A 144,179-nucleotide genomic window follows, 5' to 3' on the forward strand; every position below is an offset into this window, starting at 1 on the left:
AGATCTTGAAAGACAGAATCCAACAAAATAAGGATGGTCACCTGGAGATGCCTCTCCCTTTCAAAGCACGTCCGCATCTCCCAGACAACAAAAGGCTGGCGTTAGTACGGCTGAAGCATCTAAAGAGGAAGCTGGACAGAGATCCCAAATTCAAAATAGACTACGTGAGATTTATGGAAGGTGTCTTCAAGGATGGAGATGCAGAGAAAGTGGAAAACCAAGCAGAGCTGGGGAAAGTCTGGTATATCCCACATCAAGGAGTTTACCACCCCAGAAAACCAGGCAAAATCAGAGTGGTTTTCGACTGCTCTGCAAGGTATGAAGGCACCTCCTTAAACGACCATCTGATAACAGGACCTGACCTCACAAATAGCCTAACAGTAGTGCTGTGCCGCTTCCGTAAACATCCCATTGCAGTCATGTGTGATGTGGAGAAAATGTTCCACAGGTTTCATGTGAACGAGGATGATAGAGACTACCTGCGGTTTCTCTGGTGGGAAAATGGAGACACAAACTCTGAACCCAGAGAGTACCGCATGAAGGTTCACCTGTTTGGAGCATCATCCTCCCCTGGCTGCGCCAATTATGGCATGAAACACCTTGCCATCCAATGTGAGAAAGAGTACCCCTCCGCAGCTAGCTTCATCCAGAAGCATTTCTATGTCGACGATGGTCTCATAAGTGTAGAGTCGGTGGGTAAGGCAATTGAACTGGTCAAAGAAGCCCAAGCCGTGTGTGCCAAAGGAAAGCTGCACCTTCACAAATTTCTCTCCAATAGCCGAGAGGTCCTTGACTCTGTTGATGTTGCAGAGCGTGCTACGGAGGTAAAGAATGTTGATCTTAATCACGATGATTTACCAGTTCAAAGAGTGCTAGGTATAAGGTGGAACATTGAAAATGATAGCTTCTCCTTCAAGGTGTCACTTGGGGAGAAACCAGCAACGCGTCGAGGGATTCTCTCAATTGTGGCCTCCTTGTATGACCCTTTGGGGTTTCTTGCCCCAGTCATTCTTGAAGGGAAAAGAGTGCTGCAAGAGATGTGTCAGAGAGGCACAGGGTGGGATGAGCCACTACCCAAAGGCTTGAAGTTAAGGTGGGAGACTTGGATGAAGGATTTGGAGAACCTGGAAAGAATTGAAATTCAAAGATGCTTCATACCTGACAGCCTTGGTGAGATTCAGAGAGCAGAGCTTTATCATTTCTCCGATGCAAGCAGTCAAGGGTACGGCCAGTGCTCTTACATCAGAGTGGTAAGCAGAGAAAGGGTATTCTGCTCCTTGGTCATGGGCAAGGCGAGGGTTGCACCAACCAAAATAGTTACCATACCGAGACTTGAGTTAACTGCAGCAGTAACCTCGGCAACTGTGAGCAGCATGTTAAGGGGGGAGCTAGAGCTCAAGATTGATGACGAATATTTTTGGACAGACTCAAAGGTCGTGCTTGGTTACATCAATAATGAAGCAAGAAGGTTCCATGTGTTCGTGGCAAACCGCGTGCAGAGAATTCGAGAAACCACCGATGCACGGAAATGGTATTATGTTGACACAGGAGAAAACCCTGCTGATCATGCCTCGAGAGGCCTCAAAGTAGCTGACCTCATCAAGTCAAATTGGTTCTCTGGTCCCAGCTTTCTATGGGAAAGAGAGATAGCCACAAAACAGGCTACTTCAGATTTGCTGGTGGGGGACCCAGAGGTGAGGACTACTCAGGTGTTGAAGGTTGATGTAGCAAGGCAGTTTGACATCCAGAAGCATCTGCTGCGGTTCTCAAGATGGACTACAGCTGTCAACGTCATTGCTTGTATCCAGCGGCTGGCAAAGAGGATCAGGACTGCTGAGCCTTTAAACGTGGAAGAGAGAAAGCAAGCTCCACAGACTCTCGTCAAGCTTGCACAACAAGATGCTTTTCAAGAGGAGTTAAACACGCTCAGCCAGAAACTAGGAAGACTGCCTTGCAACCACCAACTCTTTCAGCTAGACCCATTTCTCCAAGATGGCATAATGAGAGTAGGAGGAAGACTGAGGAAGGCATCTGTGCCTCTCGAGTTAAGACACCCAGTGATCCTTCCTAAAGATGGTGCTGTTACAAACCTCATCATTGCACACCATCATACCAAGATACAACACCAAGGCAGAGGACAAACCCTCAATGCACTGAGAGCCAATGGTTACTGGATCGCTGGTGGAAGTAAGGCTGTAGCCCAATACATCAGGCAGTGCGTACAGTGCAGGAGAGCCCGCGCGCCACCAGAGGAGCAACGGATGGCAGACCGTGACCGTGTTGATCCCACACCACCATTCACTTATTGTGGTATGGACTAGAGATGGCACGATACCACTTTTTTATGTCCGATACCGATACCGATATCATAAATTTGGATATCTGCCGATACCGATATGAATCCGATATAGTGTGTTTTTTAATCAATAAAACGTTTTTTTAATATCTTGCTGCATTTTGTATAAGTTTATACTCAAGTTTAAATAAATAACAACACTAAAGCAATTCTGTTATACCTGTATGTAAAAAATACACTGCACTATATTTCATAGTTCAGCAAAACTGATCAATCTAATAAACTTAAACCTGCACCATCCTCCCTATTCTGGTATTTTAAAGAGTACTTAGCAGAAATATTAAGCAACCCAACTAATAGGGTTGCAAACTCCCAGCAAAAAAAAAAATAGGGAACCACCCTCCACCTCATGATGCTTAATTGATGTAATCTAATTTAATTTGGTACAGGGGGAAAATGCACAGAAATAAATTATTTTTCAAGAATAATTAAATAGATTCAACATCTTTCTTCTACAGAACTGCAGACTGCACAGATGGTACCCAAAGGAAAAAGTACTGTAGCTTACTAGGGTATATTAGACTTAACAGTTACTATATATAGTAATGGACTTCTATATATTTTACATCAGATTAAAACTTTGGGTGTAAGATTCAGATAATTATTTATTAAAAGCTCGACATTTTAAATGAGAATAAGAAAGAAAAGTATGTCTTTGTGCCCCCTTTTCCCTGTTCATCCCCTATCGGCCCCCCTGGCTACACTTTGCTAGATCCGCCCCTGCACAGTTACCAGCCGTCAGCTGCGTAGAAAAAGATCCTGGTGTAGAAAGTAATAATAAATAAATTCTAACAACAGCTTATCAAGCTTAAACGTGCTGCTGTTGTTCAGCCGCTGGTTTCCTCTTTCTGGTGAGAAGTGGGCCAAAAACTAAGAAGAGAAACGGACTCGTGACAGAAAAGGCGATCAGCTGATCATTGATCAGTTTCATGATTGAAGTAGCAGCAGGAGAGAGAAAGAGAGAGAGAGGCAGTTGCTCTATATATCGGTTGTTAAGCTTACCGGGAATGCTTTACAAACATTCAGAGATGAACTTACACACTTGCTTTACTTCTCTCTGGGATAACGTCCTTGGAGATGAAATGCTGGTTTGCTAGCAAGGCTACAAATACACACAGCTGCTCTATCACGTGATGCATACTGCTGTGACGTGCTACGGTTATGAGCCGAGTTACGCAGTGTAGCAAGTTTTGTGAGGTGCTTTTTTGATATTTAATGGATCGGATTACATTTTTTATTTCTCGCCGATATCCGATCCAGTAATTTGGGTCAGTATCGGACCGATACCGATACGTAATATCGGATCGGTCCATCTCTAGTATGGACTGCTTTGGTCCTTTTCACACCAAACAAGGTCGCAAAGACCAAAAACGGTACGGCCTCCTCTTTACATGTTTTTGCTCAAGGGCAGTGCATATAGAGATGTTGGAGGATTTGACGACTGACGCGTTCATCAACGCTTTGCGCTGCTTCATTGCCCTTCGTGGAGCTCTTAGGCACATTAGGTCTGATCAGGGAACTAACTTTATGGGGGCAAGAAACGAGATGGCAAAGGCTCTGAAAGAACTTGATAAGGAAAGAGTGACTGCATACCTAGCAGAAAATCAGTGCGACTTCCAGATGAATACGCCCCACTCTAGTCATGCTGGAGGCGCATGGGAGCGTCAAATCCGGACAGTGAGAAGCGTACTGGGCACAGTCCTTGCCTGCAGTGTGGGAAGGTTGGATGATGCTTCATTAAGGACATTCCTTTATGAAGCCATGTGCATCGTGAATAACCGCCCTCTCACTGTTGATAACATCAATGACCCCAAAAGCTTGGAGCCACTCACACCGAACCACTTGATCACCATGAAATCCTCAATCCCACTTCCACCTCCAGGTAAATTTGTCAAGGAGGACCTGTATGCTAAGAAACGGTGGAGAAGGGTCGAGTATCTGACTGAGCAATTTTGGCACAGATGGAGAAAGGAATACCTGGCCAATATTGCTCTGAGACAGCGATGGCATACACCAAGACGTAATGTGGAGGTGGGTGACATTGTGATTCTCAAAGAGGAAGATATTCCTCGCAATGAATGGAAACTCGCTAGGGTTGTGGAAGCACATGAGGATGATGATGGACTTGTACGGAAGGTGACAATCCAGACTGGTGATCGGAAGTTAGGAAAGGGAGGCGAACGCCTCGTCCAACCCTCCATCATTCAGAGACCCATTCAGAAATTAGTGGTCCTGTTGAAAAACAGCTAAAATTGGGAAAATGCCATTCATTGATTAGATTTCCCTTCTAAAATAGAAGTTGTCATTATGCTGTACTTCATGCACATGTTATGGAGATGTAAATTCTACTGTTCATATTGTTGAATTCATTTGTTGAGAAAAGAATATTGTTTATGTCAATGCAAGAGTGTTTTAAAACAACAACATGGTTCTTGGGAATTACCATTGATTTAATGAGCAATGCCAGTGTATTTACGTTCACAGTTGTAATAATCAAAGGTAATTGGTGGGAGTGTAGCTGACGCTGAAATGTTTGTGTGGGTTGCCATGACAACACCAAAGCGCGTCTGAGATCGTTATTGTTTTCTATTTGTTTTCTTTATTTGCTTCTCATGCTTGTGTACATTTGCAGTTGCAAAAGATAATCTATGAATCCAGTGATACATCTTTCTTATAAGAAATGTTTCTGTTAAAAAATTATTGTGAAGTAGTCACTTCCTGTGAGTCGCGGGAACCGGAAGTTGTGCGCGGGAGAGACAAGACAGAACAGTAACACGGCGGACTTTTTTTGGAATGTACAACTTTTCTACTGCTGGATTTTCAAGGCGTACACGGTAAAAATCATTATGCTGTTATTTGTTTAATACTTGTGCACTTTGTGAAACGAAATAAGTGGCTGAGATGAATATTATATGTGCTATTGATATTATTTTACTTGTTTCTAGTTTTCACGGTGCTCCATGATTGTGAGAGGAATAAAAGAATTGTGGACATCAGTACGAAGCGTGGATTCTTTCGACCAGAGTAGAAACACTGAGGACCTGATGGCTTTGAACTTTACTTGTCCATCTTGGTTTTAATTTTGCACTCCAGTATGAACACCCATCCCTCAACCCCAGGATCACCACAACATGATCTAACACACCTACACCTTAGTTCACAGATTCACTTTGTCTAAGGTTTATTTCTGAGATTTCACACAACCCAGGACTCAAATCATGAATACATAATGGGCTTGGATTTACAACATTATGAATGAAATGTGCTCTATTTGGAAGCAGCCGGCCCCCCTCCCCTTTCGACGGGTTGTGTGTGAGACTTTAAATCATCAAACTGTAAATTATAAATTGTTTTTGATCCCTTTACCCCGAGTCCTAAAGTTATATTTATTCTCTTACTCTTCTTATATTTATTGTTTGTTTACTTGCACTGCTGTAACTGGAGCCTCGTCGTCTCGTCTCTCTATATACTGGACTGTATGTAGCGGAGATGACAATAAAGTTTACTTTGACTTCAGCAGCGAGCAGGCGCACCGAGGGCTCTCGCGCTCACTTTTCATGTATAGAATTTTGAAAAAAAACATCGGTGCAAATTATAAGTCTGTATCATAATGTCTGGTGTTTTCGTGTTTGTTGGTTTGTTTTTATTTTGTTTTATTTTGAGACTTGGTTATTTGACGCTGCTCCAGCCAGGCAGAGAATCCCCCGCCGCCCCGACCTCTCCTCCCTGTGCTGCAAGCAGCAGGCGCACCTCGCAAACGGAGGGCGCTCTTACTCCCAGCAAATGGGCGATAGAAAACCGATCGGTGCCTGTACCATTCCCAATAATCGCTGGCTGACGTCGGGGCAGCAAGAGTACGAGCATTTTTTTTTTTTTTTTTGCCGATGCCCGTGATGCCGCCCCCCACCACGATGCCGCCCCGGGCAACCGCCCGTGTCGCCAGTATCTAAAACCGCTACTGGCAGTGTTTGCTTTATTTTAGACAAACACACCTCCTCCTGGTTCTACCTCCATCTCTCCTCCTCTTCTCTCTGTGCTGTTGCCTGTTGGATCAGTCTATGTTGTGGTTCTACTGGTGTTACTGGTTCTGCTGGTGAGACGATGTGTTCACAGGAAACTTGAAGGTTTGTACATATTCATTCTTATTCATTGTGGTATTTTGTTTCCATTCTGTCATCATAATTTGGTCCATTTAGATTCTTAAATCATAAAAGTGTTTACTTTAACTCATTTCAGCAGATGGAGAAGATGACATCACCAGTGACATCACATACAGTGTTGTGAAATCATCAAATCATCAACACCCTCCAGTCAAAGAAACCAGAGATGGAGGTTTGTGTGTTCACCCAGGTGTCATCCACATACCTGAACCAATGACTTGGTGGTGTTTCAGGGTAGGATAGCAAAGCCCTCTTTTCCACGTCTTCCATATACAAGTTACCCACAATGGGTGAAACTGGGCAGCCCACGGCACACCCATGTTCCTGCCTGTAGAACTGACCCTTGTATGTGAAACAGGTGGAATTAAGACACAGTTTCAAAAGCAAGCACACCTGGTCCAACAGCCTTGTCTTGTTCTAACTACTTCAGACAGTCTGTCACCCTCGTCCTGTGACCACTTCCTGGGTCTCTTTCAGTCTTCAAATATAAAGTTTTTACAGCTTATAGATTTTAAGTTCTGCTCCAATTATTTGGGTAAAGATAAGAAACACTTTGATGGCCTATAAGTGAAAGTGAAAACGTGATAAATGAATAATATAATTAATAAATAATAAATAATTATATTTTTTTGATAAGTGAAGTTCACTGAACTGAAAGGAAAATTTGGTTTGATGATGGTTGACATGTTTTCCAAATAGAAGTTTTTCCTCTAGTAAGGAGATACAGGTGCAGCAGAGCATTGCTGGAAGAAATGATCCCAAGCGTGGAATCTCCTGAGAAATCTTCAGAGACCCAGCGAGAAGTAGGGACCATAGCTGACAGCCCAGGCAGGGGTTGAGGTCAAAGGTCATGCTGTTTGGGGACCTACTGGTCATCATGAGAAGATTCTGGAACCACAGCAATGACCATAAAGCTGCATTGGATGGAGAGCTGTGCCACGGGGCTTTCCAGAGGTAATCACGAGGAGATTGTGGACAACAGATGGAGATCTGAAGGATGAGGGGAGCGTTCCAAGCTCCAATCGACCGTGCAGAGAGGAAGTTCAAGGATGGCATCATTATTCTGTGAACAGAAACCAGAAGCTATGGTGGTGACGGGGAATGACTGACAGCAATTTCCTATGAACATCACCTAATGCTGTGTCACTGTGCTATGCATACTTTAACACTCTGAAGAGGGTCTTCCTTTGTGTCATTGTTGTTGTCATTTGCATCATGAACAAGACTGCTGAAGTGACTCAACAGGTGGGGTTATAACAGCAGTAAAAGAATTGAATCCAATACCCTTTCCAAAAAAGGTTTTCTGCAGAGACGAAAGGAGTCATAAGTATATAGAGGAGTCATAAGTATCCCCCCACAGGAAGAATGCATGAAATGAGGTGATGAGGGTTGATAGAGGCCATAAAACAGGAGTGCTGACAAAGGCCTGCAGCCTTGAAGATAACTGAAAGCCACATTGACAAACAGCAAAACTAACTGGTATGTTTGTTATACCCATGTCTGCATACATTTGGACTCTGGTCATATGGACAGTGATAGAAACAACTGGAAGAGACATTTATGAAGCTCTGAGGAACTCAAACCACTCTGCATGTGTGATTTACACACCTGGAGGAGATGCACCACATAGCTGGAATGATTTTGCAAATGTTAATTTCTATGTTTGACTATTAACATTCATTTGCTTACTTGGAGGGAACGATGCTCGTCACAGTTCTCTCCCTCATGCACGAGCAACACAAAGAGCTCTGGTGACTTGCGTCTTGTTTTTGCCATTGTAGTAGAATTGTCTTGGCGTTCCAGCAACGGGGTCTGTGCTAGATGAACGTATCAGCAACCTTCAAACACGTGTGGAGAATTCATTATTTCTTTGAAAGATTTTTGACTAAATAACAGAAAAAAGAAAGTAAGAGAAAGAGATGTCAGAGATGAGTGTCAGTAACACAAAAGTAACACTCAGTGTCATGCAGTGACTTTTACACAACCAGATCAGATGAACCAACTCACACTAAAACATGCATTTTGCTGCACTCTTTACACGTATTTCTTTTCTTTCTGCTCTTTTATATATTTTGTAAAACCACAAAAAATATTTTATATCAGCAGCAATTTCTCTCAAACTGCTGCATCACAGCTTTCATGCTCTGACCTGCATGTGAAATGAGAGAAAAGCTCTTTATTAGTAACTTTTACAACTTCTGGCAGGTTAATGTCTGAACTTTGGAGTGAAACACACCCTTAGTTACAAGAAATAACACCACTGTCTGTAACTAAGTGAATCCACCTTAACACCACCTGTGTGTGTGTGACTGCATTACACTCCCACTGCTGGGAACCTGAACAAGAACCAGAACAAAGTCTAAAATAGAAGCTGACAAACAGCTGCACCACCGAGTGACACTTTATTTTATAAACTTCACAACAGGTTTCATGTTGTGACCTGTGGAGGTGAAAAGACACAAAACCTGTTTCACAGTTTTTGAGCTGCAGGCAGGATTGAAACACACCTTAGTTTAAAGTCAAACAGCAACATTTGTCTCCTCCCCTCACGTCACTCAAATGTGACAAACCAGGAAACAGGAAGTTCTTCGTCCTCAGTAAAGAGAGACGCACAGACGATCAGACTGAGCTCAGACCAAACTAGCAGCTTCCTCTGAGTGAGTCCAGCTACAGGAGAGAAAAGTGGAAAACTCCAACACTGCTGCTTCAAGCTGCTGACGCTCCACACACTGAATGTGAGTTTGAGCAAAAACACGACTCAAAGGAAGTTTCAGTGAAGGTGGTAGAGGAGGGAGGGGAGCCAGGACTGACTGTACTTCCTGTCTGCTGTTTTCAGCTTCACTCACAGACTCAATGGCTTCCAGATCAGAGGAGGATCTCTGCTGTCCGGTCTGTCAGCAGGTCTTCAGAGATCCTGTTCTTCTGTCATGTAGCCACAGCTTCTGTAAAGACTGTCTGAAGAGATGGTGGAGAGAGAGACCAACACACGACTGTCCAGTTTGTAAGAGAAGATCTTCAAAGGATCCACCTTTATGTCTGGCTTTAAAGAACCTGTGTGACTCGTTCTTACAGGAGAGAGATCAGAGAGCTTCAGAGGCTCTCTGCAGTCTGCACTCTGAGAAACTCAAACTCTTCTGTCTGGACCATCAGCAGCCAGTGTGTCTCGTCTGCAGAGACTCAGAAAAACACACCAATCACAGATTCAGACCCATCGATGAAGCTGCACAACAACACAAGAAGGAACTTCAGGAAACTCTGGAGCTCTTAAAGAAGAAGTTAAAGGTTTGTGAAGAAGTTCAAGTGAAGTTTGATCAAACAGCAGAACACATTAAGGTCCAGGCCCGACACACAGAGAGGCAGATTAAGGAGCAGTTTAAGAAGCTTCACCAGTTTCTAGCAGAAGAAGAGGAGGCCAGGCTGGCTGCACTGAGGGAGGAAGAGGAGCAGAAGAGTGGGATGATGAAGGAGAAGATGGAGGCTCTGAGCAGAGAGATAGCAGCTCTTTCAGACACAGTCAGAGCCACAGAGGAGGAGCTGAGAGCTGAAGACGTCTCATTCCTGCACAACTACAAGGCTGCAGTGGAAAGAGTCCAGCGCTGCCCCCTGCTGGATGATCCACAGCTGCCCTCAGGAGCTCTGATAGACCAGGCCAAACACCTGGGCAACCTGACCTTCAACATCTGGAACAACATGAAGGACATGGTCTCCTACACTCCTCTCATTCTGGACCCAAACACTGCTCATCCAAACCTCATCCTGTCTGAAGATCTGACCAGTGTGAGACGAGGAGGAGAGAGGCAGCAGCTTCCTGATAATCCAGAGAGGTTTGATGGATCGATCTTCTCTGTCCTGGGCTCTGAGGGCTTTAACTCAGGGACTCACAGCTGGGATGTTGATGTTGGAGACAGTACAGGGTGGGGACTGTGTGTGTTAGCAGAGTCTGTGCAGAGGAAGGGAAGCATAGAGTCTGGATTATGGGGAATATGTTTCTATGAAGGTAAATACTCAGAATGTTCACCATCAGCTGGTTTCACTGTTCTCTCAGTCCAGAAGAAGCTCCAGAGGATCAGAGTGAATCTGGACTGGAACAGAGGAAAGCTGTCGTTCTCTGATCCTGATACTAACACACACATACACACCTTCACACACACTTTCACTCACAGGATGTTTCCATACATTTACACTGGTGTTAAAGTGAAGGTGTGTCCGTTGAAGGTGTCAGTGTCAGTGCAGCAGATGAGTTGAGGATGATGATATTTCTAATGTTGTTTCCTGTCAGTGAATTGAAGCTGTTAAACTGCAGCTGTCCTCCTGCTGCCTCGTTGTTCCAAAGCTCTTTGTTTCTCTTTTAGTTCTCACTGTTTCTTTCTGTTTCTGCTGTCCACCTTTTCACATGGAAAATCATTTCACTGTTTCTCACTGAATGACTCCCCAAACTAGATTTGAAATTCTATCAAGTTTCTAATCATTACAAGTGATTCATGTTTCTATTTGATGTGTAAATGGAGATGATTTCGTTTGCTGGGATATGGACTGACATGTGTTGAATGGGAGGAGCAGAAACATCAAACATCAAAGATTTAAAAAATAATAAAGATAATAAACACACAGGTCAAAGGTCAGAGTCACAGGAATTAGGAAACAGTTCAGTTTCTTCCGTTTGAAATGTTTCAGTTTCTTTGCTTGATCAGTTCACACTTCTCTCTGTGAACGACTTCAGTGCTTCGTCCATGACTTCTGAAGGTAAAGGGCCCAAAGAGCCAATCAGCAGCTCTGAAACAGGAAATATGACTCATGGAGAAGTTCACAACAGTTTCAGCTGCCAATTGTACTCATCACCATGGAGACTGATGCATCAAATCTAAATAAAGGCTGGATGGAGGCAGAGTGACAGTGTTGTAGATGCTGCATTTTGAAGCCTCAGTGTTTAAATTGTGTCCACAGCCACGTAGACAAAGTGGGTGGATTTGCTTCTAGAAGGACTTTGTTGCAGCTCTACAGCAGGTATTTGTTGTTGGATGACATCACATTCAGCAGTGCTGTGACTGAGCCATAAGTGTCAGGGCTCAGACGAGGCCCACACATGCGTGTTTGTCGGTACACACACAGTTAAGATATGGAACATGTGAACATGAGACATATGAAGAGACTGAACAGATAAAACGTCCTTTATATCCATCAGTGACTTGATGGAGCTTCTTGCTGCAGTGTGTTTGGGTTTGGCTGATAACACTGGTCCTGCATGTTTCCTTCATGCTCTGTGGTTTTAATTAATTTAGTTTTAATTCAAAATTAATGCTTAACAAAGTTTAACACAAATGAACACCAGATAACAAAGAAAACGAATGGTTAAGCCTAACATGCTCAAGTGAGACATTAAACTTTTCTAAAACTATGCAGTTATGAAACGTATGCAGTTATGTCGTTAACTTTTATCGAGTGGAAAAAAAGTTGGCGTTCATCCTCCAGCTTCACTGTGCTAATGTTATGCTAACATAGCTGTGTCGCTAGCAATCACGTAGCACAACATTATATACCAGGTAGTCCAACTTCAGTAACCCTGCAAACGCCACTGCTGTTTAGTTTTCTGTCTTTATTTATGTTAGAAGTGATAGCAGAGCTGTACGTTTGAATTAGTTTCAAAAATCTCTCAGTCAGAACATGGTATGAAATGTTTAGGTGTAAACTGGCGAGCTAACTTCCTGCTAACTTCTAACTCCGTTAAATTTAACAACTTCTGTTTTCATGGATGTTAAACTTCATAGTTACACCTGGTAAAGCAGCAACACTAATGATTTTATTAAAGATGAAAGAATTTAGACCGTTTTTAAAAAAAAATTTAAATAATTGTTTTCTTATTTTCAAGTGTGTGTGAAGCTGACACACATGAGCAAAATCTGTTGATTTCATTTGAAAGTTAATATGTCTATAATATTTTTTAGTTCTTCAACATATGTTTAATCAGCATGTGGCTTCTTTGTTAGTCACTGAAAATATAAACAGACTCACACTGGTTCTGAAAATAAATCAATATTAAATGAATATAAGATCAGATCTTCATTTGCAACAATGTGGACACCATCATGTTAGTGATGTTCGATTTGTGAACGAATCGTTCAATACTCGAGAATCACTTTACTGACTCGTGAATCATGATTCACAAGGCCAACTGACTCACTGACTCATCCCTGTTGCTGTTAGCAAACTAATTTGCTTAGTAGAAATATATCTAGCTTATAATTAAAATTGTCGGGGGGGGGAAACAACAGCCAGTTTCTTAACAAAAAAATGTCTGCTCTGAACTGGAAGAAAAAACCCTGAGTAGAAGCTCACATCAAGAAAATAGCTCCTCGGTTCACAGTAGCATCACTCTGCTAACATGCTAACAGCACATTTGAGCTACTCACCCCCTCCCTTCCTGTGCTGAATCATAGAGCGAGCGAATGACTCACTCACTCACTCACTAACTCACCCCCTCCCTCCTGTGCTAAATTTTTTGCACTCTCTGGTCAACTGACTCAGTGAATCAAATGACTCAAAAAACCTGATTCACTTTGGTGAGTGACTCATTAAAACTCGATTCAGTAAAAAGAATCAAATTTACCATCACTACATCACGTCATCTTTGGCTCCTCCAGCTGAGACACACCTTCACAGACACACAGCCCCTCCCCTCACTAACAGCTGGATCACTGTCACAGGTGACACACTCACCTGTCTGTGTTTCTGCATGTTTCAACATTCACAATGTGACGACAACTTAATGACTGTGTTCAGTGGCGGTCCTAGCCTGTTTGGCAGGCAAAACATATTAAGGATTGTACATGAACATAAAGCTGTTGTACACACACACATATGAAGAGAGGGAGAGTATACATAGTATGCAAACAGCTACCAAACAGCCATCATAATACGTCATACAATGAGAACAGGACAAATCAGCAATTGACAATGACTAATTAATATTAAAATCTGTAACATAATGTTTGGAGTTTAGTCTGTTACTGTTACTATTTTTACCATTTCTTCTTGAAGCAACTGTAACGCACATAATTTCCTTAGGGATTAATAAAGTATTCTGATTCTGATTGTGCCTCTGCCATTCCCAATATGCGCTGGCTGATGTCGGGGCAGCAAGAGTACGAGCATTTTTTTTTTTTTGTTGCCGCCCATGTTGCCCGGGGCAGCAACATGGGCGGTTGCCGCCCCGGGCAACCGCCCATGTCGCCCGTATCTAAAACCGCTACTGCATCCAGAGGAAATATCTGGCACTGCATCATGTTTAGTTGTTGAGATTTTTACAGTAACCTCAGTTTTCTGTGAATTCCTTCCTTTTCTTTTGGACGTTCACTTTACTGGTCTCCATAGTGACTCGTCAGCCTCCATCCCTGCATCCTCCTCCTTCTAACCAACCCTCTGTTGTATTTCTCTTTTCCTCCTGCCTGCAGCTCCATCTTCACCACCCTTTGTCCAGGATATCCACTCTCCCTCCTCTGCACACGTCCAAACCATCATAACCTTTCCTCTCTAACTAAAGTCATCCAGGCTTTTACATCTTTAAGATGTGGCTGTAGTTTAGCTAGCTTGATGTTTTTCTATTAGTATGTTGACATGGGTGGACAGTTCCAACCTGCACTGAACTCTGTTGTAATTGTGATGGTTTTATAATTTAATTTTCTTAAATTTCACACATGGCATCACATCTGAGTAGTGTTTACCTGCCTCGTCCATCTTTGTCACAGCTGCAAAATGAAATTACCATGACAACATCTCAGTACAGCGAGATAAACACCTGATACAGGGGCTTCATTTAAGAGGTAACAAAGTACAGGTTAGGTGTCAAAGGTTACTTATTAAAAACTAAAATTTGTTTTCGACCCCACTGTTGTGCAGTTTTCTCTCAGTGGGAAAAGTAAAGAATGCAATGATCTGCATCTGGACCAGCTTCAGCTGTGTCCACCAACAAAATATGTTAGTACAATATTTGAGCGTTGATGGCCCAGTGCTCCTCTGCAGACTCAGACACACATTTTCTACACTTAGAAAACATTTGAAACAGTTACATCACTCTTGTGAACGTACCTGCTGACTATTAAAACTAGAAGATTTTCATTTTTCATTATTAATCTTTAAAACTGAGTGACAGATTCTTCTGAAATGTCAATATTTAGTCATTCACATCACACAGAACACGTTTAATCTGTCAGAGATTTTAATATAAGAGTGAAATTATTTAAAGCCGATTCATAACGTTTTTTATTCATTTATTTAAACTTTAAACAATTTAAAGTTCCCTAAATTTTAAGTGAAATGTCTTTTTGCCGAATTATATCATGTAATGTTTTACTTGAACCTCATGGTGGCAGTGTTGCTCACTGTTAGGTTACCTGGAAGACAGTGCATCATATCACAGTGCATCACAGACATCATGTGTTTAAACATTAGGGTGCATTTACTGCAGAATCAATGTACTTTAGTGTACTTTAATCTTCATCAGTGTTGGATCACATTATATTGGACATTATTAGTTTCTTTAAACAAACAAACAAATAAATGCATCCACGCAGTGCTGCAACTTTTAAGCAAGCATTAAAACTCAGTGGCTGCACATTAACAGCAAAGAACAGTCTGCAGTCTGCAAAAAGAAAGCATTTTTTACTTCTGACTGTGATTATTAAATATGTTCACTGTACTGTACAGCTGATCAGGATGCCCATACATGTTAAAAATTAGTCTGATCATCATAATTATGAACACTTAATTAACTAAACATATTTTTTTAATAACGAGTTGAATAAAATACTGACATTTTATTAGGAACTGCACATGATCAGCTCGTTTATTCCTCAGAACAAACTGAGGAAGCATCATTGATGATCTGCTTGTATTCATTAAAGTGTTTAAAGTCCAATATCTCCCTCTAGTGGTCATATATAAACCATGTGTGAGGATGGTGTTAATGTAAATGTGAATCATAGTGTTCCCATCAGTCATCAGTGTGTCTCTGCACAGCTGTAATTAAAATGTGTTCAGAGGGCCTCAGTGTCTGAATGGTTCCAGTTCAGCTCCATAACAGCAGCGTCCCTGGTTTGATTCCTGTGTTTCAGCTCATATCTGCCTCTCTCACTGAGGGGGACGTCCACTACATGGACATGGATTTGTTCATTAACCAAACTACAGATCACTGAGAGCAGAGGACATTAGATCCTCTTTAAAGTTTGTGAATAAACTGTGAAGTTTCACTGAGTACAATGTTCTTTATTGATCCTCATATAAAACTTATTTCTTTTTTATAATACATGGGCATTGCAATGTGACATATTTAAGAATAGATTCATTAATGAAACGGATATTCACCACTACTTCCATCAGTTGTACCACCGTGTCTGTACTAAGAAAGGAACAGGACATCTTCAGAAGAAGACGGAGGACTTTACTTGGTGTGACAGTGACAGAAATATATACATGCATGTCATAATTTTATCACATGTTGTGAGACACCCACAGTCTTTGTACTTATAGATCAACCACAGACTCAGAGGAAGAGGGCGGGCTTTACTTGGTGTCAGTGAGAGAAATGAAAAAAAGCTCAAATGAGTGAGAAGGACGATGAAGGAAACATCTGTGCTGTGTCTGCTCTGTAAGTAGAATCTCTGTGTTTGTTTGAATTCTTGTACTTTGACTGTCTGCCAGGGGCGATTCTAGAATCAGAGCTTTGGGGGTGCTGAGCACCCAGAGAGCTGCCCAGCCAGGCAAGATAAACCTGTCTCTGTCAGTCCCTGCATCCTTAAATGTTGTCCCGAGTTCTCTCTGACTGTCACTTTGGTGCATTTAAACCCCTATTCCTCCCTGTCCTCATCGTCTGTTGTCTTCATCTCCATTATCAGTCATCATAATTTTACCATCTCTGTGTAAGTCTGCAAATTTCTTTATTAAATCATAAGATTCTTAAATTCATCAAGTCTCTCTGTGCCTGGGTCCTCGTCACAAAACATGACATCACTGTTTTGTACATTTTAACACAATTTAATCCCCACATTTGTGAAAGAAAAGCAAAACACTTTTTTGAAAAGTCTGTAACAAAACCATCAAATCTGATCAAGGTTATTTAAATGCTGCTAAAGAAGAATGGATTGGAATAAAAAAAATACATATCCTAACCTTAATTACTGGGTGAGAATAATGAATGATGCTCATAGTGAGTAAGAAGTAAACTGAGTGCATTTTTTGGACAGAGATTCACATTTAATGTGTATGTATAATATAATACAGATACATAAAAAACACTCCCGAAACAGAATAAATTGTTACAAATAAATTATTACATAATATTAATAAAAACTATAAAAATGGAGGCAACTTTGCCTGTGGTAGAATGTATACAATGTGTACAATGTATGCAGATACTAATTTTACTAATTTAATAATACTAATTTTCTGTTGTAAGATTTATGAGTTTCATGCTTTCATAGTGGTACTTAGGAGAGCTTGACATTTTATCAGGTGGTACACACTGTAAAAGGTTTGAGAAACACTGAGAAGTGTATGTGTGCTTTTGGAAAACATTTAAAGCTGCTGTACAGAATCTTTGAAACAAGCTTAAAACATTTTTAGAATATAAACAGAGCACTCTGCTTCTCTTTACAGCTCCTCACTCCACCAGGGCTGTTTGGCACTTTCTGATAGTGTGCAAATGTAATGTACGTACTGTAGCAGTCAAACAGACAACTGGACGGTCCAAAAGCTGGCCTACCTATTACTGGCTGAGGTTTTAGAAGAGTTGTGGCTGAACCACATAAAAATATATCATTAATTTTAATCTCCCCAATCAATTATAATGTTATGTTGGAATGTTGTTAAAGAGGGTCAAAAATGTTTCAACCCAGTTTGTTTTGCAGATTCTGTATAGCAGCTTTAATATAGGGAGGACACAACTTCCAGATTGTGTGAGTTTCTGTTGTGCCTGTCACTGTTCCCTGTCTGTTTTCTTACCTGGTTCTTCCTGACCTTGTACTTTCTCCTCACATTCCCCTCTTTCCTCTCTCCCTCTTTGGACTGACAATCATACACAAATAGATTGTATTAAATTAGATGAAAATTAAATTAATATGAAAAAATACTATTAAGATCACTAATAAAAAAGTCCTCTCTCAGTGTACTTTCAACCAAAAGGCAAATAACCAAACCACATGAACATCTAATAAAACATAAATATTGAAACACTGATCCAACATTATTCTTGATTCACGGATCATTTGATTTTACACTTTTACCTGAATGTGGCTCCTTTTTTTTTGAAAAAACTTCCTCATATTCATTATGAACCTGGCTGTCTCTGTACGCACACACACACACACACACACACAACAGGAATTATAAGGTTAATGGGCATTCAGTCAGTTAGCTAGTTAGTATCCATTTAAAACAGGACAGTGGTAACAACTTTAGGCTACGGAAAATTTAAAGTTTTAGATTTTTAAATAGGCTGTATACATTTCAATGGGAGGAACAGGACGGTGAAATGTCGCTGAATTTACTACAAAGCAGGACGGATTGTAGGGTAGCAAACATTGTCGGAAAACACGTTTTCAACACTGCAGGTTACCTGGTGTAATGTTTTTCAGTTAAAACGAAACATGGTCTGACTCCTACCTAACTATATAAAGAGTAACTGAAGGTTAAATGCAGCTAATATGTCCTGTTTTAAGCCAGGCACTCACACCTCCGCTCCGCTGTGTCTCAGCCACCATCGCTCTGGCAGCAAGAGCGCTAGAGCCAGAGCAGGAGAGAGCTGGAACAAACCATTTTGGGAGGAGGGGGGGGGGGGGGGGTTATCTATACTTTTGTTGTTAAAATGTTACGTCTCAAACAAGTACAGTACTGTATGCTTTTTATATTTTTAGTAGTGTGTCACACAAACAGCAAATATTGTCAAAAAAAGTAAGACATCTTTGGGGGTGCTTTGATTCATTTTGGGGGTGCTGAAGCACCCCCAAAAATGGGCTAAAATCGCCCCTGCTGTCTGCTCTCCTGATAACTGATGATGGAGGAGAAGACATGAAAAACAAATCAGGCTAGAGAGTGATATTATACCCCTTATGTCAAACCGAGTGATTTATGACCCCCTAGAGTGATTTATGGCCCTAGGAAGTAATAAAGTAATAAAGGAAGTAATCAAAATATGATATTCATAAAAATATGATATTCATAAAAATATGATATTCATAAAAATATGCTAGTTCATAGCTCTTTGCTTTTTCCCCTTAACCCTAACTAATTGATTATTTAAGTTTCTTATATCAAATAGCATTCTTTTATTTTTTAATCCAATAAAAAAAAGTTTATTTTTTTTATGCTTAAAAACGCCATCTGGTGGTGGCTCAGCGTGTGTGCGAGGGCGCGTGCCCGAGGCTGTGCGTCAGGGCGCGCGCGTGTGTCTCCGGACTTTGTGTTTTTCGGGCTCCGTGCTTATGTGTGAAAAACGTGTTAATACATAGTAAAATAGTGAAACTGTTTAGTTAAACTTGTGCTTTGTAACGTTCAGTATGGCCAGAAATACAGGCTGCATGCCTTGGGGGAAAACTTTATTTCAATTTATATGTATTTGTTTAATCCGAACAAGGAGATTTAGAATAAAACTCAGAATCGTGAAAAAAAAAAAAAAAAAAAACTCCACCGAAAAACGCACCGCGGCTCCCAACATAAAAAACTCTTTTTCTCCAAAAAACCCCTGATAGGTACCCCTCTATTCCCCAAAACCTTATATTTCGGAAACAGGGGAAAAATCCTGAAAAAATACTTAGTCTTTTGTCCCCCCTCCCACCCCGATCCTCCGCGGAGGAAAAGCAAAAACTCCCGCACCGCGGCTCCCAACATAAAAAACTCTTTTTCTCCAAAAAACCCCTGATAGGTACCCCTCTATTCCCCAAAACCTTATATTTCGGAAACAGGGGAAAAATCCTGAAAAAATCCTTAGTCTTTTGTCTCCCCTCCCACCCCGATCCTCCGCGGAGGAAAAGCAAAAACTCCTTAAAAAATCCTCTGCGTTTTCTCCAAAACACCTGAAAAAACCTTAGTCTTTTGTCTCAAATTCACCCCGATCCTTAGACTAAATAACCAGGGAAAAAGTCCTGAAAAGTCCTTAGTCTGTTTTCTTCAAAACGACCCCTCTTACCAGCTACCTCTAACACAGAGTCTAAGTTCTCCCTTTGCTCTTAATCGATCCGCTACCAGAGCACAAATATTCCCTGCCTGTTCGCTCCTGGCTCAACTCCTGAATACTGGTTACCTAGTTTGAAAATTTCCGCCAGAGACCAACTCCGCCTAACTTAGCCTCGCTGCCAATCACATAACAATGGGGCGGCTCCCTTCGCACCCCGGTTAGCCATTCGGCTGCAGGTATGATGGAGGAGAGATTCAGGCTCAACACCGGTGGGCTTTGAGGCTATGCTTTCAGGCTTAGAGAGAGCGAAATCTATTTCTACCAGCTCAAAGCGGGTGAAAGTTTTGGCCCGCTATCACCGCGGATCGCCTTTACTTTGTCTGATTGGGGTGTTTTGAGCCTCATCGCTACGCCCGAAGTGCAGAAGAGCCTGCGGGAAACGAGCTCGCAACAACCACGAACCAGGGATCAACAACAACTGCCGTCGCTTTCCCTATGTGCATATCATTCGGTAAGTGTTAATCTTCCTCTCTAACTACATTTTTGCATTTTCCTTTTTACCATTCTGTCAATCCTTTCATTTAAAAAATATCACAATGGTTTGTAACACGTACAATACACCATCCATCCATCCATTCGCTTCCGCTTATCCTTTTTTTCAGGCTCGCGCGGTGCGCTGGAGCCTATCCCACGTACAATACACTTTAAAATATATATAAGCTCGACTTTAACTCCCGTAAAAGTTTCTACATTACATGTCTACATCACCTATCATGCCCTCATCAGGTATCTCATATCATCTTGTTATTGTTATGTTATGCTCCTTTGATATTTTGCTAGTTTGCGTGTTTTAAAACTCTTTTTGTTTTTCTTTATATTTTTAGACTCTGATTTAAGCCAGATGTGTTAACCTGATCGCTGCGAAACACCAGCTCTGCGTGGATTTTGACCGCGAGTGACCGGATGTTGTTTCCGGCCTGAGGTTGCCTGAAATGCCGTGAGGCTCGTTTGAAAGATTGCGCCCGAGACCAACTCCGCCTCCAAGGCGTGCCTACCTTTAGCTGCCACCAGTGAGATATCAGAGCCGGGCTCCACATATCCAATCAGGAGCACGAGCAAGACAGCTTTTGCAGACTCTCCAGAAATATACAAGTCCTTACCAACTGCTCTACAACCCAGGGTTTCTGGTCCCCTCACCAACATCGCTTTTTGAGATATTTTTTATGAACCACCAAACAAGCAATTTTACCCCACAGTACAGAAGACTGCATCTGGATCTGAGGGCAGCAGCGGGGACAAATGATTGTAATGAAGCGACGGACATTTCATGGCTGGTCTTAGATAATCGTGAGTTATTGTGTCTTATGGTGAAAAGTACATAGTTTTGCAAGAGGCATACACGCACTGTGGAAAAAGTAATCATAAAACTGTTTTTGTGAACACTCTGCTCCCTACGTTATGCTTTAAAGAATGTGATCATGAAAGAACATGATTTTTTTTTTAAAAAAAAAACCTTTATTCTTATGCTTTTAAAACTATGTCAGATTATCATAAAACACTTATTTGTATGTTATAATGTTTTTCTTACACCATGTGTAATTTTTATAGACACCCTGTTCATTGTATCAATGTGTAATTATGTATCTTTGATAAATAAATAAAATATTTAATCTTGTATTTGTGTACTTTCTGCTGATTTGATAAAAAATTAGTCACACATCGCTCTGATAAACACAGATGTCTGAAATAAATGTTTGATGGGACAAAGGAAACAAGTGTCTCGCTGCTAAACTTTTAAGTCACCATGGTTTAAAAGAGAAAATGCCACTAGGAAACTAGCAGCCCTTTATGTAAAACATGAAAAACTCCATATCAGTGATATCTACAAAGGTATACTCATTTCTTTGTTATGGTACTTTACTGTTCCAATGAAACAAAAAGAAAATGTCATTTTTAAGGTACATTTTTCGGCCATCCTAACCTATTTCCAGGGGCAAGAATGTTGATGTTAGACTGTGTTTTAAATCAGGTTGTGATCTTAAACTAACTATCACAGCATTGATTTTACTGATTACAGTTGTAATCTCAATTGGAATACCAAACTGGCTTTTCTCCAGTCAGTGTTATGGTGAAATTGAACTTGTTCTTTTGTGTAATTGCACATGGCCCATCACAGGACCCCTTAGTAAGCTGTACAGCACAAGTTTTCAATTCACTTTTGTCAGAAAACTTCACAGTATGAGAAGTTACAGCACAGTTTCTCCAAGTGTGTGCTTCTTTTTCAGTCAGCGTGCTTTTAGAGCATCTACATTAGCTCATATAGTAAAAGTACAATCAGTAAGTGTACTTTAACATTTGAGATTCCAAGTTACTCTTGCTTAGATCGTGTGAACTTTGTCATGAGCCTTTTTCTTTTTTGTATAATGCATCAAACCTGTTCAAATCAGTTTATTTTCAATTTATTTCAACTAATCTAGAGGCAAGCAACTCCTTTTTAGCTTCTGCTATGCATTTACCTCTCACACGTTAAACCAAATGTTAGTGTTCTCAGAGTTAACATGTCTCATGTTGTATTTCTAATACCCAGCCTCAGTGTTTCGCCCTGTTGACCCTCAAATCCAAACACCATTGATCTAGATACTCACAAAATTCATCACGAGATTCTTAAGGTCTTAAGTTTTTGTTGTTAGGATGCAAGGATATTTTTCTTTAGTGATGTTGCTTCAGCAATCTCAAATACTAATTATTCTGGGAATTTTTATGGTCAAACTATGTGATTTTCCAAATGTGTGTTTGTGTGTGTGTGGAGTAAAATGACCTTAAGAATCTCGTGATGAATTTTGTGAGTATCTAGATCAATGATGTTTGGATTTGAGGGTCAACAGGGCGAAACACTGAGGCTGGGTATTAGAAATACAACATGAGACATGTTAACTCTGAGAACACTAACATTTGGTTTAACGTGTGAGAGGTAAATGCATAGCAGAAGCTAAAAAGGAGTTGCTTGCCTCTAGATTAGTTGAAATAAATTGAAAATAAACTGATTTGAACAGGTTTGATGCATTATACAAAAAAGAAAAAGGCTCATGACATAGTTCACACGATCTAAGCAAGAGTAACTTGGAATCTCAAATGTTAAAGTACACTTACTGATTGTACTTTTACTATATGAGCTAATGTAGATGCTCTAAAAGCACGCTGACTGAAAAAGAAGCACACACTTGGAGAAACTGTGCTGTAACTTCTCATACTGTGAAGTTTTCTGACAAAAGTGAATTGAAAACTTGTGCTGTACAGCTTACTAAGGGGTCCTGTGATGGGCCATGTGCAATTACACAAAAGAACAAGTTCAATTTCACCATAACACTGACTGGAGAAAAGCCAGTTTGGTATTCCAATTGAGATTACAACTGTAATCAGTAAAATCAATGCTGTGATAGTTAGTTTAAGATCACAACCTGATTTAAAACACAGTCTAACATCAACATTCTTGCCCCTGGAAATAGGTTAGGATGGCCGAAAAATGTACCTTAAAAATGACATTTTCTTTTTGTTTCATTGGAACAGTAAAGTACCATAACAAAGAAATGAGTACACCTTTGTAGATATCACTGATATGGAGTTTTTCATGTTTTACATAAAGGGCTGCTAGTTTCCTAGTGGCATTTTCTCTTTTAAACCATGGTGACTTAAAAGTTTAGCAGCGAGACACTTGTTTCCTTTGTCCCATCAAACATTTATTTCAGACATCTGTGTTTATCAGAGCGATGTGTGACTAATTTTTTATCAAATCAGCAGAAAGTACACAAATACAAGATTAAATATTTTATTTATTTATCAAAGATACATAATTACACATTGATACAATGAACAGGGTGTCTATAAAAATTACACATGGTGTAAGAAAAACATTATAACATACAAATAAGTGTTTTATGATAATCTGACATAGTTTTAAAAGCATAAGAATAAAGGTTTTTTTTTTAAAAAAAAAATCATGTTCTTTCATGATCACATTCTTTAAAGCATAACGTAGGGAGCAGAGTGTTCACAAAAACAGTTTTATGATTACTTTTTCCACAGTGCTTGTATGCCTCTTGCAAAACTATGTACTTTTCACCATAAGACACAATAACTCACGATTATCTAAGACCAGCCATGAAATGTCCGTCGCTTCATTACAATCATTTGTCCCCGCTGCTGCCCTCAGATCCAGATGCAGTCTTCTGTACTGTGGGGTAAAATTGCTTGTTTGGTGGTTCATAAAAAATATCTCAAAAAGCGATGTTGGTGAGGGGACCAGAAACCCTGGGTTGCAGAGCAGTTGGTAAGGACTTGTATATTTCTGGAGAGTCTGCAAAAGCTGTCTTGCTCGTGCTCCTGATTGGATATGTGGAGCCCGGCTCTGATATCTCAATGGTGGCAGCTAAAGGTAGGCACGCCTTGGAGGCGGAGTTGGTCTCGGGCGCAATCTTTCAAACGAGCCTCACGGCATTTCAGGCAACCTCAGGCCGGAAACAACATCCGGTCACTCGCGGTCAAAATCCACGCAGAGCTGGTGTTTCGCAGCGATCAGGTTAACACATCTGGCTTAAATCAGAGTCTAAAAATATAAAGAAAAACAAAAAGAGTTTTAAAACACGCAAACTAGCAAAATATCAAAGGAGCATAACATAACAATAACAAGATGATATGAGATACCTGATGAGGGCATGATAGGTGATGTAGACATGTAATGTAGAAACTTTTACGGGAGTTAAAGTCGAGCTTATATATATTTTAAAGTGTATTGTACGTGGGATAGGCTCCAGCACACCGCGCGAGCCTGAAAAAAAGGATAAGCGGAAGCGAATGGATGGATGGATGGTGTATTGTACGTGTTACAAACCATTGTGATATTTTTTAAATGAAAGGATTGACAGAATGGTAAAAAGGAAAATGCAAAAATGTAGTTAGAGAGGAAGATTAACACTTACCGAATGATATGCACATAGGGAAAGCGACGGCAGTTGTTGTTGATCCCTGGTTCGTGGTTGTTGCGAGCTCGTTTCCCGCAGGCTCTTCTGCACTTCGGGCGTAGCGATGAGGCTCAAAACACCCCAATCAGACAAAGTAAAGGCGATCCGCGGTGATAGCGGGCCAAAACTTTCACCCGCTTTGAGCTGGTAGAAATAGATTTCGCTCTCTCTAAGCCTGAAAGCATAGCCTCAAAGCCCACCGGTGTTGAGCCTGAATCTCTCCTCCATCATACCTGCAGCCGAATGGCTAACCGGGGTGCGAAGGGAGCCGCCCCATTGTTATGTGATTGGCAGCGAGGCTAAGTTAGGCGGAGTTGGTCTCTGGCGGAAATTTTCAAACTAGGTAACCAGTATTCAGGAGTTGAGCCAGGAGCGAACAGGCAGGGAATATTTGTGCTCTGGTAGCGGATCGATTAAGAGCAAAGGGAGAACTTAGACTCTGTGTTAGAGGTAGCTGGTAAGAGGGGTCGTTTTGAAGAAAACAGACTAAGGACTTTTCAGGACTTTTTCCCTGGTTATTTAGTCTAAGGATCGGGGTGAATTTGAGACAAAAGACTAAGGTTTTTTCAGGTGTTTTGGAGAAAACGCAGAGGATTTTTTAAGGAGTTTTTGCTTTTCCTCCGCGGAGGATCGGGGTGGGAGGGGAGACAAAAGACTAAGGATTTTTTCAGGATTTTTCCCCTGTTTCCGAAATATAAGGTTTTGGGGAATAGAGGGGTACCTATCAGGGGTTTTTTGGAGAAAAAGAGTTTTTTATGTTGGGAGCCGCGGTGCGGGAGTTTTTGGTTTTCCTCAGCGGAGGATCGGGGTGGGAGGGGGGACAAAAGACTAAGTATTTTTTCAGGATTTTTCCCCTGTTTCCGAAATATAAGGTTTTGGGGAATAGAGGGGTACCTATCAGGGGTTTTTTGGAGAAAAAGAGTTTTTTATGTTGGGAGCCGCGGTGCGTTTTTTGGTGGAGTTTTGTTTTTTTTTTTTTTTCACGATTCTGAGTTTTATTCTAAATCTCCTTGTTCGGATTAAACAAATACATATAAATTGAAATAAAGTTTTCCCCCAAGGCATGCAGCCTGTATTTCTGGCCATACTGAACGTTACAAAGCACAAGTTTAACTAAACAGTTTCACTATTTTACTATGTATTAACACGTTTTTCACACATAAGCACGGAGCCCGAAAAACACAAAGTCCGGAGACACACGCGCGCGCCCTGACGCACAGCCTCGGGCACGCGCCCTCGCACACACGCTGAGCCACCACCAGATGGCGTTTTTAAGCATAAAAAAAATAAACTTTTTTTTATTGGATTAAAAAATAAAAGAATGCTATTTGATATAAGAAACTTAAATAATCAATTAGTTAGGGTTAAGGGGAAAAAGCAAAGAGCTATGAACTAGCATATTTTTATGAATATCATATTTTTATGAATATCATATTTTTATGAATATCATATTTTTATGAATATCATATTTTGATTACTTCCTTTATTACTTTATTACTTCCTAGGGCCATAAATCACTCTAGGGGGTCATAAATCACTCGGTTTGACATAAGGGGTATAATATCACTCTCTCAGGCTGAATTCAAGTTCAAAACACCACGAGGACCAACTGCAGGTCTGAACTGACTCTTTATCTTTGCTCAGGAGTCGAGGAAACACAGCAGGCAGTGAAAAGATCAAATCATTCACTCATTATATCAACACAGCTGCACAGTGGACACATGAGTTTACTGGGTTATTTAATTACACTAAATATTTTGTAAATACCCACAGTATAGTCAGTGCAAATAAAAATAATTATTTTAATTATTGCTGTTAAAACAATGTTGCTCATTTTCAGAGCTGCTTTTTAAAAATGCCAAACTAGAGGTACAGGAAAGAGAATGTTCGAGAGATCTTTCAATAGTTGCTGTTCAGCAACTGCTGTTGAAATGATTGTAGTATTAGAGGCATCATAGCGGTCCAGTTGTTAGTGCTGTTTGTGTGGAGTTGTTCTTTATGTTCACCTCAAATCAACCTGAGTGTCATTTCTCTTTAGTTCTGATCTCACTGCTGAGCCTCACAACAAACCAAGGTCAGTAACCTTCTTCTGTCACAGTTTGAACCTGAGAAACTCTGACAGGTTTTACACATTTGGATTAAAACTTTCAGTAAAGACGTGATCATCAGTTTTTCATTGTAACCCTCACAGCTCGTCTGACTGTGAGTCCCAGCAGCTCTCAGATCTTTGAAGGAGACTTTGTGTCTCTGAGCTGTGAGGAGGACGACAGCTCTGCTGGATGGACTCTGAGGAGAAACACAAACAGACAACAGAGGAGTCAGTGTGGAGATGGGTGGGGAAAACCAGCTGGTTCTTCCTGTACCATCACTTTGATGACACTTCATGACAGTGGAGTTTACTGGTGTGAGTCCAGAGAGGGTCCCATCAGTAACATGGTTAAGCTGACAGTCACTGGTAAGCTGAGTGTGTGGAGTTAGTGTTGATGAAGCTGTGTGTAAATGGATGAAATGCTGTAGTTTGTCTCTGTGTTGAGGTGGATCAGTGATCCTGCAGAGTCCTGTCCTCCCTGTGATGGAGGGAGATGACGTCACTCTGCTCTGTAAAACAAAGACCACTCCCTCCAACCTCCCAGCTGCTTTCTATAAAGATGGCTCCCTCATCAGGAAGCAGCCTACAGGTCACATGACCATCCAGCATGTTTCCAGGTCTGATGAAGGCCTCTACAAGTGTGACATCAGCGGTCATGGAGAGTCTCCATCCAGCTGGATCACTGTCACAGGTGACACACTCACCTGTCTGTGTTTCTGCAGCTTTCAACATTCACAATAAACTAATGATTATTGTTTGTCTATTTAAGGGAAACCTCTTCATGTTGGGACAACATATTCGCTTCATGATGAAGTGTGTCTGATTGTATTGAAAGAAGATGGCAGCTTTGTGGACACCAGCTTCCTTTTTCACACAAAAGCCGGCAGTTCCTCTTATTCAGAGGTGTTAAAATGAGAAAAAAAGCAAAAACCTGCTGCTCTCTGTAAAAAAACGTGTGATTTTTTTATAGACATTACAAATAATAAAGAAAATGTGCAGATTTCATACCTGCTGTAATTTAAATGTGTTTTATTTTGCAGAGATTTATACAACTGTGGTTTACTCAGCAGTGAGAGCTGAAGACGTCAGTATTGGAGACAAAACCATCAGAAAGAGGAGTCCAAGGTACAACTGCTCTTTAACAGAGACAACCCAACCGCACAAACTGTTTCCACACATCATGCTAAGCTAAGCTAACCACATCAATGCTCAGTCTTCGAGCTCAGACTTGTGAGCTCTCCGTGACAAATGATTTCCTGTTAAGTTGTCTAGTTCACTTAAAGAACCATGAGCAGCAAGATGTGAGCTTCATTAAATTCACCCTGTTGGTATTGAAACAATGCTGAACAACAACTATGATATTACGTTTTTATCAACTTTTAATACATTTTTATACAACAAATATCATCACAGTAATAATAATAATAATAATAATAATAATAATAATAATAATAATAATAATAATAATAATAATAATAATAATAATCATCATCATTGTGAGTCAAAAGCTCAGAAAGCAGAGTGCTCCAAACACTCTACCACAGTCTATTTTTATTTGTTGTTGTGTGTGAATGATGTCACAGAGGCAGGGTATCAATATGTCCATCTCAACCATTAAAGCCCCACCCACATGCTGTTTAATCAACCAATCAGAAGAGAGTTTTGATTAAAGGGACAGGAGGGAACACAGTTGGCTGCACAAAGGCCCCATGTAAAGAAGGATTATACTAAACTGTGAATCATGCAAAGCTACTGTAGTAGAAAAAAAAACATGCAGCTGGAAATTGGGAGAAAATGTCCACTTCAAATGTAGAAATACAGCATCTGTTATGTAATATCAGATTAAAGATACTCAAACTTACAGTGATGTTACAGACTGTTGTTACAGTGTTACAGTGATGATCAACAGTCTGAAGACAACCTGCACAAGAGCCAAAAGCCTCCATAAATGATATAAATGACTTTCTTGGCCTTTTCTGGGGGAAATGTACTAACGGAGTAGAGAAGGTCGTACAAAAAGGTCTCTGAGTTGGTAAAAATAAGGTGAATTGCTGTGAATATCTTATATCAGAACATCAACCAACATCTGAATTAGACTACAATGTTATTCATATGGAAGCTCTGTGTCACGGTCCTGGGTCGGTTCACCCAGCATTTTGAGTTTCTTATGTTTTGGTTTATTTTTGCATTATGGATTAGTTCTTATTCTCTGGTGATACTGTTTTGATTATAATTATATTCTGATTCTTTAGTTATCCGATGATGATGATGATGACGATGATGATTATTTCTGGTTTAGGTTTTGTTATCTTGCCCTCATGTTTGGTTTAGGTTGCCTGTGCTTATTCTTCTCTGCCCGTATGTCCCTCTGTCTGTCCATGACGTCATTATGTCTGTTTACGAGTCTGTGTCTCTGTCTGTCGTGTGCTTCCTGTTTTATTTTGTAGGTCTGTGTCAGTGCGTTCAGCTTTGTGCTCTCCCTTGCTGTGTCCCAATTCGGGGTATGCACGCTTGAAGTGTGCTACGTGCTACGCGTACTACGTACGGTGCGTACTATAAGTACGAGAAGTGCGGAAGTGAGAGGCTTGTGAAATGGGACGGTATATGCTTCGTCGCGCTGTTCAGGTTGCCTAGCAACCATGATACTAACCGCGAGACACGCTACATACAGCTTTGTTTGACAGAAATGAAGGAGAAAATTGTTTTGTTGGTCAATCATTTTTGTCATGACATCACTTTGATTAGTTGAGTATCTGAGGCTGAGACCACAGGACTGTAAAACATGATTGTTGGCCTTCATTTCTGTACTGAACAGTCATTTAAGATTAGCTAGTAAATAATAATTAGTTAATGTTGTTCATGAGACTAAAATTATCTCACTGTGGTAATGTAAATATAATATGGCCAATATTATAGTATTGTCAGATTATTATGAGATAGATAGATAGATCACTGACTTTCAGCTTGTTGTGTTTGTGGATATATGACTGACTTTATTTATCCATAAAATCATCAGATTCTCTGTAAGATTAAGGTCGACTATATGTATATTTAGAAGTAGAGGCTTTAAAACCAAGTTAACGCTCAAAGTACAAACATCACTAGTGTCACATAACTTTGCCGACATGTGGCCAACAGCAATGTTTTAATGTTCTTCATTATTAAACATTCGCACATGAATAAGTGACGTCATATTCAGTACTTACTTTTGACAGTTCACTCTTGGCCGCTCCCTTCTGCCGTATTTTGCGGCAAAATTATCCACACCCACCGCCGCGCTATGAATTGTGGGATATATGGGACCACGAAGCGTGCACCGGACCACGCTTGATATTTGGGGAAATCGACGGCGCATTTGGAGTATGCATTTGAAGTACACTTCGAATTGGGACAGCCGTCGTCGCGTGGCGGTGACGTAACCGCACTTAAAATGCGTACTTCAAGCGTGCAGACCCTGAAATGGGACACAGCTTGTGTCTTCCCCTACTCGGTGTCGTGACGTTAACGTCTGTTCACCAGGGCCGTGCAGAGAGGTTTAAAGGGGCGGGTGCTCAAAGTTAAAAAGGGGCACATTGAACCAGGCTGAATAACAACAACACACATTCATTAAGAATCTAATATGGGAAGGGCAGGGCTGTGCTGATCTGAGACTGTAGACATTAAAAAGTCCATAGGAGAGATGGTAGCTGATTAAACAAGTGTCATGAGATAATAACAAAATGCAAAGATTGGTGACAGCGCTTGGAACCATAAGGCAACAAAAAACTGTGAGAAATAAACTCGGCTCTGCCTGTGAATCACTCTTTGCTTCTCTTCTTCCTTCCATCCCATCATTTCATATATCACTCTCCACTTGCTGTCTATCTGAGAACAAGGCACAACTTGCTATTGCAATAAACTATAATCTAATTATCCACACCTAACAACTCTTGCACTTAATCTATAATAAAATGATGATAGAAAAATGTTATAGCACTGCCTTTAGTAGCCTCACACAGCTCCTACTGTTCCCTCCTCATGTCCTTACCAGGCATGTCTGGACAATGTTATATCATGAGTAATAATTTAAAAAAATCCATATACATAAAACACACACATGCACGCACACACAGTGACATTTTAGACCTTCTTCAGAATACTGTATATACTATGGGCATCATGGTGCTGATCCAGAATCCTTACATTATTATTTATTACTAGAGCTACAAGGCTAGTAATAGCTGGAGGGGCGTGATTGGGAGGAACGGCCTCCCTGATCTGAACCCGAGCGGTGCTTTGTTATTGGACTTCTGTGCTAATCACAGTTTGGCCATAACGAACACCTTGTTCGAACATAAGAGTGTCCATAAGTGCACGTGGCACCAGGACGCTCTAGGCCGTAGAGCGTCCTGGTGCCATTTATATAAATAAAAATATAAAATATAAATAAATATTTTTTTTTTAAAAAAGTTGCCTCAACAAAAGGGCACTTTGGGCACCCATCAGGAAAGGGGCGGGTGCTCAAGCCCCTCTAGCCCCCTCCTCTGCACGTGCCTGCTGTTCACCCTCATATCTTATCATATCAGGCATATAAAGGATAAACCATTTCACGCTGCACAGAGCTGAGCAGGAGGACAGGAACAGACTTAGAACATTTAAAGGAAATCTGTGATTTGTATCTGAGCTGGTTCCCAGTAATGTCTGAACTGGGACTGTGTGTGATGCAGAGAGGTGGAGATTGGAGATCTTGATTGAACTACAAAGCTTGTAATTATGTTTCCTGTTGTTTGAACTGTGTGTGTTTGTGTTCAGACTTTAAATCAGAGCCAGACGTCGTCTACTCTTCACTGAAGTAGTCCACCAGTCCAACCACTGACGTCCAGCTGCTGGTCTCTAACTGGTCCCCCCAGCACCTCAGACCAGAGGACATCCACAGATTTTTACATGTCTTAAGCCTTTTTTTTTTCTCACTGAGAAAACCCATAGACCCATAGGACTCATATATTGCATCATGGATTTTTTAAAGTGTCCTTTAATAAGGAATCACAGCTTCATGGTTTTATAAAAATGTTTCATGTCTTCAAAAAAATGCTTTTTATGTGTTTTTTATGAGCCTCTTTTGTAGAAGTGAAATGAAAAAACTCAAAAAAATACATACAATACATGGAATTAAAAAAGCATTTTGCATCAAATCTGCAGTAGGAAAATAAAAATGTGATTTGTATTTCTTTTTTTAATTTCTTAGCACTTATTCCCACGGCAAACGCCTTCCTTCTGAGGGTTTGTTCTCACTTGTTTTAAACATTGATGCTTCCTGATATATCTGGTTTCGTTATGATTTAATTATGATTATATCACCGTCAAATTTCAGCATATCCAGACAAAGCTGCTGAAGATGATTCACATACACTGATATTAAAGTATCACAGACCAACAGCAGACAGTCAAACAAAGCAGAAGTCATTTTGGGGGCCCAGGGTGAGGTGTGAACTGTATGTTCTCTTCATTCAAACATGGAGATTTGAATCTCTCTGTTTTAAATCTCCACTGCTTTTTCCAGCCTTAACATTTTTAGCAACATCATGTTTGTCTTTATTGCCAAGAGCGATTTAGTTTTGATGAAAGGGTGCAGTGCTAATTTATTAGCTAGTGTCAGATAGCTTGGTTATCAAGCTGCTTCCATAGACTGTAAGGAGTCAACAGAAAGGCACTGATAGCTGCTAAATAGAGCTTTGTAACATAAAAACAAGATCCTAGATTTAAACTTACCAGAACTGCTAATGTTTGTTTATGCAATGAGCCACATAGTATTGGTTACACATTTGCATTAAAAATACCCCCGAAGCACAAAGATGGTCCAGAGGTCCAATTGGCTGAGGTGAAGCCTAACAGACAGTTGGCAGTTACAGCAGCCTGTGTCCAGCCACCTCTCAAAGAGGCCACGCCCCTAATAATGCAAACTTTCAGCCTCATTAACATTTGAACAGGTGAGTTATAAAGGCGTGTTAGCTATAGAGACCAAATATATTTTTAATAGCAGGTTGTATACATTTTTATTTCTGCTGTAAAGTTGAACATGTTCACATGAGTGTCTATGGAGAGTGACTGACTCTATAAATCTCCAGTGGACATTAGAGGAACTGCAGCATTTGGTGCTCTTGGTTTGTTCAGTGTTGTAGTGGGAGGAGTCAGAGACACTGAGCTGGACGGAATTAAGATTTAATGTTAAATTAGGTTGACATTAAATTAGATTAAGATTAATTATGTCATAGAAGCAAAAGTAGCTGAATTTAAGAAACTGGTGATGATGTGTAAAATAAACCCAGTTTGGATTATGAGTAAATGATTTTACATTTAACAGCATGATGGTATCAGTCAAATATATATTAGTCTGTCTGTAGATGTTCACACCATGTTAAGTTCTGTGTGTTTGTCCTCTGTGGTTAACACTAACGAGTCTGTTTCTGAGAAAGAAAAAGAAGCTTCATCTCCTGGTGTTTGAACACAGAGGTGTTCATTTGAAATAGAGGAAGAAACACATGTGAGTTATTTGTAAGAGCATTTCTGTAAACTCACACAGATCAGAGACTGTTATCATATTTACTAAATATGCATTCAAAACTATTGAGCCAATATTTTCAACTTATATGCCTGAAACATTTTCAAATGATGAGCTTCCAACAATGAGTTAAACAGTAAGAGCATGTGGAGAGTTTGGAAAAATCACATTAAGAAAGAGTCATCAAACATTTGGATTCATTTTAATGAGCTCAGACTTGTTGAAAATGCAGAGGAGCTGGTTGTGAACTGAGCTTCAGTTTATTAAAGAGATTTTGTTCATCTGGATGGAGGTTTTTCAGTGGGAGAAATGCTTTGCCACTCATCCAACTTATTTCTCCGTCTCTCCAACCTTATAAACAGTACATTTTTATATCATTTATATATAATGACACTAGCACCACTGACTAACTTTTTGTGACTATCTCAGAGTGACACTAAAAACTAGTTCATGCATTTATTACTTCCAGGCTGGACGACTGTAATTCATTATTATCAGGATGTCCTAAAAACTCCCTGAAAAGCCTTCAGCTGATCCAAAATGCTGCAGCAAGAGTCCTGACAGGGACTAGAAAGAGAGAGCAGATTTCTCCTGTTTTGGCTTCCTGTTAAATCCAGAATTCAAAATCCTGCTCCTCACATACAAGGTCTTAAATAATCAGGCCCCATCTTATCTTAATGACCTTGTAGTACCATATCACCCTATTAGAGCACTTCGCTCTCGCTCTGTGGGACTTGGATACAGTCAGTGTTTCTTTTTCACTCACTGTGTATTTATACCTCTCTACATTTAATTATTACTTATTATTAATCTCCAGCTCTCTTCCACATGGAGGACAAAATGTTCATCATACTTCACCCCAGCTGTTTTAATTGGGTTATATAAATGAAAAAGATCAGTTCATTATAAAGGCTGGAGTTTTAGAAACAAAGAAACAAATAACCTTTAAATAATTGATTTTTTGTTGCTCTTTGTTTGAGGTTTTTATGGCTGATGAAAAATTCTCACCATCCATCACTTATCCCAGCTTACCTGAAGTAAACATGAATCAATTTTAATTCTTTTCTTCACTTTATTAAAGTCATAATAATTTAGAGAGCTTATATAAGATCTACATTCTTCGTATGATCTTCAGGTGTTGTCAAAAGTTCTAAACTGATCTACAGGTTACAGCACAAAACTTATTATTAATATACACACAATCATTTAAAAAATGGTGCACAGCTATGAATCATAGGATGCAGTTGCCTCCTGTTCCCTCAAAAAGGATGAAGCCTTGTTTCCTCTGCTGAAGGATGACATAAGCACTGAAGCACCTTTCTGTGGCATTGGGACAATTCAAACAGCTCTCATTATGGCTGCCACCCAACTAATAACAGGCCACTTGTCTTAGCTGGGAAACTTCCCAAGCAAGACTGAATATTGGACCGCACCCACAGGTTGCCATACACCCAGACTTGTTTTCACAACCAGGTTGAGAGCAGTGGAGTAAACATTTTCATTACAACCTGTTTAATAATGAAGACGTTTTTAGGCAAACATGTTTTATTGTGTCTTATTTTTATAGTGTGTTTTTACCCTTTTTAGCAAACCTTATTCAATAGTAAAAAGCAGTGATTTGTGATTAAAAACAGGCTCTGTGATCATGTTATGTTAGGATTTTATTGTCTCCTGGCTGCTTTCAACCTGTTGTGTTTCTCACTGTCGTCACTTTGAGTTTGCAGTCACATAAAAGCTCGTTGTGGTATTTCATGTGGTCGTTTTGTGTCTCCTTCAGGTTATTTAGCATCTTCCTGAAGTCCTTTGGCTCTTCTGTTTGCTTTGTTATCATTTACATCATTCTGTCTGTAGGTGCTGAGTTATTTTTGTTAGACTATAAAATGCTTTTTTAAACCTTGCCCACCTTTACGGCCCCTCTAATGGATCCAGGACGCCACTTTCTCAATGTTATGAAAGAGCCCATCTGGAAGCACTCTATGTTTGATGTTGCTTTATTTCCCGTTTATTCTCTGTCGCATCAGGTTTCACATAGCTGCACCTGAGGATTTCAGATCAGGTTCACCGATTTCAGCATCACTCATTGTTCAAAAGCTTAAGCTCTGTTTCACCGTGATGACAAGGAGAAAGGAGGTTTTTAAATCACAGAGACTTACTACATTTCAAAGGTTTCTTCTTATAGAAAAGCTTTTTTCACAGTTATTTTCCTTCTTCTTCTTTTTTTTTTTACATCTTTGAGCTCCTGTTTACATTTTTCTGTCATTTCTTTAATGTCTTAAAAACATAAAGTACAAACTTAAGACACAGAGATGACACAGGTTTCCACCTGATCCAGTTAAAATTAAAGGCAGAAGTTCAAAGACAGCAGCTGATGTGTCAGGAAACAGAACACAGAGCGTCAGTTTCTAACGCTACTGAAGTCCATGTAAGGCTGTGAAGGAAAGCACAATCTGAGCCTGTTGGGTGAAGAGTTTCTTTTAACCCTTCGCTGCTTCCAGCTTTTTAATTTCTCCATTAATTAACTGAACATTTTCACTCACCGCTCATCTCGTCACAGGCTCATCCGTTTACCCGTCTGTCCTGTAGTGTGTGTTCACGGCTGCACTGCACCGCTCTCCAAGTCACTGAGTTTGTGGGTGTGTCGTGTGGTTTTAGTTGGAAGTAGGCGTGTACACACACACACACACACACACACACACACACACACATTTACAGTCTGGGCAGAGAGCCAACACACAGTCAACGTGCTTCTTATTTTTATGACTTCTTACGAATCTGCCGACAAAAATAGACTCACTTACATTTAAAGCTGCTTCCTCTTTGCAGCTCCACACCTGTGTGGGTCCACATACCAGTTTTAAACTGAAATCCAATTCTAAAAGTGGAAATGCATTTTAGTTAGGGGAAAGCACCAAACTGCTTACATGACCGAGTGAAGATTAACCAGAAATCCACTCTGAGAATTACCTGTAACTGAAGGCGTCTTAGAGAAAAACGTCACACAACTCAGTCGTCCTCACCTCCACATCCACAGTGTGATATTTCTCCTGAAAAAAAAAACCCAACACCTGAATGAATACCAAATAATGTAAATTGGTTAAAAAATATACAGAATTTTTAAAGTTACACTTTACAAAATGAAACATCCCTTTGATTGTAATAATGTCTCTTCCTCTTTCTTCTGTATTTTGAGTCCAACTAATTTGCTAAGCAGCAAAAATATAAACGTGTTTGACTAACAGTAGTGATGTTATTCAAAGACGACTCCTATGAGGGCCGTGGGCTCTCTCTCTTCTTCTTGACCGTGAGAAATGACCACATGTGAGGAAAGCTGCAGGTGCATAAATGACCCACTGCCCATTCAGGGAAGTAGTTATGAAGAATAACTAGTTGCTGAATAACATATAAATAAAAACATATAAAAACATTGTTGTCCTCTGACCCAGTATTTAGATTTTTGTTTTGACTTTTTCTGGATTAAAGTGATGATTTATGTTCAGTTTGTATTATTTAGTATAAAGTATAATATTTTTTTCTGAGTTTATCTTTGCTTCTAGTCCTTTGGTTCCTCATAATGTTAGTGTCTTTCTGCATTTCCTGTCCTGTCTCTGTCATGCGGCGGCTGTGTGAAGGCAAGAGAGGACCCAAATGCACGGCTCTAGACACACGGGGATGAACTCAAAGGCAGGTCTTTATTAACAGGAACATAAGAAGTCATACAAAACTATACTGGGAGAAACTGAAGCTGAGGCGCTGGGAAGACACGGGAAATGCACACAACCTAGAGGGACGACGCAGCACGGAGCAAAGGGACACTTTGACATAAATACACAGAAGGTAATGAGGGAAGTGGGAACACAGCTGAGGACAATTACTCATGACCGAGCGGGGAGGACACGAAAGTGAAAATACTGACACCGAGATGTGGACCTTAAACACAACACAGTACACAGAGATGAGCAGAGAGAGAGGCAGAGAACAAGGATGAATACACGAGGGGATGAGGAGAAAACAGAACACAATAACAGCATGGACACAGGGGGGATCCAAATACCAAACCAAACAATCCAATGAACATAAGGAACAAAATACAAAACCACAGGAAAACTGAGAACACGGTCAAAATGACCCAGGACCATGACAGTCTCAGGTTAGGTTTATGTTTGTATTCCTGTGTTTTCTCCCTTCTTGTCCCATATGTCATCCCACTTGTCTTCTGTCTGTCCATCCTTAGCCCCAGGGTCACGTTCACATGTCTTAGTCCTGCTCTCTGTGTTTGTTCATTCCTGTTTCATTTTGATCCAGCATCATCTTCAGTTTTGCTTCCTGTGTCACTTTACTCTGTAATGAGTCCCACTTGTTGGCCATCCTCTCCTGAGCCTGTGTGTATTTATGTCCTCAGTTTCCCTCGATTCCTTGTTGTGTCGTTCACTCAGGCTTTTCCCCTCTTGCCTGACTTCTTGTTTTTTTGTATTTTGTTGAGTTTTCAAGCTACAGCAATAAAGCTGCCGCACTTAGTTTAGCTTTTTGTCCTGCTACTGGATCCTGCCACACAGCCGGACTTGACAATATCAAATGTACAAACTGAGAACATTATCATTTTAGGAAACGTATTACTTAATTTTAAGTTCGATGGCAGCCACACATCTAAAACAAAAGTTGGGATGAGGGCTTAATAAAGAACGGAAAAGGAAGTGAGAAAAAGAAAATGGAGCGGAGAACATTTTGTGTAGTTACAGAGATGCCCCAAAGTCTCAAACCTCCCCTCATGTTTTTATATTTCATTAGGAAAATGGAAAAAAGATGCATTGATCCATTGAAACATATGGGAATACAGCTTGTACGGCAAAAAGAGAGTTTGTACAGTTATAACAAGCTACAACGTCAGTATTTTATTCTTCAGCAAAGCCTGAAATCTCTTTGGAAGCTTTCTTGTAAATTTATTCTGAGCAATAGTGTTATTTGTTTTGTTTTATTTATTTTTTTTACATTTCCTGTCCAGTCCTTAAATCCTAGAATCCAGTCCCATGAATCATTAAAGCATAAAAACAGCTCCTAACACTGCTGAGGAGTGTCTGAAAGTCATGTTATAAGGAAGTAGGCAAAGATCCAGCAAACAGCTGACACATGACCTGACTGTAAACTGAAGCCTCATCAGAAATGGTCTCAGTAGAAAAATGTCTGCCAAGAAGTTGTCAAGGAAATGCGGCATGCCAAACTACACAAGTAAAACATGGTAGAGGCTCCGTCATGGTTTGCGTGGTTGCATTTTAGCCAGAGGGGTTGGAGGCCGTGATAAAATTGATAGAATTATAAATGAATAAACATACGGTCGTTGTTTGAGCCACCGTGTAATACCTTCTGCAAAGAAACAGCTTTATTTTTCAGCATGACAATGAACCTAAACATACTAACAATGCAATAAAATACCTGGACACTATCGGTCATGGACTGGCCTCCCCAGAACCCGGAGCTTTATTGAAGCAGCGTGGGATCATCTTCACAGAGAACAAAAAGCACTTAAAACACCTGGAGAACTGTTCCTAAAGACGACTTAAAGACATTACAAGAGATCTGATTAAGAGAGTTCAGGTTGTGCTGTAGAACAAAGGTGGGCGCACCAAATATGGACTCTTAACCTGACTCTGGTTTTGCCTTTTATGCTGTATTTTCATTAATGTTTGGACACGAGGAGTGGCTCAGGACTCACATTATTCATAAGTTTTCCAAACTATCATCAAGCACGTGGATGTTTGGCTGTAATCTTATCTTTTTACCTTCCTGTCATTGGTCCCATTGATGAGCACTGGGAGTTAACAGACAACGGTCGCACTCCTTTTATTCTCCTTTTATTTCAATTAACATACTTTTGATTCTTGATTGCAAACCTCAAACCCCTCCGGTCCAGCTCTCACAAAAACTTTATCAAAGAGGAAAAGATTTTTTTTCCTGCGATAAGCACGTTTGTTCTGGTGTTTTCATCAGGGGCCAAACAGGAAGCTGCAGCGACGCTCTCTACACGTTCAGATAAGTCAGACAGTCGGACCTCTATAAAACCTGACCTACGTTTAAAACAAGGCAGTTCTCAGACTGACAGCCGACCAAAGGAAGCAGATCTTTGAACCAACCAACCATGGTCCTCGCCCTTCTCTGCATGGATCACAAATTCAAATTCAAATTCAAAATTTTTATTTGTCACATACAGTCATACACAGTACGATATGCAGTGAAATGCTTACACAACTGCTCATGACCTAAAGAAAAAAAGAAAAGTCTATGAATAAGATAGGAAATAAATATGAAAATTAAAAAGGGTAAATTTAACTAGGAAGGAATAAACGCCTCTGCAATGTTGCGTGGAGATCAGGGGCAGTACCCGTGGATTGGCAGACCGGGGTGGTGGTCCCCATCTTTAATGGGAGTTTGCCCAACCAGTCTACATGTGTTTTGTGGACTTGGAGAAGGCATTCGACCGTGTCCCTCGAGGTGTCCTGTGGGAGGTGTTGCGGGAGTATGGGGTGTCTGGCCCATTGCTACGGGCCATTCGATCCTGTCAGGGTGAATTATTAAATATTGTCATTTTATGTTTGCCATTTGTACATAGGTTTAAAGAATCCCTTCTGTCCTCCCCTCCCCAGATCCTTAAGATTCTGGGAGGGGGGCAGTAGTGTTTCTGACCACAGGAACACCCTCTGTGAAGGTCTGTTTGATGTGGTAAACTTCCTCCCCTTTGTATGGCTTCATTGTGTTATCTAGGGTGAGGGGAGATTGCCCTCTTTATGACCAAGGATGTTCCTGTGCTTTTATGTTATATGACCCTTTGATCAGCAGCATGCCACACACACCACACACACACACACATTCTCACATAACACACACACAGTGCCTTGTCATTCGTAACCAAGGGGGGTTACGGGGGGAAGGTACGTGTTGTAAACTATTGTTTATTGTGTGAACGTTGTCAATAAAAGGGAGCAAGAGGGGCCAGTCGAGGAGGTCATTTTGTGATGTACTGAGGTACGGACAAGGGCCCCCTTGCAAGTAAAAAGATCGATCGCTGTTGCCTTGTCTTTCTTTCATGGGAATAAGTTCTGGAATCAGCGGGGTCTGATTTAGACCCAACAGATCCCTATACAACCGTTGCAAGAGCTTGGTTCGCATTGCCGGCAATAAGTCGGACTCGTTCCCGGTGGGTGATGGGCTCCGCCAGGGCTGCCCTTTGTCACCGGTTCTGTTCATAATTTTTATGGACAGGATTTCTAGGCGCAGCCAAGTGGCGGAGGGCTTTCGCTTTGGTGGCCTCAGGATCTCATCTCTGATCTTTGCGGATGATGTGGTTCTGTTGGCTTCATCGGGTGAGGGCCTCCAGCTCGCACTGGAGCGGTTCGCAGCCGAGTGTGAAGCAGCGGGAATGAGGATCAGCACCTCCAAATCTGAGGCCATGGTTCTCAGCCGGAAAAGGGTGGAGTGCCCACTCCGGGTCGGGGATGAGGTCCTGCCCCAAGTGGAGGAGTTCAAGTATCTCGGGGTCTTGTTCGCGAGTGATGGGAGAAGGGAGCCGGAGATCGACAGACGGATTGGGGCTGCGGCTGCAGTAATGCAGACGCTGCACCGGTCCGTCGTGGTGAAGAGGGAGCTGAGTGTAAAAGCGAAGCTCTCAATTTACCGGTCGATCTACGTCGACCGGTAAATTGGACGAGATCGCGGATACAAGCGGCGGAAATGAGCTTCCTCCGAAGGGTGGCTGGCATCTCCCTTAGAGATAGGGTGAGAAGTTCGGCTATCCGGGAGGGGCTCAGAGTAGAGCCGCTGCTGCTCCACATCGAAAGGAGCCAGCTGAGGTGGTTTGGGCATCTGACAAGGATGCCCCCTGGGCGCCTCCTGGGTGAGGTGTTCCAGGCATGTCCCACCGGGAGGAGGCCCCGGGGCAGACCCAGGACACGCTGGAGAGATTATATCTCTCGGCTGGCCTGGGAACGCCTTGGTGTTCCCCCGGATGAGCTGGAGGAGGTGGCTGGGGAGAGGGAGGTCTGGGCCTCTTTGCTTAGGCTGCTGCCCCCGCAACCCGGCTCCGGATAAAGCGGATGAAGATGGATGGATGGATGGATGGAATAAATAAAATATATAAATTAAAGTTGAAAATAAAATAACTGTACAGCAAAATACACAATACACAGTATAGAAATATATAAGAATGTATGAAGAAATATAAATATATATACACAATAACAGCAGCTGTACAAGTATTAAATGGAAATGAAGGAATATAATGTCCAGTGTTGTGCAATCCACATTATTTAGTGCCTTGTGCAGTGCAAATATGCTTAAAGTGATTTAAGTGATGAAGTGAAAACAATGTCCAGTGTGTGTGTAAGAACCATATGTGTGGGTCAGTACTGTGTGGTGGTGTGATTGAGAGACCGTATCGCCTGCGGGAAGAAGCTCCTCCTCAGTCTCTCTGTGTTGGTCTTCAGGGAGAGGAATCGCTTTCCTGACCTCAACAGAGAGAACAGTCTGTTGTTGGGATGGCTGAGGTCCTTCACCATCTTCCTGGCCTTGGTCCAGCACCTCCTGCTGCAGATTGAGTGCAGGTCAGGGAGCTCGGAGCGGATGGTGCGCTCAGCTGATCGCACAACCCTCTGTAGAGCTCGTCTGTCCTGCATGGTGCTGTTCCCGAACCAGGTTGAGATGTTTCCCATCAGGATGCTCTCTATGGTGCAGGAGTAAAAGTTCCTGAGCACCTTGGAGGGCAGCTACAGGTTGTTTTACGATCTGTGACAAAATTATAAAAAATTCTATTCAATCTGGGAATTAACAAACTATAACTTAAGTGTGGCCTACAAAATGACTCAGAGCAATAAAATGTGTCCATCCTTCCAACCCGGTCAGGAAGATAAACATCCCAAAACAATGAACAGTCCCGGAGCTGAAGGACAAAAGCAACACACAGAATTATAAATGTGTCAAATGTTAAAAATAGTCACAATTTACATGCTTACTTAAGACCCTTCCTTAATAGAAACCACACCTAAACTAAGGCTGCGTCCACACGAGCCCGGAGAGATCTGAAAACAGCGTTTTCGTCTGAAAATGCTCGGCGTCCCCACCATTGAGTTATGCATCCACATTGAGCACAAGTGTGAAATGCAAGGCCTGCCTCAGCTGGCGGGAAAATGTTGAGGAAAAGCACCGAGTTTTTTAAATGGACTAACAATGAGATGGAGTTGTTGCTGCGAGTAACACAAAAGTACAAAGTGGCAAAAGCGAGTGAGAGTTAGAGAGTTTGAAGAAAAGCTATCTGAAGCATGCACAAACTGATAGGGCTGTCAAAACTGAGAGCAAACAAAACAACTGCTGTACGATGCCCTCTGCTATCTAAGTTTAATAGGTCACATGACTGCATCACATGACTAAAACGTGTCATTGTTATCATTAGTGTAGACGTAGCCTAAGTCCTTGTTCTTATTTCTCTGCCTCACACACCTGATTTCATCTGAGCTCATCCTTTCACAGATCAAACAGGATCAGTTAGAGGTCAGAGGTCAACCACAGCAGGTTTAATGTGGCGTTTTTCTGTCTCTGTAGGGCTCTGAACTGTGAGGAGAGTTCAGCATATCCACAGGATCTTTCTGTTATCTGGATTCACACTAACATCATCAGTCAGGAGAAAAACAATCACACCAACCTGATTAGCAACTCGCTAAGTTAACCCTGGATTTTCCCCGGTGATGGCAACATCTGACCAACCACAGCCGTGGATCAGTGTACAGACAGCAGAGCGGCAGATGTTACAAAGGAAGATAAAATTACAATATCAGAAAAGTATGAAGAGGTTAAACACACAATGAAGACTGAAAGTAAAACCCCTGCTGTAGACAGAGCAGCTGTGAGTGCTTTAAATGTTTATGCCAGTAAGATGGGAGAAGAGCTGCTATATCAATAAAGTTGAACCTGTTTGAAGCCTGGAATGAAAGCTGTGTAAGTTAACGGGCTCATCAATATCACATCTTAGATCAGATTAGTTGAAACTTTATTAATCCCTCGGGTGGGTTTAGGGGCGATTCTAGGATCAGAGCTTTGGATGGAGAGCTGCCCATCCAGTCAAGGTAAACTTTACTCGTCACGATGAGACGTCTTCCCCGTCTCTGTCAGTCCCTGCATCCTTAAATGTCTCCAGTTGTCCCGAGTTCCCTCTGACTGTCTCCTTGGTGCATTTAAACCCCTGTTCCTCTCTGTCCTCATCGTCTGTTGTCTTCATCTCCGTTATCAGTCATCATAATTTTACCATCTCTGTGCAAGTCTGTAAATTTCTTTATTAAATCATAAGATTTAATAATGCTGATAATAATGACTTGCAGTAGTCAAAAGTGTTGATATTAAAACCTAAGAATTTCAGGAAGTTTGTTTTACAAATAAAGCTCTGTGGTCTCTGTAGTTCCATCTTCTATAGACAGATGAACATCTATAGTCTCCAACCGTTAACCTCTCTGCTCTGTGTTGTTTTGTCTTTTAGATCAAAAAAACACCACGGAGGACACACAGAGAATGGATCTCTAGTCCTACTTGTTGGTCTGTCAATTTTTGCTGTGCTTCTTGTTACTGATTTTGTTGTTTTTCTGATCTACAGAAAACATAAAAAGAAGCAGAATCAGGATTCATAGCAGCCTGCTGTTGAATTGCAGGCTGTTTGAAATGTCTCAGAGTTTTTCTCCTGCTGCTGTTCAGACTCTCAGTGTTGTCAGTGAACATTCAGGTACAGACAGATGATCTGATCATCCAGCAGACAGACATCAAACACGTCCAGAGTTGGTTTGATGATAAATTTCTCTGATTATCATCAAACCTGTTCAGACTGTGTCAGTGTGTCTCTGTCTGTCAGAGACTCTGTGAACTACAGAGTTTGTTCATCTTCATAGTTTTTATAGGATTTGTTGATGGGAATTTCTTTTGGCTTCCAGCTGCTCATCTTATTGTACTTTTCTGTAGCATAGGTTTTCATATTTATGTCCTGTATTTGGAAATTACAGGATTTGTATTTTCAAACAATTTTTTTTTCTGTTGATAGAGATTAAAAAAAAGTAACTTCAGCCTGTGAACACAAAATATTCCTTTATATAACTCATATTAAAACACATTCAAGTCTCACAGAGATGAAAAAACTTAGAGAAACCTGCTGTATACTGTGGGTGTAGTTCAACACACAGTCAATCATTAGCTGGCTTGACAAACCCACATTAAATCTCCAGCTGCAGATGGTTTCAGAAAGGTTATCGATGTCTGTTCAGCTGGGCTTTCTGCTCAGACTCCTGTCTGCATTCACATTAAACTTGTTTTGCAAGTCATGTGACCCTTCTTCCACACAATAACAGTTGTTATCTGTCACGGTTCTGGGTCAGGTTGACCCAGTATTTTGAGTTGTTATGTTTTGGTGTGTTTTTGCATTTTGGATTCTTTTCTTATGATGATGATGATGAATCTATGTTTCAGTTATTCTTGTTTAGGGATTAGTTTGTAGATTTTGTGTTCTCGTGTTTTTTGCAGGTTTAGTTCAAGTTCCATGTGTCATTTTCTGTCTGTGTCTCAGTGTCGAGTCTGCGTCTTTGTGTGATGGTTTCTTGTTCCTGTTTTATTGTGAAGGTCTGCGTCTCATGTGAGTGTTCAGTTTTACCTCTTGTCTCGTCTCGTTGATTACTCCCAGCTGTGTTCCCCACCTGTGTGTAATCTCCCTGTTTCTCTGTGTGCATTTAAGTCGCGTCTTCTGTCTTGTAGTTGCTGGTCCGTCTGTGTATCCACTATGTCTCACCTGTGTGTTCTCCCTGCTGGCCGTTGTCCTCATTCAGGTTCGTGCTCTGTAGTTTAGTTGTTTCCAGTCTAGTTTAGTTCATGCTCCATTTGCTGTTTGTCTATATTTATTTCATATTTAATAAACCACCTTCACACCTTTACAAGTGCCTGCGTTTGGATCCTCCTTTATTATTTCTACACGGCTCACTCTACTCGCCGTGAGTAGTAATACAATGGCACTTTTTTTGCCCCCCCCCACCCCCACCCCCACCCCACACCTCCCACCCCTTCCCACCTAGACAAATGGTAGGGGGGTGTAGTAAGGTTGTTGGCGGGAAACAGGACCTCCAGAGCAGGTGTCTTTTGTCTCTTCGAGAACTCTGGGAAGTTGCTAGGGAGTGTGAACCTTAAGGTGTGAAACAGGTGCGTACTGAGGCTAGAGTAATTTTATAAATCTGACAATATCTCAGGTTGCTGCAATGCATGCAATTTATTTTAAAAACGGCACAAGTGGGAATTTCTTCTGAATGGGTAATGTCGGCATGTTCACAAGCGTTTTATTTAATCAATCCCCCTAGTTTTAATTTAACTAGTTTTTTCACACATCTACTGGGTTTCTTTCCAGGGTTGATGCGATCATTTTATTTAAAAATTGGGATTTCGCAATGTTGAACTAAGACAAAGCCGCCTAGACAAATGGTAGGGGGGTGTAGTAAGGTTGTTGGCGGGAAACAGGACCTCCAGAGCAGGTGTCTTTTGTTTCTTCGAGAACTCTGGGAAGTAGCAAGGGAGTGTGAACCTTAAGGTGTGAAACAGGTGTGTATTGAGGCTAGACTAATTTTATAAATCTGACAATATCTCAGCTTGCTGCGATGCATGCAATTTATTTTAAAAACGGCACAAGTGGGAATTTCTTCTGAATGGGTAATGTCGGCATGTTCACAAGCGTTTTATTTAATCAATCCCCCTAGTTTTAATTTAACTAGTTTTTTCACACATCTACTGGGTTTCTTTCCAGGGTTGATGCGATCATTTTATTTAAAAATTGGGATTTCGCAATGTTGAACTAAGACAAAGCCGCCTAGACAAATGGTAGAAAGGATGTTGGCGGGAAACAGGAACGTCAGAGGACCTCACATTCATCTATTGGAGGACTCTGGGAAGTAGCATGGGAGTGTGAACCTTAAGATGTGAAACAGTTGTGTACTGGCATTGTTCCTGGAGAAGGTATTTAACTGAGACCTATGCTAGGCTCAGGGTGAACTCTGCATTCGTCGCGACAACACCACTTTCTTTGAGATCATCAAAACTATCATCGTTCTTTATAACATGGACATCTTAAACGGTAAGTAAAACAAAACCTATTATTGTATTTTTAAAAGTGTTATGTTAACATATTATAGGATATTCAAACTATCTTTTTCCTAAAACAAAAGCTTAATTTTCAGGAGTTCGGGAGAACGGCACAGCACCCTTTTCTTTAGAAACGGGGGCTTTCACAGATGGAACAACTTCTCTAACAGGCACAAGGTGTGTACAGAATTACGCGATTTTTAATCGTATGTATGTTTTAAGCTTGCGATTCTTTTAAATTATATAATGACAGAGTTTTTCTTTGATTTGTTCCAGGGTTAACAAACTGAGCAGGAAAACATTCAGACACCGTGACCACAGAGCCCATCCTTACAAAAGGTATGTATACAACGGGGTGTATAATTGTGTATTTTAAAAAAAACAGCAAATGGGTTTAAACAATTCCAAATGTTCTAAAACCGACCGTTTTACACATACAGAGCCACGCCAGAGAACCTTATGTGCGGAGAACCAGGGCCGTCAGGAATAGCACACACTACAAGGTAAGCATAGGTATATATAAATTAGATAAAAAGAGATAGAGAGGGAGACACGCTTATTCTGTTTGAAATGGGTACATGTATAAATGTTCTAACACATATCTATCTTCACAGACTGCAGCACAGTACCCCTCCTCATAATGATCAGGACACCGTACTCCAGACGTTTTTGGAATGTTTAAACAGTATCGACCTCCCAGAACAACAAAAACCTGGAGCTTTGTGCAACAGTGGAGAATCAGAAGCGATCTTCATCAGCGGACCTGCAACACCCCCGAGTGAGTGCTTGCCTCGGGATTTCTCTGATGTTTTTGAGTACAGTATATCAGATTTCGATCTTGTTCATATACCCACCACACCTGAATGTGTCAGAAATAGCATTGATTCACACATAGATTTTGAAGACGACGGTATAACAGACTCTCAAATATCAGCGGCGTATGATGCTTACATGAAGGTTTCAGACGCTCAACCTGTTGAACAGAGTCATATAGCTTCATTAGTTGATAAATTATGTTTGATTGAAGCTAGACTCAATCAATACCACCAAGAAGCACAGATACAAAGCCAACAGTTTATCAAATTCATAAAAAAAGTGTGTAGTACATTAGACATCATCTGCAGCAAAATTTCAAGTCCCTGACTTTTAAAATCCAGACCATGGACCCTCCAAATAAATTATTTAAGCATAATAACGGAACCTCCACTCCTGTTAGATGTTTTGACTTAGAGACTTTTATGCAGTGGGTTGAAGAAACAGATAACAAATTAGACGATATTATAGCTAGACTTAATAATGTGCCTGCATCAGCCTCATCTGATGCACATCCTTGTCAGACTGTTCCTACGCCTGCTATTGATGATGGGGCTATTGTTGTTGTTAATAATAGTGATAGTACATCAGGTGTTGCTCGGACCACTGTTGTTACTGATGCTAACCGTATTGCTGCTGCTGCTGGTGTTATTGAGTCTGTTACCGCTTCTACTAGTACTACAGACACACATGCGTGTCCGGGCACCGCTGCAACACCACACACCCCCTCAGTCATTGTAAATTTCTCACAAAGTGATACTATCGTGATTGAGCCCGTTGTGCAATCTGGATCTGGCAGGCGCTCCCAGCCACACATTAGAGAGATACCTAATTTTAATGCTCGCGAATTGCGTGAGCGCCTTGATTTTAGGGGTATAAGTCTTGATCATCCAGAACAAGTACCTGAGCGAGTGCGCGAGTGCTTAGCCAATGTGGTAGACCGAGCTGTGGCTGGATCTCAACAGGGCAGTGTTCTAAACGTGGTCCTGCGTGGCCCCTCGCTGGCTTCAGATGTTCAGGCTGTTTTAAACGCTGATGATCGGTATGATCCAGAGCTGTTTCTCGATCGAATTGCACAAGTTATGCAGAGTACACAGCAAATTCAAAAGTGTTAAATGTTTTGGTGTTAGTAGTCTTAGAGTTAATTTTACTCTAAGTAGAGTCACATTCTTTTAATGTAACTCTGAGGTGTAAAATGATAGTAGTTAAAATCGAGTGTTAAAAATGAGTGTTTCTATTTCAAATCTGGAGGTGTTACAATGGAAACATTAACTCTTGACCTCTTAACTCTGAACTCCTACAGGGGCTATGACACCAATAGAGTAAATTCACAGACTCCGCCCCCAGCACGGCTCCAATCGAAGCTGAAGTGAAGCCGTTTCAGAACATTTTGCTCTACATATTTGAGTTGTTTGCCATGCTTGGTAAGTCATGTTTTCAAAGATTGTTTCAATTATTGTTATTAACTTTTACTTCTGTGGCTCTTTGGAGTTGAGACAAAGCTGTGTGAAAGGCATTAGCCGTGTTGCTCGCTGATAGCATAATATTCTGTTTTAGCTAGCTGAAAGGTATTGTTTGCGGGCAAATACCACAGCCTTGAAAAAAGCTTGCATGTGAATTTTCAGTCAAATTTCTTGGTCAAATACACTTAAAACAATGTCTAGAATGTGAAATGTTGATATAATGGTGCTACTTGAAGCCTGAAAACGATCTCCCATAAAAAACGAGCAGACAGCAGTAGCAGACGTCCCGACTGAGTTCTACGTTAGCATTCAGATTCCTCCAGAGTTTTGTGCACACGGTTTAGGTAAAAATGAAAAAGGTTGAGGTTTTACATTTAGTTCAGTATTACCTGTTGTCTGTGTCCTTGTCTTTTGGGAAAATACTTTACACAAGTAATGTCTCAAAGAGGATTCCTTTTTTTTTTACTGTGCTGCAATTGATTTGTGCCATTAATTAGTGTCAACTAATTTTTATTCAATCTCCACGTAGGATATGCTTGTGAAGATGGAATATGGGGGAGAGCAGAAGTGCGTTGAAGTTCCACAAAGTGATGAATGAAGGACATGCATATTGTATTTTGTATTTATTGAAATAAGTGATGAGAATGCTGTTATTTGCATTTACCAGCTCACCTATGTCAGACCTTTTGATAAACGAAATTCTAATGAAAGTGAGAACATGTACACTGTTACATCTTTCAGAAAATGTTTTGAAATTGTGGTGCCCAGTTCAGAATAAATGTTTTTCAAAAACCATTGCGTCTTTTTAGTAAATGTTTATTTCCAAAAGAAATTTCTAGAAGTTCAGAACAGTAAAATTCCCGCTTTTTAGAATTAATTAGAAGATAACTCTTACGTAGTTAAACTAAAATACTCTTTGAGAGTTAATATATAAACTCTTAACACCAAGTGTTAAATTATCAACTCCAGAGAGATTTGGCGTTTAACACTAAATCAGAGTTAACGTACCAACTCTCCAAAAAGAGTCAAATCAACACTCTCTGGTGTGGACCCATATAGACACTTTAAAAGTGTTGAAATCAAATCTGACAGTGTTAATTTGGACATGCTGGATTTGCTGTGTAATGATGAATCTATCGGTGATGATGAATTAGAGTTTATTGTCACGGTAGCTCAGAACAGTAGTGGTGGGGCTCGCTTAAGACTGGCACAAATCCCTTATGATGAGATTCTCTCAAAGAAAGGCAGACATTTATACACACCAAACAACACACACAACAATTTGTGCTTCTCCCTATGTATAGCACATTCATTAAACTCATCAGCCTCTGAGTTAGAAAAACTCGCTACAGCTAAACGGATGCATGCTGAAGTAGGTCTATGTGACACACAGCAAGTATCATTCACCGATGTCAGTAAATTTGAGAAGCGCTTCAACATTAAGATTGTAATCTATTACCACACAGAAGGGCGTAAACGCCTGGAATGTTTTTTCACACATGAAGAGCCAAACACAAACACGTTGATGATGTATCTCCATAATCAACATTACCACATGATTTTAAACCCGACCGCTTTTCTTGGTGCATCCTATGTGTGTAATAGTTTTCAAAATGAAATGGATTACGCTGGTAGGAGCCTGTGTATGCTTCATTGTCTATAAATGCAATGATCACAAATTTAGGTATCCTACCCATAAATAAATTGTCATTTGTTGATATTCTAGCCCCTGCAGGTATGGAGAAGGTCTTTAAAGACACTCTGTCTACCGTGTATTTTGCGTTTGCATGGTGCAATGCCTTGCTGTGTGCAAGTCTGACGGTCGGTGATACACTAACTTTCTTGACAAAGAGACTGGCTGAGACAATTTTAACTCTGTATGCATTGGCATCCGCTGTCATGAGAGCAAATTCGTCTTTAGAGCGCACAAATTTCAGTGACAGGTCGATTCCATTAAGTAACAGTTTTTCTTGAAAAAACAGGTCTGCATGTACTGGTGCAATCAATTCAACAATACTGCTATTTGCTGTGTAGCCGCCTCTGGTCACCAGGCCCTGGTTCTCTCCTTCTATAGATGTGTCATTCATGTGTGATGATGTATCCTTACAGAATAACCCGGTGCTGAACTGTGTGTCTAAAGTGTCCTTATTATAATTGATAAGACATTCTATCACACCTCTGTATGGATATGTGTTGGATGATTGACTAATGAGTCGGTCTCCCAAATTAACATCAACTTGACTAAATATGCTGCATCCAGGATAATTAATAAATCCTACATTAGCGTCCCTAGCCAGGTTTGAGCCATCAGCGTTTGTGATTCTCACACGTGTGTAGATATATGAGTCATTTAGATCCAGGTAATCTTCACCGGACGATGAGATGTAAAACTCGATCGGTCCTCCATCAGTGATTGCAGATACAGGTGGGATTTTGATAAATGTACTTTTCTCAATGCTAGTCTGTGTGTAGGGAACTGTAAACAGGTCCAGCTCTGTTTTTACACATTCTCCAGAATGACTGTGTAACAGTGCCATTTAGAATATGTCAAACGCTGCAGTTTTTGAACGACTGGTTCTGGGTCTTTTCACTCTGCGTGGCGGTGTCCGTTTGCTAGCTCTCTTGCTAGGTTTTGTGGTTTTACGCTTTTTAGACAACGGCTGCCCTGGGGGTGGGGTCTTAGATGGTCTGGGCGTATACACATACAATCCGCTACCGTCCTGCTTAGTGGTTGAGGGTCTGGTTATGTTGGTTATGACATCAGACACTATGCCCGATGCGGCTGTTTTTAGGTGTGGTTTGACTATGCTAACCCCTTTTTTAAACAGTGGTACAGCAAATCTAAACAAGCTGCGGAACAACCCACCCAGCCCTGACCCATATTGCGTACTGGTCCCAACATACCCTCCGAGCTCTCCACCAGCCTGTGATAAGTAGTATTTTACATATTTTGAGTCATCAGTGTTGTAGACGGCCATCCTTTTTTTTTCAAAAATGGTGGGTTATCGGTCGGAAGTGTAACTTGACAAACACCTTGCCGTATAAAAAGGGTATGTGTTGATTTCGATCGTCTTTCAAATCAATTTCTATGTCGTCGATCAATGTCTTTGACACAGGTGTGTAGTGTGGGCTGTCAAATTGTAGAATAGGCAAGCGGCGGTCATCGTCCGTGATATTTATAGCTCTTAATAGCCTCGCGTGGGCGTCACCCACAAGCTGGTAATCAACGATATCTGCATAAATAAAGATGTTATATTTTCCCCCGTATATGTCTGCGGGGTGCGGGGCCCCAAAACAATGTCGGACTCTGTAGTTTTCTCTTTTTTTTTTTTCTCTGGTCCCCTCCCCAATCAGACCAGGAGTGACATGTTTAGCCGCATGTTCTCCTTAAATTGCTGGCTGTCTGAGTGGTGTCCCAGAAACGATGTGGGCTTCATAGATAATTGGCAAACCTTCTGGAGGAAACCTGGTCTTGTTAGGAGAGATGGCATCCATCCCACTTTGGATGGAGCAGCTCTCATTTCTAGAAATATCGACAAATTTATTAAACCCCTCAAAACATGACTATCCAGAGTTGGGACCAGGAAGCAGAGTTGCAGTCTTACACGCCTCTCTGCAGCTTCTCTCCCCCTGCTACCCCCCCAAAAACCCATCTCCATAGAGACTGTGTCTGCTTCCAAAAAGACAAAAAACAAACTAAAAACCAGCAACAAACAACTTAAACATTTACAAAGAAAGAACAATACAGTATCCACATCTGAACCAAAGAGTAAAACAGTGAAATGTGGATTATTAAATATTAGGTCTCTCTCCTCCAAGTCTCTGTTAGTACATGACTTAATAATTGATCAACAAATTGATTTACTCTGCCTTACAGAAACCTGGTTGCAGCAGGATGATTATGTTAGTTTAAATGAATCAACACCCCCGAGTCATTCTAACTACCAGAAATCTCGAAGCACAGGTCGAGGGGGCGGTGTGGCTGCAATTTTTCACACCAGTCTATTAATTAATGAAAGACCAAGACAGACTTTTAATTCATTTGAAAGCCTGATGCTTAGCATTGTCCACCCCAGCTGTGAAACTCAGAAACCAGTCTTACTTGTTATCATCTATCGTCCACCTGGGCCTTACACAGAGTTTCTGTCTGATTTCTCAGACTTTATATCTAATTTAGTTCTGAGCTCAGATAAAATAATTATTGTGGGTGATTTTAACATCCATGTTGATGCTAAAAATGACAGCCTCAACATGGCATTTAATCTGTTGTTAGACTCAATTGGTTTCTCTCAAAATGTAAAAGAACCCACCCACCACTTTAATCACACTCTAGATCTTGTTTTAACATACGGCATAGAAACTGAACATTTAACAGTGTTTCCTGAAAACCCTCTCCTGTCTGATCATTTCTTGATAACATTTACATTTACAATAATTGATTACGCAGCAGTGGAGAGTGGACTTTATCAAAGTAGATGTCTTTCTGAAAGCGCTGTAACTAAGTTTAAGAATATAATCCAGCCACTGTTATCATCGTCAATGCCCTGTACCAACACAGAGCAGAGCAGCTATCTGAACGTTACCCCAACAGAGGTCGATTATCTTGTTAATAATTTCACCTCCTCACTACGTACGACTCTGGATACTGTAGCTCCAGTGAAAACTAAGGTCTCTAATCAGAAGTACCTGACCCCGTGGTATAATTCTCAAACACGTACCCTAAAGCAGATGACTCGTAATCTGGAGAGGAAATGGCGTGTCACAAATTTAGAGGATCATCATTTAGCCTGGAGAAATAGTTTGTTGCTTTATAAGAAAGCCCTCCGCAAAGCCAGAACAGCTTACTACTCATCACTAATTGAAGAAAATAAGAACAACCCCAGGTTTCTCTTCAGCACTGTAGCCAGGCTGACAAAAAGTCAGAGCTCTTTTGAGCCAACCATCCCTTTAACGTTAACTAGTGATGACTTCATGAACTTCTTCACAAATAAAATTTTTATCATTAGAGAAAAAATTACCAATAATCATCCCACAGATGTAATATTATCTACAGCTACTCTTAGTTCCATTGATGTTAAGTTAGACTCTTTTTTTCCAATCGATCTTTCTGAGTTAACTTCAATAATTACTTCCTCCAAACCATCAACGTGTCTTTTAGACCCCATTCCTACAAAACTGCTCAAAGAAGTCCTGCCATTGATTAATTCTTCGATCTTATATATGATCAACCTATCTCTAATAATCGGCTATGTACCACAGGCCTTCAAGGTGGCTGCAGTTAAACCTTTACTCAAAAAGCCATCTCTAGACCCAGCAGTCTTAGCTAATTATAGGCCAATCTCCAACCTTCCTTTCATATCAAAAATCCTTGAAAGAGTAGTTGTCAAACAGCTAACAGATCATCTGCAGAGGAATGGTTTATTTGAAGAGTTTCAGTCAGGTTTCAGAGTTCATCACAGCACAGAAACAGCTTTAGTGAAGGTTACAAATGATCTTCTTATGGCCTCTGACAGTGGACTCATCTCTGTGCTTGTCCTTCTTGACCTTAGTGCAGCATTCGATACTGTTGACCATAATATCCTATTAGAGCGATTAGAACATGCTGTGGGTATTACAGGTATTGCACTGCAGTGGTTTGTATCATATCTATCTAATAGACTCCAGTTTGTGCATGTAAATGGAGAGTCCTCTTCACACACTGAGGTTAATTATGGAGTTCCACAGGGTTCAGTGCTAGGACCAATTCTGTTTACATTATACATGCTTCCCCTAGGCAGCATCATTAGAAGACATAGCATACATTTTCACTGCTATGCAGATGACACCCAGCTCTATCTGTCCATGAAGCTAGATAACACACACCAATTAGTTAAACTGCAGGAATGTCTTAAAGACATAAAGACCTGGATGGCCACTAACTTTCTGCTTCTTAACTCAGATAAAACTGAGGTCATTGTACTCGGCGCTGAAAAGCTTAGAAATATGGTATCTAACCAGATTCTTACTCTGGATGGCATTACCTTGGCCTCCAGTAACACTGTGAGGAACCTTGGAGTCATTTTTGACCAGGATATGTCCTTCAACGCACATATTAAACAAATATGTAAGACTGCGTTCTTCCATTTGCGCAACATCTCTAAAATTAGAAATATCCTGTCTCAGAGTGACGCTGAAAAACTAGTTCATGCATTTATTACTTCCAGGCTGGACTACTGCAATTCATTATTATCAGGATGTCCAAAAAAACTCACTGAAAAACCTTCAGTTAATCCAAAATGCTGCAGCAAGAGTACTGACAGGGACTAGAAAGAGAGAGCATATTTCTCCTGTTTTGGCTTCCCTTCATTGGCTTCCTGTTAAATCCAGAATTGAATTCAAAATCCTGCTCCTCACATACAAGGTCTTAAATAATCAGGCCCCATCTTATCTTAATGACCTTGTAGTACCATATCACCCTATTAGAGCACTTCGCTCCCGCTCTGCAGGCCTACTTGTTGTTCCTAGAGTATTTAAAAGTAGAATGGGAGGGAGAGCCTTCAGTTTTCAGGCCCCTCTTCTGTGGAACCAGCTTCCAGTTTGGATTCGGGAGACAGACACTATCTCTACTTTTAAGATTAGGCTTAAAACTTTCCTTTTTGCTAAGGCATATAGTTAGGGCTGGACCAGGTGACCCTGAATCCTCCCTTAGTTATGCTGCAATAGATGTAGGCTGCCGGGGGATTCCCATGATGCATTGAGTTTTTCCTTTCCAGTCACCTTTCTCACTCACTATGTGTTAATAGACCTCTCTGTATTGAATCGTATCTGTTATTAATCTCTGTCTCTCTTCCACAGCATGTCTTTCATCCTGTCTTCCTTCTCTCACCCCAACCGGTCGCAGCAGATGGCCGCCCCTCCCTGAGCCTGGTTCTGCCGGAGGTTTCTTCCTGTTAAAAGGGAGTTTTTCCTTCCCACTGTCGCCAAAGTGCTTGCTCATAGGGGGTCATATGATTGTTGGGTTTTTCTCTGTATCTATGAAGCGCCTTGAGGCGACTTTTGTTGTGATTTGGCGCTATATAAATAAAATTGAATTGAAATTGAATTGAATGTGTTTTTATAATGAAGTACAAACGGCTCTCCTGTTTCGAATCCTAGGATTTCCGCCAGTCTCCCTCTAAATGTGAGAATAGTGCCCCTAGGTCCCATAACACAGGCATGGTTAGTAACTGTGTTGTATTGCATTTTAAGGTCTCCAGTGGTTTGGTACTGCTGACATTTAAAATTAAATTCTTTTATTATCTGTTCCACAGATGCATAATGACCCACAGACAGTTCGATCATGGTTACGGCGATGGTTCCATCTTTGACTGGGTCATGAATTTCCACTTGCGAATCTGATTGTGGAAAAGACATCCATATGCGTGGGTACTGTATCTCTATAACAGCGACCTCATACGGCTGATCCAAAACAATAGGTTTTGCTAGCTTTGTTCTAAAATTAGATATCTTATTACCCGGGTAAACATGCGCCGAAGCATTCGAGAAGAGGCTTACATAGAAGCCTGCATTGTTGTTGTTCTTTTTATTCATGCTTTCTCAGTCTATGCTCAGTGTTGAATGAATGTGTGTAGAGCTGCGTCATCTGAGTTAATTACGCCTCAACGATGTCTTTTTCTGGAATCCACGAATTAAAGCTGTCGGGCCATCCTAGCCATTTCACTAGCACATGCTTTTTCCGACCCACTTTTTTTCTAGCCAATATGTTTTCAATTTTAAATGTTTTGTTTTCATCAACAACCACACGTTGTATCTCAGGCTCATAAAATGACCCTTTCAATACCTCTCCTGCTAGATCCGCTAGTCTGTACACTGGGGGCTGTCTCCCTATACGTTCCTTGACTGTGAAAATCTCATCGGTGTAGGTCTGCTCATATCCTTTTCGAAACTTTCCTCTCAGTTTTGATATTCGTACAGTGTCGCCAATATTAAATTTAAAGCGCAGTTCCCTCTGAGGCCTCGTTTTGTACAGCGCGTTAAAGACCGACTTCTCATTATCCTTATTCACCTCTGCCGGAGCCATTTGGATAGATCTGTGATAAGCATTGTTATATGCTTGTGTGAGATCTGGTATGACATCTACATATCTCCGGGAGTTGGCTGATGTTAAGTACTTCCACATTCTACCCTTGAAGCTACGATTGAATCTCTCGACAATACTGCATTTAACCTCGCTAGCTGTTGAGAAATGCTTGATATTATATCGCTTCATTAGCTGTTTAAAGGTTGTATTATAAAACTCTTTGCCTTCATCTGTTTGTAGTTTCACAGGGATCCTACCCTCACTAAGTATATCCTCAAAAGCAGCTGATACAACATTCGCTGTCTTGTTTGTTTGGCATCTAACCCATGCGTATTTTGAGAATACATCTATACATGTTAGCAGATATCTCACATTATCATTATCTGCCACATATTCACACATGTCAACCAGATCGGCTTGAAACTGTTTGTCGACCCCTGTCACCAATACTCTATTTCTGGGGAAATGGATCCTCACAGGTTTATGGAGTGTGTAAGTGTCGTCTTGTTCTAAATAATGTTTGACCTGAGATATTGGAGGTGTTACACCTGATGCCTCCCCTGCCGCTATACGTAGCTTATTTAAACTGGCCAACCCCGCAGGATGGGCTGGATCATGATATATTTTATGCAATGTGCTTTCCATGACTGTGCAAACCACAAATGACTAAGAAGTTGGTGTTAACACGTCTTTTTATTTAATTTTCACACAGACACAATCACAGACAATGGATACTTGAACAGCACACATTAAACCATGTGTCTCCCAGCCCAGTAGTTTCCAATCATGCGGAGCATGGCTGGTTTAACACGTCGGGCGCAAGTACTTGCTTCTAGCAGGTCCACAATGTTGTCATTAATGGTGCATACTATATTTCGCTCTGATCTCAGTTCACACATGAGGTGTTCTGCAACTCTGCGGATTTGTGTTCCAGTCCCATCTGCGGTGTATGAGCGTACAAACAGCCAGATGGCTGGGATGAATCGGTCAGTCTTGAGCCTTATCATCACATCGTCATAGTAGGTGTCGAAGAAATACTCAGACAATTCCTGCAAGCAGCTGTGCTGCACCTGACTGGGGTGGCCTGTTTGGCATCCGTAACATGTCTCTTGTAGAAACTCATTCAGCGCCAACATCAACAGGTGGAGAGTTGCGAGTTTGATGTCGATTACAGTTTCCTCCCACAGGTCTGATATGAGGGGGTCCTGCGAGCATGATGGTGAGGGTGGTGGAGTCTGGGGGGTCGGGATTAGCAGCCCTATTGATGGTGACTCTGACAGGTCCCACGACGGCGTGTCATGCTCTGTAAAATGAAAACCACAAGCTCTTAATTTGTCACATAGATACACACACAACCCCCCACACACACACCCGCACATTAAACCTACCAGTTTATTGTTTAGTTGTCGGAAGGTCTTATGATTTTAGGTTTGCACAGGGTAGCAGGCAAACCAGTCTTCGGACAACTCGCCAGATCGTCAAAAACAAGGCGTTTTCTAATACTCTCGTACGCAGTGTTGAGTCTGTCCCTCTTGATCGCGTCGTCAATCTGGCTAAACAGACGCGACAAACCTCTCCAGTCGCACCACTGTATAAAAAACAAGTCCTTAAACCATCTTGTGCGCTCTTCGAGGTTTAGAGGGTAAGGATTTAACCTCCAGTTTTCAAGCCCTCTGGAAGCAATAAGACTATCCCTGTCATCATATACACTGAGAAAAATAAAGTCTTCAGGGTTGCGATTGAAACGATCAGCCTCAACCCTGTAAAGCTCAGGGCCTGATGCACTGTTCCACTGGGAAACATACAGCACCTCTGGGAAGCCCACATTGTCCAGGTCCGCACACACTACGGTCCGGAAGAGCTTCCAGTTTTTGGTAGAGATGCTTTGGGGTTCCCCCCAAAACAATCCCTCGCCACAATCTACACTAAGCACAACTGTCCCTTCGGTATATTTAATGGTATACACATACCCTTCAGCGCCGCGATATTCTAACTTAAATACAGTCCCATCTATGGCGTTTTCACAGCGTTGCTTTTTACGTTGAGGACCCCGGCAAAAAAAGTGCCATTGTATTACTACTGCCGTGACATTATCAGATGGTGATGAGAAATATTTTAACCACTTAGCACACTCTCTGTGCTGCTGTTTATTTCTAAGGTGACGGCTGCACATTAGAGCTGTGGATCTTTACACTGGACCCCTTTAAACATTAAACTTTATGTCCCACAGCCTGATAACAGAGATGTGTAAATCACTTCAGTTTGTCTCAGGTGAAATTAGTTTTATTGATCGAACAGCTTTACCTGGTGTTTGTTCTGTGTTCTAGTAACTGCAATTTTTGTGTGTATGAGACTTGACAGCAGATTAGAATCAAGTACAGCAACATTTATACATTCTCCAAATAACATATGCACATGTCCATAACATTAAAACCAGAGATGGGCAGTAATGCGTTACTTGTAACGCGTTACGTTTGATTACTTGTAATGCGTTACTGTAATCTGATTACTTTTTTCAAGTAACGAGTAAAGTAAGGGATTACTATTGCAAAAAAAAACGTGATTTTTTTGCGAGAATGTCTCATGACAGTGACGTAAGCGAGTGCGACGTTCGTGACAACAGCTGTGTGCAGATCAACAATGGATCATATATCGAGTGCAGAGAGAGTATGAGCGTGCAGCGTTTATAGCGTGGAAGTACTGACCTTACTTTGAGTTTGATTCCATAAAAAGTGACAAAAACATTAGTGTCCGTTGTGCGTGGGAAGAAAACTTCTTTTTACAGCGAAAAAAACCCCTAAACTTCCAAACAAGCACCGAGTAGCTACGACGTAATGGGAAACTCACAGAGAAACTCGCGGATTCTTCCACTGACCGCTGCACACCTGCACCAGGGTAAACCTCCGCCTACCCCCACTCCTGCTTTACAGGTGAAAATAGAGCAACAGGACCGCTAGTCTTTGACTTTATTTATTTTCTGCTGTGTTTTACTTGCATCTATTTGAAAGACTGAGTGTAAACACAAAAGAAAAATTATTTTATGTGCTGGAATGTGCAGAAAATAGGTTTAAATATTAAACAAATTTCTTCCAGTCAGAGAATGTTGCATATAATTAAATTTTTGCTTGATGCATAAAGTTAAAAGATTAAAACTAATAAAACAAGTTTTAAAAAGAGACTTTTCCATTTGATTACATTTTGTATGATGATTATGCAGAAAAAGTAGAATTGGGCTGAAAGATCTATCACTTTATCACCTATTCAGGTTGTAAATCATGTTTTTAAAAAGTAACTAAGTAATTAATTACTTTTGAAAATAAGTAATCAGTAAAGGAACGGGATTACTTTTTGGGGAAGTAATCAGTAATTAGTTACTGATTACTTTTTTCAAGTAACTTGACCGACACTGATTAAAACCCACAGTTGGAGCTTTGTTTAGTGCTTAGTGTTGTCTAGTGTACGGCTTAACAACTCGCTCGTAGCAGAGAATCTCTGTCATGCTTAAAACCTGCTGCACATCAAAGAATCAGTGAAGTAGATGAACTTATGATTGTTGCTCTTTATCTGTACATGTTGGTGGTTGGTTAACTTGGACGTGTGAGTCCAGAACAGTTCTGTTTGGTAACAATAAAGTCCATCGAATAAATAAATGTTCAGATGGTGGTGATTTTTTTTTTACATTACTGTTACTGTAATCACATTACTGTTACTGTAATCACATTACTGTCATTTTATTATTGACAAAATATTAAAGAAATGTTGATGATCTGTTTATATCCATGTTAGTCTTTAAAGTCCAACATCTCCCTCTAGTGGCCATAAATAAACCATGTGTGAGGAAATACATTTATTCATTAACCAAACTACAAGATGTTGACACAAGGGGACAATTGATGTCTCCATTAAACAGATGGATAATTGTTGGCATTCCTGGAGTGGCTTCATCTCAGGAGGTAGAGCAGATCATCCACTAATTATAAAGCTTGTGAACTGATCCCTTGATGCTCCAGTCTGCATGCCAAATATCCTTGGACAACATACAAAACCTAAGTTTTTGTCTGATGCATCCATCAGTTTGAATGTTAGACAGAAAGCACTTAAGAGAGTAAAATTGTGGCATATAAGTACATATAAATATTTACCACAAAAACTCAAATTATGTTGAAAAACTACTCAATGATACATTTTTTTTTTAGCTTTTCTAGATAAAAGCTTCATGTTTGAATGTTTTTTTTTAAGTTGTCTTTTCACAAAGAGAAAACGTAGCCCTCCACCTCTGTGTTTGAACCAATAGAAAAGCTGGTGCTCAGAGGAAGACGGCTTTACTTGGCACTGGACTGGATGATGCCATCATTCACCTCCTACATCGTTCCCTCTCTCACCTGGAGACCGCTGGGAGCACTGTGAGAATCATGGTCTTTGATTTCTCCAGTGCCTTTAACACCAATCTTCCCACAGTCCTGAAGGACAAGCAGGAGTGGACCATCAACGCACTACCTGGATTCTGGACCACCTCACCGACCGACCACAGTATGTGAGAACTTAGGGATGTATGGCGGACAGGGTCGTCTGCAGTACGGGGGCCCCACAGGGAACGGTTCTGGCTCCATTCCTCTTCACCATCTACACTGCAAACTCCACCCAGTGCTTCCTGCAGTAGTCCTCTGATGACTCTGCAATAGTCGGCCTCGTCACTGATGGGGACGACAAGGAGTACAGAGACTTTGTGGACTGGTGCCAGCGGAACTACCTCCAGATCAACACTAATAAAACCAAGGAGCTGGTGGTAGACGTCATCCCTGAGCAGCTCCTTCAGTGGCTGCAGCACCCTACTGGTGTTGGCCAGAGGGGCCGATGGCGCGATATGGCAGCCTCGCTTCTGTCAGTCTGCCCCAGCTGTGACTACCACTGTAACTTGCCTTCACCAGTGTGTGAATGTTAGAGTGAACCAATTGTAAAGCGCTTTGGGTGCCTAGAAAGCGCTATATACATGCAATCTGTTATTATCATTAAGAGCATTTCTTTAACCTCTGACAGATCAAAGACTGCTATCATATTTACTAAATATGAAAATATACTTAATAACTCACTTCTTTAATGTTCTGTGCAATTAACTAACATTCGGTTCCTCACAGCTTCATTCAGCTGCTCTGAGGAAACTGAATGTTAACCATTCAGTTCCTCCTTTATCAGGTCTGTTTATCTCACATTTGACTTCATGTTAAACTATTTTAACATGAAGTTAAAATAACCTGAGCAGTAGCTGAAAACACTCTGAGTGTTTCATATAAAGATTTGTGAGTGGCAGCAGTTTCATGTCTGTTCTCAGCTGTTCTGTCTGCAGTGACGTCCTCTGTGTGTGTTTTACTGTGCAGACACTGATCCAGCTGCACTTTACTCAGCAGTGAGTAAACACAGCAGGAACTATGTAGGACCTCCAGAGTTGGGAGAAGCCATCCAGTAACCCTGTGGAGCTCCTTTTTCTGTGCAACAGCAAAACCACACACAGAAGCAACATGCTAACATGTGGAGCCATGGTATGGGGATCTTCTTGAGGACCCTCAGGAAAGTCTCTGCTGTGTCATCTTAACCAGCTCTGTGGTGTTTAGACCCTGGGTCATTTCTGCCTGAGGTAAACTTACAGAAACAGGAAGTCCTGACCCTCTCTTTGTGGTTCCAGCTGTCTGTTACTTTTCTTCTTGAAGTCAGTGATCAGGTGGTTTGTCCTGGACACTGTGGTGTCATCAGGGTTCATCAGATTATAGAGCAGGGGCTCAGCACACAGCTCTGTGAGGATCCAGTGTTGAGGCTGAGAGCTGCAGAGCTGTGTCGGTCCAGTGTGGGGACTAAGTAACGCGTTACAGTAACTACGTTATTATTGTGGTAACGAGCACGGTAACTAGTTATTATGACAAAATCAGGAACGTGTTAACCGTTACTGGGATTTAGATAAGGTCGTTATTTGTTACTTTGTGTGGTGGCTGTCGCGGAGCTTCCACAGATTCATTAACATTAGCAAGTGGTGGAGGCAGCAGGTGGAGGAGGGAAAGGGGAGGAGGAGAGACCCGAGGCGGCCGCCGGTCCGAGCGTCAGGTGAACTGAACTTCAGATAAGAAGTTATGACCTGCAGTCTATCAGGGTCAGATATAAACCAAGACGTCGTCTACTCTTCACTGAAGTAGTCCACCAGTCCAACCACTGACGTCCAGCTGCTGGTCTCTAACTGGTCCCCCCAGCACCTCAGACCAGAGGACATCCACATGTTACAGAGATTTTTATGTGTTTCACTTTCATTTCTCTCTCAATTCGACTCACACAAGTCAAACAATGTATTCTATAGTTTACTTACATTTTTAAAGTGCGCTTTACTGAAAAACCATCACTGTGTGTTTGATGCTGAAGAGTTTTACTTCCTTACTCAACAATAAATATACCAGGAAGCAGCTGACATTGGAAAAACAAACAAACAACAGATTTAAAAGTTGTCAGTTTCTGGTAGCAGCTTAAATGTTTTCATGAGTAGAAACAATTTTTTTCTCCTTTTTGTATTTGTTTATTCAAAACAAAAACAGCCAAAAAAAAGAAGCCTAATTACAATGTTACAATTACCAGTAAAAGAGGAGAAAAACCGGCTTCTGTCACCACATGGTCACCAAGTTTTGTTCTTTTACTTCATTCCTCCTCCTGGAGGAGAAGCTCAGTATAAATCTGCTGCCATCTACTGGTTACACTGAGTGTTACAGAAGAGCAGCTGCTTTATAAATGAAAAAATGACAAGAAACCAGCGTTACTCTGCCATCCAGACAGTGGCGGTCCTAGCCTGTTTGGCACCCCGGGCGAACACTCCCTCTGCCCCCCCCCCCCCCCCACACACACACACATAAAACATGTTAAGGATTATACATTAACATAAAGCTGTTGTCGGAACCATACTGAATTTCCCCAGAGAAACACACACATATGAAGAGAGAGAGAGTATGCCATTATCCAATCACACATCTGCTTACCTGTATCTTTTGCTCGTTTCTCCTCCTCTTCTTTTCTCTTTTTTCTAAACTGAGGACCTGATGGCTTTGAACTTTTCTTGTCCATCTTGGTTTTAATTTTGCACTCCAGTATGAACACAAATCCCCCAACTCGAGGATCACCACAACATAACCTAACACACCTACACCTTAGTTCACAGATTCACTTTATTTCTGAGATTTCACACAACCCAGGATTCAATACATAATGGGCTTGGATTTATAACATTATAAATGAAATGTGCTCTATTTGGAAGCAGCAGGCCCCCCTCCCCTTTCGACGGGTTGTGTGTGAGACTTTAAATCATCAAACTGTAAATTTTAAATTGTTATTGATCCCTTTACCCCGAGTCCTAAAGTGTATATTTATTTTCTTACTCTTCTTATATTTATTGTTTGTTTACTTGCACTGCTGTAACTGGAGCCTCGTCGTCTCGTCTCTCTATAGACTGGACTGTATGTAGCGGAGATGACAATAAAGTTTACTTTGACTTCAGCAGCGAGCAGGCGCACCGAGGGCTCTCGCTCAATTTTTACGTATAGAATTTTGAAAAAACATCGGTGCAAATTATAAGTCCATCCATCCATCCATCTTCATCCGCTTTTTCCGGAGCCGGGTCGCGGGGGCAGCAGCCTAAGCAAAGAGGCCCAGACCTCCCTCTCCCCAGCCACCTCCTCCAGCTCATCCGGGGGAACACCAAGGCGTTCCCAGGCCAGCCGAGAGATATAATCTCTCCAGCGTGTCCTGGGTCTGCCCCGGGGCCTCCTCCCGGTGGGACATGCCTGGAACACCTCACCCAGGAGGCGCCCAGGGGGCATCCTTGTCAGATGCCCAAACCACCTCAGCTGGCTCCTTTCGATGTGGAGCAGCAGCGGCTCTACTCTGAGCCCCTCCCGGATGGCCGAACTTCTCACCCTATTTCTAAGGGAGATGCCAGCCACCCTTCGGAGGAAGCTCATTTCCACCGCTTGTATCCGTGATCTCGTCCTTTCGGTCACTACCCACAGCTCGTGGCCATAGTTGAGGGTAGGGACGTAGATCGACCGGTAAATTGAGAGCTTCGCTTTTACACTCAGCTCCCTCTTCACCACGACGGACCGGTGCAGCGTCTGCATTACTGCAGCTGCAGCCCCAATCCGTCTGTCGATCTCCGGCTCCCTTCTCCCATCACTCGCGAACAAGACCCTGAGATACTTGAACTCCTCCACTTGGGGCAGGACCTCATCCCTGACCCGGAGTGGGCACTCCACCCTTTTCCGGCTGAGAACCATGGCCTCAGATTTGGAGGTGCTGATCCTCATTCCTGCTGCTTCACACTCGGCTGCGAACCGCTCCAGTGCGAGCTGGAGGCCCTCACCCGATGAAGCCAACAGAACCACATCATCCGCAAAGATCAGATATGAGATCCTGAGGCCACCAAAGCGAAAGCCCTCCGCCACTTGGCTGCGCCTAGAAATCCTGTCCATGAAAATTATGAACAGAACCGGTGACAAAGGGCAGCCCTGGCGGAGCCCATCACCCACCGGGAACGAGTCCGACTTATTGCCGGCAATGCGAACCAAGCTCTTGCAACGGTTGTATAGGGATCGAATGGCCCGTAGCAATGGGCCAGACACCCCATACTCCCGCAACACCTCCCACAGGACACCCCGAGGGACACGGTCGAATGCCTTCTCCAAGTCCACAAAACACATGTAGACTGGTTGGGCAAACTCCCATGCACCCTCAAGTATCCTCGAGAGGATGAAGAGCTGGTCCGGTGTTCCGCGACCAGGACGAAAACCGCTTTGTTCCTCCTGCATCAGAGGTTCGACTAGCGGACGAACTCTCCTCTCCAGCACCCTGGCATAGACTTTCCCGGGGAGGCTGAGGAGTGTGATCCCCCTGTAGTTGGAACACACCCTCCGGTCCCCCTTCTTAAAGATGGGGACCACCACCCCGGTCTGCCAATCCACGGGTACTGCCCCTGATCTCCACGCAACATTGCAGAGGCGTGTCAACCAGGACAGCCCTACAACGTCCAGAGCCTTCAGGAACTCGGGGCGGACCTCATCAACACCAGGGGCTCTGCCACCAAGGAGTTGTTTAACTGCCTCAGTGACCTCGCCCCCGGAAATTGGCGGGTCATTCCCCTCATCCCCAGACTCTGCTTCCTCCTCGGAAGACGCGTCAGTGGGATTAAGGAGGTCCTCGAAGTATTCCTTCCACCGCCTGACAATTTTCTCAGTCGACGTCAGCAGCGCTCCGCCAGCACTATACACAGTGCAGGTAGAGCACCGCTTTCCCCTCCTGAGACGCCTGACGGTTTGCCAGAACCTCTTCGAGGCAGTCCGAAAGTCTTTTTCCATGGCCTCTCCGAACTCCTCCCACAGCCGAGTTTTTGCTTCAGCCACTGCCCGAGCCGCATTCCGCTTGGCCTGTCGATACCTGTTGGCTGCCTCCGCATAAGCGCAGATGACAGTCAGGACCCGTTCCCTGACCCTAAGGCGCAGGGTACAAAACCTCTCGTCCACCGGGAAAAACCCCAACGTACCGGCAGCAAGCCGAGGGGATATTAGAATACCCACCCCAGCCCGCCGCCTCTCACCAGGGGCAACTCCAGACTGAGACAGAGTCCAGCCCCTCTCCAGGAGACTGGTTCCAGAGCCCAAGCCGTGTGTAGAGGTGAGCCCGACTATATCTAGCCGGTACCTCTCAACCTCACGCACTAACTCAGGCTCCTTCCCCACCAGAGAGGAGACATTCCATGTCCCTATTGCCAGTCTTGGCAGCCAGGGGTCAGTCCGCCAGAGCCTCCGCTCCTGGCCGCCACCCGGCACACAATGCACCCGACCCCTATGGCGCCTCCTGCGGGTGGTGGGCCTGCGGGAGGATGGGCCCATGTCTCCTCTTCGGGCTCGCAAACGGAGGGCGCCCTTACTCCCAGCAAATGGGCGATAGAAAGCCGATCGGTGCCTGTGACGTTCCCAATATGCACTTGTTGATGTCGGGGCAGCATGAGTACGAGCATTTTTTTTTTTTTTGCCGATGCCCGTGATGCCGCCCCCCACCACGATGCTGCCCCGGGCAACCGCCCGTGTCTAAAACCGCTACTGGCAGTGTTTGCTTTATTTTAGACAAACACACCTCCTCCTGGTTCTACCTCCATCTCTCCTCCTCTTCTCTCTGTGCTGTTGCCTGTTGGATCAGTCTATGTTGTGGTTCTACTGGTGTTACTGGTTCTGCTGGTGAGACGATGTGTTCACAGGAAACTTGAAGGTTTGTACATATTCATTCTTATTCATTGTGGTATTTTGTTTCCATTCTGTCATCATAATTTGGTCCATTTAAATTCTTAAATCATAAAAGTGTTTACTTTAACTCATTTCAGCAGATGGAGAAGATGACATCACCAGTGACATCACATACAGTGTTGTGAAATCATCAACTCATCAACAACCTCCAGTCACAGAAACCAGAGATGGAGGTTTGTGTGTTCACCCAGGTGTCATCCACATACCTGAACCAATGACTTGGTGGTGTTTCAGGGTAGGATAGCAAAGCCCTCTTTTCCACGTCTTCCATATACAAGTTACCCACAATGGGTGAAACTGGGGAGCCCACGGCACACCCATGTTCCTGCCTGTAGAACTGACCCTTGTATGTGAAACAGGTGGAATTAAGACACAGTTTCAAAAGCAAGCACACCTGGTCCAACAGCCTTGTCTTGTTCTAACTACTTCAGACAGTCTGTCACCCTCGTCCTGTGACCACTTCCTGGGTCTCTTTCAGTCTTCAAATATAAAGTTTTTACAGCTTATAGATTTTAAGTTCTGCTCCAATCATTTGGGTAAAGATCATAAACACTTTGATGGCCTATAAGTGAAAATGAAAACGTGATAAACGAATAATATAATTAATAAATAATTATATATTTTTGATAAGTGACGTTCACTGAACTGAAAGGAAAATTTGGTTTGATGATGGTTGACATGTTTTCCAAATAGAAGTTTTTCCTCTAGTAAGGAGATACAGGTGCAGCAGAGCATTGCTGGAAGAAAATATCCCAAGGGTGGAATCTCCTGAGAAATCTTCAGAGACCCAGCGAGAAGTAGGGACCATAGCTGACAGCCCAGGCAGGGGTTGAGGTCAAAGGTCATGCTGTTTGGGGACCTACTGGTCATCATGAGAAGATTCTGGAACCACAGCAATGACCATAAAGTTGCATTGGAAGGAGAGCTGTGCCACAGGGCTTTCCAGAGGTAATCACGAGGAGATTGTGGACAACAGATGGAGATCTGAAGGATGAGGGGAGCGTTCCAAGCTCCAATCGACCGTGCAGAGAGGAAGTTCAAGGATGGCATCATTATTCTGTGAACAGAAACCAGAAGTTATGGTGGTGACGGGGAATGACTGACAGCAATTTCCTATGAATATCACCTAATGCTGTGTCACTGTGCTATGCATACTTTGACACTCTGAAGAGGGTCTTCCTTTGTGTCATTGTTGTTGTGCATCATGAACAAGACTGCTGAAGTGACTCAACAGGTGGGGTTATAACAGCAGTAAAATAATTGAATCCAATACCCTTTCCAAAAAAGGTTTTCTGCAGAGACGAAAGGACAATAGAGGAGTCATAAGTATCCCCCCACAGGAAGAATGCATGAAATGAGGTGATGAGGGTTGATAGACGACCGCCGGCCGTCATTATGAGATTTGTCAATCGGAAGAACAAGGTCGCACTGCTGAAACAAGGACGCAAACTGAAAGGCACGGACGTTTTCATTAATGAGCATCTGACACGAAAAAACGCAGACATCGCGAGGAAGGCAAGGCAACTGAAGAAGAACGGTAAAATACAACATACATGGGTAACAAACTGTAAGATTTTCATTAAGCTAAACGGGACACCAGAAGAGGCAAAAGTATTGATAGTGAGGAACATGGAGGATCTGGACAAGTATAACTGACACCAATGTATCAATTACACCAGGAAATGATATGGACACGTTGAAATTAATTCTTCAACAGAAAGTAATTGATCTAGATTGTGAATACAAGGAGCATAATATAATAGATCCAGAAATAGATTCTGAAAGTAACTTTCTCTCTTCTTTTGTTAAAAAATTGTAATTATTTCACTCAGGAACAATATGTAAAAAAAATCAACCTAGACGGGAAGCTCTCATTAATTCACTTTAACAGCAGAAGTATGTACTCTAATTTTGATTTCATTAAGGACTATTTGAAACAATTTTCTCGCCCCTTTAGTGTTATAGCCATCACTGAAACTTGGTTCAATGTCGATAAAGGAATAGATTTTTGTTTGAATGGATATGATTTAAAATACATGAACAGATTAAATAAGGCGGGCGGTGGGGTTGCTATATATGTTCATAACTCTATAAAATATAATGTTGTAACAACTATGTCTATGGCTATTGATGGAATTTTGGAATGTTTGACTATTGAGATCATGAATGAAAAAAAGAGAAATGTTATAATAAGTTGCATATGTCGGACACCCAGTTCAAGTATTGACACTTTTAATGAATGGATAGAAAAAACGTTTGCTTCGGTGAACCAAAAATTACTATTCATCTGTGGTGATTTTAATATTGACTTGCTAAACCCAACAAGGTTAAAAGCCATTGATGACTTTACTGACACGATGTAAAGTCATCAATGTTATCACTATATCCAACAATAACGAAGCCAAGCAGAATAACATTACATAGCGCCACTATTATTGACAACATTTTTACTAATGTCATGGATTTCCAAATTAATAGTGGCCTGCTTGTCTGTGATATAACTGACCACTTACCAGTTTTTACTTTGTGTGACTGTGATTTAAAAAAAATAGATACCAAGATCATGATAGCAAAGCGAATAATAAATGAAGAAGCAATTCATGCTTTCAATTTTGATGCCGCACAACAAGATTGGAGTTCGGTGTATGAAGAGTCAGATGTGGACAAGGCTTATGATAATTTTCTAGATATTTTTACCATGTTGTACAATAAACATTGTCCTGTAAACGAACACATGACAAAGAAAAAAAAGATAAAAAGTCCTTGGCTCACAAAAGGAATTATTAATGCTTGCAAAAAGAAAAACAATCTGTATAAACAGTTCATCAAAGTAAAAACAAAAGAAGTGGAACAAAGATATAAAGCATATAGAAATAAATTGACTGATATTATAAGAACGAGCAAACAACTTTATTATAGAAGAAGATTATATGAAAATAAAAACAATATAAAAGGAACTTGGGATGTGTTAAACAACTTAATTAAACAAGGATCTTCTGGAACATCATATCCTGAATATTTTACTGATGCAAATGGTGAAACTCACAACATGAGTAATATTGTCGATGGGTTTAATAAATTCTTCATAAATGTTGGTCCTGAACTAGCAGCGGACATCCCGTGTCATAAAAATGAAAATATCAGTAATATAAAATCAAATCCCTCTTCACTGTTCCTCTCAGCTACAAATGAGCAAGAAGTAATAAATATCACATTAAAATGTAAAAGTAAGTCTTCAATGGATTATCATGACATAAATATGTCTGTAGTTAAACAGGTTATTCTGAATATTGCTAGTCCCTTAACATATATCTGTAATTTATCATTTCAGTCCGGTTGTTTTCCAAAAAAAATGAAAATTGCGAAAGTAATACCACTATACAAAAGTAATGACAAACACAGTTTTACCAATTATAGGCCTATTTCTCTACTGCCTCAATTCTCAAAAATTCTAGAAAAACTTTTTAATTCAAGACTAGAAAAATTCCTTGAAAAACATCAAATAATTAATGTTGGTCAGTATGGTTTCAGAACGCAAAGAACCACTTCAATGGCGATAATTGAGGCAGTAGAAGAAATTACTGATACACTGGATAAAAATAAATATGCAGTTGGTATTTTTGTTGATCTCAAAAAGGCCTTCGACACAATCAATCACTCAATTTTATTGGATAAATTGGAAAGATATGGTATTCGAGGGAAAGCTGGTAACTGGTTAAAAAGTTACCTAACGGGTCGGGAACAATATGTTAGCATAGGGCATTACCATTCAGAGAAACTTGGTATTACATGTGGTGTTCCCCAAGGGTCAGTGTTGGGACCAAAACTTTTCAATATATACATAAATGATATTTTTGATGTTTCTCAAGTACTTAAACTCATACTGTTCGCAGATGACACCAACATATTTTTCAGTAGCGATGATTATACTGATCTTGTAATGACCGTAAACAGGGAGCTAAAATTAATAAAAAAATAGATGGACATAAATAAATTATCATTAAATATAAATAAAACTAAAGCAATGTTTTTTGGTAATTTAAAATATAATATAGAATTACCAATTATCATTGAAGGTGTACCAATTGATAATGTGAGTGAAAACAAATTTTTGGGAGTCATAATTGATAACAAAATTTCATGGAAACCCCACGTCAGACACATAAAAACCAAAATTTCCAGAAGCCTTGCAATTTTGAACAAAGTGAAACCATACCTTGATAAAGATGCACTTCGTACTCTGTACTGTACCCTGGTTCTTCCATATCTTACATATTGTGTGGAAGTGTGGGGAAATACATATAAAAATACAACTAATCCATTAGTCACAGTACAGAAATGAGCACTGCGTATTATTCAAAAGGCTGGTTATCTAGATCATACTCACAAATTCTTTCTTCAGGCAAAGTTACTTAAATTCCAGGATCTGGTTAATTACAATACATCCATAATTTTGTATAAAGCTTTTACTAAACTTCTAACGGCAAATTTACAAACTAGATTTGAAATTCGAGAAAAGGTTTATAATGTGAGAGGCTCTGGAGAATTCAAATTACCCAGAACTCGAACAACCCGTAAAGGTTTTTGTGTGTCTGTATGTGGTGTGAAAATCTGGAACAGTCTGAGTTTACAATTGAAACAATGCAAAAATATTCATAGATTTAAATTCCTCTACAAACAGTTGGTCTGGTTACAGTATACTCAATGATGGTTTTTAGTGTGCTCTGTAATGTCTGTTCTCTTACCATTGCTGGTATGAATTCCAAGAAAAAAAAAAAAAAAAGAAAAAAAAAAAAGAAGAGTGTGTGTATGTATGTATATATACGTGCATGTGTGTGTAGATATATATGTATGTACAGTGGGGCAAAAAAGTATTTAGTCAGCCACCGATTGTGCAAGTTCCCCCACTTAAAATGATGACAGAGGTCAGTAATTTGCACCAGAGGTACACTTCAACTGTGAGAGACAGAATGTGAAAAAAAAAATCCATGAATTCACATGGTAGGATTTGTAAAGAATTTATTCGTAAATCAGGGTGGAAAATAAGTATTTGGTCAATAACAAAAATACAACTCAATACTTTGTAACATAACCTTTGTTGGCAATAACAGAGGTCAAACGTTTACTATAGGTCTTTACCAGGTTTGCACACACAGTAGCTGGTATTTTGGCCCATTCCTCCATGCAGATCTTCTCAAGAGCAGTGATGTTTTGGGGCTGTTGCCGAGCAACACGGACTTTTAACTCCCGCCACAGATTTTCTATGGGGTTGAGGTCTGGAGACTGGCTAGGCCACTCCAGGACTTTCAAATGCTTCTTACGGAGCCACTCCTTTGTTGCCCGGGCGGTGTGTTTTGGATCATTGTCATGTTGGAAGACCCAGCCTCGTTTCATCTTCAAAGTTCTCACTGATGGAAGGAGGTTTTGGCTCAAAATCTCACAATACTTGGCCCCATTCATTCTGTCCTTAACACGGATCAGTCGTCCTGTCCCCTTGGCAGAAAAACAGCCCCATAGCATGATGTTTCCACCCCCATGCTTCACAGTAGGTATGGTGTTCTTGGGATGCAACTCAGTACTCTTCTTCCTCCAAACACGACGAGTTGAGTTTATACCAAAAAGTTCTACTTTGGTTTCATCTGACCACATGACATTCTCCCAATCCTCTGCTGTATCATCCATGTGCTCTCTGGCAAACTTCAGACGGGCCTGGACATGCACTGGCTTCAGCAGCGGAACACGTCTGGCACTGCGGGATTTGATTCCCTGCCGTTGTAGTGTGTTACTGATGGTGACCTTTGTTACTTTGGTCCCAGCTCTCTGCAGGTCATTCACCAGGTCCCCCCGTGTGGTTCTGGGATCTTTGCTCACCGTTCTCATGATCATTTTGACCCCACGGGATGAGATCTTGCGTGGAGCCCCAGATCGAGGGAGATTATCAGTGGTCTTGTATGTCTTCCATTTTCTGATGATTGCTCCCACAGTTGATTTTTTCACACCAAGCTGCTTGCCTATTGTAGATTCACTCTTCCCAGTCTGGTGCAGGTCTACAATTCTTTTCCTGGTGTCCTTCGAAAGCTCTTTGGTCTTGGCCATGGCGGAGTTTGGAGTCTGACTGGTTGAGGCTGTGGACAGGTGTCTTTTATACAGATGATGAGGTCAAACAGGTGCCATTCATACAGGTAACGAGTGGGGGACAGAAAAGCTTCTTACAGAAGACGTTACAAGTCTGTGAGAGCCAGGGATTTTCCTTGTTTGAGGTGACCAAATACTTATTTTCCACCCTGATTTACGAATAAATTCTTTACAAATCCTACCATGTGAATTCATGGATTTTTTTTCACATTCTGTCTCTCACAGTTGAAGTGTACCTCTGGTGCAAATTACTGACCTCTGTCATCATTTTAAGTGGGGGAACTTGCACAATCGGTGGCTGACTAAATACTTTTTTGCCCCACTGTATGTACGTATGTATATGTATGTGTGTTTGTTACTTGTAATTATTACTGCCTATTACCTGTGGTAATACAATTTATAATTTATATATTCTGTATTCAGTTATGAAGGCTCTAATTGTTGTTTGCGAGCTGCCATTGAGATGCTTGTATGTGTCCGGGGCTGTTGATGGGTCTGTATGTAATGATGGGCGTAGCTGCGGGAAGTTTATTGTTTTTTGATGATGAGTGAGTATAGGGGTGGGATTTAATAAGTTTTCTTCGTCCCACTCCTTTTTCAGGCAATTTTTGTTTTTTGTTTTGTGCATTTTATGTTCAATATAGGTATTTGTTGTGCCTGAAAATGAACAAATAAATGAATGAAATGAATGAATAGAGGCCATAAAACAGGAGTGCTGACAAAGGCCTGCAGCCTTGAAGATAACTGAAAGCCACATTGACAAACAGCAAAACTAACTGGTATGTTTGTTATACCCATGTCTGCATACATTTGGACTCTGGTCATATGGACAGTGATAGAAACAACTGGAAGAGACATTTATGAAGCTCTGAGGAACTCAAACCACTCTGCATGTGTGATTTACACACCTGGAGGAGATGCACCACAAAGCTGGAATGATTTTGCAAATGTTAATTTCTATGTTTGACTATTAACATTCATTTGCTTACTTGGAGGGAACGATGCTCGTCACAGTTCTCTCCCTCATGCACGAGCAACACAAAGAGCTCTGGTGACTTGCGTCTTGTTTTTGCCATTGTAGTAGAATTGTCTTGGCGTTCCAGCAATAGGTCTGTGCTAGATGAACGTATCAGCAACCTTCAAACACGTGTGGAGAATTCATTATTTCTTTGAAAGGTTTTTGACTGAATAACAGAAAAAAGAAAGTAAGAGAAAGAGATGTCAGAGATGAGTGTCAGTAACACAAAAGTAACACTCAGTGTCATGCAGTGACTTTTACACAACCAGATCAGATGAACCAACTCACACTAAAACATGCATTTTGCTGCACTCTTTACACTTATTTCTTTTCTTTCTGCTCTTTTATATATTTTGTAAAACCACAAAAAATATTTTATATCAGCAGCAATTTCTCTCAAACTGCTGCATCACAGCTTTCATGCTCTGACCTGCATGTGAAATGAGAGAAAAGCTCTTTATTAGTAACTTTTACAACTTCTGGCAGGTTAATGTCTGAACTTTGGAGTGAAACACACCCTTAGTTACAAGAAATAACACCACAGTCTGTAACTAAGTGAATCCACCTGAACACCACCTGTGTGTGTGTGACTGCATTACACTCCCACTGCTGGGAACCTGAACAAGAACCAGAACAAAGTCTGAAATAGAAGCTGACAAACAGCTGCACCACCGAGTGACACTTTATTTTATAAACTTCACAACAGGTTTCATGTTGTGACCTGTGGAGGTGAAAAGACACAAAACCTGTTTGATAGTTTTTGAGCTGCAGGCAGGATTGAAACACACCTTAGTTAAAAGTCAAACAGCAACATTTGTCTCCTCCCCTCACGTCACTCAAATGTGACAAACCAGGAAACAGGAAGTTCTTCGTCCTCAGTAAAGAGAGACGCACAGACGATCAGACTGAGCTCAGACCAAACTAGCAGCTTCCTCTGAGTGAGTCCAGCTACAGGAGAGAAAAGTGGAAAACTCCAACACTGCTGCTTCAAGCTGCTGACGCTCCACACACTGAAGGTGAGTTTGAGCAAAAACACGAGTCAACGGAAGTTTCAGTGAAGGTGGTAGAGGAGGGAGGGGAGCCAGGACTGACTGTACTTCCTGTCTGCTGTTTTCAGCTTCACTCACAGACTCAATGGCTTCCAGATCAGAGGAGAATCTCTGCTGTCCGGTCTGTCAGGAGGTCTTCAGAGATCCTGTTTTTCTGTCATGTAGCCACAGCTTCTGTAAAGACTGTCTGAAGAGATGGTGGAGAGAGAGACCAACACACGAGTGTCCAGTTTGTAAGAGAAGATCTTCAAAGTCAAAACCACCTTTAAATCTGGCTTTAAAGAACCTGTGTGAGTCGTTCTTACAGGAGAGAGATCAGAGAGCTTCAGAGGCTCTCTGCAGTCTGCACTCTGAGAAACTCAAACTCTTCTGTCTGGACCATCAGCAGCCAGTGTGTCTCGTCTGCTGTGCTTCAGAAAAACACACCAATCACAGATTCAGACCCATCGATGAAGCTGCACAACAACACAAGAAGGAACTTCAGGAAACTCTGGAGCCCTTAAAGAAGAAGTTAAAGGTTTGTGAAGAAGTTCAAGTGAAGTTTGATCAAACAGCAGAACACATTAAGGTCCAGGCCCGACACACAGAGAGGCAGATTAAGGAGCAGTTTAAGAAGCTTCACCAGTTTCTAGCAGAGGAAGAGGAGGCCAGGCTGGCTGCACTGAGGGAGGAAGAGGAGCAGAAGAGTGGGATGATGAAGGAGAAGATGGAGGCTCTGAGCAGAGAGATAGCAGCTCTTTCAGACACAGTCAGAGCCACAGAGGAGGAGCTGAGAGCTGAAGACGTCTCATTCCTGCACAACTACAAGGATGCAGTGGAAAGAGTCCAGCGCTGCCCCCTGCTGGATGATCCACAGCTGCCCTCAGGAGCTCTGATAGACCAGGCCAAACACCTGGGCAACCTGACCTTCAACATCTGGAACAACATGAAGGACATGGTCTCCTACACTCCTCTCATTCTGGACCCAAACACTGCTTATCCAAACCTCATCCTGTCTGAAGATCTGACCAGTGTGAGACGAGGAGAGAGGCAGCAGCTTCCTGATAATCCAGAGAGGTTTGATGATTACTCCTCTGTCCTGGGCTCTGAGGGCTTTAACTCAGGGACTCACAGCTGGGATGTTGATTTTGGAGACAGTACAGGGTGGGGACTGGGTGTGTTAGAGTCTGTGCAGAGGAAGGGAGGCATACGGTCTGGATTATGGGGAATAGGGTTTGATGAAGGTGAATACTCAGCACACTCACCATCAGCTCCTCCCACTGCTCTCTCAGTCCAGAAGAAGCTCCAGAGGATCAGAGTGAATCTGGACTGGAACAGAGGAAAGCTGTCGTTCTCTGATCCTGATACTAACACACACATACACACCTTCACACACACTTTCACTCACAGGATGTTTCCAATCATTGGCACTGTTGATAAACTGAAGGTGTGTCCGTTGAAGGTGTCAGTGTCAGTGCAGCAGATGAGTTGAGGATGATGATATTTCTAATGTTGTTTCCTGTCAGTGAATTGAAGCTGTTAAACTGCAGCTGTCCTCCTGCTGCCTCGTTGTTCCAAAGCTCTTTGTTTCTCTTTTAGTTCTCACTGTTTCTTTCTGTTTCTGCTGTCCACCTTTTCACATGGAAAATCATTTCACTGTTTCTCACTGAATGACTCCCCAAACTAGATTTGAAATTCTATCAAGTTTCTAATCATTACAAGTGATTCATGTTTCTATTTGATGTGTAAATGGAGATGATTTCGTTTGCTGGGATATGGACTGACATGTGTTGAATGGGAGGAGCAGTTTGTTGTTGTCTTCTTGTCTGTTTATGACAACAATAAACATATTGTTGAAACAATGATTCATGTTTAACTCCATATATGAAATGTTTCTGATCTTTGAATTCTGTTTGATTAAAGACTTTCTTCATGACACAAATGAGATTTCAGTGTATTAATAGAACTAAATAAGCTCAGAGTTGAAAGGCTGGAGTATTATGTACGTGCTTCACTGTCAGGATCTTCAGGGGGATTCAAAGGGAAACATCAAACATCAAAGATTTAAAAAATAATAAAGATAATAAACACACAGGTCAAAGGTCAGAGTCACAGGAATTAGGAAACAGTTCAGTTTCTTCCGTTTGAAATGTTTCAGTTTCTTTGCTTGATCAGTTCACACTTCTCTCTGTGAACGACTTCAGTGCTTCGTCCATGACTCCTGAAGGTAAAGGGCCCAAAGAGCCAATCAGCAGCTCTGAAACAGGAAATATGACTCATGGAGAAGTTCACAACAGTTTCAGCTGCCAATTGTACTCATCACCATGGAGACTGATGCATCAAATCTAAATAAAGGCTGGATGGAGGCAGAGTGAGTGTTGTAGATGCTGCATTTTGAAGCCTCAGTGTTTAAATTGTGTCCACAGCCATGTAGACAGAGTGGGTGGATTTGCTTCTAGAAGGACTTTGTTGCAGCTCTACAGCAGGTATTTGTTGTTGGATGACATCACATTCAGCAGTGCTGTGACTGAGCCATAAATGTCAGGGCTCAGACGAGGCCCACACATGCGTGTTTGTCGGTACACACAGTTAAGATATGGAACATGTGAACATGAGACATATGAAGAGACTGAACAGATAAAACGTCCTTTATATCCATCAGTGACTTGATGGAGCTTCTTGCTGCAGTGTGTTTGGGTTTGGCTGATAACACTGGTCCTGCATGTTTCCTTCATGCTCTGTGGTAAAAGTGCATCAGTCTGCAGCTCTGTGGTCGTCCTTCTTCTTTTTCTCAGAAACTTCCTGATTTCTTTGTTCTCACTGTTTTGCAGAGGTGTTAAGATTAAAAATAAAAACTGTGAAAAGTTGCTGCTATTTATAAATTTATAAAAAGACACCATTTAATGCTTTTAATAAGCTTAAAAGAACAGAATGAAATGTCTCCATTGCTGTAGTGTAATAATATCACAGCACTGTTGCAGTAATTTTAATGTGTTTATTGCACAGAGACTGATTCAGCTGTGGTCTACTCAGCAGTGAGAACTGAAGACGTCCGTTATGGACAAACAACCATCAGAACAAGGAGGCCCAGGTACAGCTGTTTTTTATCTTTGACTGTGGACAGAGACAAGCTAGCTGCTCCCCCTGTTTACAGACATCATGCTAAGCTAAGCTAACCAAACCACATTGTGACTCAAGCCCAGAGCTCAGACTTCAAAGACATCAAACGTCTCATCTTTCTGTCAAAACACAAAACAAAAAGATTCCTTGTAAAGTTGACCTTTTCCTTAAACTGTCCATTATAGCATGGTCTTCCTACTTATCTTGACACAATACTCAGTCACGTTGCCTGCTGCAAACTTAAAAGAAGTCTGACGAATGAAGTGAAATTGTGCTCTAAGCAGAAGTGATTGTGAGCGTGTCTGAGGTCACGGTGTGTGTGAAAAGGTATCCAGCTGGGGCAGACATGATTCTGCAGGTCACCTGCCCAGTGGACAAAAAGAAATAAAATAGTTGTGTGGATGACATATGAATGATAATACGAAGAGTGTTTGGTGTTTCTCAGCCTGAAACAGCTGTAATGCTACTTTCTGTTTTGGAGAAAGGACAGTTAAAAAAAACAGAGAGAGAGATGTGTGTTGTTTTAAGCAGTGATGAGAATAATGAAAATGTGATGAGAGAGCAACACAAAAGTATAAGTACAGGGATGAAGCTCTTTACAGGAAGGGTCAGAGCAGACTCTACCTGCTGAGGCGGCTGAGGTCATTTGGAGTCCAGGGAGCGCTTTTAAAGACCTTCTATGACTCTGTGGTGGCATCTGTCATTTTTACAGTGTTGTATGTTGGAGCAGCAGTTTATCAGCAGCTGAGAGGAAGAGGTTGGATAAACTCATCAGGAAGGCCAGCTCTGTTCTGGGATGCACCCTGGACCCAGTGCAGGTGGTGGGAGACAGAAGGACTCTGGCCAAAATAACATCTCTGATGGACAGAGTCTCCCACCCCATGCATGTAGATGTTGCTGAACTGCAGAGCTCCTTCAGTGACAGACTGCTGCATCCTCGATGCATGAAGGAGCGTTTCTGCAGCTCCTTCCTCCCTGCAGCTGTCAGACTGTACAATCAGAACTGCTCCCAACAAACACAGATGTTTACATCAGCGCTGTTTCTTGCTCTATTTTATCAACCGATTCACACTATAACCAGGGTTGCCTCTTATCTGTATTTAATTTAATTTAATTTAACAACAGTATGGTACTCAGTTTTTGGTAACCATTGTCCTTCATGTAAATATGTAAGAATTGTGTATGTTTCTGTTCTGTGTCTTGTGTACTGTTTGTTTGTATATGTGTTTTCTTGCTGCTGTTACACCCAAATTTCCCCTTGTAGGACAATTAAAGGATTATTCTATCCTTGTGATATTTAATCCATCATCTCCCTGTCAAACAAAATAGATTTTGAATTGTGTTTCTGTCAGGAAGCCCCACTTCAACTCTTGGAAATCGTCTCTTCTAAATCAGACCATCCAAAGTGGACTATATAGATTATAGAGTCATCCCTCCAAATTGATATAACAACACTCGTGGTAAAGTAGTGGACTGGAAGAATACCTGACCAAGATTATCTTGCAATGTTTTGCAGCCGCCAGTCAAGCCGGTAGATAAATTTGGTCTGTGATTGTCGCAGTTGGTTGTGTGGCTGGCAGGAGGACGGACCCAAATGCAGGACTCTCATATGGGAATTTAACTGAAAAGGCAGCTTTATTGTAGGACCACAACGGGAGAAGGGAGACTCTCTCTTCAAACGCTAGCTCCACAGCTGCCATCTAGCAAAGATACCGGTCTGGCACAACTTCCTCCCACATCCCTCCCACATTTCCGGTTCACGCGCGTCAAAATATACAATTTTGAGACGCGATGGATTTTTCTTGGACACTTGAGGTGCGAATGTGCACGCGTCAAATTAGGGGCGTTTGGGGCGTTTTCGTTCGCGTCTATCGCGTTCGGTGTGAACACACCGTAAGAAGCACTAAGAGCATGGGTCTCCAACTGCAGTCCTCAAGGGCCGGTGTCCTGAAACTTTTGAATGCGTCCCTGCTGCAACACACCTGAATAAAATGATTAGGTCATTAGCAAAACTCTATAGAACGTGACTGCATGCTGAGGTGTCAAATCACCCTTTTGATTCATGTTACAGCAGCTCATGAGTGAATGAACTAAATAAAAGTATTTTTAGAAGTACATTTTTCCAAACACTTCCATTGACTTACATTTATTCAAATTTACTTGAGTAGGGTTAGGGGTTCCACCTCTGCATGCAGTCAAGTTCTACCCATATGGAAAAGATATATATAAATCTGATAAAGTTTGTATCTGTCTTGTGTGAAACTTGTATGAAAAGCATACAAGAGTGAAAACAGATATAAGATCTCTTGAAAAATTATATAATGAAACTTGAATGTTTTGGATACTTAATAAAACAATATATGAAAGTAATGAGAAAGTGGCCACTTTCGGATGTTTAGTTACTCCTCGGCCTCTTTAGCAATAAAGACACTTTTAATAAATCTAGCCTATTTGTAGCTCTGTACTGAACACTTGGCTTCACAAAAAACTGTGGCTGTGCAGCCGAAGGTAGCGTTACCTCTGGCAGATTGTCCCTGACAGCCGGGAACATGAGGAGGAAGCGTAGTCCTAAACAGAATCCCCCGGTACACAACCAACCCGTTCATGTGTCTAACAGTTGTTCACCACTCAGCAGCACACCCACCGGGAATCAAAGCAGTGATTCTGATCTGCGACATGTGAAGCTAGAGACACCAGTAACCATAGTTTTCTAGGGGCCGTAGTGTGGTGGACCAGGAGTACCAAAATCAATTAATTTAATCCACCATTAAATAATTAATTAAATGTTACATTAATTAATTAAAATTTGAATTAATTAATTAATTAAATAAACATTACAATAATTAATGAAATGCCCATTCATTTAGTTTAAAATGTCAATAAATTATTAATTCAATTATTTCCAATTTTAATAAATTGACACATTTACTTAATTATTTAAGTTTATTTATGTATTTATTTAATTCATTTTGGCAGTCCTGGCCCTGCGGCTGTCTTCAAGAATTAATTTTATCTGTCAGCCTCACCCATCAGGTGGCCAAGTCAGGGGGCGGGGTTCACACTGATTGAGTCATAACCATTGCTTTTGCCTGGTGGCCGTTGTTTAGTGGGTACTCCCAGTGGAAATGCCCCCCCCTCTTTCCTCCTTGTATAAAAAGATGTTAAATGTTAGTTTTAATTCAAAATGAATGCTTAACAAAGTTTAACACAAATGAACACCAGATAACAAAGAAAACGAATGGTTAAGCCTAACATGCTCAAGTGAGACATTAAACTTTACTAAAACTATGCAGTTATGAAACGTAACTTTAACCTCAGCAAACCGATTTGCTCAATTGTAAATAAAACAGCAAAGTAAACATGACCCAACAGACAAAACCTGAGTGAATTATGTCCTGTGTTTAATCACTGAGAGCTAAAACTCAGCGGAGGTTTTAAAGCTGTGTGCCGGTGACCGGATATCAGCCGCTGATAAAGTTGGTCCGTGGTTCGAGTACTCTAGTTTTCTCAGTGTCCATCACCTCCTTTTAAATCTCGTTTGTCATCTTTAACACAGGTCAGTCACTCTGAATGAAACATAAGCTCCAGCAGCTCTGCGCTCAGGAAACAAACTACATTTACTTATCTTACTTATCTAGCCAAAAACCAAAAATTGGCCCGTGTATAGCATCCTGCTATGCGATTGCATTTGTCCCTGACCACCAGAATCCCTCGTTAACTTTTATCGAGTGGAAAAAAAGTTGGCGTTCATCCTCCAGCTTCACTGTGCTAATGCTATGCTAACTTAGCTGTGTCGCTAGCAATCACGTAGCACAACATTATATAACAGGTAGTCCAACTTCAGTAACCCTGCAAACACCACTGCTCTTTAGTTTTCTGTCTTTATTTATGTTGGAAGTGGTAGCAGAGCTGTACGTTTGAATTAGTTTCAAAAATCTCTCAGTCAGAACATGGTATGAAATGTTTAGGTGTAAACTGGCGAGCTAACTTCCTGCTAACTTCTAACTCCGTTAAATTTAATAACTTCTGTTTTCATGGATGTTAAACTTAACTGTTGCACCTGGTAAAGCAGCAACGCTGATGATTTTATTAAAGATGAAAGAATTTAGACCGTTTTTAAAAAAATTTAAATAATCGTTTTTTTATTTTCAAGTGTGTGTGAAGCTGACACACATGAGTAAAGTCTGTTGATTTCATTTGAAAGTTAATATGTCTATAATATTTTTTAGTTCTTCAACATATGTTTAATCAGCATGTGGCTTCTTTGTTAGTCACTGAAAATATAAACAGACTCACACTGGTTCTGAAAATAAATCAATATTAAATGAATATAAGATCAAATCTTCATTTGCAACAATGTGGACACCATCATGTTAGTGATGTTCGATTCGTGAACGAATCGTTCAATACTCGAGAATCACTTTACTGACTTGTGAATCATGATTCACAAGCCCAACTGACTCACTGACTCATCCCTGTTTCTGTTAGCAAACTAATTCGCTTAGTAAAATCTAGCTTATAATTAAAATTGAGGGGGGGGAAACAACAGCCAGTTTCTTAACAAAAACATTTCTGCTCTGAACTGGAAGAAAAAACCCTGAGTAGAAGCTCACATCAAGAAAATAGCTCCTCGGTTCACAGTAGCATCGCTCTGCTAACATGCTAACAGCACATTTGAGCTACTCACCCCCTCCCTCCTGTGCGGAATCATAGAGCGAGCGAACAACTCACTCACTCACTCACCCCCTCCCTCCTGTGCTGAATCATAGAGCGAGCGAACAACTCACTCACTCACTCACCCCCTCCCTCCTGTGCTAAATTTTTTGCACTGTCTGGTCAACTGACTCAGTGAATCAAATGACTCAAAAACCTGATTCACTTTGGTGAGTGACTCATTAAAACTCGATTCAGTAAAAAGAATCAAATTTACCATCACTACATCACGTCATCTTTGGCTCCTCCAGCTGAGACACACCTTCACAGACACACAGCCCCTCCCCTCACTAACAGCTGGATCACTGTCACAGGTGACACACTCACCTGTCTGTGTTTCTGCATGTTTCAACATTCACAATGTGACGACAACTTAATGACTGTGTTCAGTGGCGGTCCTAGCCTGTTTGGCAGGCAAAACATATTAAGGATTGTACATTAACATAAAGCTGTTGTCAGTGTTGGAGAGTAACGGAATACATGTACCGCCGTTACGTATTTAAAATACAAAATATGAGTAACTGTATTCTGTTACAGTTACCGTTTAAAAAGGTGGTATTTAGAATACAGTTACTTTGTTGAAATAAATGGATTACACGGCGGTACTTCCCTGTTTCATATTGTCGCGGGTCAGGACTGTTTTACGTTCTGTTTGCGGCAGCGTTACGGTTGCCATGGTTACACGATGACGCTCTCTCTCTGCGTGTTTCCCGGGTGAGAGAGGCCTTTTTGTCGTTGTTTTGCTAAGCTAATAGGCAGAATGCTACAGGTATAGCTCTAAAGAATGTAGCATCATGGGCAGTGTAGTCCGTGCTGCAGGGAGAATGGACTGTCATACACGTTATGTGTCTGTGAGCGAGGGAGGGAGAAAAAGGAAAAGTAAGAGCTGCCATCGAGCAAAAATGGGAGCTGGAAGCATGTAAATATAATAATAACCACTGCAGCCAAGAAGAGAGCCTGACGAGCCCAGTTGTAAGTAAGCTATTAAGACTCGACTGTACACCGTGTTCCTGTTTTCCTCCAAAAACATTAAGTTCTGTTGGAGCAGCCTTTCAACGCCTCTCTCTGTCTCTCGCTAGCAAAGTGACCCAGACAACAAAGTAAAGCTAGTTTTCGGCTACGAGCCCGACACAGAACCCACCGTATTAGCCAGAGGTCCTTTACTACGGTTCGGAGCCGCGGACCTTCAGTAACAGTAATAAATCACAGCAATAGTACATTCATGTAGTTGTAAACAGCATGATAATATATTAAGTAACCCAAAGTATTCAGAATACGTTACTCTCATTGAGTAACGTAACAGAATACGTTACAGAATACATTTCGGGGCATGTATTCTGTAATCTGTAATGGAATACATTTTAAAAGTAACCTTCCCAACACTGGCTGTTGTACACACACACACATGAAGAGAGAGAGTATACATAGTATGCAAACGGCTACCAAACAGCCATCATAATACGTCATACAATGAGAACAGGACAAATCAACAATTGACAATGACTAATTAATATTAAAATCTGTAACATAATGTTTGGAGTTTAGTGTGTTACTGTTACTATTTTTACCATTTCTTCTTGGAGCAACTGTAACGCACATAATTTCCTTAGAGATTAATAAAGTATTCTAATTCTGATTGTTTCAGGATGACCTGCCATTATCCAATCACACATCTGCTTACCTGCATCTTTTGCTCGTTTCTCTTCCTCTTCTTTTCTCTTTTTTCTAAACTGAGCACCCTACTGGTGTTGGCCAGAGGGGCCGATGGCGCGATATGGCAGCCTCGCTTCTGTCAGTCTGCCCCAGCTGTGACTACCACTGTAACTTGCCTTCACCAGTGTGTGAATGTTAGAGTGAACCAACTGTAAAGCGCTTTGGGTGCCTAGAAAGCGCTATATACATGCAATCTGTTATTATCATTAAGAGCATTTCTTTAACCTCTGACAGATCAAAGACTGCTATCATATTTACTAAATATGAAAATATACTTAATAACTCACTTCTTTAATGTTCTGTGCAATTAACTAACATTCGGTTCCTCACAGCTTCATTCAGCTGCTCTGAGGAAACTGAATGTTAACCTTTCAGTTCCTCCTTTATCAGGTCTGTTTATCTCACATTTGACTTCATGTTAAACTATTTTAACATGAAGTTAAAATAACCTGAGCAGTAACTGAAAACACTCTGAGTGTTTCATATAAAGATTTGTGAGTGGCAGCAGTTTCATGTCTGTTCTCAGCTGTTCTGTCTGCAGTGACGTCCTCTGTGTGTGTTTTACTGTGCAGACACTGATCCAGCTGCACTTTACTCAGCAGTGAGAACTGAAGACGTCACTTATGGAAAAATCATCAAAGACAAGAACAAACGATCACAGATAAGAGGTAAAGCTGCTCTTCTTCACTTCTGGATTAAAGCATCCTGAGGATGGTCATGTGATCTGTAACACTGGAGCAGCTCTTTCTCTTTTATTTGTGCCTTAAAGGTAAAACTAAAAGTACAGGTACAACTAAAAGGATGAATTTGTTGTTAATGAGTCGTATAAAGAAGGCTGAACAGACCAAAGAGTGTTTTCAGCCTCTCAAACTGTTCTTTAACACAATTTTAAAAACCTTTTATTTTAATTTCTGCAAACAGAATTCAGTAAAACCACAGCAGAAACTTCCTGTTGTTGGCTGCTTTCAGCCGGAAACTCTGCCTATGGTGCCAAAAACTAAGCATAAATTTAGAGGTGACGTTTTTGCTGTAGCTGCTCCGAAGTTGTGCAATGATCTGCTCTTCCATGTTAGCCATGTTGGCCTCATTGCTTTCTGAATTTAAAACGCTTCTTAAAGTTTATGTGCTGATGCCTTTAGCACTCTATTTTATATGATTTTATTTTCTGTTTATGTTATTTATATATGAACAACATATATGTGTGAACCCTGGTTTATGTTAAAGTGCTTTATCAGTAAAGGTGTTATGGTGTGAATCTGACAACACTGATGAGAACACGTCGCCTTTCTTGCTTGTGGTTAGTGTGTCAGTCTGCACTGAAAGAAGATGGCGGCTTTGCTTTTAGCGCAGACACCTCACAAACCTATCCTTTCACTGATTGGCTCACAGCAAACTGTGACGAGCAGTTTATAAAAAATCCCCACTTACTGTGTGTGTGATGCTTCATTACAAATACTGTTTACACACAGTAAGCGCTGCAGTGATTAAACATCTTCTTCTTTGTCTGAACACAAAATATTTAATGATGAAACTCTGATGAGAAGTTTCCACATAACTAAAGCTGCTTCTTTCACACCGAGGATGAATTCAGGTGCTGCACCAAGGCCCAATATTGGATTAAAGGATTCTGAACTGTGAATTATTCCCAATCAGAATTTTGTGGAACATGAAGCTTAACTTAAATTTCCCACCCAGAAAGTTGGAGCACCAACTTCCCCTGAGTTAGCAATCCAAGATGGCAGCACTGAGTGTAAACAGCAGTAAAAGTGTAAACTTTAAATCTGTCCTGTCCCGTCTGTGTATTTGTGACTCACTAAATAATCCAAACACAGAGCAGTGACCAGGCTCTATTCATTAAAGTGTTTTATGAGGACATATAAGTCAGTATTGTGCTGTTTGCTACTTACGGCTCTAAGAACCAAAATAAATCCTTTATTTTTCTCTCTTTTGGCTGTGACGTGTCTGGAGCACAGCATTAGTCTGATACCAGCTGCAGCACAAACTGCTTCTGTTAATAAAAGTGCAAGAAGGTGTTTGTGGTTCACAGCAGAGGTGCAGAGAGGAGAAAAAACAGTGAAACCCCAAATACTCCCCCACCCTCCTCGAACACAAGTGCAACCTCAGCATCATGGAAACTATTTAAAAACTGTAAACTATATAATGGATAAAAACTAATGAACAAAGACTAAAGCAACCTTTCTACGTTCTCCCAAACTGCACAGCTCCTTAGTGCACATTCATGTCAGCATTGATTGGTGACACAGCTCTGGAATAAAAACTGTTTTCCAGTCTGTTTGTCCTTGTTTTAATTGTTCTGTCTTCCTGATGGTAACAGTTCAAACATGAGCACAGTCCAATGAAGCCATGATGATGATATTAGACGTTTTGAGGCAGCAGGAACTATGTAGGACCTCCAGAGTTGGGAGAATCCATCCAGTAACCCTGTGGAGCTCCTTTTTCTGAGCTACAGCCACTTTAGTGGTTGGTGGCTGTAGCTCAGGTGGCAGAGCAGGTCAGCCACTAATCAGAAGGTCGGTGGTTCGATCCCAAGCTGCTTCCTGGCTGCATGCCAAATATCCTTGGGCAAGATACTAACCCCATATACCCCAGATACTGACCGTCTACTGGTGGCGGTCAGAGGGCCCGGTGGCGCCAGTGTCCGGCAGCCTCGCTTCTGTCAGGGTAGCTGTGGCTACAACGTAGCTGCCATCACCAGTGTGTGAATGACTGAATGTAGTGTGAAGCGCTTTTGGGTCCTTAGGGACTGAGTAAAGCGCTATTTACCATTCAAGCAATACACTAACATATGGAGCCATGGTATGGGGATCTTCTTGAGGACCCTCAGGAAAGTCTCTGCTGTGTCATCTTAACCAGCTCTGTGGTGTTTAGACCCTGGGTCATTTCTGCCTGAGGTAAACTTACAGAAACAGGAAGTCCTGACCCTCTCTTTGTGGTTCCAGCTGTCTGTTACTTTTCTTCTTGAAGTCAGTGATCAGGTGGTTTGTCCTGGACACTGTGGTGTCATCAGGGTTCATCAGATTATAGAGCAGGGGCTCAGCACACAGCTCTGTGAGGATCCAGTGTTGAGGCTGAGAGCTGCAGAGCTGTGTCGGTCCAGTGTGGGGACTAAGTAACGTGTTACAGTAACTACTTTATTATTGTGGTAACGAGCACGGTAACTAGTTATTATGACAAAATCAGGAACGCGTTAACCGTTACTGGGATTTAGATAAGGTCGTTATTTGTTACTTTGTGTGGTGGCTATCACGGAGCTTCCACAGATTCATTAACATTAGCAAGTGGTGGAGGCAGCAGGTGGAGGAGGGAAAGGGGAGGAGGAGAGACCCGAGGCGGCCGCCGGTCCGAGCGTCAGGTGAACTGAACTTCAGGTAAGAAGTTGTGACCTGCAGTCTATCAGGGTCAGATATAAACCAAGACGTCGTCTACTCTTCACTGAAGTAGTCCACCAGTCCAACCACTGACGTCCAGCTGCTGGTCTCTAACTGGTCCCCCAGCACCTCAGAGCAGAGGACATCCACATGTTACAGAGATTTTTATGTGTTTCACTTTCATTTCTCTCTCAATTTGACTCACACAAGTCAAACAATGTATTCTATAGTTTACTTACATTTTTAAAGTGCGCTTTACTGAAAAACCATCACTGTGTGTTTGATGCTGAAGAGTTTTACTTCCTTACTCAACAACAAATATACCAGGAAGCAGCTGACATTGGAAAAACAAACAAACAACAGATTTAAAAGTTGTCAGTTTCTGGTAGGAGCTTAAATGTTTTCATGAGTAGAAACAATTTTTTTCTCCTTTTTGTATTTGTTTGTTCAAAACAAAAACAGCAAAAAAAAGAAGCCTAATTACAATGTTACAATTACCAGTAAAAGAGGAGAAAAACCAGCTTCTGTCACCACGTGGTCGCCAAGTTTTGTTTTTTTTACTTCATTCCTCCTCCTGGAGGAGAAGCTCAGTATAAATCTGCTGCCATCTACTGGTTACACTGAGTGTTACAGCAGAGCAGCTGCTTTATAAATGAAAAAAGGACAAGAAACCAGCGTTACTCTGCCATCCAGACAGTGGCGGTCCTAGCCTGTTTGGCACCGGGCGAACACTCCCTCGCCCCCCCCCCCCCCCCCACACACACACACACACACACGCACACATAAAACATATTAAGGATTATACATTAACATAAAACTGTTGTACACACACACACACACACATGAAGAGAGAGAGTATACATAGTATGCAAACGGCTACCAAACAGCCATCATAATACGTCATACAATGAGAACAGGACAAATCAACAACTGACAATGACTAATTAATATTAAAATCTGTAACATAATGTTTGGAGTTTAGTCTGTTACTGTTACTATTTTTACCATTTCTTCTTGGAGCAACTGTAATCCACATAATTTCCTTATTGATTAATAAAGTATTCTGATTCTGATTGGTTCAGGATGACCTGCCATTATCCAATCACACATCTGCTTACCTGCATCTTTTGCTCATTTCTCCTCCTCTTCTTTTCTCTTTTTTCTAAACAGAAGACCTGATGGCTTTGAACTTTTCTTGTCCATCTTGGTTTTAATTTTGCAGTATGAACACAAATGAACACAAATCCCTCAACCCGAGGATCACCACAACATAACCTAACACACCTACACCTTAGTTCACAGATTCACTTTGTCTAAGGTTTATTTCTGAGATTTCACACAACCCAGGATTCAAATCATGAATACATAATGGGCTTGGATTTATAACATTATGAATGAAATGTGCTCTATTTGGAAGCAGCCGGCCCCCCTCCCCTTTCTACGGGTTGTGTGTGAGACTTTAAATCATCAAACTGTAAATTTTAAATAGTTATTGATCCCTTTACCCCGAGTCCTAAAGTGTATATTTATTTTCTTACTCTTCTTATATTTATTGTTTGTTTACTTGCACTGCTGTAACTGGAGCCTCGTCGTCTCTCTATAAACTGGACTGTATGTAGTGGAGATGACAATAAAGTTTACTTTGACTTCAGCAGCGAGCAGGCGCACCGAGGGCTCTCGCTCACTTTTCACGTATAGAATTTTGAAAAAACATCGGTGCAAATTATAAGTCTGTATCATGATGTCTGGTGTTTTCGTGTTTGTTGGTTTGTTTTTATTATGTTTTGAGTTGGTTATTAGACGCTGCACCAGCCAGCCAGTGAATCCCCCGCCGCCCCGCCCTCTCCTCCCTGTGCCGCAAGCAGCAGGCGCACCTCGCAAATGGAGGGCGCCCTTACTCCCAGCAAATGGGCGATAGAAAACCGATCGGTGCCTGTACCATTCCCAATAATCGCTGGCTGACGTCGGGGCAGCATGAGTACGAGCATTTTTTTTTTTTTTGCCGATGCCCGTGATGCCGCCCCCCACCACGATGCTGCCCCGGGCAACTGCCCGTGTCGCCCGTATCTAAAACCGCTACTGGCAGTGTTTGCTTTATTTTAGACAAACACACCTCCTCCTGGTTCTACCTCCATCACTCTCTCCTCCTCTTCTCTCTGTGTTGTTGCCTGTTGGATCAGTCTATCTTGTAGTTCTACTGGTGTTACTGGTTCTGCTGGTGAGACGATGTGTTCACAGGAAACTTGAAGGTTTGTACATATTCATTCTTATTCATTGTGGTATTTTGTTTCCATTCTGTCATCATAATTTGGTCCATTTAGATTCTTAAATCATAAAAGTGTTTACTTTAACTCATTTCAGCAGATGGAGAAGATGACATCACCAGTGACATCACATACAGTGTTGTGAAATCATCAAATCATCAACACCCTCCAGTCAAAGAAACCAGAGATGGAGGTTTGTGTGTTCACCCAGGTGTCATCCACATACCTGAACCAATGACTTGGTGGTGTTTCAGGGTAGGATAGCAAAGCCCTCTTTTCCACGTCTTCCATATACAAGTTACCCACAATGGGTGAAACTGGGGAGCCCACGGCACTCCCATGTTCCTGCCTGTAGAACTGACCCTTGTATGTGAAACAGGTGGAATTAAGACACAGTTTCAAAAGCAAGCACACCTGGTCCAACAGCCTTGTCTTGTTCTAACTACTTCAGACAGTCTGTCACCCTCGTCCTGTGACCACTTCCTGGGTCTCTTTCAGTCTTCAAATATAAAGTTTTTACAGCTTATAGATTTTAAGTTCTGCTCCAATCATTTGGGTAAAGATAAGAAACACTTTGATGGCCTATAAGTGAAAGTGAAAACGTGATAAACGAATAATATAATTAATAAATAATAAATAATTATATTTTTTTCATAAGTGAAGTTCACTGAACTGAAAGGAAAATTTGGTTTGATGATGGTTGACATGTTTTCCAAATGGAAGTTTTTCCTCTAGTAAGGAGATACAGGTGCAGCAGAGCATTGCTGGAAGAAATGATCCCAAGGGTGGAATCTCCTGAGAAATCTTCAGAGACCCAGCGAGAAGTAGGGACCATAGCTGACAGCCCAGGCAGGGGTTGAGGTCAAAGGTCATGCTGTTTGGGGACCTACTGGTCATCATGAGAAGATTCTGGAACCACAGCAATGACCATAAAGCTGCATTGGATGGAGAGCTGTGCCACGGGGCTTTCCAGAGGTAATCACGAGGAGATTGTGGACAACAGATGGAGATCTGAAGGATGAGGGGAGCGTTCCAAGCTCCAATCGACCGTGCAGAGAGGAAGTTCAAGGATGGCATCATTATTCTGTGAACAGAAACCAGAAGCTATGGTGGTGACGGGGAATGACTGACAGCAATTTCCTATGAACATCACCTAATGCTGTGTCACTGTGCTATGCATACTTTGACACTCTGAAGAGGGTCTTCCTTTGTGTCATTGTTGTTGTCATTTGCATCATGAACAAGACTGCTGAAGTGACTCAACAGGTGGGGTTATAACAGCAGTAAAATAATTGAATCCAATACTCTTTCCAAAAAAGGTTTTCTGCAGAGACGAAAGGACAATAGAGGAGTCATAAGTATCCCCCCACAGGAAGAATGCATGAAATGAGGTGATGAGGGTTGATAGAGGCCATAAAACAGGAGTGCTGACAAAGGCCTGCAGCCTTGAAGATAACTGAAAGCCACATTGACAAACAGCAAAACTAACTGGTATGTTTGTTATACCCATGTCTGCATACATTTGGACTCTGGTCATATGGACAGTGATAGAAACAACTGGAAGAGACATTTATGAAGCTCTGAGGAACTCAAACCACTCTGCATGTGTGATTTACACACCTGGAGGAGATGCACCACAAAGCTGGAATGATTTTGCAAACGTTAATTTCTATGTTTGACTATTAACATTCATTTGCTTACTTGGAGGGAACGATGCTCGTCACAGTTCTCTCCCTCATGCACGAGCAACACAAAGAGCTCTGGTGACTTGCGTCTTGTTTTTGCCATTGTAGTAGAATTGTCTTGGCGTTCCAGCAATAGGTCTGTGCTAGATGAACGTATCAGCAACCTTCAAACACGTGTGGAGAATTCATTATTTCTTTGAAAGATTTTTGACTAAATAACAGAAAAAAGAAAGTAAGAGAAAGAGATGTCAGAGATGAGTGTCAGTAACACAAAAGTAACACTCAGTGTCATGCAGTGACTTTTACACAACCAGATCAGATGAACCAACTCACACTAAAACATGCTTTTTGCTGCACTCTTTACACTTATTTCTTTTCTTTCTGCTCTTTTATATATTTTGTAAAACCACAAAAAATATTTTATATCAGCAGCAATTTCTCTCAAACTGCTGCATCACAGCTTTCATGCTCTGACCTGCATGTGAAATGAGAGAAAAGCTCTTTATTAGTAACTTTTACAACTTCTGGCAGGTTAATGTCTGAACTTTGGAGTGAAACACACCCTTAGTTACAGGAAATAACACCACTGATTCTTCAGAGACTCACAACAAAACAGGAAGTTCTTCGTCCTCAGTAAAGAGAGACGCACAGACGATCAGACTGAGCTCAGACCAAACTAGCAGCTTCCTCTGAGTGAGTCCAGCTACAGGAGAGAAAAGTGGAAAACTCCAACACTGCTGCTTCAAGCTGCTGACGCTCCACAGACTGAAGGTGAGTTTGAGCAAAAACACGACTCAAAGGAAGTTTCAGTGAAGGTGGTAGAGGAGGGAGGGGAGCCAGGACTGACTGTACTTCCTGTCTGCTGTTTTCAGCTTCACTCACAGACTCAATGGCTTCCAGATCAGAGGAGGATCTCTGCTGTCCGGTCTGTCAGGAGGTCTTCAGAGATCCTGTTCTTCTGTCATGTAGCCACAGCTTCTGTAAAGACTGTCTGAAGAGATGGTGGAGAGAGAGACCAACACACGAGTGTCCAGTTTGTAAGAGAAGATCTTCAAGGAATGAACCACCTTTTAATCTGGCTTTAAAGAACCTGTGTGAGTCGTTCTTACAGGAGAGAGATCAGAGAGCTTCAGAGGCTCTCTGCAGTCTGCACTCTGAGAAACTCAAACTCTTCTGTCTGGACCATCAGCAGCCAGTGTGTCTCGTCTGCTGTGCCTCAGAAAAACACACCAATCACAGATTCAGACCCATCGATGAAGCTGCACAACAACACAAGAAGGAACTTCAGGAAACTCTGGAGCCCTTAAAGAAGAAGTTAAAGGTTTGTGAAGAAGTTCAAGTGAAGTTTGATCAAACAGCAGAACACATTAAGGTCCAGGCCCGACACACAGAGAGGCAGATTAAGGAGCAGTTTAAGAAGCTTCACCAGTTTCTAGCAGAGGAAGAGGAGGCCAGGCTGGCTGCACTGAGGGAGGAAGAGGAGCAGAAGAGTGGGATGATGAAGGAGAAGATGGAGGCTCTGAGCAGAGAGATAGCAGCTCTTTCAGACACAGTCAGAGCCACAGAGGAGGAGCTGAGAGCTAAAGACGTCTCATTCCTGCACAACTACAAGGCTGCAGTGGAAAGAGTCCAGCGCTGCCCCCTGCTGGATGATCCACAGCTGCCCTCAGGAGCTCTGATAGACCAGGCCAAACAACTGGGCAACCTGACCTTCAACATCTGGAACAACATGAAGGACATGGTCTCCTACACTCCTCTCATTCTGGACCCAAACACTGCAAATCCAAACCTCATCCTGTCTGAAGATCTGACCAGTGTGAGAGCAGGAGGAGAGAAGCAGCAGCTTCCTGATAATCCAGAGAGGTTTGATTGGTACTCTGTCCTGGGCTCTGAGGGCTTTAACTCAGGGACTCACAGCTGGGATGTTGAAGTTGGAGACAGTACATGGTGGAATCTGGGTGTGTTAGCAGAGTCTGTGCTGAGGAAGGGAGACATAGGGTCTGGATTATGGAGATAACGGTTCTATGAAGGTAATTACTACACATGTTCACCATCAGCTGGTTTCACTGCTCTCTCAGTCCAGAAGAAGCTCCAGAGGATCAGAGTGAATCTGGACTGGAACAGAGGAAAGCTGTCGTTCTCTGATCCTGATACTAACACACACATACACACCTTCACACACACTTTCACTCACAGGATGTTTCCATATATTAACACTGATGGTAAAGTGAAGGTGTGTCCGTTGAAGGTGTCAGTGTCAGTGCAGCAGATGAGTTGAGGATGATGATATTTCTAATGTTGTTTCCTGTCAGTGAATTGAAGCTGTTAAACTGCAGCTGTCCTCCTGCTGCCTCGTTGTTCCAAAGCTCTTTGTTTCTCTTTTAGTTCTCACTGTTTCTTTCTGTTTCTGCTGTCCACCTTTTCACATGGAAAATCATTTCACTGTTTCTCACTGAATGACTCCCCAAACTAGATTTGAAATTCTATCAAGTTTCTAATCATTACAAGTGATTCGTGTTTCTATTTGATGTGTAAATGGAGATGATTTAGTTTGCTGGGATATGGACTGACATGTGTTGAATGGGAGGAGCAGTTTGTTGTTGTCTTCTTGTCTGTTTATGACAACAATAAATCTATTGTTGAAACAATGATTCATGTTTAACTCCATATATGAAATGTTTCTGATCTTTGAATTCTGTTTGATTAAAGACTTTCTTCATGACACAAATGAGATTTCAGTGTATTAATAGAACTAAATAAGCTCAGAGTTGAAAGGCTGGAGTATTATGTACGTGCTTCACTGTCAGGATCTTCAGGGGGATTCAAAGGGAAACATCAAACTGCTGTAATGAGATCAACTAGTTGGGCTGAACACACTTATCTGTAGTTTGTCTCCATCCAGGATCATCACAATATAATGAACATGTGTGAAGAGCCAAAAAATGCTGCTGCCCTCTCAGCATGATGAGCTCCAGCCTTTGTTAACAGGAAAACAGGAAACATGAGACAACTTTCAGAGACAGTAACCAACTGTGGCCACAAGATGGCAGCAGCTGATCTGAGATCCTTTATTGGACAGAACGACTCTGCTCTGTGACGTCATCAGAGAGACGGCCTTAACTTTGATAGATCTGACGGCATGTCTGCACTGCGATGATGAAAGCTGATAAACACATTGTTATTTATCCATGAAATCACCTCTGTCCTCTCAAGTGTAGCTGTTTACAGAGCTAAAGAAGTCCTTCATCATCAAAACAGACAAACATGTATTTTCTGTATGAAGTGACGTCATCCTCACTCTAACCTCTTACATACATTCTGTTCAGTTTTCCTGCTGTAAGAAATAAACTGTGTGAAAATATAAATGCAGGGAAACATCCATTAATCACAGGTGAGCCGTTTGTTTCTGACTCACATTAAATCAGGCTTCAGGTGTAAATACCTCAGAAGTGTTTGTGAGTTCAATAGAAGCAGACCCAGTCAACCATCATGGCATCCACAGCACTACACAATGCAACAGAAAGGCCTTCATCATCTGCTGAACCACCTCTGAACCACGACGCTCTCCCTGCATCTAAAAGCTGTTAGTCAGGATGAGATGCTGCTGTGATCGCTCACAATTGACCTGTGAGATCTTTGTAAATATTGTCTTTGTTTCTGAAGGAAACACCTTTAGTCTGTTTGTATTTGGAGTGCAGATCTGGGCGTCCATCACTTTAACCTGCACACGTTTAGTTATTGAGTGTAGTTGATGTTTGGCAGCATTTTATAAGTGACAGTTCATGAACGGTGAAGGAACAGAGGACGCCTGACCATCCTACCTGTGTCAGTGAGAAAACTTTAATCTTCTGCAAAATACAGTAAATAAAGACCAATGTTGAGCAATTAATTATATAATTACTTCTTCAAAAAAGTAGCTGAGTTTGTCAAACAACAAAGTTTTTTGCAGCTATTTTTTTTTTAAATGCAGCCAAAGCGTTTTTTTAAACAAACATTTCAAACTATTTACAGAACAATCAGCTGTTCTGCATCAAATCTGATGCCACACAAATTATTTGTGCCACTCCAGAAAATAATTTCTGTCCACTATGAGATAAAGGAGAACAACAGCCTGATACCTGCAGGCCTGACAACAGCAGTTGTATCACTGCTGTAACACCTGTAACAGTCAGCAGTCGCCTCATTGTTCTGACACACACAACAAAACTATTGACTACACAAGATTTGCACTAAAGGTCTCAAATCTCTCACATCTCAAAACACCGCCGTCACTCCTAAAACTTCCCCCCGTGTCTTAACAACTAGATGCCATGTTGCCATATCATTTTTTGATTGGTCGACATGGTACTTTTTTCAACCAATAGGAAAGGGTGGGGTTTTTGGTTTTTTGGTTTTGTTTTTGCTCACAGGCTTTCGAGCGTTTTCCTTATAAAATGCTGTTTTTACCGTTTCTTCTCGCAGTAAATATAAACAATGATAGTATTCAGGAAGAAATCCAAACATTGCAGATATTTTTATCATAACTCTGGTTTTATGTGACCTATCAACACAATTTTAAAACTGGTATAAAGTCCACACTTTTCCCGTCAATTGTTCCATCTGTCCTGCTCACATATCCAATGGTTGTACACGTTTTCATTAACGTGGCTTCACTCCACATCAGTCACGCCGCTTTGCTAGCTAAAACACCGGTGTCGGCACATAAGGACGCTGTCATAGCCTGTCAACCACGTTGATTATCGCATCATTGGCTGGACTATGGGATAAGGTGGCATCGTTCTGATCCCATACGGGAGCAGCCAATCACTCACTGACTAACACTGCAAAACAGAATTGTTAAAGTTTTAATTTCAATTCAGGTTAGATTTTTTTTTTGTGAGCAGAGACCGTGCCAGCAGTGCGCAGCTTAGAGGGAACATTGCTGGTCATCCATGTTTCTTTCATGCTCTGTGGTAAAAGTGCATCAGTCTGCAGCTCTGTGGCTTTTGCCTTCTTCTTTTTCTCAGAAACATCCTGCTTTCTTTGTGCTCAGTCTGTTTCACAACACAGATGTTAAGATTTAAAAAATAATAAAGATAATAAACACACAGGTCAAAGGTCAGAGTCACAGGAATTAGGAAACAGTTCAGTTTCTTCCGTTTGAAATGTTTCAGTTTCTTTGCTTGATCAGTTCACACTTCTCTCTGTGAACGACTTCAGTGCTTCGTCCATGACTCCTGAAGGTAAAGGGCCCAAAGAGCCAATCAGCAGCTCTGAAACAGGAAATATGACTCATGGAGAAGTTCACAACAGTTTCAGCTGCCAATTGTACTCATCACCATGGAGACTGATGCATCAAATCTAAATAAAGGCTGGATGGAGGCAGAGTGAGTGTTGTAGATGCTGCATTTTGAAGCCTCAGTGTTTAAATTGTGTCCACAGCCATGTAGACAGAGTGGGTGGATTTGCTTCTAGAAGGACTTTGTTGCAGCTCTACAGCAGGTATTTGTTGTTGGATGACATCACATTCAGCAGTGCTGTGACTGAGCCATAAATGTCAGGGCTCAGACGAGGCCCACACATGCGTGTTTGTCGGTACACACAGTTAAGATATGGAACATGTGAACATGAGACATATGAAGAGACTGAACAGATAAAACGTCCTTTATATCCATCAGTGACTTGATGGAGCTTCTTGCTGCAGTGTGTTTGGGTTTGGCTGATAACACTGGTCCTGCATGTTTCCTTCATGCTCTGTGGTAAAAGTGCATCAGTCTGCAGCTCTGTGGTCGTCCTTCTTCTTTTTCTCAGAAACTTCCTGATTTCTTTGTTCTCACTGTTTTGCAGAGGTGTTAAGATTAAAAATAAAAACTGTGAAAAGTTGCTGCTATTTATAAATTTATAAAAAGACACCATTTAATGCTTTTAATAAGCTTAAAAGAACAGAATGAAATGTCTCCATCGCTGTAGTGTAATAATATCACAGCACTGTTGCAGTAATTTTACTGTGTTTATTGCACAGAGACTGATTCAGCTGTGGTCTACTCAGCAGTGAGAACTGAAGACGTCCGTTATGGACAAACAACCATCAGAACAAGGAGGCCCAGGTACAGCTGCTCTTTATCTTTCACTGTGGACAGAGACAAGCTAGCTGCTCCCCCTGTTTACAGCCATCATGCTAAGCTAAGCTAACCAAACACCATTGTGACTCAAGCCCAGAGCTCAGACTTCAAAGACATCAAACGTCTCATCTTTCTGTCAAAACACAAAACAAAAAGATTCCTTGTAAAGTTGACCTTTTCCTTAAACTGTCCATTATAGCGTGGTCTTCCTACTTATCTTGACACAATACTCAGTCACGTTGCCTGCTGCAAACTTAAAAGAAGTCTGACGAATGAAGTGAAATTGTGCTCTAAGCAGAAGTGATTGTGAGCGTGTCTGAGGTCACGGTGTGTGTGAAAAGGTATCCAGCTGGGGCAGACATGATTCTGCAGGTCACCTGCCCAGTGGACAAAAAGAAATAAAATAGTTGTGTGGATGACATATGAATGATAATACGAAGAGTGTTTGGTGTTTCTCAGCCTGAAACAGCTGTAATGCTACTTTCTGTTTTGGAGAAAGGACAGTTAAAAAAACAGAGAGAGAGATGTGTGTTGTTTTAAGCAGTGATGAGAATAATGAAAATGTGATGAGAGAGCAACACAAAAGTATAAGTACAGGGATGAAGCTCTTTACAGGAAGGGTCAGAGCAGACTCTACCTGCTGAGGCGGCTGAGGTCATTTGGAGTCCAGGGAGCGCTTTTAAAGACCTTCTATGACTCTGTGGTGGCATCTGTCATTTTTTACAGTGTTGTATGTTGGAGCAGCAGTTTATCAGCAGCTGAGAGGAAGAGGTTGGATAAACTCATCAGGAAGGCCAGCTCTGTTCTGGGATGCACCCTGGACCCAGTGCAGGTGGTGGGAGACAGAAGGACTCTGGCCAAAATAACATCTCTGATGGACAGAGTCTCCCACCCCATGCATGTAGATGTTGCTGAACTGCAGAGCTCCTTCAGTGACAGACTGCTGCATCCTCGATGCATGAAGGAGCGTTTCTGCAGGTCCTTCCTCCCTGCAGCTGTCAGACTGTACAATCAGAACTGCTCCCAACAAACACAGATGTTTACATCAGCACTGTTTCTTGCACTATTTTATCAACCGATTCACACTATAACCAGGGTTGCCTCTTATCTGTATTTAATTTAATTTAATTTAACAACAGTATGGTACTCAGTTTTTGGTAACCATTGTCCTTCATGTAAATATGTAAGAATTGTGTATGTTTCTGTTCTGTGTCTTGTGTACTGTTTGTTTGTATATGTGTTTTCTTGCTGCTGTTACACCCAAATTTACCCTTGTGGGACAATTAAAGGATTATTCTATCCTTGTGATATTTAATCCATCATCTCCCTGTCAAACAAAATAGATTTTGAATTGTGTTTCTGTCAGGAAGCCCCACTTCAACTCTTGGAAATCGTCTCTTCTAAATCAGACCATCCAAAGTGGACTATATAGATAATAGAGTCATCCCTCCAAATTGATAAAACAACACTCGTGGTAAAGTAGTGGACTGGAAGAATACCTGACCAAGATTATCTTGCAATGTTTTGCAGCCGCCAGTCAAGCCGGTAGATAAATTTGGTCTGTGATTGTTGCAGTTGGCTGTGTGGCTGGATGGAGGACGGACCCAAACGCAGGACTCTCATATGGGAATTTAACTGAAAAGGCAGCTTTATTGTAGGACCACAACGGGAGAAGGGAGACTCTCTCTTCAAACGCTAGCTCCACAGCTGCCATCTAGCAAAGAAACCGGTCTGGCACAACTTCCTCCCACATTTCCGGTTCACGCGCGTCAAAATATGCAATTTTGAGACGTGATGGATTTTTCTTGGACACGCGTTGAGGTGCAAATGTGCACGCGTCAAATTAGGGGCGTTTGGGGCGTTTTCGTTCGGGTCTATCGCGTTCGGTGTGAACACACCGTAAGAAGCACTAAGAGCATGGGTCTCCAACTGCAGTCCTCAAGGGCCGGTGTCCTGAAACTTTTGAATGCGTCCCTGCTGCAGCACACCTGAATAAAATGATTAGGTCATTAGCAAAACTCTATAGAACGTGACTGCATGCTGAGGTGTCAAATCACCCTTTTGATTCATGTTACAGCAGCTCATGAGTGAATGAACTAAATAAAAGTATTTTTAGAATGTATCCGGGGTAGTGGGTGTCAGTCTGGAACCATTTTCTGGTTCAATAGACTATAGTCTATGCAAAGGAGTGAACCGTCTTTCTTTCACATGCACTTGATGGGAGCAGCATAAGAGGACTTGGATCTTACTATCAGAGCGAACTTTCTCTGTGAAACTCTGTGAAAGTTTGTATCCTCTGCTGCTTCTCTCCAATGTGGGGTCCCACAGGGTTCAGTTTTAGGCCTGCTTCTTTTCTTCCTATATCTCCTACCCCTTGGGTCTATTTTCAGGGATCATGGGATTTCTTTCCACTGTTATGCTGATGACTCCCAGATTTATTTCCCACTTAAAAAGATAAATGGCTTCTCAGTAGACCCTCTGCTCAGATGCCTTGATGAAAGAAGGGCCTGGATGGCTTTGAACTTTTTACATTTTAATACGCAGAAAACACAGGTGATGGTTTTTGGTGGCGATTCTGAGGCTACTACTTATTTGTTTTAAAGAGATTTAAAAACAAATAAGAGACCTCTCTGAGCTACTAACACCATATACACCTGCCCGTTCCTTTAGGTCCGCCAATCAGCAGGTTCTTAAGGTACCGAAAACTAAGTGTAAATTTAAAGGTGATCGTGCTTTTGCTGTAGCTGCTCCAAAGTTGTGGAATGATCTGCCCTTGCACATTAGACAGGTCTTTTCTCTTTCTGAGTTTAAAAGTCTTCTTAAAACATATTTATTTGCTGAAGCCTTTGGCACTGATTAAAGGGCTTGACTCAATTTGTTTTAAAATGTTTTCATTTATTTTAGTTATTTATTTTATTTTATCTTATTTTTAATTTAATTTACTTTACTTGTGCTATTTGCATGTACAACACTTTGTAAACTCTGGTTTTATGTTAAAGTGCTTTATAAATAAAGGTGGTATGGTATGGTATGGTATGGCCTTGAGGCAACTTTTGTTGTGATTTGGCGCTATATAAATAAAATTGAATTGAATATTCATCCCTTCATCAGGAGGTCTTACACGTACTCTTTAACCTCACGTAGCAGCAGCTTAGGTATGGAAGTATATGCTCTCTGCACTGATATGTCATCCTTTAGGTTTATCACCATTTTCAGATCAGGATTACAACCAATACCGTTCCCATCCCACGCAAAGTCCCTGTACTCATCAAACAACATTCTCTGGACAATCTCTTTTTGTTCCTCCTCCAAATGATCATGATTCACTGGTGGATACCACGACATTGGGAGAGGTCCAGCTGACTCCACCGTTATCTCGCGAACTGTTATTGCAGGTGGGCACTCGTTTGAGGCCTTGACCTCCACAATATGTTCAACCGGCTGTAAGGTGCCCAGGGACGTCTTCCTTGTCAAGGTGATATCATGTTCGGTGTCATTACTCAGAGCAATGGTGATGTACAGCTTAGGATTCTGTATTTCAACTAACCCCGTCAAGACATCGAACTGCTCTAGGGCCTGGTTACCCTCATCAGCCTCAAACAGCACTAAACAATCAAGCGGATTCATGGTTGATGAAACCCGGCACTTTAACCAGGTGACCTGTTCAGCAGGGATAATCACATCCCTTTCTACTGTCCTCAAGCACCCTTGTGTAATGTTTGGCTATACTGTCTGGATTAAGCTTACGACCACCTCATCAAGACAGATGGCATTACACAGCAAGGTAACAAGAGTAGGTATCACCTGCTCTTGTTGCCCCTCAATGATCTGTTCCAAGACATTGAAACTGATCAATGGTTTGTCCATAGGCAAGGTACTGACGAGGACTGGAGTACTAATGGAGAGGGTGTGGTCTTCACCCCCCGGTAAGTTGATCATGATGGGTACCCAGCCATCAAATGATGTGGTTTCCCCATTGACTGCGCAAACTTTCAACTCATCAATTTCCTCGACGATTTCAGACAGAGGTCGCATGAATAAGTAAGGAAAGTATCAGTCTTTCAAATGTTTACTTATGATGCAAACTTGAGCACATGTGTCAAGTAGTGCTTTCACTGCTAAGCCATTCAAATTGCAATGTATGACAGCTTTCTTACCGATTAGCTTAGCAACTGCCCCACGTTTAGTGTGGGGTGCCATAACACCAGACGTAGCAAGTGCCTCACCCTGCTGCTGGTTAACTACTTCTGATGTGACTGGCGAGGGGAGACTTGGTTTGCTACTTGTAACGTCGGGTTGCGTTTAGTGGTTGAGAGGAGGCGGCAAAACACTTAGCAGGGTAGCCAAAAGAATACACACTCACACTGGCATTGGGAATTCCACAGCGTGTTGTTTAATATACCTTCTCTTCATCAACCATATAAGCCCGGTTGAACGGCTGCAGCTTAACAAACATAGCGCGCAGTGTTCGTACAACCCATAACGTTGCAAACAAAGGTGTCTGGAGAGGTAAAACATAAAATCCGTCCCTCCTCATGCACTAGCGTGCAAGCACATGTCCACACAATCACAGAGAGGGTCAGTGGCGCATACGGATGACAACATTAACCCTCAACTTGGGTTGTCTTAAAGAGACACCACACCATTGTGACTGTTACATATCCCCCCCGGGTTAAACAAAGGCTGTCCTCAGCCGGACCCAGGTGACCCTCCTCCCGCTACCCCCTTTCACTACACATAGATACTTTAGGTAGTAAGCAGGTTGTGGAGGAATTGTTATACACCCTTACAGCATTGGTACAGTCGAGACTTAACCAGCCTCCATACATGGTCAGCGGGATAAGAAGTTGAAACCAAAACAGGGAAATGTACAGTGCATACGGATGACAACATTAACCCTCAACTTGGGTTGTCTTAAAGAGACACCACACCATTGTGACTGTTACATACTGTTAAGGTTAGGTTGGGTCCCATGTGAAGTTGTCAAGAAGAGGAAGTTTTAGGAGTGACGGCAGTGTTTTGAGATGTGAGAGATTTGCGACGTTTAACGCAAATCTTGTGTAGTTAGTGTGTAGTGTAGTCAATAATTTTGTTGTGTGTGTCAGAACAATGACGTGACTGCTAAATGTTACAGGAGTGATACATCTCCTGTTGTCAGGCCTGCAGGTATCGGGCTTTTGATGTTCTCCTTTATCTCATAGTGGACAGAAATTATTTTTTGGAGAGGCAAAAATAATTTGTGTGGCATCAGATTTGATGCAGAACACCTGATTGTTTTGTAAATAGTTTGAAATGTTTGTTTAAAAAAATGCCGTAGCAGCATTTTTAGGTAAACAGCTGCAAAAATCTTTGTTGTTTGCAATACTCAGTAACTTTTTTGAAGAAGTAACTATATAATTAATTGCCCATAATTGGTTTTTATATATTGTATTTTGCAGAGAGAGACTTACAAAGTTTCAAAGTGGTGCTCCATGAGAGTTCTGTAAACGAGCAGGGGGGAGAACGCAACTGCAAACCCCTGTTGCAATGCAGGAACATCTGCTTTATTGAAATGTGTGAGATGTTAACCACAATGACTCTTAAACACACTGTCTGAAAACTTCATGCCAACAGCACGTTTTTAAGAAAAATCAAACATATTATCCTTGAAGATCATTTTAGAGTTTTTAAGGAGCTGCAGGGTCCTTGTTCAGTGTGGGTGGAGAACAGCCAAGTCTCTTCCTCTGATAAACCTCCACATGTACCACTGAAAACAGTTAAATTACTTTGAATCTGAAATCATGGCTCACTCTACTTGTTCTGAGACCATTTCTTTATTTTTCACACCAAACTGTTTAATAAGATAAACTCTACACAGACTTCATCAAATATAACTAACACTTTAACATTATCAGGATTTCATAATACAAACTTCAAATCAACAAGAAAACAGCTGCAAACATGTGGATCAAAATTCATTGAAAAACAACATGTGGACTTCAAGGACTAAATACACTAAAGTGAAAGGAAGAGCCAAAAATAGAGGTTTAACAGAATTTGAATTAAGTAAAAGTAGTCACCTGTGATCTTTAAAATGGTTCTGATGTGTGCTGCTGTTTTTAACTTTCAACATTTCTTTGCTGCCAATGTGAAGAAGATTGTGTTCTTTGCCTAATTGAATAAAGGTTACACTGACTTACTGCTCCATCTTCTGGTACAAACCGGTATTACATTTTTTTGAGTTTCTTTTTTTCTGGACATAAAGTCACAGCAGGTGTTTTCTCAAAGCTGGTGGACAGATTTAGTTAATTTTGGAAGTTTTAAGAGAAACTGCTGTGAAATCATTTGCAATTTTGGGAGAAAAGGTTCAAGAGAAGATTTTACAACAGCAAAAGATTAAATATGAAAAAAGAATTGAAATTTAACTGAGGTAACACATTAAATGAATACATTAAAAAACGAAGTTAATTTTGGAAACACTAAGAAAGTTCAAATGAAAGAAATTGAAATATATATCCATATCTGCAATTCTGATACATTATTAGTTTGGTAAAAAAGACATTCCTATAACTTTAATAATACAGTAACACATAAAATGAATACAACTACTAAACACTACTGTGTCCTAAGGAAACAAAGAATAAAATGTAACAGAGATAAAATTTTAGAGAATTAAAATCCCTCAAAGGAAAAAACAAATTTGATATACAGATCTATACATGCAGCTTCCTAAATGTAACATTCAGGATTATTCACTGTGTACGTTCATGTTTGTTACGATGACCTTGTTACGACCTTGCATGTTTACGTGTTTGTTTTGTGCAGGTGTTATGTCTTATGTTGATTGTGAGAAGCTTTTGTCACAGTGTCTGCACTTGTATGATGTCTCTTCTATGTGGATTCCCTTATGTTTTTTCTTTAAGCTCACGTGCAGTGGTGAAGGATGACCCATACTGGTCACAGATGTGCTTTTTGACCCCACTGTGGAAGAGTTCATGTATTTTTAATGTACTTGGTGTGTGGAAGCCTCTCCCACATTCTTTGCAGTAGTTCATTTTGTCTCCAGTGTGGCTACGTTGATGTGGTTTTAGGTCCCGTTGATGATTGGAAGTTTTTCCACAAAGATCACAGAGAAACTCTTTCCCACCACCACAGTGACAACAGGGTTGAGAAATGGATCCATGTGCGTCGCTCCACTTCTAAACAAAGACATTGTAAGTCAGGGAATTCCTTCAACGTTTTTATCCTGAACGTCGCCTGAAATAAAAAAGCATCTCTACCAATGTCCAATTACATTTTACTGTTTACATTACAACACTCAGTTTATTGAGCGAAAATGAGTCTTCATTTTTCCAAACAGTTCATTCAGTATAACTCCATAAGTTTACTGATGAGACTTGTTCCAAACAATCACGTTAAAATTACAAGATAAAAATAAATACATCCTCACAGTAAATGCACTTGTAGAGTTACTTTCTGGTGTGGATCTGTTGGTGTTTTTTCAGCTGATGTGGAGCTTTAAAAGTCTTCTCACACAGGTCACATTGATAAGGTCTCTCCTCAGTGTGGCTAAACATGTGTTGTTGTAACTTTCCATCTGTTGTAAACAGTTTCCCACACTGATCACAGCAGTAAACATCAATTCCAGTGTGAATCCGTAGGTGAATATTTCGGTACTGTTTGTCACTGAACCTTTTTCCACAAAAGTTGCAGCTGTACGCCTTAATTCCAGAGTGGGTAACTAGATGCTTCTGTAAGTCGCTATTTTGAGCAAACGTCTTAGCACACAACTCAGAGCTGTGTGCTTTAACTCCACTGTGGATGAGTTGGTGTGTTTTTAAGGATCCAGCCTGGGTAAAAGACTTTCCACACAACTCACAGTTATATGATTTAACTCCACTGTGGATGAGTTGGTGTTTTTTTAAGCCTTTACGATGGGTATAAGACTTTCCACACAAGTGACAGCTGTACGCTTTAAATCCACTGTGGAAGAGTTGGTGTCTTTTTAAGACTCCAGCCTGGGTAAAAGACTTTCCACACTCTTCACAGCTGTAAGGTTTAAATCCACTGTGGATGAGTTGGTGTTTTTTTAAGGTTCCAGCCTCGGTAAAAGACTTTCCACACTCTTCACAGCTGTAAGGTTTAAATCCACTGTGGATGAGTTGGTGTGTTTTTAAGTTTCCAGCCTGGGTAAAAGACTTTCCACACAATTTACAGCTGTAAGGTTTAAATCCACTGTGGATGAGTGTGTGTTTTTTTAAGCCTCCAGCCTCGGTGAAAGACTTTCCACACAATTTACAGCTGTAAGGTTTAAATCCACTGTGGATGAGTTGGTGTGTTTTTAAGTTTCCAGCCCGGGTAAAAGACTTTCCACACAAGTCACAGCTGTAAGGTTTAAATCCACTGTGGATGAGTTGGTGTGTTTTTAAGTTTCCAGTCTCGGTAAAAGACTTTCCACACAAGTCACAGCTGTAAGGTTTAACTCCACTGTGGATGAGTTGGTGTGTTTTTAAGCTTCCAGCAAGGGTAAAAGACTTTCCACACAATTTACAGCCGTAAGGTTTTACTCCACTGTGGATGAGTTTGTGTTTTTTTAAGTGTCCAGCCTCGGTAAAAGACTTTCCACACAATTTACAGCTGTAAGGTTTAACTCCACTGTGGATGAGTTGGTGTTTTTTTAAGTTTCCAGCCAGGGTAAAATACTTTCCACACAACTCACAGGTGTAAGGTTTAAATCCACTGTGGATGAGTTGGTGATTTTTTAAGTTTCCAGACTGGGTAAAATACTTTCCACACAAGTCACAGCTGTAAGGTTTAAATCCACTGTGGATGAGTTGATGTGTTTTTAGGCTTTGAGCCTGGGTAAAAGACTTTCCACACAAGTCACAGCTGTACGCTTTAACTCCACTGTGGACGAGTTGGTGAGTTTTTAAGTGTCCAGTCCGGGTAAAAGCCTTCCCACACAAGTCACAGCTGTAGGTTTTCTCTCCCTTTCTTCTGTGAGGTTTGTCGGCCTCCTGAGAGCACTGACTTCTCGCTCCATGTTGGTCCTGCAGTGACAGAGATACAAACAGAGGCAGTGAGTGAAATGCAGTCGTGGAACAAACTGAAACTCCCTCTATTGGTGGAATCAAACATGTCAAAAAAAACCAAACAAACACATTGTAGGTGTGTTACCACCACCTTCTGGTGATAGTATCACATAACAATGATGTGCTACAATAAGAGTTGTAATGAAATTGCATTATTGAAGAAATATTGATCAGTGCAGAAAATCTTTTACGCATAAGAAATTGCAAGTTCAACTGATGATATTGTTGTTTCAATGTGCATACCGGCTTCCTGCATACCGGCAGGAAGTTGAGCGGCTGGTACTCTGGTGCAGTCAGCACAATCTGGAGCTGAACACTCTTAAAACTGTAGAGATGACAGTGGACTTCAGGAGACATCCCTCAACTCTGCTCCCCCTCACCATATCAGACAGCCCTGTGTCGACTGTGAAGACCTTCAAGTTCCTGGGTACCACCATCTCCCAGGACCTGAAGTGGGAGACCAACACCAACTCCATCCTCAAAAAGACCCAGCAGAGGATGTACTTCCTGAGACAACTGGGGAAGTACAGTCTTCCACAGGAGCTGCTGATCCAGTTCTACACTGCGGTCATTGAGTCTGTCCTGTGATCTTCCATCACAGTCTGGTATGGAGCAGCCACTACAGGACAGGAGCAGACTGCAGCGGACTGTACAGGCAGCAGAAAGGATCGTCGGCGCCCCCCTGCCCTCCATCCAGGATCTGTGCCTCTCAAGAACCAGGAAACGGGCAGGGAAATCATCACAGACCCCTCACACCCTGGACACAGCCTTTTTGATCTGCTGCCCTCTGGCAGACGGTACAGAAGCCTGCAGACCAGGACCACCCGACACAGGAACAGTTTCTTTCCCCTCGCCATCTCCCTTCTTAACAGTTGACCTGTCACACTGCTCCCACTGCCAGACTGCAACTGCACCTCATGTACATTCTGTAGTATTCATTCCACCTCATTTCATTTCTGTATTTTATGTATATAAGTTTAGATTAGTTATTTATAGTTGGTTTACACAGCTTTGTGTATGTATGTGTATGTATGTGTAATGTGTGTATATAGTGTGTGTGTGTGTGTGTGATTTACATTGCTGTGCTTGAGAGCCACCATCTACCGGAACCAAATTCCCTGTATGTGTCTGCACATATACTTGGCCAATAAACACGATTCTGATTCTGATGTGTGCTGATAAAATATAATCTTTGCATTTTCTTGTAACTTCTGTGGTTTCTGATTTTGAATGTAGATTCTGTATATATGGTTGAGCCCAGGATGCAAAAGATAAAGCTGCTGTTAACAGGTTTTTAAAACCCAACGAGCTGCACACACAGTTTTAATAACAGTTTAACTGTGATGTTTTTCTCACCTTTTGTGTTGAAGTCATTTTTTCCTCTATAGTGGCTGAGCTGAGTCCAAATGGCTGAAATTGTTCCTCTGTTGTACCACCACTCTTCTCCTCCTGTTACTCAGCTGGGATACACACACAAAAAATATACAAAAAATATACAAAAAATATACAAAAACATATATATTTGTGTGTATATATATATATATATATATATAGCGTATCAATATTGAACCGTTGGATACAGTGCTTTCGGTTCGGTACGCATATGTATCAACAATACAACATTTTTAATTTATTTTATCAACTTTCCTTCTGACGGTGCTGTCTGTGTTGAGCGCTCAGTGGATCTGAGCTCGATAGTGATGTGCGGATCGATCCTGAAATATCGATTCCTCCGATACCAATCATTTATGTTCTAGAATCGATTCTCACATTAAAATATCGATATTTTAGTAATTTAGAGTAAATTTGTAGTTTATCATTAACAGGAACACAGTGGAAAGAAACTATAACATTCGGATTGTCTACATTCAAAGGAACTACTTCCTCTTCCGCCTTTCATAGTCATGTGCGAAATACGGCTGTATAAATGTGTCGCAGCCCCTTGGCGTGCGCACTCACAACAATGGCTGAGCGTAATTGGAGTCTTGTGCGGACGTATTTTACCTCCACAAACAGCTGAGACGTGGTTTGCGATACATGTGGCAGAAAAGTGCTCCAAGAGTGTGGTGTTGTGGCCATACTAGGGAGACATTCAAAAGGGCTGTTGGGGAGGGGATAAATAAATTTTACAAGGTGTATTTATCGGATAAAATACGTTAATTCAGAGGTTGCTTCCACCTGAGGACCCGGCCTTCGCGGTCTAAAGAAAGCCGGGTAGTACGTCACGAGCTCCCTCGGTGGAGGGAAACTCTGCCGTCTGCTCCTTGCTATCTAAAATATAACCGTGCGCTGACGTAAACTCTCGACCGTCTCACACTTCTGTGTAATCAGTTTTCTATTTGACGTTTATTCAGCTGTGTGAAAACCCCGGAGGAACCCTCCCGAGGGATTAATAAAGTTAAATTTAATTTAATCTAATCTAATAACTTTAATCTCAGCCAAACCAATTTACTCACGAACAAATAAAACACTGAAAAAGCCAAACAATAACATTTTTAAGTTATCAATGTGACTTATATATCATGTATAACCCGAGTTGCGAAAGACCGCGGGGGTTTGAAGACGATGTGTCGGCTCAGATATTTGAAGTTTACACAGCTACATTCTCACCTGAAAATATGTTAAAAAAAAAATTTCGACCCAGAAAGAGAAATAAGACTAATATTAAAACTAAGTAGCTGCCGCCATTGTTGGAAACTGGAATTGGCTGGGCCGCGCTATGAATTCTACAACATGGTTTTTCAATTTTGTTGTCCGGGCGGAAAATCGGGAGAAATTCGGGAGAATGGTGATTTTCGGGAGGGGCACTAAAATTTATTCTCCCGGAAAAATCGGGAGGGTTGGCATGTATGGTTGTGGCAACATCACTAACCTTGTCAAACACCTCAGAGTAAATTATATCACAGAATATGACGAGCGAATGTTGAGGCAAACTGAAGAGGAGGAGAGGGACAGGTGCTGCTAGGGCGAGACAGAGTCTCTCATGGAGTCCTTTAGTGCTGCAGGCAGGCAACGTGTTTAAATAACCACAACAGTTTTTTTATTTCTATATGATGAACTCTGCATTATTAAGTGATAAGAACAAGAAATCTGATGTCCTGTAATTATTATGATGCTATAATTTGAGATACAATAAATGAAATAAGTTTTTGTACAAAGTATCAGTATCGGATCAGTATCGTCGATACCACCCTGAATATTACTTGGTATCGGATCGGAAAGAAAATCAGTGGTATCGCACATCACTAGCGCTCGACAGTGCAGCCTAGGCGGAGTAGTCGAATGCAGATTCACTGAGTGCAGCACAAGCTAGCGAGACAGAAGTTAAGCTCTCCTTGCAACATGGTAAATTGAACCTCCCCTACCCTCATTCAGATCTGGCATTTGGAACTATTTTGGTTTTCATGTGAAGTATGACCCTGAAGGTAAGCACGTCATGGACTAAAGGAAAACAGTATGTTGGATGTGCCACGCAATGCTCAATTACATTGGTGGGAACTAGTGTGTTAGGTGTTTGATCAGAGGTAGCTCGTTAACGGAGATTTGCCGTGTTGTGGCGTCATTTCAACGAGATTAACGCTGACAGCACTAGTGGGAACACAACCAATATGACTGCACATTTACTCCGACATCATCCTAGTGCAAAGACAAGTGGAAGCAGACAAAAACAACAAGCACGCATGCTACAAACTTTAGCCGAGTCATTTAGACAGCCGTTAGCACATGATTCTCCTTATGGGGACCTGATATGTTTAATATGCTGCTGAGAGTATACCCCAGAAGAAGCGTATAGTATAGCTTTTATTTTGGAAAGAGACATTTCTCCATAATAAACTCTCTTTTCCAAAGATGAGTGATTCCTCAATCAGATACAGGGCTCGCAAAATCGCTAGCCCGACGTCCTGGGGCTTTTTTCCAGTCGGGCTGCCAAATACTATCCCTGCCCTGCCCGTCGGCCTATCGTAGGAAGGAAAAATCTATGTCAATGCTTTTGCATTCTTTCAGAAATGTAGCTGGGTAATTATGTCATTGGCATCGGTGAGCCACTGTCAATATGTGACATATTGAAATCGCGTTTCTTTCTAAGCTTCTTAGACTCAGAACAAAAGCTGTCCAGCTTTGTGTTCATCAAAGCTCTTTTTACAAATCTTGCTGGAATACGTCAGGTTACAGCTGCAGTCAAAGCAAGATGGAAATAATTGAACAAGCAAGCAAACGCTCAGCTTCTCCCAGCATGCTGAGCTAATGATTAGTTGGTGTTTTTCTGCAAACAGTCTCTCACTCTTTCAACGTGTTCACAATAAACTGTGAACACACCTCGCCGATTTCACGGATTTTTGATGGTAGCGACCTTTTGGAGACTTTTACTTCCAGGTGAAGAATCAGACGTCTTTATTTGCGCTGGAAGAAAATAAAATACAGATGAATCTGCAGACGGTCCTATTAAGTCCTATTCTAAAGGCTGATTGCCCTCCCCCACGCTTGTACCCGTGGCTTCATGTCCTGGGGGTTGGTTGTTCTCCTTCCCTGCACCCTTTGTTCATATTCCAAGACTATTTTTCTTTATGTGTTCTTTCCCCCTAGCAACCGCCAGATTATAATGTTGCAAACAATCACAAACTCTACAGTCTGTCTAACTCCAGTGTATACCAAGCAATCTATTATTCTCAACAGAGATAAACTGAACCCACATTAAAGTTAGCTCGGTGCTTACCTTTAGATGAGCCCACAAACCGAGAGCAACTCCGTGATGAAGCTGGAAGTCTTAAGAAACAGATCACGGAGCAGAGACCCACGTGGTTCACGCTGATCTGAGCTACGATCCAGGAGACAAGGGTGTGCAGATCGATGCAGATATCGATCCAAACGTTGGTAGTGGTATATGTTCCTGTAAGTTTACTACTTTACTCCCGTTTCATGAAAAAGCAGCTCTCTCTGCTCGACTCCTCTCCTGCACACACACTTTCTCCGCCCCCTTTTCCTGGCCCTGTGGCGATTTGTTACGGTGCGGTCACGTGACTCAGCTGCACGACGTAACCACGTGGGGTGTAATTTCGAAGTTAGCGCCTATCTCCTTTTCCTAAACTAAAGTAGTAAACTGTTCCGTCAAAAAGGATGAAGCCTTGTTTCCTCTGCTGAAGGATGACATAAGCACTGAAGCACCTTTCTGTGGCATTGGGACAATTCAAACAGCTCTCATTATGGCTGCCACCCAACTAATAACAGGCCACTTGTCTTAGCTGGGAAACTTCCCAAGCAAGACTGAATATTCGACCGCACCCACAGGTTGCCATACACCCAGACTTGTTTTCACAACCAGGTTGAGAGCAGTGGAGTAAACATTTTCATTACAACCTGTTTAATAATGAAGACGTTTTTAGGCAAACGTGTTTTATTGTGTCTTATTTTTATAGTGTGTTTTTACCCTTTTTAGCAAACCTTATTCAATAGTAAAAAGCAGTGATTTGTGATTAAAAACAGGCTCTGTGATCATGTTATGTTAGGATTTTATTGTCTCCTGGCTGCTTTCAACCTGTTGTGTTTCTCACTGTCGTCACTTTGAGTTTGCAGTCACATAAAAGCTCGTTGTGGTATTTCATGTGGTCGTTTTGTGTCTCCTTCAGGTTATTTAGCATCTTCCTGAAGTCCTTTGGCTCTTCTGTTTGCTTTGTTATCATTTACATCATTCTGTCTGTAGGTGCTGAGTTATTTTTGTTAGACTATAAAATGCTTTTTTAAACCTTGCCCACCTTTACGGCCCCTCTAATGGATCCAGGATGCCACTTTCTCAATGTTATGAAAGAGCCCATCTGGAAGCACTCTATGTTTGATGTTGCTTTATTTCCCGTTTATTCTCTGTCGCATCAGGTTTCACAGAGCTGCACCTGAGGATTTCAGATCAGGTTCACCGATTTCAGCATCACTCATTGTTCAAAAGCTTAAGCTCTGTTTCACCGTGATGACAAGGAGAAAGGAGGTTTTTAAATCACAGAGACTTACTACATTTCAAAGGTTTCTTCTTATAGAAAAGCTTTTTTCACAGTTATTTTCCTTCTTCTTCTTTTTTTTTTTACATCTTTGAGCTCCTGTTTACATTTTTCTGTCATTTCTTTAATGTCTTAAAAACATAAAGTACAAACTTAAGACACAGAGATGACACAGGTTTCCACCTGATCCAGTTAAAATTAAAGGCAGAAATTCAAAGACAGCAGCTGATGTGTCAGGAAACAGAACACAGAGCGTCAGTTTCTAACGCTACTGAAGTCCATGTAAGGCTGTGAAGGAAAGCACAATCTGAGCCTGTTGGGTAAAGAGTTTCTTTTAACCCTTCGCTGCTTCCAGCTTTTTAATTTCTCCATTAATTAACTGAACATTTTCACTCACCGCTCATCTCGTCACAGGCTCATCCGTTTACCCGTCTGTCCTGTAGTGTGTGTTCACGGCTGCACTGCACCGCTCTCCAAGTCACTGAGTTTGTGGGTGTGTCGTGTGGTTTTAGTTGGAAGTAGGCGTGTACACACACACACACACACACACACACACACACACACACACACACACACACACACACACACACATTTACAGTCTGGGCAGAGAGCCAACACACAGTCAACGTGCTTCTTATTTTTATGACTTCTTACGAATCTGCCGACAAAAATAGACTCACTTACATTTAAAGCTGCTTCCTCTTTGCAGCTCCACACCTGTGTGGGTCCACATACCAGTTTTAAACTGAAATCCAATTCTAAAAGTGGAAATGCATTTTAGTTAGGGGAAAGCACCAAACTGCTTACATGACCGAGTGAAGATTAACCAGAAATCCACTCTGAGAATTACCTGTAACTGAAGGCGTCTTAGAGAAAAACGTCACACAACTCAGTCGTCCTCACCTCCACATCCACAGTGTGATATTTCTCCTGAAAAAAACACCCCAACACCTGAATGAATACCAAATAATGTAAATTGGTTAAAAAATATACAGAATTTTTAAAGTTACACTTTACAAAATGAAACATCCCTTTGATTGTAATAATGTCTCTTCCTCTTTCTTCTGTATTTTGAGTCCAACTAATTTGCTAAGCAGCAAAAATATAAACGTGTTTGACTAACAGTAGTGATGTTATTCAAAGACGACTCCTATGAGGGCCGTGGGCTCTCTCTCTTCTTCTTGACCGTGAGAAATGACCACATGTGAGGAAAGCTGCAGGTGCATAAATGACCCACTGCCGATTCAGGGAAGTAGTTATGAAGAATAACTAGTTGCTGAATAACATATAAATAAAAACATATAAAAACATTGTTGTCCTCTGACCCAGTAATTAGACTTTTGTTTTGACTTTTTCTGGATTAAAGTGATGATTTATGTTCAGTTTGTATTATTTAGTATAAAGTATAATATTTTTTTCTGAGTTTATCTTTGCTTCTAGTCCTTTGGTTCCTCATAATGTTAGTGTCTTTCTGCATTTCCTGTCCTGTCTCTGTCATGCGGCGGCTGTGTGAAGGCAAGAGAGGACCCAAATGCACGGCTCTAGACACACGGGGATGAACTCAAAGGCAGGTCTTTATTAACAGGAACATAAGAAGTCATACAAAACTATACTGGGAGAAACTGAAGCTGAGGCGCTGGGAAGACACGGGAAATGCACACAACCTAGAGGGACGACGCAGCACGGAGCAAAGGGACACTTTGACATAAATACACAGAAGGTAATGAGGGAAGTGGGAACACAGCTGAGGACAATTACTCATGACCGAGCGGGGAGGACACGAAACTGAAAATACTGACACCGAGATGTGGACCTTAAACACAACACAGTACACAGAGATGAGCAGAGAGAGAGGCAGAGAACAAGGATGAATACACGAGGGGATGAGGAGAAAACAGAACACAATAACAGCATGGACACAGGGGGGATCCAAATACCAAACCAAACAATCCAATGAACATAAGGAACAAAATACAAAACCACAGGAAAACTGAGAACACGGTCAAAATGACCCAGGACCATGACAGTCTCAGGTTAGGTTTATGTTTGTATTCCCTGTGTTTTCTCCCTTCTTGTCCCATATGTCATCCCACTTGTCTTCTGTCTGTCCATCCTTAGCCCCAGGGTCACGTTCACATGTCTTAGTCCTGCTCTCTGTGTTTGTTCATTCCTGTTTCATTTTGATCCAGCATCATCTTCAGTTTTGCTTCCTGTGTCACTTTACTCTGTAATGAGTCCCACTTGTTGGCCATCCTCTCCTGAGCCTGTGTGTATTTATGTCCTCAGTTTCCCTCGATTCCTTGTTGTGTCGTTCACTCAGGCTTTTCCCCTCTTGCCTGACTTCTTGTTTTTTTGTATTTTGTTGAGTTTTCAAGCTACAGCAATAAAGCTGCCGCACTTAGTTTAGCTTTTTGTCCTGCTACTGGATCCTGCCACACAGCCGGACTTGACAATATCAAATGTACAAACTGAGAACATTATCATTTTAGGAAACGTATTACTTAATTTTAAGTTCGATGGCAGCCACACATCTAAAACAAAAGTTGGGATGAGGGCTTAATAAAGAACGGAAAAGGAAGTGAGAAAAAGAAAATGGAGCGGAGAACATTTTGTGTAGTTACAGAGATGCCCCAAAGTCTCAAACCTCCCCTCATGTTTTTATATTTCATTAGGAAAATGGAAAAAAGATGCATTAATCCATTGAAACATATGGGAATACAGCTTGTACGGCAAAAAGAGAGTTTGTACAGTTATAACAAGCTACAACGTCAGTATTTTATTCTTCAGCAAAGCCTGAAATCTCTTTGGAAGCTTTCTTGTAAATTTATTCTGAGCAATAGTGTTATTTGTTTTGTTTTATTTATTTTTTTTACATTTCCTGTCCAGTCCTTAAATCCTAGAATCCAGTCCCATGAATCATTAAAGCATAAAAACAGCTCCTAACACTGCTGAGGAGTGTCTGAAAGTCATGTTATAAGGAAGTAGGCAAAGATCCAGCAAACAGCTGACACATGACCTGACTGTAAACTGAAGCCTCATCAGAAATGGTCTCAGTAGAAAAATGTCTGCCAAGAAGTTGTCAAGGAAATGCGGCATGCCAAACTACACAAGTAAAACATGGTAGAGGCTCCGTCATGGTTTGCGTGGTTGCATTTTAGCCAGAGGGGTTGGAGGCCGTGATAAAATTGATAGAATTATAAATGAATAAACATACGGTCGTTGTTTGAGCCACCGTGTAATACCTTCTGCAAAGAAACAGCTTTATTTTTCAGCATGACAATGAACCTAAACATACTAACAATGCAATAAAATACCTGGACACTATCGGTCATGGACTGGCCTCCCCAGAACCCGGAGCTTTATTGAAGCAGCGTGGGATCATCTTCACAGAGAACAAAAAGCACTTAAAACACCTGGAGAACTGTTCCTAAAGACGACTTAAAGACATTACAAGAGATCTGATTAAGAGAGTTCAGGTTGTGCTGTAGAACAAAGGTGGGCGCACCAAATATGGACTCTTAACCTGACTCTGGTTTTGTCTTTTATGCTGTATTTTCATTAATGTTTGGACACGAGGAGTGGCTCAGGACTCACATTATTCATAAGTTTTCCAAACTATCATCAAGCACGTGGATGTTTGGCTGTAATCTTATCTTTTTACCTTCCTGTCATTGGTCCCATTGATGAGCACTGGGAGTTAACAGACAACGGTCGCACTCCTTTTATTCTCCTTTTATTTCAATTAACATACTTTTGATTCTTGATTGCAAACCTCAAACCCCTCCGGTCCAGCTCTCACAAAAACTTTATCAAAGAGGAAAAGATTTTTTTTCCTGCGATAAGCACGTTTGTTCTGGTGTTTTCATCAGGGGCCAAACAGGAAGCTGCAGCGACGCTCTCTACACGTTCAGATAAGTCAGACAGTCGGACCTCTATAAAACCTGACCTACGTTTAAAACAAGGCAGTTCTCAGACTGACAGCCGACCAAAGGAAGCAGATCTTTGAACCAACCAACCATGGTCCTCGCCCTTCTCTGCATGGATCACAAATTCAAATTCAAATTCAAAATTTTTATTTGTCACATACAGTCATACACAGTACGATATGCAGTGAAATGCTTACACAACTGCTCATGACCTAAAGAAAAAAAGAAAAGTCTATGAATAAGATAGGAAATAAATATGAAAATTAAAAAGGGTAAATTTAACTAGGAAGGAATAAACGCCTCTGCAATGTTGCGTGGAGATCAGGGGCAGTACCCGTGGATTGGCAGACCGGGGTGGTGGTCCCCATCTTTAATGGGAGTTTGCCCAACCAGTCTACATGTGTTTTGTGGACTTGGAGAAGGCATTCGACCGTGTCCCTCGAGGTGTCCTGTGGGAGGTGTTGCGGGAGTATGGGGTGTCTGGCCCATTGCTACGGGCCATTCGATCCTGTCAGGGTGAATTATTAAATATTGTCATTTTATGTTTGCCATTTGTACATAGGTTTAAAGAATCCCTTCTGTCCTCCCCTCCCCAGATCCTTAAGATTCTGGGAGGGGGGCAGTAGTGTTTCTGACCACAGGAACACCCTCTGTGAAGGTCTGTTTGATGTGGTAAACTTCCTCCCCTTTGTATGGCTTCATTGTGTTATCTAGGGTGAGGGGAGATTGCCCTCTTTATGACCAAGGATGTTCCTGTGCTTTTATGTTATATGACCCTTTGATCAGCAGCATGCCACACACACCACACACACACACACATTCTCACATAACACACACACAGTGCCTTGTCATTCGTAACCAAGGGGGGTTACGGGGGGAAGGTACGTGTTGTAAACTATTGTTTATTGTGTGAACGTTGTCAATAAAAGGGAGCAAGAGGGGCCAGTCGAGGAGGTCATTTTGTGATGTACTGAGGTACGGACAAGGGCCCCCTTGCAAGTAAAAAGATCGATCGCTGTTGCCTTGTCTTTCTTTCATGGGAATAAGTTCTGGAATCAGCGGGGTCTGATTTAGACCCAACAGATCCCTATACAACCGTTGCAAGAGCTTGGTTCGCATTGCCGGCAATAAGTCGGACTCGTTCCCGGTGGGTGATGGGCTCCGCCAGGGCTGCCCTTTGTCACCGGTTCTGTTCATAATTTTTATGGACAGGATTTCTAGGCGCAGCCAAGTGGCGGAGGGCTTTCGCTTTGGTGGCCTCAGGATCTCATCTCTGATCTTTGCGGATGATGTGGTTCTGTTGGCTTCATCGGGTGAGGGCCTCCAGCTCGCACTGGAGCGGTTCGCAGCCGAGTGTGAAGCAGCGGGAATGAGGATCAGCACCTCCAAATCTGAGGCCATGGTTCTCAGCCGGAAAAGGGTGGAGTGCCCACTCCGGGTCGGGGATGAGGTCCTGCCCCAAGTGGAGGAGTTCAAGTATCTCGGGGTCTTGTTCGCGAGTGATGGGAGAAGGGAGCCGGAGATCGACAGACGGATTGGGGCTGCGGCTGCAGTAATGCAGACGCTGCACCGGTCCGTCGTGGTGAAGAGGGAGCTGAGTGTAAAAGCGAAGCTCTCAATTTACCGGTCGATCTACGTCCCTACCCTCACCTATGGCCACGAGCTGTGGGTAGTGACCGAAAGGACGAGATCGCGGATACAAGCGGCGGAAATGAGCTTCCTCCGAAGGGTGGCTGGCATCTCCCTTAGAGATAGGGTGAGAAGTTCGGCTATCCGGGAGGGGCTCAGAGTAGAGCCGCTGCTGCTCCACATCGAAAGGAGCCAGCTGAGGTGGTTTGGGCATCTGACAAGGATGCCCCCTGGGCGCCTCCTGGGTGAGGTGTTCCAGGCATGTCCCACCGGGAGGAGGCCCCGGGGCAGACCCAGGACACGCTGGAGAGATTATATCTCTCGGCTGGCCTGGGAACGCCTTGGTGTTCCCCCGGATGAGCTGGAGGAGGTGGCTGGGGAGAGGGAGGTCTGGGCCTCTTTGCTTAGGCTGCTGCCCCCGCAACCCGGCTCCGGATAAAGCGGATGAAGATGGATGGATGGATGGATGGAATAAATAAAATATATAAATTAAAGTTGAAAATAAAATAACTGTACAGCAAAATACACAATACACAGTATAGAAATATATAAGAATGTATGAAGAAATATAAATATATATACACAATAACAGCAGCTGTACAAGTATTAAATGGAAATGAAGAAATATAATGTCCAGTGTTGTGCAATCCACATTATTTAGTGCCTTGTGCAGTGCAAATATGCTTAAAGTGATTTAAGTGATGAAGTGAAAACAATGTCCAGTGTGTGTGTAAGAACCATATGTGTGGGTCAGTACTGTGTGGTGGTGTGATTGAGAGACCGTATCGCCTGCGGGAAGAAGCTCCTCCTCAGTCTCTCTGTGTTGGTCTTCAGGGAGAGGAATCGCTTTCCTGACCTCAACAGAGAGAACAGTCTGTTGTTGGGATGGCTGAGGTCCTTCACCATCTTCCTGGCCTTGGTCCAGCACCTCCTGCTGCAGATTGAGTGCAGGTCAGGGAGCTCGGAGCGGATGGTGCGCTCAGCTGATCGCACAACCCTCTGTAGAGCTCGTCTGTCCTGCATGGTGCTGTTCCCGAACCAGGTTGAGATGTTTCCCATCAGGATGCTCTCTATGGTGCAGGAGTAAAAGTTCCTGAGCACCTTGGAGGGCAGCTACAGGTTGTTTTACGATCTGTGACAAAATTATAAAAAATTCTATTCAATCTGGGAATTAACAAACTATAACTTAAGTGTGGCCTACAAAATGACTCAGAGCAATAAAATGTGTCCATCCTTCCAACCCGGTCAGGAAGATAAACATCCCAAAACAATGAACAGTCCCGGAGCTGAAGGACAAAAGCAACACACAGAATTATAAATGTGTCAAATGTTAAAAATAGTCACAATTTACATGCTTACTTAAGACCCTTCCTTAATAGAAACCACACCTAAACTAAGGCTGCGTCCACACGAGCCCGGAGAGATCTGAAAACAGCGTTTTCGTCTGAAAATGCTCGGCGTCCCCACCATTGAGTTATGCATCCACATTGAGCACAAGTGTGAAATGCAAGGCCTGCCTCAGCTGGCGGGAAAATGTTGAGGAAAAGCACCGAGTTTTTTAAATGGACTAACAATGAGATGGAGTTGTTGCTGCGAGTAACACAAAAGTACAAAGTGGCAAAAGCGAGTGAGAGTTAGAGAGTTTGAAGAAAAGCTATCTGAAGCATGCACAAACTGATAGGGCTGTCAAAACTGAGAGCAAACAAAACAACTGCTGTACGATGCCCTCTGCTATCTAAGTTTAATAGGTCACATGACTGCATCACATGACTAAAACGTGTCATTGTTATCATTAGTGTAGACGTAGCCTAAGTCCTTGTTCTTATTTCTCTGCCTCACACACCTGATTTCATCTGAGCTCATCCTTTCACAGATCAAACAGGATCAGTTAGAGGTCAGAGGTCAACCACAGCAGGTTTAATGTGGCGTTTTTCTGTCTCTGTAGGGCTCTGAACTGTGAGGAGAGTTCAGCATATCCACAGGATCTTTCTGTTATCTGGATTCACACTAACATCATCAGTCAGGAGAAAAACAATCACACGAACCTGATTAGCAACTCGCTAAGTTAACCCTGGATTTTCCCCGGTGATGGCAACATCTGACCAACCACAGCCGTGGATCAGTGTACAGACAGCAGAGCGGCAGATGTTACAAAGGAAGATAAAATTACAATATCAGAAAAGTATGAAGAGGTTAAACACACAATGAAGACTGAAAGTAAAACCCCTGCTGTAGACAGAGCAGCTGTGAGTGCTTTAAATGTTTATGCCAGTAAGATGGGAGAAGAGCTGCTATATCAATAAAGTTGAACCTGTTTGAAGCCTGGAATGAAAGCTGTGTAAGTTAACGGGCTCATCAATATCACATCTTAGATCAGATTAGTTGAAACTTTATTAATCCCTCGGGTGGGTTTAGGGGCGATTCTAGGATCAGAGCTTTGGATGGAGAGCTGCCCATCCAGTCAAGGTAAACTTTACTCGTCACGATGAGACGTCTTCCCCGTCTCTGTCAGTCCCTGCATCCTTAAATGTCTCCAGTTGTCCCGAGTTCCCTCTGACTGTCTCCTTGGTGCATTTAAACCCCTGTTCCTCTCTGTCCTCATCGTCTGTTGTCTTCATCTCCGTTATCAGTCATCATAATTTTACCATCTCTGTGCAAGTCTGTAAATTTCTTTATTAAATCATAAGATTTAATAATGCTGATAATAATGACTTGCAGTAGTCAAAAGTGTTGATATTAAAACCTAAGAATTTCAGGAAGTTTGTTTTACAAATAAAGCTCTGTGGTCTCTGTAGTTCCATCTTCTATAGACAGATGAACATCTATAGTCTCCAACCGTTAACCTCTCTGCTCTGTGTTGTTTTGTCTTTTAGATCAAAAAAACACCACGGAGGACACACAGAGAATGGATCTCTAGTCCTACTTGTTGGTCTGTCAATTTTTGCTGTGCTTCTTGTTACTGATTTTGTTGTTTTTCTGATCTACAGAAAACATAAAAAGAAGCAGAATCAGGATTCATAGCAGCCTCCTGTTGAATTGCAGCCTGTTTGAAATGCCTCAGAGTTTTTCTCCTGCTGCTGTTCAGACTCTCAGTGTTGTCAGTGAACATTCAGGTACAGACAGATGATCTGATCATCCAGCAGACAGACATCAAACACGTCCAGAGTTGGTTTGATGATAAATTTCTCTGATTATCATCAAACCTGTTCAGACTGTGTCAGTGTGTCTCTGTCTGTCAGAGACTCTGTGAACTACAGAGTTTGTTCATCTTCACAGTTTTTATAGGATTTGTTGATGGGAATTTCTTTTGGCTTCCAGCTGCTCATCTTATTGTACTTTTCTGTAGCATAGGTTTTCATATTTATGTCCTGTATTTGGAAATTACAGGATTTGTATTTTCAAACAATTTTTTTTCTGTTGATAGAGATAAAAAAAAGTAACTTCAGCCTGTGAACACAAAATATTCCTTTATATAACTCATATTAAAACACATTCAAGTCTCACAGAGATGAAAAAACTTAGAGAAACCTGCTGTATACTGTGGGTGTAGTTCAACACACAGTCAATCATTAGCTGGCTTGACAAACCTACATTAAATCTCCAGCTGCAGATGGTTTCAGAAAGGTTATCGATGTCTGTTCAGCTTTCTGCTCAGACTCCTGTCTGCATTCACATGAAACTTGTTTTGCAAGTCATGTGACCCTTCTTCCACACAATAACAGTTGTTATCTGTCACGGTTCTGGGTCAGGTTGACCCAGTATTTTGAGTTGTTATGTTTTGGTGTGTTTTTGCATTTTGGATTCTTTTCTTATGATGATGATGATGAATCTATGTTTCAGTTATTCTTGTTTAGGGATTAGTTTGTAGATTTTGTGTTCTCATGTTTTTTGCAGGTTTAGTTCAAGTTCCATGTGTCATTTTCTGTCTGTCTCTCAGTGTCGAGTCTGCGTCTTTGTGTGATGGTTTCTTGTTCCTGTTTTATTGTGAAGGTCTGCGTCTCATGTGAGTGTGTTCAGTTTTACCTCTTGTCTCGTCTCGTTGATTACTCCCAGCTGTGTTCCCCACCTGTGTGTAATCTCCCTGTTTCTCTGTGTGCATTTAAGTCGCGTCTTCTGTCTTGTAGTTGCTGGTCCGTCTGTGTGTCCACTATGTCTCACCTGTGTGTTCTCCCTGCTGGCCGTTGTCCTCATTCAGGTTCGTGCTCTGTAGTTTAGTTGTTTCCAGTCTAGTTTAGTTCATGCTCCATTTGCTGTTTGTCTATATTTATTTCATATTTAATAAACCACCTTCACACCTTTACAAGTGCCTGCGTTTGGATCCTCCTTTATTATTTCCACACGGCTCACTCTACTCGCCGTGACATTATCAGATGGTAATGAGAAATATTTTAACCACTTAGCACACTCTCTGTGCTGCTGTTTATTTCTAAGGTGACGGCTGCACATTAGAGCTGTGGATCTTTACACTGGACCCCTTTAAACATTAAACTTTATGTCCCACAGCCTGATAACAGAGATGTGTAAATCACTTCAGTTTGTCTCAGGTGAAATTAGTTTTATTGATCGAACAGCTTTACCTGGTGTTTGTTCTGTGTTCTAGTAACTGCAATTTTTGTGTGTATGAGACTTGACAGCAGATTAGAATCAAGTACAGCAACATTTATACATTCTCCAAATAACATATGCACATGTCCATAACATTAAAACCCACAGTCGTAATCACATTACTGTCATTTTATTATTGACAAAATATTAAAGAAATGTTGATGACCTGTTTATATCCATGTTAGTCTTTAAAGTCCAACATCTCCCTCTAGTGGCCATAAATAAATAAACCATGTGTGAGGAAATACATTTATTCATTAACCAAACTACAAGATGTTGACACAAGGGGACAATCGATGTCTCCATTAAACAGATGGATAATTGTTGGCATTCCTGGAGTGGCTTCATCTCAGGAGGTAGAGCAGATCATCCACTAATTATAAAGCTTGTGAACTGATCCCTTGATGCTCCAGTCTGCATGCCAAATATCCTTGGACAACATACAAAACCTAAGTTTTAGTCTGATGCATCCATCAGTTTGAATGTTAGACAGAAAGCACTTAAGAGAGTAAAATTGTGGCATATAAGTACATATAAATATTTACCACAAAAACTCAGATTATGTTGAAAAACTACTCTATACATTTTTTTTTAGCTTTTCTAGATAAAAGCTTCATGTTTGAATGTTTTTTTTTTTAAGTTGTCTTTTCACAAAGAAAAAACGTAGCCCTCCACCTCTGTGTTGGAACCAATAGAAAAGCTGGTGCTCAGAGGAAGACGGCTTTACTTGGCACTGGACTGGATGATGCCATCATTTTTTTTGGACTTTGGATTTTGGACCACCTCACCGACCGACCACAGTATGTGAGAACTTAGGGATGTATGGCGGACAGGGTCGTCTGCAGTACGGGGGCCCCACAGGGAACGGCTCTGGCTCCGTTCCTCTTCACCATCTACACTGCAAACTCCACCCAGTGCTTCCTGCAGTAGTCCTCTGATGACTCTGCAATGGTCGGCCTCGTCACTGATGGGGATGACAAGGAGTACAGAGACTTTGTGGACTGGTGCCAGCGGAACGACCTCCAGATCAACACTAATAAAACCAAGGAGCTGGTGGTAGACGTCATCCCTGAGCAGCTCCTTCAGTGGCTGCAGCACCCTACTGGTGTTGGCCAGAGGGGCCGATGGCGCGATATGGCAGCCTCGCTTCTGTCAGTCTGCCCCAGCTGTGACTACCACTGTAACTTGCCTTCACCAGTGTGTGAATGTTAGAGTGAACCAATTGTAAAGCGCTTTGGGTGCCTAGAAAGCGCTATATACATGCAATCTGTTATTATCATTAAGAGCATTTCTTTAAACTCTGACAGATCAAAGACTGCTATCATATTTACTAAATATGAAAATATACTTAATAACTCACTTCTTTAATGTTCTGTGCAATTAACTAACATTCGGTTCCTCACAGCTTCATTCAGCTGCTCTGAGAAACTGAATGTTAACCTTTCAGTTCCTCCTTTATCAGGTCTGTTTATCTCACATTTGACTTCATGTTAAACTATTTTAACATGAAGTTAAAATAACCTGAGCAGTAACTGAAAACACTCTGAGTGTTTCATATAAAGATTTGTGAGTGGCAGCAGTTTCATGTCTGTTCTCAGCTGTTCTGTCTGCAGTGACGTCCTCTGTGTGTGTTTTACTGTGCAGACACTGATCCAGCTGCAGTTTACTCAGCAGTGAGTAAACACAGCAGGAACTATGTAGGACCTCCAGAGTTGGGAGAAGCCATCCAGTAACCCTGTGGAGCTCCTTTTTCTGTGCAACAGCAAAACCACACACAGAAGCAACATGCTAACATGTGGAGCCATGGTATGGGGATCTTCTTGAGGACCCTCAGGAAAGTCTCTGCTGTGTCATCTTAACCAGCTCTGTGGTGTTTAGACCCTGGGTCATTTCTGCCTGAGGTAAACTTACAGAAACAGGAAGTCCTGACCCTCTCTTTGTGGTTCCAGCTGTCTGTTACTTTTCTTCTTGAAGTCAGTGATCAGGTGGTTTGTCCTGGACACTGTGGTGTCATCAGGGTTCATCAGATTATAGAGCAGGGGCTCAGCACACAGCTCTGTGAGGATCCAGTGTTGCGCTGCAGAGCTGCAGAGCTGTGTCGGTCCAGTGTGGGGACTAAGTAATGCGTTACAGTAACTACGTTGTTATTGTGGTAACGAGCACGGTAACTAGTTATTATGACAAAATCAGGAACGCGTTAACCGTTACTGGGATTTAGATAAGGTCGTTATTTGTTACTTTGTGTGGTGGCTATCACGGAGCTTCCACAGATTCATTAACATTAGCAAGTGGTGGAGGCAGCAGGTGGAGGAGGGAAAGGGGAGGAGGAGAGACCCGAGGCGGCCGCCGGTCCGAGCGTCAGGTGAACTGAACTTCAGGTAAGAAGTTATGACCTGCAGTCTATCAGGGTCAGATATAAACCAAGACGTCGTCTACTCTTCACTGAAGTAGTCCACCAGTCCAACCACTGACGTCCAGCTGCTGGTCTCTAACTGGTCCCCCAGCACCTCAGAGCAGAGGACATCCACATGTTACAGAGATTTTTATGTGTTTCACTTTCATTTCTCTCTCAATTCGACTCACACAAGTCAAACAATGTATTCTATAGTTTACTTACATTTTTAAAGTGCGCTTTACTGAAAAACCATCACTGTGTGTTTGATGCTGAAGAGTTTTACTTCCTTACTCAACAACAAATATACCAGGAAGCAGCTGACATTGGAAAAACAAACAAACAACAGATTTAAAAGTTGTCAGTTTCTGGTAGCAGCTTAAATGTTTTCATGAGTAGAAACAATTTTTTTTTCTCCTTTTTGTATTTGTTTGTTCAAAACAAAAACAGCAAAAAAAAGAAGCCTAATTACAATGTTACACTTACCAGTAAAAGAGGAGAAAAACCGGCTTCTGTCACCACGTGGTCGCCAAGTTTTTTTTTTTTTACTTCATTCCTCCTCCTGGAGGAGAAGCTCAGTATAAATCTGCTGCCATCTACTGGTTACACTGAGTGTTACAGCAGAGCAGCTGCTTTATGAATGAAAAAAGGACAAGAAACCAGCGTTACTCTGCCATCCAGACAGTGGCAGTCCAAGCCTGTTTGGTGCCCCGGGCGAACACTCCCTCTGCCCCCCCCCCCCCCCCCCCCCACACACACACACACACATAAAGCATATTAAGGATTATACATTAACATAAAACTGTTGTACACACACACACATATGAAGAGAGAGAGAGTATACATAGTATGCAAACGGCTACCAAACAGCCATCATAATACGTCATACAATGAGAACAGGACAAATCAACAACTGACAATGACTAATTAATATTAAAATCTGTAACATAATGTTTGGAGTTTAGTCTGTTACTGTTACTATTTTTACCATTTCTTCTTGGAGCAACTGTAACCCACATAATTTCCTTAGGGATTAATAAAGTATTCTGATTCTGATTGTTTCAGGATGACCTGCCATTATCCAATCACACATCTGCTTACCTGTATCTTTTGCTCGTTTCTCCTCCTCTTCTTTTCTCTTTTTTCTAAACTGAGGACCTGATGGCTTTCAACTTTTCTTGTCCATCTTGGTTTTAATTTTGCACTCCAGTATGAACACAAATCCCCCAACCCCAGGATCACCACAACATAACCTAACAGACCTACACCTTAGTTCACAGATTCACTTTGTCTAAGGTTTATTTCTGAGATTTCACACAACCCAGGATTCAAATCATGAATACATAATGGGCTTGGATTTACAACATTATGAATGAAATGTGCTCTATTTGGAAGCAGCCGGCCCCCCTCCCCTTTCAACAGGTTGTGTGTGAGGCTTTAAATCATCAAACTGTAAATTTTAAATTGTTATTGATCCCTTTACCCCGAGTCCTAAAGTGTATATTTATTTTCTTACTCTTCTTATATATATTGTTTGTTTACTTGCACTGCTGTAACTGGAGCCACGTCGTCTCGTCTCTCTATATACTGGACTGTATGTAGCGGAGATGACAATAAAGTTTACTTTGACTTCAGCAGCGAGCAGGCGCACCGAGGGCTCGCGCTCACTTTTCATGTATAGAATTTAGAAAAAACATCGGTGCAAATTATAAGTCTGTATCATGATGTCTGGTGTTTTCGTGTTTGTTGGTTTGTTTTTATTTTGTTTTGAGTTGGTTATTAGACGCTGCTCCAGCCAGCCAAAGAATCTCCCGCCCTCTCCTTCCTGTGCCGCAAGCAGCAGGCGCACCTCGCAAACGGAGGGCGCTCTTAATCCCAGCAAATGGGCGATAGAAAACCGATCGGTGCCTGTACCATTCCCAATAATCGCTGGCTGACGTCGGGGCAGCATGAGTACGAGCATTTTTTTTTTTTTGCCGATGCCCGTGATGCTGCCCCCCACCACGATGCTGCCCTGGGCAACCGCCCGTGTCGCCAGTATCTAAAACCGCTACTGGCAGTGTTTGCTTTATTTTAGACAAACACACCTCCTCCTGATTCTACCTCCATCACTCTCTCCTCCTCTTCTCTCTGTGCTGTTGCCTGTTGGATCAGTCTATGTTGTGGTTCTACTGGTGTTACTGGTTCTGCTGGTGAGACGATGTGTTCACAGGAAACTTGAAGGTTTGTACATATTCATTCTTATTGTGATGGCTGCAATTACAGCCACACAGTGGTAATACCCACCATGTTTGTAGAGGCTTACAAGTAACATTGCATTCACATTTGTCTTTCTTTAAATATAGGCATTAGTTTACAGGACAATAAATAACTGGTTTTTGTTTAGAGTTAATTCGCATATCCACATAACACTGTATTCTAAAATAAGTGCGCACATTTTAGTTTACACTGTTATGTATGATTAATCTTTTGTTTTCTGAGTTATCTTAGTTGCAGCTGTTCCAGTCCCTTGATTAAGGAGCCAAGAGGTGGAAAAGGGGCGGAGCGAGTTTTAAAGGAACACTACAAATTGGTTCATGCCATAACTCGGGACCATGGGGGGAATTGGAGTTCATTATGTTTGGTTTAGTTAGGTTTTGTGTATTTTACCCCTTCTCCTGTTTTTGTGGGCTGATCAGCCACTATTTAAGTTTCCCCTTTGTCTCGTTAAGTTAGGTCAGTTTGTTTGAGTAGAGTTCTGTTATTTTAACCTCTTTTATGGGCCCAAGATTTTGATTCTTTTGTCATGATTTAACTAATTATGTTTTTTGGGTTAGTCTTTTTCCATGGCCTCTCCAAACTCCTCCCACACTCGAGTTTTTGCTTCAGGAATACTTCGAGGACCTCCTTAATCCCACTGACGCGTCTTCCGAGGAGGAAGCAGAGTCTGGGGATGAGGGGAATGACCCGCCAATTTCCGGGGGCGAGGTCACTGAGGCAGTTAAACAACTCCTTGGTGGCAGAACCCCTGGTGTTGATGAGGTCCGCCCCGAGTTCCTGAAGGCTCTGGACGTTGTAGGGCTGTCTTGGTTGACACGCCTCTGCAATGTTGCATGGAGATCAGGGGCAGTACCCGTGGATTGGCAGACCGGGGTGGTGGTTCCCATCTTTAAGAAGGGGGACCGGAGGGTGTGTTTCAACTACAGGGGGATCACACTCCTCAGCCTCCCCGGGAAAGTCTATGCCAGGGTGCTGGAAAGGAGATTTCGTCCGCTAGTCGAACCTCTGTTGCAGGAGGAACAATGCGGTTTTCGTCCTGGTCGCGGAACACTGGACCAGCTCTTCATCCTCTCGAGGATACTTGAGGGTGCATGGGAGTTTGCCCAACCAGTCTACATGTGTTTTGTGGACTTGGAGAAGGCATTCGACCGTGTCCCTCGGGGTGTCCTGTGGGAGGTGTTGCGGGATTATGGGGTGTCTGGCCCATTGCTACGGGCCATTCGATCCCTATACAACCGTTGCAAGAGCTTGGTTCGCATTGCCGGCAATAAGTCGGACTCGTTCCCGGTGGGTGATGGGCTCCGCCAGGGCTGCCCTTTGTCACCGGTTCTGTTCATAATTTTTATGGACAGGATTTCTAGGCGCAGCCAAGTGGCGGAGGGCTTTCGCTTTGGTGGCCTCAGGATCTCATCTCTGATCTTTGCGGATGGTAAATGGTAAATGGACTGGTTCTTATATAGCGCTTTTCTACTCTTTCCGAGCACTCAAAGCGCTTTATACAGCTAATTCATTCACCCAATCACACCCATTCACACAAGTACTTCTAAGTTTAAGTGCTAAGTATCTAACATTCATACACATTCACACTCCGATGGATGCATCGGAGAGCAACATGGGGTTAGTATCTTGCCCAAGGATAATTGGCATGCAGACTGGAGCAGCCTGGGATTGAACCACCGACCTTCTGATTAGTGGCTGATCCGCTCTGCCACCTGAGCTACAGCAACCCCAATGGATGATGTGGTTCTGTTGGCTTCATCGGGTGAGGGCCTCCAGCTCGCACTGGAGCGGTTCGCAGCCGAGTGTGAAGCAGCGGGAATGAGGATCAGCACCTCCAAATCTGAGGCCATGGTTCTCAGCCGGAAAAGGGTGGAGTGCCCACTCCGGGTCGGGGATGAGGTCCTGCCCCAAGTGGAGGAGTTCAAGTATCTCGGGGTCTTGTTCGCGAGTGATGGGAGAAGGGAGCCGGAGATCGACAGACGGATTGGGGCTGCAGCTGCAGTAATGCAGACGCTGCACCGGTCCGTCGTGGTGAAGAGGGAGCTGAGTGTAAAAGCGGAGCTCTCAATTTACCGGTCGATCTACGTCCCTACCCTCACCTATGGCCACGAGCTGTGGGTAGTGACCGAAAGGACGAGATCGCGGATACAAGCGGCGGAAATGAGCTTCCTCCGAAGGGTGGCTGGCATCTCCCTTAGAGATAGGGTGAGAAGTTCGGCCATCCGGGAGGGGCTCAGAGTAGAGCCGCTGCTGCTCCACATCGAAAGGAGCCAGCTGAGGTGGTTTGGGCATCTGACAAGGATGCCTCCTGGGCGCCTCCTGGGTGAGGTGTTCCAGGCATGTCCCACCGGGAGGAGGCCCCGGGGCAGACCCAGGACACGCTGGAGAGATTATATCTCTCGGCTGGCCTGGGAACGCCTTGGTGTTCCCCCGGATGAGCTGGAGGAGGTGGCTGGGGAGAGGGAGGTCTGGGCCTCTTTGCTTAGGCTGCTGCCCCCGCGACCCGGCCCCGGATAAAGCGGATGAAGATGGATGGATGGATGGATGGATGGATGGATGTTTTTTGGGTTAAATAAAAAAAAATCTTTTTTTTTTGGACTTTAACCTGTGCCTAAGTTTCCTTCACTGCTCGGTCCATCACAAGTGGTGTCAGGAGTGGGATCAGCAGTTGAAGGCACAGGATTTTTTCCCCTTTTTTTTCCCCTCTTCCCTTATCAAGCCATGCACAGAATGGGAAGGAGTGGCAGAGGAGCAAAAGGAGATTGTCAAAACCAGCCAGTTGGAGTGGTAGAACAAGTAGATGGAGAAGAGGAAAATGGAGCCTCTGGAGGGGTGGATAGTACTGAGAGCCAAGGTAAGGAGCCGACAATGTCAGAACTGATTTCCATCCTTCGTTCTCATATGGGTCAGCAGGAGGCCCAGGAAGCAAGAAGAAGGGAGGAGTTTACCCGCCAGGAACAGCGCTTTAGAGCACTACAACATCAGTTTCAGCTGTTGCAGGTAGAAGTGCAAGCTCGTACCTCCCTGGTCCCTGAGCCTCAAATGGAGGTCTCTGAGCCTCAAATGGAGGAACCTGAACAACCAGAGGTAGAGTCCTTTGAAGAGGAGGATCCTCCTGGTGCTGGCTCCAGTAATGAGCAACTACATCCTCAATCAGGTCAGTCTTGCTTTTATGAACCCAGGCTGGAAAAATTGACAGAGGAGGATGATATTGAACATTTTTTAACAACATTTGAACGCATGGCTGTAGTTTGCCGGTGGAAACAAATGGACTGGGCTTTTCATCTGATTCCTTTACTCACTGGCAAAGCAAGAGGTGCGTATGTCCATATGGATATGGATGACTCTCTAGACTATGACAAAGTTAAAGCAGCTATTCTTCAAAAATATGACATTAATCCTGAGACGTATAGACTGAGATTCCGTTCGCTGGAGGTAAAACCTGATGAGAATCCAAAAGAACTATATGCAAGATTGAAAGAGTTATATGAGAAATGGATAAAGCCAAAAGGAAAAACGGTGCATGAGGTTGGTGAAATATTAATTTTAGAGCAATACTTGAGAATGCTGTCTCCTGAGTTACAGATATGGATTAAAGAAAGCAATCCAAACTCTGCAGTGGCGGCTGCAGAGCTGGCTGATGTGTTTGTGGCAGCACGGAGAAAAGGACAGCCATGGAGCCACACAGCATGGAAAATGAGAGATATTCCAAAATCTGTCCCTCACTACCAGAAAGCAGGGGTGAGTAAACCTCCAAAGAGCCAGTCTGTCAATATGCCGTCAAGACCTCCACCCAAGACTGTGATTTGTTATTTGTGTGGGATGGAGGGCCATACAAAACCTATGTGCCCGAAGAATTCTACAAAAATAACTCAGATGTGTTTTGTGCCCCGACAAAGTGTGGAGCCTAAAGTGGAGTTTGAGACTGGTTTCAAAATGACCTTAGTTGAGGTTGATGGGAAACCATTAAAGGCCCTTGTTGACTCAGGAAGTATTCAGACTCTTGTGCACCGAGACTTTATTCCTGCAAATAAAGTTAATAATGTGGAGACAATCCCTGTTCGCTGCATTCATGGAGATGAGAGGTCATATCCAACAGCAGATCTGTACATCAAGGTACAAGGACAAACGTATATTCTAAATATTGGTGTTGCAGAAAATCTGCCATTTCCAGTAGTGCTGGGTCGAGATCTGCCTGTGTTGTTTGACTTGCTGAATCCTAGTCATACATGCAATGTTGCAGTAACAAGAGCTCAAGCTAAGAAGAAAGAGGAGCCCCTACACCCACTCCGTGCCTTGCCCTTCTATGATGCGGACATAGAGACTGCACCCGGGAAGTCTCGTAAGTCACGTGGACAGAGAAGGCAAGAGAAGTTTCTACATACTGCTGTTCGAGCAGCTCCTAGCACAGAGCCTGAGTTACCTTTGGGTTTTAAAATCCCTGTTAATATTATTGAAAGGCAACATGATGATCCATCTCTAACATCTCTGTTCCAGAAAGCTGCAGAGAGGAACCAAGGAACTAAGCAAGATTTGAACAGCAAGGGGGAGTTTCTGCTGAAAGATGGCATTTTGTATCATCAGCAGGGTTCAGCATTGCAGTTGGTGGTTCCTAGAGCAGTCCAGAAGGTGGTGCTCTCCTTGGGACACTCCATTCCATGGGCTGGCCACTTGGGAAAGCACAAAACCATAGCCCGCATTAGAAAATATTTTCATTGGCCTGGAGTGCGCTCGGATGTGACACTGTTCTGTAAAAGCTGCCCTCAGTGCCAGAAGTCTTCTCTTAAAATCCCCTCCAGAGCTCCTCTCCAGTCTCTACCAATTATCAGCACTCCATTTGAACGGCTAGGAATGGACATTGTTGGTCCTCTAGAAAGAAGCAAGGCAGGCAACCGTTACATGCTTGTTGTGACAGATTATGCTACAAAGTATCCAGAGGTCTTTCCTTTGAGATCAATAAAAGCCAAAGCAGTCGCCCTCTGTCTCATACAGTTCTTCTCAAGGGTTGGTTTTCCTCGTGAGATTCTTACTGACCGTGGCACTAACTTTATGTCCACTTTGTTGAAGCAGGTGTACCAACTCCTTGGGATTAAGAGCCTGAGGACAACGCCATACCACCCTCAGACAGATGGCCTAACAGAGCGCTTCAATCAGACCCTGAAACAAATGTTACGCAAATTTGTCAATGAAACTGGTACAGACTGGGATCAGTGGCTGCCCTACCTCCTCTTTGCATATAGAGAAGTACCCCAGGCTTCTACAGGTTTTTCACCTTTCGAACTGTTGTATGGCCATGAGGTACGAGGCCCCTTGTCTCTTCTAAGGGAGACTTGGGAGGGTGACCAAGAAAGATCACAGGCTGTCAATGTTGTCTCTTATGTTGTCCAGATGCGGGAACGGTTGGAGAAGATGATGGAGCTGGCCCAAGCCCACAAAGCAGAAGCACAGCAGCACCAGAAGACCTGGTACGACCAGTCAGCTCGGCAAAGATCCTTCAGTCCTGGTCAGAAGGTGCTGGTGCTTCTTCCAAGTGATGACAGTAAGCTGTTAGCAAAGTGGCAAGGGCCATATGAGGTCCAAAAGAAACTTGGACAAACAACCTATAAGGTCGCTATTCCAGATCAGCCCCGCTCCAGCAGAGTACTGCACATCAACCTGCTTAAGGAATGGGTGGACAGACCAAAAGCAGATGTCTTTCTGATCCGGGAGGTTTCGGAGGAGGAGGAAGTGGATGATCAGTATCTGCCAAAACCCACTCCTCAGGACCTGGATCTCAACCATCTTCCAGAGGAAAGACAGGCTCAGGTGAGAAACCTGTGTAAATTAGATGTGTTCAGTGAAAATCCTGGTAGAACGGACATTGTGGAACATGACATTGTGTTGAAAGATGGAGCTTCTGTGAGGAGAATGAGTTACAGGATACCTGAGCGTCTACTGATCCCGTTGAAAGAGGAGATCAACCTGATGTTGTCACTAGGAATCATTGAAGACTCAAAGAGTGAGTGGTGCCATCCAGTGGTCCTGGTGCCAAAGAAGGATGGCAGTATCCGTTTCTGCATAGACTTTAGGTACCTGAATGCAATATCACAATTTGATTCATATCCAACTCCCCGCATTGATGACATGGTTGAGCGCCTTGGGAAGGCCAGATACCTGACAACAATAGACCTCTGCAAGGGTTATTGGCAGGTACCACTGACTAAGCGCTCAAAAGAGCTGACTGCTTTCCGGACGCCGTGGGGGTTGTTCCAGTTTAAAGTCATGCCCTTTGGACTGCATGGTGCCCCGGCAACATTCCAGAGACTGATGGACCAGGTACTGTCTGATTTTGCTGCAGCCTACCTTGATGACATAGTGATTTTCAGTTCTACCTGGGAAGAACACCTGCAACATCTGGAGAAGGTATTGGGGTGTCTTCATTCTGCAGGGTTGACTGTTAATCCAGCTAAGTGTACCATTGCCAAAGCTGAAACTGAGTACCTTGGGTTTGTGATTGGAAATGGAGTAATAAAACCCCAAGTCAATAAGGTCACCGCCATAGAATCCTGTCCCTTGCCAGAGACCAGAAAACAGCTGAGATCGTTTTTGGGTATAGCAGGATTCTATCATCGGTTTATCCCTCATTTCTCCGCCAGGGCAGCTCTTCTGACGGATCTGACTGGTGCCCGAAGTCCCAATAAGATCACCTGGACAGAGGAGGCTAAGATGGCTTTTCAGGACCTACGACAATCTCTGAGTAAGAGCCCAGTCTTGCACAGCCCTGATTTTGAGAGAAATTTCATACTTCAGACTGATGCCTCAGAGAGAGGATTGGGAGCTGTTCTGTTACAGGGACCGCCTGGAGAGCATCATCCAGTGGCCTTCATCAGCCGCAAGCTGTTTCCGAGGGAAGTGCGATACTCAACCATCGAGAAGGAGGGACTTGCCATCAAATGGGCTCTGGACTCCTTTAGGTATTATCTTCTCGGACGGGAGTTCATATTGGAAACAGATCTCAAGGCTCTTCAATGGATAGAGAGAATGAAGGACACAAATGGAAGGATCACGCGATGGTACCTTGCAATCCAGCCATTCCGGTTCACCATCAACCACATCCCCGGCAAAGATAACTGCACTGCAGACTGTCTCTCTCGCTGTCCCAGGGAGAGATCTGAAGAGGGGGAGTGTGTGATGGCTGCAATTACAGCCACACAGTGGTAATACCCACCATGTTTGTAGAGGCTTACAAGTAACATTGCATTCACATTTGTCTTTCTTTAAATATAGGCATTAGTTTACAGGACAATAAATAACTGGTTTTTGTTTAGAGTTAATTCACATATCCACATAACACTGTATTCTAAAATAAGTGCGCACATTTTAGTTTACACTGTTATGTATGATTAATCTTTTGTTTTCTGAGTTACCTTAGTTGCAGCTGTTCCAGTCCCTTGATTAAGGAGCCAAGAGGTGGAAAAGGGGCGGAGCGAGTTTTAAAGGAACACTACAAATTGGTTCATGCCATAACTCGGGACCATGGGGGGAATTGGAGTTCATTAGGTTTTGTGTATTTTACCCCTTCTCCTGTTTTTGTGGGCTGATCAGCCACTATTTAAGTTTCCCCTTTGTCTCGTTAAGTTAGGTCAGTTTGTTTGAGTTATCAGTAGTGTTGTCAACTTTGAGTAGAGTTCTGTTATTTTGACCTCTTTTATGGGCCCAAGATTTTGATTCTTTTGGCATGATTTAACTAATTATGTTTTTTGGGTTAAATAAAAAAAAAACATTTTTTTGGACTTTAACCTGTGCCTAAGTTTCCTTCACTGCTCGGTCCATCACACTTATTCATTGTGGTATTTTGTTTCCATTCTGTCATCATAATTTGGTCCATTTAGATTCTTAAATCATAAAAGTGTTTATTTCAACTCATTTCAGCAGATGGAGAAGATGACATCACCAGTGACATCACATACAGTGTTGTGAAATCATCAAATCATCAACACCCTCCAGTCAAAGAAACCAGAGATGGAGGTTTGTGTGTTCACCCAGGTGTCATCCACATACCTGAACCAATGACTTGGTGGTGTTTCAGGGTAGGATAGCAAAGCCCTCTTTTCCACGTCTTCCATATACAAGTTACCCACAATGGGTGAAACTGGGGAGCCCACGGCACACCCATGTTCCTGCCTGTAGAACTGACCCTTGTATGTGAAACAGGTGGAATTAAGACACTGTTTCAAAAGCAAGCACACCTGGTCCAACAGCCTTGTCTTGTTCTAACTACTTCAGACAGTCTGTCACCCTCGTCCTGTGACCACTTCCTGGGTCTCTTTCAGTCTTCAAATATAAAGTTTTTACAGCTTATAGATTTTAAGTTCTGCTCCAATCATTTGGGTAAAGATAAGAAACACTTTGATGGCCTATAAGTGAAAGTGAAAACGTGATAAACGAATAATATAATTAATAAATAATAAATAATTATATTTTTTTGATAAGTGAAGTTCACTGAACTGAAAGGAAAATTTGGTTTGATGATGGTTGACATGTTTTCCAAATAGAAGTTTTTCCTCTAGTAAGGAGATACAGGTGCAGCAGAGCATTGCTGGAAGAAATGATCCCAAGGGTGGAATCTCCTGAGAAATCTTCAGAGACCCAGCGAGAAGTAGGGACCATAGCTGACAGCCCAGGCAGGGGTTGAGGTCAAAGGTCATGCTGTTTGGGGACCTACTGGTCATCATGAGAAGATTCTGGAACCACAGCAATGACCATAAAGCTGCATTGGATGGAGAGCTGTGCCACGGGGCTTTCCAGAGGTAATCACGAGGAGATTGTGGACAACAGATGGAGATCTGAAGGATGAGGGGAGCGTTCCAAGCTCCAATCGACCGTGCAGAGAGGAAGTTCAAGGATGGCATCATGATTCTGTGAACAGAAACCAGAAGCTATGGTGGTGACGGGGAATGACTGACAGCAATTTCCTATGAACATCACCTAATGCTGTGTCACTGTGCTATGCATACTTTGACACTCTGAAGAGGGTCTTCCTTTGTGTCATTGTTGTTGTCATTTGCATCATGAACAAGACTGCTGAAGTGACTCAACAGGTGGGGTTATAACAGCAGTAAAAGAATTGAATCCAATACCCTTTCCAAAAAAGGTTTTCTGCAGAGACGAAAGGACAATAGAGGAGTCATAAGTATCCCCCCACAGGAAGAATGCATGAAATGAGGTGATGAGGGTTGATAGAGGCCATAAAACAGGAGTGCTGACAAAGGCCTGCAGCCTTGAAGATAACTGAAAGCCACATTGACAAACAGCAAAACTAACTGGTATGTTTGTTATACCCATGTCTGCATACATTTGGACTCTGGTCATATGGACAGTGATAGAAACAACTGGAAGAGACATTTATGAAGCTCTGAGGAACTCAAACCACTCTGCATGTGTGATTTACACACCTGGAGGAGATGCACCACAAAGCTGGAATGATTTTGCAAATGTTAATTTCTATGTTTGACTATTAACATTCATTTGCTTACTTGGAGGGAACGATGCTCGTCACAGTTCTCTCCCTCATGCACGAGCAACACAAAGAGCTCTGGTGACTTGCGTCTTGTTTTTGCCATTGTAGTAGAATTGTCTTGGCGTTCCAGCAATAGGTCTGTGCTAGATGAACGTATCAGCAACCTTCAAACACGTGTGGAGAATTCATTATTTCTTTGAAAGGTTTGTTACTAAATAACAGAAAAAAGAAAGTAAGAGAAAGAGATGTCAGAGATGAGTGTCAGTAACACAAAAGTAACACTCAGTGTCATGCAGTGACTTTTACACAACCAGATCAGATGAACCAACTCACACTAAAACATGCATTTTGCTGCACTCTTTACACTTATTTCTTTTCTTTCTGCTCTTTTATATATTTTGTAAAACCACAAAAAATATTTTATATCAGCAACAATTTCTCTCAAACTGCTGCATCACAGCTTTCATGCTCTGACCTGCATGTGAAATGAGAGAAAAGCTCTTTATTAGTAACTTTTACAACTTCTGGCAGGTTAATGTCTGAACTTTGGAGTGAAACACACCCTTAGTTACAAGAAATAACACCACTGTCTGTAACTAAGTGAATCCACCTTAACACCACCTGTGTGTGTGTGACTGCATTACACTCCCACTGCTGGGAACCTGAACAAGAAGCAGAACAAAGTCTGAAATAGAAGCTGACAAACAGCTGCACCACCGAGTGACACTTTATTTTATAAACTTCACAACAGGTTTCATGTTGTGACCTGTGGAGGTGAAAAGACACAAAACCTGTTTTATAGTTTTTGAGCTGCAGGCAGGATTGAAACACACCTTAGTTAAAAGTCAAACAGCAACATTTGTCTCCTCCCCTCACGTCACTCAAATGTGACAAACCAGGAAACAGGAAGTTCTTCGTCCTCAGTAAAGAGAGACGCACAGACGATCAGACTGAGCTCAGACCAAACTAGCAGCTTCCTCTGAGTGAGTCCAGCTACAGGAGAGAAAAGTGGAAAACTCCAACACTGCTGCTTCAAGCTGCTGACGCTCCACACACTGAAGGTGAGTTTGAGCAAAAACACGACTCAAAGGAAGTTTCAGTGAAGGTGGTAGAGGAGGGAGGGGAGCCAGGACTGACTGTACTTCCTGTCTGCTGTTTTCAGCTTCACTCACAGACTCAATGGCTTCCAGATCAGAGGAGGATCTCTGCTGTCCGGTCTGTCAGGAGGTCTTCAGAGATCCTGTTATTCTGTCATGTAGCCACAGCTTCTGTAAAGACTGTCTGAAGAGATGGTGGAGAGAGAGACCAACACACGAGTGTCCAGTTTGTAAGAGAAGATCTTCAAAGTCAAAACCACCTTTAAATCTGGCTTTAAAGAACCTGTGTGAGTCGTTCTTACAGGAGAGAGATCAGAGAGCTTCAGAGGCTCTCTGCAGTCTGCACTCTGAGAAACTCAAACTCTTCTGTCTGGACCATCAGCAGCCAGCGTGTGTCGTCTGCTGTGCCTCAGAAAAACACACCAATCACAGATTCAGACCCATCGATGAAGCTGCACAACAACACAAGAAGGAACTTCAGGAAACTCTGGAGCCCTTAAAGAAGAAGTTAAAGGTTTGTGAAGAAGTTCAAGTGAAGTTTGATCAAACAGCAGAACACATTAAGGTCCAGGCCCGACACACAGAGAGGCAGATTAAGGAGCAGTTTAAGAAGCTTCAGCAGTTTCTAGCAGAGGAAGAGGAGGCCAGGCTGGCTGCACTGAGGGAGGAAGAGGAGCAGAAGAGTGGGATGATGAAGGAGAAGATGGAGGCTCTGAGCAGAGAGATAGCAGCTCTTTCAGACACAGTCAGAGCCACAGAGGAGGAGCTGAGAGCTGAAGACGTCTCATTCCTGCACAACTACAAGGCTGCAGTGGAAAGAGTCCAGCGCTGCCCCCTGCTGGATGATCCACAGCTGCCCTCAGGAGCTCTGATAGACCAGGCCAAACACCTGGGCAACCTGACCTTCAACATCTGGAACAACATGAAGGACATGGTCTCCTACACTCCTCTCATTCTGGACCCAAACACTGCTCATCCAAACCTCATCCTGTCAGAAGATCTGACCAGTGTGAGACGAGGAGGAGAGAGGCAGCAGCTTCCTGATAATCCAGAGAGGTTTGATGATTACATCTCTGTCCTGGGCTCTGAGGGCTTTAACTCAGGGACTCACAGCTGGGATGTTGATGTTGGAGACAGTACACGGTGGACACTGGGTGTGTTTGCAGAGTCTGTGCAGAGGAAGGGAAGCATACTGTCTGGATTATGGAGAATATGGTTCTGTGGAGGTGAATACTCAGCAGACTCTCCATCAGCTCTCACTGCTCTCTCAGTCCAGAAGAAGCTCCAGAGGATCAGAGTGAATCTGGACTGGAACAGAGGAAAGCTGTCGTTCTCTGATCCTGATACTAACACACACATACACACCTTCACACACACTTTCACTCACAGGATGTTTCCATACATTTACACTGTTGATGGTGTTAAAGTGAAGGTGTGTCCGTTGAAGGTGTCAGTGTCAGTGCAGCAGATGAGTTGAGGATGATGATATTTCTAATGTTGTTTCCTGTCAGTGAATTGAAGCTGTTAAACTGCAGCTGTCCTCCTGCTGCCTCGTTGTTCCAAAGCTCTTTGTTTCTCTTTTAGTTCTCACTGTTTCTTTCTGTTTCTGCTGTCCACCTTTTCACATGGAAAATCATTTCACTGTTTCTCACTGAATGACTCCCCAAACTAGATTTGAAATTCTATCAAGTTTCTAATCATTACAAGTGATTCATGTTTCTATTTGATGTGTAAATGGAGATGATTTCGTTTGCTGGGATATGGACTGACATGTGTTGAATGGGAGGAGCAGTTTGTTGTTGTCTTCTTGTCTGTTTATGACAACAATAAATCTATTGTTGAAACAATGATTCATGTTTAACTCCATATATGAAATGTTTCTGATCTTTGAATTCTGTTTGATTAAAGACTTTCTTCATGACACAAATGAGATTTCAGTGTATTAATAGAACTAAATAAGCTCAGAGTTGAAAGGCTGGAGTATTATGTACGTGCTTCACTGTCAGGATCTTCAGGGGGATTCAAAGGGAAACATCAAACATCAAAGATTTAAAAAATAATAAAGATAATAAACACACAGGTCAAAGGTCAGAGTCACAGGAATTAGGAAACAGTTCAGTTTCTTCCGTTTGAAATGTTTCAGTTTCTTTGCTTGATCAGTTCACACTTCTCTCTGTGAACGACTTCAGTGCTTCGTCCATGACTCCTGAAGGTAAAGGGCCCAAAGAGCCAATCAGCAGCTCTGAAACAGGAAATATGACTCATGGAGAAGTTCACAACAGTTTCAGCTGCCAATTGTACTCATCACCATAGAGACTGATGCATCAAATCTAAATAAAGGCTGGATGGAGGCAGAGTGAGTGTTGTAGATGCTGCATTTTGAAGCCTCAGTGTTTAAATTGTGTCCACAGCCACGTAGACAGAGTGGGTGGATTTGCTTCTAGAAGGACTTTGTTGCAGCTCTACAGCAGGTATTTGTTGTTGGATGACATCACATTCAGCAGTGCTGTGACTGAGCCATAAATGTCAGGGCTCAGACGAGGCCCACACATGCGTGTTTGTCGGTACACACAGTTAAGATATGGAACATGTGAACATGAGACATATGAAGAGACTGAACAGATAAAATGTCCTTTATATCCATCAGTGACTTGATGGAGCTTCTTGCTGCAGTGTGTTTGGGTTTGGCTGATAACACTGGTCCTGCATGTTTCCTTCATGCTCTGTGGTAAAAGTGCATCAGTCTGCAGCTCTGTGGTCGTCCTTCTTCTTTTTCTCAGAAACTTCCTGATTTCTTTGTTCTCACTGTTTTGCAGAGGTGTTAAGATTAAAAATAAAAACTGTGAAAAGTTGCTGCTATTTATAAATTTATAAAAAGACACCATTTAATGCTTTTAATAAGCTTAAAAGAACAGAATGAAATGTCTCCATCGCTGCAGTGTAATAATATCACAGCACTGTTGCAGTAATTTTAATGTGTTTATTGCACAGAGACTGATTCAGCTGTGGTCTACTCAGCAGTGAGAACTGAAGACGTCCGTTATGGACAAACAAGCATCAGAACAAGGAGGCCCAGGTACAGCTGCTCTTTATCTTTGACTGTGGACAGAGACAAGCTAGCTGCTCCCCCTGTTTACAGCCATCATGCTAAGCTAAGCTAACCAAACCACATTGTGACTCAAGCCCAGAGCTCAGACTTCAAAGACATCAAACGTCTCATCTTTCTGTCAAAACACAAAACAAAAAGATTCCTTGTAAAGTTGACCTTTTCCTTAAACTGTCCATTATAGCGTGGTCTTCCTACTTATCTTGACACAATACTCAGTCACGTTGCCTGCTGCAAACCTAAAAGAAGTCTGACGAATGAAGTGAAATTGTGCTCCAAGCAGAAGTGATTGTGAGCGTGTCTGAGGTCACGGTGTGTGTGAAAAGGTATCCAGCTGGGGCAGACATGATTCTGCAGGTCACCTGCCCAGTGGACAAAAAGAAATAAAATAGTTGTGTGGATGACATATGAATGATAATACGAAGAGTGTTTGGTGTTTCTCAGCCTGAAACAGCTGTAATGCTACTTTCTGTTTTGGAGAAAGGACAGTTAAAAAAACAGAGAGAGAGATGTGTGTTGTTTTAAGCAGTGATGAGAATAATGAAAATGTGATGAGAGAGCAACACAAAAGTATAAGTACAGGGATGAAGCTCTTTACAGGAAGGGTCAGAGCAGACTCTACCTGCTGAGGCGGCTGAGGTCATTTGGAGTCCAGGGAGCGCTTTTAAAGACCTTCTATGACTCTGTGGTGGCATCTGTCATTTTTACAGTGTTGTATGTTGGAGCAGCAGTTTATCAGCAGCTGAGAGGAAGAGGTTGGAGAAACTCATCAGGAAGGCCAGCTCTGTTCTGGGATGCACCCTGGACCCAGTGCAGGTGGTGGGAGACAGAAGGACTCTGGCCAAAATAACATCTCTGATGGACAGAGTCTCCCACCCCATGCATGTAGATGTTGCTGAACTGCAGAGCTCCTTCAGTGACAGACTGCTGCATCCTCGATGCATGAAGGAGCGTTTCTGCAGGTCCTTCCTCCCTGCAGCTGTCAGACTGTACAATCAGAACTGCTCCCAACAAACACAGATGTTTACATCAGCGCTGTTTCTTGCACTATTTTATCAACCGATTCACACTATAACCAGGGTTGCCTCTTATCTGTATTTAATTTAATTTAATTTAACAACAGTATGGTACTCAGTTTTTGGTAACCATTGTCCTTCATGTAAATATGTAAGAATTGTGTATGTTTCTGTTCTGTGTCTTGTGTACTGTTTGTTTGTATATGTGTTTTCTTGCTGCTGTTACACCCAAATTTCCCCTTGTGGGACAATTAAAGGATTATTCTATCCTTGTGATATTTAATCCATCATCTCCCTGTCAAACAAAATAGATTTTGAATTGTGTTTCTGTCAGGAAGCCCCACTTCAACTCTTGGAAATCGTCTCTTCTAAATCAGAACATCCAAAGTGGACTATATAGATAATAGAGTCATCCCTCCAAATTGATAGAACAACACTCGTGGTAAAGTAGTGGACTGGAAGAATACCTGACCAAGATTATCTTGCAATGTTTTGCAACCACCAGTCAAGCCGGTAGATAAATTTGGTCTGTGATTGTCGCAGTTGGCTGTGTGGCTGGCAGGAGGACGGACCCAAATGCAGGACTCTCATATGGGAATTTAACTGAAAAGGCAGCTTTATTGTAGGACCACAACGGGAGAAGGGAGACTCTCTCTTCAAACGCTAGCTCCACAGCTGCCATCTAGCAAAGATACCGGTCTGGCACAACTTCCTCCCACATTTCCGGTTCACACGCATCAAAATATGCAATTTTGAGACGCGATGGATTTTTCTTGGACACGCGTTGAGGTGCGAATGTGCACGCGTCAAATTAGGGGCGTTTGGGGCGTTTTCATTTGCGTCTATTGCGTTCGGTGTGAACACACCGTAAGAAGCACTAAGAGCATGGGTCTCCAACTGCAGTCCTCAAGGGCCGGTGTCCTGAAACTTTTGAATGCGTCCCTGCTGCAACACACCTGAATAAAATGATTAGGTCATTAGCAAAACTCTATAGAACGTGACTGCATGCTGAGGTGTCAAATCACCCTTTTGATTCATGTTACAGCAGCTCATGAGTGAATGAACTAAATAAAAGTATTTTTAGAAGTACATTTTTCCAAACACTTCCATTGACTTACATTTATTCAAATTTACTTGAGTAGGGTTAGGGGTTCCACCTCTGCATGCAGTCAAGTTCTACCCATATGGAAAAGATATATATAAATCTGATCAAGTTTGTATCTGTCTTGTGTGAAACTTGTATGAAAAGCATACAAGAGTGAAAACAGATATAAGATCTCTTGAAAAATTATATAATGAAACTTGTATGTTTTGG

The 144,179-nt window shown here is 42.0% G+C and overlaps 7 protein-coding genes and 1 pseudogene across 11 annotated transcripts; 6 read left to right on the top strand and 2 right to left on the bottom strand.

The window, feature by feature from the left end:
• The first annotated feature begins 9,357 nt into the window (after window positions 1-9,357).
• On the top strand, window positions 9,358-10,761 carry LOC148103432 (nuclear factor 7, ovary-like). 3 transcript variants are annotated; one of them, XM_087838742.1, is made up of 3 exons: window positions 9,370-9,603; window positions 9,790-10,056; window positions 10,090-10,761. In XM_087838742.1, the coding sequence occupies exons 1-3, from the start codon at window positions 9,370-9,372 to the stop codon at window positions 10,759-10,761; spliced, it is 1,173 nt and encodes a 390-aa protein (XP_087694868.1). The 3 variants fall into 3 exon arrangements, with proteins under 3 accessions (XP_087694869.1, XP_087694868.1, XP_087694867.1); XM_087838741.1 differs by having other exon boundaries at window positions 9,370-10,443; window positions 10,481-10,660; XM_087838743.1 differs by having other exon boundaries at window positions 9,358-10,761.
• A 15,933-nt stretch (window positions 10,762-26,694) lies between these two features.
• Window positions 26,695-81,126, top strand: LOC148103433 (low affinity immunoglobulin gamma Fc region receptor III-like). The gene is made up of 7 exons (XM_087838106.1): window positions 26,695-26,770; window positions 26,888-27,151; window positions 27,231-27,476; window positions 67,008-67,076; window positions 67,189-67,284; window positions 78,311-78,383; window positions 81,030-81,126. The coding sequence occupies exons 1-7, from the start codon at window positions 26,695-26,697 to the stop codon at window positions 81,124-81,126; spliced, it is 921 nt and encodes a 306-aa protein (XP_087694232.1).
• Window positions 46,434-47,638, top strand: LOC148103434 (uncharacterized). The gene is made up of 5 exons (XM_087839479.1): window positions 46,434-46,449; window positions 46,553-46,634; window positions 46,734-46,796; window positions 46,898-46,960; window positions 47,072-47,638. Exons 1-5 carry the CDS (start codon window positions 46,434-46,436, stop codon window positions 47,598-47,600), a joined length of 753 nt encoding a protein of 250 aa, XP_087695605.1. The 3' UTR covers window positions 47,601-47,638.
• LOC148103435 (uncharacterized) lies at window positions 58,192-58,965 on the bottom strand. The gene has a single exon (XM_087839480.1). The coding sequence runs from the start codon at window positions 58,963-58,965 to the stop codon at window positions 58,192-58,194; it is 774 nt and encodes a 257-aa protein (XP_087695606.1).
• Window positions 75,399-76,784, top strand: LOC148103436 (E3 ubiquitin-protein ligase TRIM35-like). Its single transcript, XM_087838730.1, has one exon. It carries the CDS (start codon window positions 75,399-75,401, stop codon window positions 76,782-76,784), a length of 1,386 nt encoding a protein of 461 aa, XP_087694856.1.
• An 11,939-nt stretch (window positions 81,127-93,065) lies between the features above and the next one.
• On the top strand, window positions 93,066-94,454 carry LOC148103437 (nuclear factor 7, ovary-like; annotated as a pseudogene).
• An 11,271-nt stretch (window positions 94,455-105,725) lies between these two features.
• LOC148103438 (uncharacterized) lies at window positions 105,726-108,804 on the bottom strand. Of its 3 annotated transcripts, XM_087838703.1 has the most exons (4): window positions 108,705-108,804; window positions 107,211-107,306; window positions 106,191-106,790; window positions 105,726-106,022 (listed from the first exon to the last, which is right to left on the bottom strand). In XM_087838703.1, exons 1-4 carry the CDS (start codon window positions 108,720-108,722, stop codon window positions 105,726-105,728), a joined length of 1,011 nt encoding a protein of 336 aa, XP_087694829.1. In that variant the 5' UTR covers window positions 108,723-108,804. The 3 variants fall into 3 exon arrangements, with proteins under 3 accessions (XP_087694829.1, XP_087694828.1, XP_087694827.1); XM_087838702.1 differs by having other exon boundaries at window positions 105,726-106,106; window positions 106,359-107,306; XM_087838701.1 differs by having other exon boundaries at window positions 105,726-107,306.
• A 30,008-nt stretch (window positions 108,805-138,812) lies between these two features.
• Window positions 138,813-140,219, top strand: LOC148103439 (nuclear factor 7, ovary-like). Its single transcript, XM_087838792.1, has one exon. It carries the CDS (start codon window positions 138,825-138,827, stop codon window positions 140,217-140,219), a length of 1,395 nt encoding a protein of 464 aa, XP_087694918.1. The 5' UTR covers window positions 138,813-138,824.
• Window positions 140,220-144,179: the final 3,960 nt, after the last annotated feature.

This window comes from Neolamprologus brichardi, chromosome 3 (genome assembly GCF_056152115.1).
Source record: "Neolamprologus brichardi isolate AB-2024 chromosome 3, ASM5615211v1, whole genome shotgun sequence".
NCBI lineage: Eukaryota > Metazoa > Chordata > Actinopteri > Cichliformes > Cichlidae > Neolamprologus > Neolamprologus brichardi.

What these genes read in the sequence shown, in the direction of transcription:
- LOC148103432 (XM_087838743.1), top strand. Translation starts at nt 9,370, where the DNA reads ATGGCTTCCAGATCAGAGGAGGATCTCTGCTGTCCGGTCTGTCAGCAG.
- LOC148103433 (XM_087838106.1), top strand. Translation starts at nt 26,695, where the DNA reads ATGTTCACCTCAAATCAACCTGAGTGTCATTTCTCTTTAGTTCTGATC. An exon ending in TGTTCACAGGAAACTTGAAG is followed by an intron (nt 67,077 to 67,188) that starts GTTTGTACATAT and finishes AACTCATTTCAG; the next exon opens with CAGATGGAGAAGATGACATC. An exon ending in ATCAGAACAAGGAGGCCCAG is followed by an intron (nt 78,384 to 81,029) that starts GTACAGCTGTTT and finishes TGTGTCTAACAG; the next exon opens with TTGTTCACCACTCAGCAGCA.
- LOC148103434 (XM_087839479.1), top strand. An exon ending in ACTTCTCTAACAGGCACAAG is followed by an intron (nt 46,635 to 46,733) that starts GTGTGTACAGAA and finishes GATTTGTTCCAG; the next exon opens with GGTTAACAAACTGAGCAGGA. An exon ending in GGAATAGCACACACTACAAG is followed by an intron (nt 46,961 to 47,071) that starts GTAAGCATAGGT and finishes CTATCTTCACAG; the next exon opens with ACTGCAGCACAGTACCCCTC.
- LOC148103435 (XM_087839480.1), bottom strand. Translation starts at nt 58,965, where the DNA reads ATGTGCAGCCGTCACCTTAGAAATAAACAGCAGCACAGAGAGTGTGCT.
- LOC148103436 (XM_087838730.1), top strand. Translation starts at nt 75,399, where the DNA reads ATGGCTTCCAGATCAGAGGAGAATCTCTGCTGTCCGGTCTGTCAGGAG.
- LOC148103439 (XM_087838792.1), top strand. Translation starts at nt 138,825, where the DNA reads ATGGCTTCCAGATCAGAGGAGGATCTCTGCTGTCCGGTCTGTCAGGAG.